Raw genomic sequence first — 144,179 nt, 5'->3', positions numbered from 1 at the left:
AAGGCTTTTTTTGTTTGTTTGTTTATTCAACAAATCCAGTAGTATTTAAACATGACAAGTTGTTTACAAGAAGGAGCACAAAAGATTTACATATCAAAAAGGCTTTTAAGGTTACAAAGAGTTCCAGATAAGGTTCTTAATTATTGACTACACTTAGGTGATAAATGCAGGTTTCAGGTGTGACTGATTATCTATATCATCTCTTGTGAAAGGTTTAGGTTCTTCCTGCCTCTTCCCAGAATCTCCCTAGCCTAATTGTCTGTGCCAGGAAGTCTCCATTCATATGTTTAAGTGTAAACAAAGGGAGTTTGTGGCTGCCCACACTGGGGGGCCAGATGGAGCCCTCCAGACCTGGATGGAGCCCCTGGGGGCCCTGTGCACCTGCTAGAGACCCGGATGGAGCCCTGGGGACCCAGATGGTGCCCTGTGCACTTGCTAGAGGCCTGGATGGATCTCTGGGGGAACCAGATGGAGCCCTCGAGACCCGGATGGAGGCGTGGGGGCCCCGTGCATCTGCTGGAGGCCTGGATGGAGCCCCTGGGGAACCTGTGCACCTTCTGGGGACCCGGATGGAGTCCCTGTGGGCCCCGTGCATCTGCTGGAGGCCCGGATGGAGCCCCTGGGGGCCCCGTGCCCCTTCTGGGGACCCGGATGCAGCCCCTGGGGACCCCGTGCATCTGCTGGGGACCTGGATGGAGCCCCTGGGGGCCCCGTGCACCTTCTGGGGACCCGGATGGAGCCCCTGGGGGCCCCGTGCACCTTCTGGGGACCCGGATGGAGCCCCTGGGGGCCCCGTGCCCCTTCTGGGGACCCGGATGGAGCCCCAGGGGGCCCCGTGCACCTTCTGGGGACCCGGATGGAGCCCCAGGGGGCCCCGTGCACCTTCTGGGGACCCGGATGGAGACCCTGGGGGCCCCGTGCACCTGCTGGAGGCCTGGATGGAGCCCCTGGGGGCCCCGTGCCCCTTCTGGGGACCCGGATGGAGCCCCTGGGGGCCCCGTGCACCTTCTAGGGACCCGGATGGAGCCCCTGGGGGCCCCGTGCACCTGCTGGAGGCCTGGATGGAGCCCCTGGGGGCCCCGTGCCCCTTCTGGGGACCCGGATGGAGCCCCTGGGGGCCCCGTGCCCCTTCTGGGGACCCGGATGGAGCCCCAGGGAGCCCCGTGCCCCTTCTGGGGACCCAGATGGAGCCCCTGGGGGCCCCGTGCACCTTCTGGGGACCCGGATGGAGCCCCTGGGGGCCCCGTGCACCTGCTGGAGGCCTGGATGGAGCCCCTGGGTCCCCGTGCCCCTTCTGGGGACCCGGATGGAGCCCCTGGGGGCCCCGTGCCCCTTCTGGGGACCCGGATGGAGCCCCTGGGGGCCCCGTGCCCCTTCTGGGGACCCGGATGGAGCCCCAGGGGGCCCCGTGCACCTTCTGGGGACCCGGATGGAGCCCCTGGGGGCCCCGTGCACCTGCTGGGGACGCGGATGGAGCCCCTGGGGGCCCCGTGCCCCTTCTGGGGACCCGGACGCAGCCCCTGGGGACCCCGTGCATCTGCTGGAGGCCTGGATGGAGCCCCTGGGGCCCCGTGCACCTTCTGGGGACCCGGATGGAGCCCCTGGGGGCCCCGTGCATCTGCTGGAGGCCGGGATAGAGCCCCTGGGGGCCCCGTGCATCTGCTGGGGACCTGGATGGAGCCCCAGGGGGCCCCATGCCCCTTCTGGGGACCCGGATGGAGCCCCAGGGGGCCCCGTGCACCTTCTGGGGACCCGGATGCAGCCCCTGGGGGCCCCGTGCACCTTCTGGGGACCCGGATGGAGCCCCTGGGGGCCCCGTGCATCTGCTGGAGGCCTGGATGTAGCCCCTGGGGGCCCTGTGCATCTGCTGGAGGCCTGGATGGAACCACTGAGGGCCCTGTGCACCTTCTAGGGACCCGGATGGAGCCCCTGGGGGCCCCGTGCACCTTCTAGGGACCCGGATGGAGCCCCTGGGGGCCCCGTGCACCTGCTGGAGGCCTGGATGGAGCCCCTGGGCGCCCTGTGCACCTGCTGGAGGCCTGGATGGAGTGCTCCAGGCTCCTGACTCCAGCCTGGCCCCACCCCCTGGTTGTTGCTGTGGGCGTTGCAGGCATGAACCCTGTGGATGGCAGAGGGCGGAGGATGCTGTACTAGGACAGGGACTGGGTAGACAAGAGCCGCGATGCCAAAAAATTCTTTTAAAAAAGGGGCGGGGAGAGCTCTCAACCCAGGGGCAGGGCTCTCAGCCCAGGTTGGGGGGGGGTGTTCTGAGCTCAGTGGGCTCCCTCCTTCCTTCCCTGCACTTCTGGGTTCCTAAGTCACTTCTGGTCCACTTCCGTCCCTTTTATACCCATTTTTGGTACTTCTGGTCCACTTCTGAGTTCTTACAGTCACTGCAGGGTGTCTCTGGGGGTTTCTGGGGGTCCCAGGTGTCTCTGGGGGTTTCTGGGGGGTCCCTCATGGTCTCAGCATCTCTGGGGATCACTCGGGGTCCCTTGCATCTTTTGGTGTCCCACGGGTCTCAGGGGGTCCCAGGGGTCTCTGGGGATCTCTGGGTCTCTCAGCATCTCTGGGGGCCACTTGGGGTCCCTGTGTGTCTCTCAGAGTATCAGGGGGTCTCTGGGAGCTCTGGGGGGGTCTGTGAGGGTCTCAGGGGTTCTCTGGGTGTCTCAGGTTCTCTGGGGTCTCTGGGTGTCACTCAGTGTCTCTGGGGGTCCCAGGGGTCTCAGTGGGGACACCTGTCAACACCGATCACCCCTGCCCATCACTCAGAAACCTGTCACTCAGGAAAAACATTTTAATTCTCATACAAGTTTCTGTCAGTAGATCGGTCCTGGGTCTGAAAGGCAACTTTCCTTGACAGGGACGCCCTCGAGTTTCTGTCAGAGAAGTTTTGCCAGAATCCAATATGGCTGCCACTGCTGTCCAAAATAATTAAAAATAAATTCATTAAAAATTAATTTTAAAAATTCAAAGATTAATTTAAAATAAATTCAATTAAAATTCATTTAAAATTTTATTTAAAAAATTAAAAATTCATTAAAGAATTAGTGCGCCTCCTAGCGTTGCCTAGAAACTGTGTTAAGCCCAGAGGTCCGGGTTGTCTGTGGCTGTTGCCTAGCAACAGAGAGCTGGCCAGAGGCCCTGAGGGCGCCTGCATGGGTTGCCTAGCCATGTTCCCACGGTCCTGGCCGGAGGCTTCGGGGGTCCCAGGTGGACCGGAAATGGAGCTCCTGGGGCCCCTGGGCACCTGCTGGGAACCCGGATGAAGCCCTGTGCACCTGCTAGATACCCAGATGGAGCCCTGGAGACCCAGATCCAGGGGTGGGGGAGGGGCGGGGGTCTCCGCCCTTAGGGACACTCACTGGGGCTGGGCGATCCCTCCCTTCCCCCGAATCTGGGCTCCACAGCCCAGAGGTGCCAGGGCACCATGTTTTCCCACGGTTCCCGGATTGTCCCATGGTCCTGGCCTGGTGGCCACTGGGTTGTCCCAGCTTTGTTGAGGTCCCAGCTGGACCAGAAATGGAGCTCCTGGGAGCCATGAGCACGTGCTGGGGACACGGATGGAGCCCCTGGTGACCCAGATGGAGCCCTGGAGACCTGGATAGATCCCTAGGGACCTCTGGAGCCCCAGATAGATCCCTGGGGACCCGGATAGAGCTCCTGGGAGCCCTGTGCACCTGTTGGGGACCCGGATGGAGCCCCTGGTGGAAGCTCAGGGCCTAGAGATGGGGCGGGGTTATCATGATTGGCAGCCAGAAAGAGGCGGGACTATGGTGATTGACAGTCCTGATCCCCAAACCTGTGTCCCCACAAGGCGCAGGTGGTGGGGAAGACGGTGCTGGAGTAGGAGTCCCAGGGGTTTCTGGGAGCCAGAAGTGGGGTCCTGGCTTCTCCCAGGGGATTCTGGGAGCCAGATGTGGGGATCCAGCCATGGAACATTCCAGAAAGACCACAGAACCCACAGTCGTGTGCAATGCAGTTTATGGCGTAAGTGAGAGAGAGGAGCAGAGAGAGGGTGAGCTGGGGACAGAGGCTTCCAGGACATTCTAGAACATTCCAGAACATTCTGGAAGCTTCCAGTGGCGATTGCGTCCGAGGGGCAGGGAGACGTCGGTGAGAGTATCTCGGCTGTTCTGTTGCGGGGAGGGGGGAAACGGAGAAAAAAGGGATGTTTTGGAATGTTAAATAATGTTCAAGAACATTCCAGAGAATTCTAGAACATTCTGGAACAGTCTGCAACATGGCCACACCCACTGGGGCGACCGTGGCCGTGTTGGGAGCATCTAGAATATTCCAGGGAATTCTAGAATAATCTGGACAATCTAGAACATGGCCCCGCCCACTGGGGGGCAATTGTGGCCTTGGTGGGAACATCTAGGGCATTCCAGAACATTCTGGGATATTCCGGAATGTCCAGAATGCTCTCCTGGGGAGGCGCGGGGACCAGCTGGCACCATGGCTCTGCTCACCGGGGCCTCGGCATTGGTGTCACTGGGGACAGGTATCTGTCAGGGAGAGAGAGACACAGCTGAGTCAGCACAGGGTGGCCCATGGGCTGCACAGAACGTTCCGGAATTTTCTGGGACTCCCTGGAACATTCTGGATTTTTCTGGAGCCCCTTGGAACGTGCCAGCCATGCCCCCTCCACCCAGCTCTCACATGCCGGCCCCGCCCCTGACTTATAGCCATGCCCACCATGGCCACGCCCCCACTCCCACCTGGCCATACCCCCTCCACCCCGGCCACACCCCAGGCTCACCCGTGCCGGCCACACGATCCACATTCTCCCTGGGGATCCCAGTCTTCTCCGTCAGCGCCGTGAACCGCGCCAGGTGCTCGTCACTCAGCTCCTGGTCCCAGGCTACAGGGAATGCTGACTGTATACACTCACCCTGTCTAGTTGGCGCCCACTGCATACCGCCAGGTTCAGTGTTGACTGTATACACTTACCCTGTCTAGTGGGTACCCACTGCTTAATGCCAGGGCAGCACAAGGTCAGCACCGACTGTATACATTCAGGGTGCCTCTGTCTAGTGTGCATCAGCTATATGCAGTCAGGGTGCCTCCATCTAGTTGGTGCCCTCAGTGTACCACTGGGGTTGGCGCCAACTGTATGCACCTAGGCTGCATACTGCTGGCCAGACCCACCTGGGGCAGCATGCGGTTGGTGCTGTCTACACTCAGGGTCAGGATGGCTCTGCTAGTGTGTGCTGACTGTATACAGTCAGGGTCATGATGGCTTTCTCTCTCCAGTATGCACCGGCTGTGAACAGTTGACCAAATGCACCCAGGATAGGATGGGGTCAGGATGGCTCTGCTTAGTAAGTGCTGACTGTATACATTCAGCAAAAACCATCTGGATATCTAGTAGGTGCTGACTGTATACACTCGCCCTGTCTGGGAGTGCCAATTGTATACGCTCACTTTATCTAGTGGGTGCCAAATGTATACAGTCGGGGGCAGGCTCTCTCTGTAGTGGGTACCGGCTGTATACACGCGTGTGTGTAGGGTGCTCACCGGCGGCAAGGGTGATGCGGCTGACGGTGCCATCAGCACCTACGTTCTGGCCGAGGAAGACAATGTGGCCGTTGTCCTGCTCCAGGAACTTGAAGTAGTTCTGGCCCTCAACTGTGGGGAAGAGGTGGGCATTTGGGGCATGCCAGGGCATGCTGGGACATTGTGGAACATTTCAGGGCATTATGGAGCATGCTGGGACATTCTGGGGCATGCTGGGACATCCCAGAAGCTTTATCTAGAACATTCCAGAACGTTGTGGTATTGTGTAGAACATTCTGGAACATCCTAGAATTATCTGGTGCAAAATTGGAAGATTCCGAAATGTTCTAGAACATTCCAGGAGATTCAGAAATGTTCTAGAACATTCCAGAAAAGCATCATGGACCATTTGTGGAAACATCTGGAAAATGCTAGAACACTCTGGGACATTTCTGGAAGACTGTGGAACATTCTAGAGCAAATCCGGGATATTCTGGGAATTTTCTGAAATATTCTGGGACATTCTGGAACATTGTAGAACATTCTAGAACATTCTGCAAAGCTCTCTTCCTGGAATATCACCTGAAGTCACCTGCGACCCCCCCAGGGCTGTGCACAGACAGTCCCACCCCCACCCCCTGCCCCTGCCCCATGGAATGTCCTGAAATTTTCTGGAACGTCCCAGAATCCCCCCCTGCACTCACAGTCAGTTGCGTAGACACCATCCGCGTTCCTCTGGGCCACAACTGTGTGCAGGGTGCAGACCCCGTTTTCCCTGGGTGGGGGGATGGGCCGGGAGGACAGTTCTGGGATCCATTACTCCTGCATGCCTGGTCTCTGGGCTCAACTGCTCCTGCCTGGCCTGCTCTCTGGGATAGATTGCTCCTGCCTGGCCCACCCACTCGATGGCTCTGGGATCAACTACTCATGAATGCCTGGTCTTTGGGATTGATTACTCCTGCCTGCCCTCTCTCTGGGCTCAGCTCATCTTCCTTGTGTCTCTGGGCTTGACTGCTCCCCCCTGGGCCATCTGCTCTCTGATTCTGGGCTCCACTGCTTTACCCGTCGCTCTCTCTGGGTTTGACTGCTCTCCCCTGACTCTCTGGGTTCGACTGCTCTTCCCTGGCTCTGTCTCTTGGCTTGACTGCTCCTGTCTGCTCTCTCTCTGGGCTTGGCTAGTCTTCCCTGTGTCTTTTGGATTGACTGTTCCCCCTGGGCCATATGCTCTGTGACTCTCGGCTCGACTGCTCTCCCCTGGCTCTCTCTGGATTCGATTGCTCCTATCTTCCCTGCTCTCTGACTCTGGACTCCACCGCTTCCCCATCTCTCCCTCTGCCTAGCCCGCCTGGCCCCACCCCTGCTCACTTGACATCTAAGCGGACTGTCAGCTCTCTGACTCTGGGCTCGACTGCTCTCCCGTCTCTGGGATCCACTGCTCCCCCCTTTGTCTCTGACTCTGGGCTCGGCTCGTCTCCCCTGGCCCCGCCCCCATGCTCACCTGACGAAGAAGGTGATCGTCAGTGCGTTGCAGCCCTCGTCACACTGAATGTTTCGAAGCAGCACCCGCAGGGGGCCGCCGTCCGCGGTCAGGGCGGGGTTGTCAGAGGCAATGGCGACGGTGCGCCAGGGCCCAGAGACCTGAAGAAATGATGCAAATTGATGATGCGAATTAATGATGCGAATTAGTGATGCAAACGAATGATGCAAAGAAATGATGCGAACTAATGACGTGAACTAATGTGAATTAATGATGCGATTTAATGACGCAAATTAATAATACCTGGGTGGGGTCAACGTCGGCACAGGCCACGCCCACCACGAGGGCGAGGAGGAGAGCCTTCATCATCGTCCTCATCCTCGTCTTCGTCCTCGTCTTCGTCGTCTTTGAAGCCGTCTGGAGCCGACTGGGACCCGGCGTCTATTTATAATTGGGGCTGGGGGGGGGCGGGAGTAGGCGGGGCCGAGGTCGTGCAAACATTTGGGTTGCCGCCAGGGAAGGGAGGAGGTACCTGAATGCTCCTGGAGATTTCGTCATGGATTTTGTGGGGCTTGGAATTTTCCAGAACACCTGGTGGGTGTTTCCGGGGTCTTAGAATGTTCTAGAATTCTATGGAATTTTCTAGAATGTTCTTAAAACTTTTTAGAATAGTCTGGAATGTTCTGCAATGTTCATAGAATGCTCCAGAATGCCTGGTGAGTGTCCTCAGGGTCTTGGAATGTTTCTAGAACATCTGGGGAATATACTTAGGATTTTCTAGAAATTTCTAGAATGCTTTTAGAACTCTCCAGAATGCCTGGTGAGTGCCTGGGGGGGTCTTGGAATTCTCTAGAATGTTCTAGAAGGTTTGTGGAGTTTTCTAGAAATTTGTAGAATGTTCTAGAACATCACAAAGCGCCCAGTGAGCATCCTGGGGGGTCGAGTACCTCCCCTGATGGGCTGGAAATTTCCACAGCCCCCAGAGATGGGCACGTGATGTCCTGGGTTGGCCTTAGCCTCAGGCCCCCCTCCCACACTGTATGTGTGCACGTGGGTTGTGTGGCCTGTGTAAATGTCAGCTGGGCTGGGTGCGGTGCCAGGAGGCCCATCACACCCAGCCGGGGAATTTCCACTCAGACCTGCATCCCAGCATCCCCCCAGACTCACTTGGTGGCATTTTGGAGCATTCTAGAACATCCTAGAAAATTCTAGAACATTCGGGGAAAAGTCTGGACCAGCCTAGAACATTCTGGGACATTGTGGAACATTCTGGAACATCCCGGGAAATTCTAGCACGTTCTGGAGAGGAATGTTCCAGAGTTGTCCAGAATCCAGATTTTTCTGGCATCTTCTGTGCCTGGGCGCCCAGGCATGACCTCAAGTTCCATGGGGAGGTCACTCCAGGTCTCTGTGTCTCAGTGAAAAAACTGGCTCAGACCAGTTCCACAGCGTGAAATCCTTTAATCCGATTTCTCGATCTACTTGCCCTGGGCTCAGGCTGGCTCCGGCCAGAACAAAGTGGCCAGGAGAAGCATGGGAGTGTGTGCCAGGACCTGCCTGAGACCACCTGGCACCAAATCTGGAAGATTGTATGGCATTTCTGGCTTCTGGAATTTTCTAGAATGTTCCAGGATGCTCTAGAACATAGCTTTTTTTTTGGGGGGGGGGGTCAGGAAATCAGGTTTTCTGACAGAAGTTGAAAAAAGGCCAAAGGTGAGTCTTTCATGAAAAAAATGCTTTAAAAAAATTTCTGGAATATTCCAGAATGTTGTAGAGTGTTCTTTCCGTCAAAAATCCATTTTTCTAACAAAAAAAGTCAATAAATGACAAGAAATGGCCTATGGAGAAACAACATGGAAGCAAATTTCTAGAACATCCTAGAATGTTCTAGAAAATTCTAGAATGATGTTTCTGTCAGGAAACCTGTTTTAGAACATTCTTTCAGTGAGAAGATCCATTTTTCTGACAGAAAAGTGTCAAAAACATGACCCAAAATGAGGTTTCCATGGAAAAAAAAATTTTAAAAATTCCAGAATATTCTGGAAGGTTCTTTATGTAAGAAAACCTCTTTTACTGACAGAAAAAATCTAAAAACATGAGAAAAATGGCCTAGGGATCTACAATCAACACACAAAAGCAATTTCTAGAACTTTCCAGAGCATTCTAGAAACATTCTTTCTTAAAACCTGTATTTCTGACCAAAAAAGGTAAAAAAATAATCGCCCAAAAATGATGTTTCCATGAAAGAAATCTTAAAAAAAAATCCAGAATGTTCCAGAATGTTCTTTTAGTTAGGGAACCCCTGTTTCTGACAGAAAAAGTTTAAAAAAAAAATGAGAAAAACTGGCCTAGGGAATATCAAAAAGAAATCAATTTCTAGAACATTCTTGAATATTCTTTCAGTCAGAAAGCCCATTTTTGTGACAGGAAAAGGTCAAAAAAAGATAAAAATCTGTTTCCCCAGAAAACAAATCCTCAAAAAATTTCCAGAATATTGTAGATTGTTTTAGAAGGTTCCAGAATGTTTCTTTCTGTTAAAAAACCTGTTTTTCTGACAGAAATTTTTTAAAAAGGTCAAAAAACAGCCTAGGGACAAACAACATGCAAGCGACTTCTAGAAACAATCCAGAACTTTCTAGAACATTTTTTCAGTCAGAAAACATGTTTTTCTTACAGAAAAAAAGGTGAAAAAATGAGCGAAAATAAGGTTTCCATTAAAAAAAAATCTTAAAAAAAACCAGAATGTTCCAGAATTTTCTAGAATTTTTTTTTCAGTCTGAAAACCTGTTTTCTGACAAAAAAGGTTTTAAAAAATGAGAAAAAATGGCCTAGGGGCCAATAATCAACATGGAAGCAATTGCTAGAACACTCCAGAACATTCTAGAATATTTTTTCAGTCAGAAAATCCGTTGCTTTGACAGAAAAAGGTCAAAAAGCAACAAAAAAAATGAGCTTTCCATGAAAAAAATATAAAAAAAAAATTCCAGAATGTTTTGTCACCCCCAGAATCTGCCCCAGGAGCTCCACCCGGGCCCGCCCCCGCGAGCTCCCAGCAGCTTCCCGGGTCCCAGGCCAACTCCGCGAGCTGCGTCTGGGTCCCACAGGGGCTCCATCCGGGTCCGCAACACCTTCCTGGGGACCCGTTCACCTGCCAGAGGAGACCCGGATGGAGCCGCTCTGCACCTGCTGGAGACCTGGATGCAGCCCCCAGAGCCCTGCTGGTGCTGTGGTGCACGCCGGGAGTTGGCTATGGGGCGGAGTCAGGACCCGTGTACACTGGGGCTGTTTTCGGGGGGTCGCTGTGCCCCCACCCGGCGCCCCCGGCGTCCCTGGCCACACCCCAGCTCACTCTGGGCGTGCAGCCCCGTGCTCAGCAGCAACAACAGCAGCCCCAGGTGCACGGCGCGTGGCCATGGCGGGGCGGTGCCTGGGGGACACTGCACATGCGCAAAATCCGTGAGTCATAATGGGCATGAGCTAAAATGGCCCAGGTTCACAATGTGCATGCGTCAAATTGCCCAGGGTCACAGTGTGCATGTGCGCTGGGTATGTTTCCTACTGCACATGCGCCTCATTCCTGGCCATGGCGGCCATTTTACATTGTGCATGCGTCGAAATGTCCGAGATCACGCTGCGCATGCACACTGGGCGGATTGCTTGCGCACAGTTCCTAAACATGGGCACAGGGTTCACAGTGCGCATGCTGTAGAATCATGGGAAAATATAAACTAGCCTGTGGGTAATGAACAACTGTAGTTAAAAATGTGAAAATGTTGTAAACTGCGAATTTTATGCACAATATGAGACAAAATGGTCACAGAGGTATTCAGTAGCTTACATATATAAGGATCCTTTGGAAAAACAACAGTGATAAAGTGGCACCATTGCTGAGAACTCATGGGCGGTTAGAATTGGCATGTGGATTTCTATTTTGGGGTCTGTTGATTTCAGTAGAAGGTAGTTGCTTCATTTTCAGGTCTTTCACTAGAATGTCTAACACCAAGTCTCTCTCTGAGTTAGTTACTGCTTTTTTCTTTAAAGATATTATTTACGTATCTGAAAGAGTTAGGCAGAATTAGAGAGAAAGGGGGAGAGAGAGAGAGCGAGAGCAAGCGAATGAGAATTTGTTTTTCATCCACTGGTTCACTCTCCAGATGGCTGCAACAGCTGGAGCTGGGCTGATCCAAACCCAGGAATTAGAAACAACTTCTAGATCTCCCACGTGAGTGCAGTGGCCCAAGGACTTGGGCCATCATCAGCTTTCCCAGGCCATAGCAGAGAGCTGCATTGGAAGTGGAGCATCCAGGACTCAACCCAGCACCCATATCAGATGCTGGCACTGTAGGCGGCAGCTTTATCTGCTACACCACAGGGCTTTTCCCTGAGTTACTACTTTTGAGGTCGGTAGGCTTGTGTGCATAACTTTTCTACTGGTCAGTAGGTAAAAGGACTCAGTGAAAATCCAAGTTAAATCAAAAAAGAACCCAATAAAGTCGTCAAGGGAATATGCATATGTTGATGTTGAATTTTCATAGGCCACTGAGAGATGGAGACTTGTCTCAAAAGCTACATTCATGTGACTTTGCACATGTGCAGGAAGAGTTGGGTTAGCTCACATGGACTTGTAGGAATCAGAATACACAGGTGAGTCAAAGTTCTTCAGAACCTGGGAGACCTGTTTGCCTCTTCAGAGTTGCAGTCCTGCACCCTGTGCATTTGACAGGGTGGCACAAGTGACACACCAACATTTCAAAGGCCCTGGGGGAGGGGGGAATCCCTTGATTCCAGTTGGAATCATCATGGAATATTGAATTGTAAAATTTTTTTGATTATAGATGTTTCTGATTTCTTCCAGACAAAACATCAGAAAAGCCCCTAAGAATGTTCCCAGACCAATCACTCTTCATTCCCCATGGAACAGGAAGAAGATGTACACAAGACTGATAGGCCCAAGGGCTGGGGCAGTCCTGGTTTTTCACTCCTCCTGCCTTCTCAGTTTTTACCTTGACCTTCTGCTCAAACTTAGGATCTTCTCCAGAGTGATCATAGTTTTGTTCATGTACTAGTAGAGCTGGGAATGTCTGTCACAAGAGAGGGAATGTGGTAGACTGGGGGTGTTGGGGGGAGCTCAGGCTACTGTGATCCAAAACTTTACTGTTGGCCCTTTCTGCAACAGGAGAGGTAGGAATGGAGTCTCTCCTTTCAACCATCTCCTCCACCATGCAGGCAGGGAAGGTCATGGGTACTTGCATGTTTCTCTGCCCTAAGGACTCACTGGAGTCTTTCAATTACCCCTTTTTTTTTTCTCTTTATTTTTCTTAAGATTTATTTATTTAAGCCAGTGCTGCGGCTCAATAGGCTAATCCTCTGCCTTGTGGCACTGGCACACCGGGTTCTAGTTCTGGTCAGGGCACCGGATTCTGTCCCGGTTGCCCCTCTTCCAGGCCAGCTCTCTGTTGTGGCCAGGGAGTGCAGTGGAGCATGGCCCAAGTGCTTGGGCCCTGCACCCCATGGGAGACCAGGAGAAGCACCTGGCTCCTGCCTTCGGATCAGCGTGGTGTGCCAGCTGCAGTGTGCCGGCCATGGCGGCCATTGGAGGGTGAACCAATGGCAAAAGGAAGACCTTTCTCTCTGTTGCTCTCTCACTGTCCACTTGCCTGTAAAAAAAAGTATTTATTTATTTATTTATTTGAGACAGTTAGAGAGAGGCAGAGGCTGAGAGAGAGAGAGAGAGGGAGAAAGTTCCTCCATCCACCAGTTCACTCCCCAATTGGCCACAATGGCTGGAGCCAGGCCAGAAGCCAAGAGTCAGGAGCTTCTTCCGGGTCTCCTGCATGGGTGCACATGCCCAAGGAATTGGGCTATTTTCTACTGCCTTCCCAGGACATAGCAGAGAGTTGGATCAAAAGTGGAGCAGCCAGGATCAGAAGTGGTGCCCATATCAGATGTCGGCACTGCAGGTGGCCGCTTTATCCACTATTGCACAGTGACATGCACCTTTTGAAGATTTTATTTATTTGAGTGGCAGAGTTAGAGTTAGAGATGGAGAGAAAGAGGATCCATCCACTGGTTCACTCCCTAAATGGCTGCAACAGCCAGTCACGCTCTGATATCTCTGTTCTTGCTAAACCATAAGCTCTACCAATAACATCCACTCCGTTAAAAAAAGATAATCACACCAGAGGCACAGGTGTCAGCATAGGGACAGGAGACTTGAAGAAGCAAGGTACATGTGGCCCTCCAAAAATCACAATGGTTCTCCAGAATTAGATCCTGAAGTAAGGGAAATCCATGGAATGTCAGAAATAGAATTCAAAAGAAAGATTGTCAGAAAACTCAATGCAATGCAAGAGCATACAGATAGGTTAAAGAAATGAAGAAATCAATAAATGGCATAATGAAAATATCACTAAGTAGATAGAAATCATTAAGGAGAACCAGGTAGAAATTTTAGAGATGAAATCTTCAATCAGTGAAATTAAAAATACAATTGAGACCTTTAACAGCAGAAGAGACCAAGTGGAGGAAAGAGTTTCAGACTTTGAGGACAAGACAACTCAATCAAACAAAAATAAACAGGAAAGAATTTTAAAAGTCTATACGAAATTTGGAATACCATTATATTCAAATTACAGGTATACATGAAGGAAAAGAGAAGAGGCATTGAGAACCTGCTAAAGAAAATAATAGTTGAGGGGGATTTCACTGTGGCATAGTGGGTTAAGCTGCCGCCTGCAGTGCCAGCATCCCATATGGGTGCTGGCTTGAGAGCTGGCTGCTCCATTTCCAATCCTGCTCCCTGCTAATGCACTTGGGAAAGCAGTGGAGGATGGCCCAAGTCCTTGGGCCCATACAGCCACATGGGAGACCAAGAGGAAGCTCCTGGCTGCTGGCTTCAGACTGGCGCAGCTGCAGATATTGTGGCCATTTGGGGGAGTGAACCAACAGGCAGAAGCTTCTCTATCTGTGCCTCTGCCTCTCCATCTCTGTAATTCTGCCTTTCATATAAATAAATCTGTAAAAAAGTAGTTGAGGATTTCCTAGGTCTTGAAAGAGACATGTACATCCAGATACAAGAAGATCAAAGGACCCCAAAAGCAGACTTAACCTTAACTATTGTTGAGGTTTTTAATCCCCAGAAGAGGAAAGTTTTTTTTTAAGATTTATTTATTGGCCAGCGCCGTGGCTCAATAGGCTAATCCTCCACCTAGCAGCGCCGGCACACCGGGTTCTAGTCCCGGTCGGGGCGCCAGATTCTGTCCTGGTTGCCCCTCTTCCAGGCCAGCTCTCTGCCGTGGCCCAGGAAGGCAGTGGAGGATGGCCCAAGTGCTTGGGCCCTCCACCCCATGGGAGACCAGGAGAAGCAACTGGCTCCTGCCTTTGGATCAGCGTGATGCGCCGGCTGCAGTGCACCAGCCGTGGCGGCCATTGGAGGGTGAACCAACGGCAAAAGGGAGACCTTTCTCTCTGTCTCTCTCTCACACTATCCACTCTGCCTGTCAAAAAATTTATTTATTTATTTGAAAGTATAATTACACCCTGAGAGAAGAGAGGCATGGGGGAGGGTGGACCAAGGACTTGGGCCATCCTCTACTGCTTTCCCAGGCCATAGCAGAGAGCTGGATCAGAATTAGAGCAGCTGGAATTTAAACCACCGCTCATATGGGATGCAGGCACTACAGGCTGGGGCTTTAAACCACTGAACCACAGTGCCAGTCCTTGAAGGAAAACTTTAAGTACAATCTCCCCTCCCAAAAAAATGTCAGTGATTCACTGAGAATCCATGGATTCATGTAGCCTTGGTAACCATATTCTCCTGATTCTCTCAGTTAGTTTAGCACCACCCATTTCCTTTTGCTTAGTGTCTCAATTTCTGATGTCATAATACAGAGGCGTCTTTTGCTGTTATTTTTACTTCTTTCCTACTCTTGATTTGAGATCCAGAGAGTAGCACATAGGAAACCAGAACCCATCCACTGGTTTACTTCTCAATTATTGCCAACAGTGTATTATTTTTTCTTACATATTTATTTGAGAATCAGCGACCGAGAGAGAGAGAGAGAAAAGAGAGAAACATGAGAGAGAGAGGGAGGGAGGGAGAGGGAGAGGGAGAAGGAGAGGGAGAGGGAGAGGGAGAGGGAGAAGGAATTAGTTCTCATTTACTGGTGCAGTCCTCAGATTTAGGCAACACAATGCCTTTGCCTGGCTGAAAGCACGAGTTAGGAGTTCAGTCTCTGTAACTAGTAAGAAACCAGTGCCTATGACTTTCCAGCTAATAAGCATTGAAAGAAGTAACGAATACATAAATGGATGTCTAAAAAGAAGCCAGGTGTGTAGTAGAACCCAGGATGCTGTGGAGGAAATGGGCTTTTTCCCTCTTACTATTTGCTGAACTCTTAGTGTAGGGTTAATCTTATGAGCATAAAGTAAACTGAAAATGGATCATTGTAAAAATTGTACAGAAATAAGAGAGGAAGGGAGGAGGAACAGGTGGGAGAGTGGACAGGAGGAAGGGCAGGAGATGAAGAATCACTATGTTCCTAAATCTGCATATATGAAATACATACACTCATGAAATACATGAAATTTGTTTACCTTAAAAAAGTAGAGACAAGGACAAGATAGAATGTAAGGGCTCTGTCTAATCTAGAAAACAGCCTTATTAGAGCCACAAATTGATTGAATTTTTGGTAAAAATCTAAGATAATATTCACTAAGAGCAGAAAAGCAAGTAGATGAACATACACATGGCAGCCTTCCTTGGAGACCGCAGAATCCCTGTGTCTGGTGCATGGTACCAGCTGTTCTCAGAGCAGGGATGGGGAAAAATTAGTGATAAGAGCTCTACACAGTCGTCATCTGCTGAGTTCTTTCTGCAGTTCTTTTAGTCCCAGCCTCCCTGCCCATTGTGTGTTGACTGACGTGAGAGGCTCTGATTGATGGATTTTGCCACCACACAGGGCTCTTCTCCTTGCTCCAGCTTGAAGACCTCCTGGCATTTGGTGCTGTAACACCCTGCTCCTAGAAAATGATGCTGGTTTTGTAAATCAGTAAGTTAGAGTGCTGAAGGACAATATTTGGTCCTAGAATTTATGCAGCAAAAGTGCCAATTTATTTTTTAAGGATTTATTTTATTTATTTGAAAGACAGAGTTACAGAGAGAGGTCAAGACAGAGAGAGAGGTCTTACATCCACTGGTTCACTTCCCAGGTGGCCACAATGGCCAGAGCTGTGCCAATCCGAAGGCAGGAGCTAGGAGCTTCTTTTGGGTCTCCCACAAGGGTCCAGGGGCCCAAGGACTTGGGCCTTCTTCTACTGCTACCGCAGGCCATAGCAGAGAGCTGGATTGGAAGAGGAGCTGCTGGACCAGTGCCCACATAGGATGCCAGCACTTCAAGCCAGGGCTTTAACCCACTGTGCCACAGTGCCAGCCCCAGCAAAAGTGCCCATTTAGATGCTCTGCTCACCCTTCATGGTCTCAATTCCTAAACCTACCCAGCCCAAAACCTTACAATGTGTCCAGTTATTTGTCAAATGGGAATAAAGTGGTCCATTTCAAGGGAGTTTCACTCACCCAAAGACTGTGGTGAGTTTTACTCACCCAAAGACTATAGTTCTCAGCATCACATCCCTCTACAGGGTCCTCCTAGCATTGTCCACATGCTGCCACTCTTACTAGCTGAATCCTACAGCCAGATCTTCAAAAGACACCAGCATCTGTACTCCTGATTATATCTGCTCTCATCAAAGATTGGGATTGCATTCTGTGTGCATATTATTTTCTTTTGATAAGGTGCAGCTTAGTTTGTAATCTGCCTAGCAACAGAAAGCATAATCATAGGGAAAAAATCTTGCTTCTATATTAATTTTCTAATTCCAATGTCGCTCCCCCTCTTCGTTGAGGAATGACACAGGACCCTGCGCTGTTCTTTCGTCTGCTCGGCCCTTCCCAGGTTTCCTGCTGGTTCTTCCTGGGTTGGCTGCTGATCCTTCCACCTCTGTGGAAGGGCGGTACCCCCTGCCACATTCCCCACTTCTGCGGGGGAGCGGCACACCACCCCCCGGCTCTCTCGGGGGCTGCTCAGATGTTATCCAGATGTTCCACTTAGATGTTCCTGGTGCATGTTGTCTCTCTCCTCCTTTATAGTCCTCTTCCACCAATCCCAACTCTGCTACCCACACGCCGAGCATGCTGCTCTTCTCCAATCAGAAGCAGCTCCTGCAGCTTGTCAAGTTGGTGAGAGGCAGATGTGTAGAAGCTGTTACTCCCTTCTCAGCGCCATATTGTGGGAGAGCAGATGCATAGAATAAGTCTTAATTCCAGTAACTTAGTCTAGTCCGAGTTGCTCCCCACAGTTCCCCCTTTCTTTTTATTTTTTGGTGTTGATATGCGCCTGTCTTCGGTGCCCCACGGCACACACTCTGCTCTGCTTGCTAGAGTTGCCCACAGGTGCTTACAAGCCCTACCAATCAGGCAAACCGAATCCGGGTCCTCTCTTCACCATGTTGTGAGGAGGTTTTTAGGTGCTGATGCATGCCTGTGTTTAGTGCCCTGCAGCGCATGCTCTGCTCTGCTAGAACTGCCTGCAGGTGCTTACAAGCCCTACCAATCAGGCAAACTGAATCCGAGCCTTCTCATTGCTGTATTGTGGGGAGACTTATTGATGTTGATTCGTGCCTGTCTTCGGTGTCCTGTGGTGCATAAGCTGCTAGCCGCCCGCAGGTGCTCACCGCCTTCCTAATCAGGCAGACCGAATCCAAGCTCTCTCATTGCCATGTTGTGGGGAGGCCTTATTTTTCTCTATTTCTCTATCTCCGGGCATTCCTATCTCTCCTATTTTACTTCTATCTGCCAGCATTCCTATTTCTCTCATTTTACTTCTATACTTCTGTTTCTCTTATCCCCACGGCTTTCTGGCGCCCGCCCCGAGGCGGCTTCTCGGCGCCTCACCCCGCGGTGGCTTCCTGGATCTGCGCGGCTTCAGCCCGTGCTTCTCTTATCTGCGGGGCTTCCCTGCTTCACGCGCACTCTGTGGTCTCCACGCCCCTTCGCACCTGCACCACGGCCTCCGCGCCAGCCCCGCACTTCCTATCTACTCGCGCCCCGTGCACTCTCTCCGCTTGTGCCCCGCGTGCTTTCTCTGCATGTGGCGGCTTCCGCGAATCAGGGCCTAGCTCACGTTTCTGCTTCTCGGTTTTCAGTATAAGTTCCCTGGGCTAACCTGACGAATTCCAACCTAGCTTACGTCTCTGCTCCCAGTTTGGCTTCCCGTCTTTTGCTCCCTGGGCTAATCTGACGGGTTCCAACCTAGCCTATGTCTCCGCCTCTGGTCCCAGTTTTTCACCTTTTGTTCCCTGGGCTGACTTGACGAATCCCAACCTAACTTACGTCTCCGCTTTGGCCTGCCCCCGCGGCTTCATCCTCCCTAACATATTTTCCTCTACCCGGTATTTTTCCTAACTTTTCTTCCAACAATATTCCCCTCTCATTTCTCCTGGCTTCTCCCCACAGTCCGTATCCGGTCTAAGTTTCTTCTAGCTTTCACTTTCGCTTTTAATCTCCTAACTTCCCCGCCATAGTCCGCATCCGAGTCTAGGTTTCCTCCAGCTTTCACTTTCGCTTTCAATCCTAACTTCTTCCGGCACTTTTTCCATCCGGCTTTTCCCTAGGCTCTTTGCTAGTCTCTCTCTCTGGTATTTTCCCACTTCTTCCCACTTAGGTTTCCTATCTGAGTCATGGCACCATTATGTCTCCTAGGCTTCCTATCCGAGTCACGGCACCATTATGTCACTCCCCCTCTTTGTGGAGGAACGACACAGGACCCTGAGCTGTTCTTTCGTCTGCTCGGCCCTTCCCGGGTTTGTTGCTGGTTCTTCCCGGGTTGGCTGCCGTCCCTCCATTCCAAAACCACTACAGTGGAGTTTCCCTTATTTTGGAGCTCATTTTTAGTGATTGTGAAAGGAGCTCAGACTATGGTCTGTAGACTCAAGTATAAACACAGGACTGAATTAACATTCTCGACAAACTACAGGAGAACATCTTCAATTAGGGTAGCAAATAATTTCTTTATTTTATGTTTTAAAGATTGATTCACTTGAAAGGTAGAGATAGAGAGAGACAGAATATCTTCCACCTGCTGCTTCACTCCCCAAAAGTCCAAAACAGCCAGAGCTATACCAGTCTGAAACCAAGAGCCAGGAGCTTCTTCTAGGTCTCTCATGTGGGTGCAGGGATCAGGGACTTGGGCCACCTTCCACTGCTTTCCCAGGCACATTAGCAGGGAGCTGGATTGGAAAAGGAGAGCTGGGACTCAAATCAGCACCCATATGGAATGTTGGTGCTACAGGCCATGGCTTAACCTGCTATGTCATGGTGCAGGATGCAAGAATGTTTTTAAAAATGGATTTTTCTTTATTATCAGGTTTCAGTTCACTCATGCAAGAATTGCTCATAAGAATATGATGCAGCCATTCAGTTGTTAAAAGCACAGAGAACCCAGACCAGGCCTAAAACCTGTAGCATTTTTAAGTGAGTGGCCTTGGGTTGTGAGGTGGTAAAAGTAGAAAGGTGTTTAAAGAGCTGATACTTAGGTGACACTTTATTTATGTGCTTGACCTAATTCCAATGAGTTTTATGCACTTGCTATTTCTTAAAAAAAGTTTATAAAGTATGTTAATATGTATCTTTCTATTTCCTCCAAATATTATCAAAATACTTGTTATTTTTTACATGAAAATAATTTGCTGTAAATAATGAGACCAATAAAATCTGGCAACTACTCGGACAGATTGGTATATTAAATGCCATCCCCAGTGAGGCAAATGGAGAAGAACTAAATGATAGAGGGAAGCAAAACAGACTGAGACATGACCGATTTCCATCAGGACACAGAGCAATAAGCACAGGAAAACTGAGTGTACATGAGAAAATGGAAAAAGGGCAAGAGGAGAATTCACTGCTGTTTGTTGTGAGGGGCCTGACATGTACAGTTTAATTCCACTCTGTATGACAAGTGGGATAGGCACTGGCACTGCAAACTGAACTTGGGGGAAAAAGGACAATGAATGTGATGGAAAGACGTGGAGTTGGGGCCAGTGCTGTGGCACAGTGGGTTAACACCTGGGCCTGAAGTGCGGGCATCCGGTATGGGTGTCAGTTCGAGACCTGGTTGCTCCACCTCTGATCCAGCCCTCTGCTATGGCCTGGGAAAGTAGTAGAAGTTGGCCCATGTTTTTGAGCCCCTGCACCTGCATGGGAGACCTGGAAGAAGCTCCTGACTCCTGGTTTCAGATCAACACAGCTCTGGTCTTTGAAGCCAACTGGGGAGTGAACCATTGGATGGAAGACCTCTCTCTCTCTCTCCCTCTCCCTCTCTGTGTAACTTCTCTCTGACTTTCAAATAAATAAATAAATAAAACTTAAAAAGAAAAAAAGATGTGAAGTTGATATTGAACACCTTATGTCCAAAGTTTCTGTGTCAAATATGTATGGACGTCCAAATGGGAACTGAAGAAATGAGCTGGAATTCAGGAGAGAGATCCAAGCTGCATACAAATAAGAAACTAGGGAAAGGCATATAGTTTACTCTCTGTTCTCAAGAAACAAACAAAAAACAATGAAAAAAGGACTATAAGTTTATGAAAAGATGGATAAAATATGGTAAAACTGAAGAATCACACAATAAAATTACACTCAATACACTGTTCACCTGTTATTTGACAAAACACATTGATCACTGAAGGATCACTTTATTATTTTTTAAGATTGTTTGAAAGAGTTACAGATAGGCAGAAGCAGAGGCAGAGTGACAGAGACAGAGAGATAGAGAGACAGAAAAAGAGACAGAGACAGAGAGTTGGAGAGAGAGAAGCTTGATTTTATCCAGCATTCAAGTGGAGGAACAGATGGAGGAAAACTAGCAGAGCAAAGTCATCTATCAGTTTCCCTCAGACCTGGAACCAGACAAAGATATCAACTCCCAACAACCTTATTTCATGCAGTATTGGAAGCATTACCAAGAGCAGGTAGAAAAAGAGAAAGCCAGCGGGAGTCATATATGGGGCTGTCACTCTCAGGGGGGCATGACCAAGAAGGGCTGTCACTCTCAATGAGCAGGACAACGCAGTGTGGTCACTACAAGATGGTCAAAGAAGGGCTGCCACACCCAGAGGGGCGGTACAAAGCAAGACTGCCACAGCCAGAGGGCTGGGACAATGCAGGGCTGTCACTCTGAAAGGGGCTGGATAAAGCAGTGCTGTCACTCCCAGGGGGATAGGACAAATCAGGGCTGTCACTCCCAAGGTCGGGACAAAGCAGGGCTGTCAGTACAAGAGGGCGGTACAAAGCAGGCTGTCACTCCCTCAGGGGTGGGATACAGCAGGGCTTTCACTCTCAGGGGGCAGGAGAAAGCAAGATGGTCACAACCTCAGGGGTGGTAAAAAGCAGGGCTGCCAGGCACAGAGGGGCGGGACAAAGCAAGACTGCCACAGCCAGAGTTCCCGGACAAACCAGGTCTGTCACTCTAAGAGGGCTGGACAAAGCAGGGCTCTCACTCACAGGATGTGGGATTAAAAAAAAAAAAAGAAAGAAACAGGCAAAAAAGGCATCAAATTTCACAAGAGGAAAACCAAAAGTCCACATCTGCAAATGACATGATTAGACCCTTGGAAACACCTGCACAGCCCATCAAAAAGCTGTGAAAATGGATGAACTATTCAAGGAGCAAGTAGGTCACGCAGTCCGTACCTAAGGTGGTATAGGGCCACTCCCCCCACGCTGACAGACCTCAGACTGGGATTTCATCCTACCCAACATTTTCACACCTAATTCCCCTTCCGAAAGGGGAAGGAGTAAGGCTTTTTCGGGGCCGAGACTGGCCCCGAGGACTGAGGAACCTGTGGCAGCTCTTTGCAGCAGCAAGCCAGGGGCTCAGACCGCTTCTGTGAGCGCCCAGTAACTGTTGCCAAGCAACGCCTGAACATGCAACTGTGCAGGCACTCCTGGCTCGCGAGCTCTGTGGGCTGCGCATGTGCACAGAAGCCTGGCGGCCAAGAATGCTTAGTGCGCATGGGCAGGGGGAATCGGAGCACTTGGGTTGCTTTCCAAGGTCAGTGGGACTTGACTAAGCGTTGGTGACATTTTGGGAAAGCGGTCCCTGCAGCCAGTATGACTAAACTGGTGCAGAGTGTCAGGATGCTGAAGGCCTCATGCAGAGTTAACTCCCTTGAAACCCCTCTCTCGGAATCAGCGGATCCCAAAGCAGATTCCCCCTCCACATCCCCTGGGGTCCTAGTCGGTTTCCATGGGAATTCTATAAAGGAAGCCATGATTTTAAACATACTCATAGTATAGACACCACAAAGGCAGTCACATATTTCATTTTCAGAAATGGTTTCTTCTGCTTATGCACTACTAATCCAAACTTTGGTTCCTGTCTACCTTTCATTTCACATCAGCAAAATGATTATTAAAACTCCAACCAGTGATTGTCAGTTCCTCAGAGTCACAGGTTGATGTCATTCTCCTCCTCTTCTCCTAATCCTCATCTGAATGTGATGTCTATAAAATGTTGTCACTGATGCATTCGTGAAAACATTGATTACTATGAATGTGAAATCGATGCACACACATATCCTCTATTCATGAATATTCCAATACAGAAAAGCAGTCCCAAGAAAGAATTCCAGAAGTTTGAAGCAGTTAAAGAAGCAGTAGTTGGAGCAGGCGTGAAGGTGCAGCAGGTGAAGCTGCCACGAGAGACAATGGCATCCATATGCAAGTGCCACTGGGAGTCCTGGACACTCTGCATCTAACCTAGCTTCTTGCTAATACACATGAGAATGAGCTGGTTCAGGATCCTAGTTCTTTAGTCCCTGCCACCACCACACCAGTCAGAGACCTGGATAGAGCTCCAGCTTCCTGGATCCCACCTGGCCCAGCCCAAGTTCTTGAAGAATCTGGGAGAGTAAACCAGCAGATGTGAGATCTCTCACTCTTTCACTTCTCACTCTTCCATTGAAGTAACAAAATGTCTGAGAAAATGAGAAAAATGTTACAAAGAATAAATTCTAAGAATAATATCAAAAAGAAATGAACATCCTATTGGGATCTGCCCACTCTAGCATTTTGATCCTTTAAGCATAGACAAAAAGATATAGAGATATAATGAATTGCACCCAGATTATTTTTTCAGGTTTAATCAACTAAAGGAAATTTGTCATTATTTCCTTTTCTCACAGAAAATTTTCATGAATGTCAACATTTTTCCAATGACTGGTTTGGTCACTGGATCCCATTACAGGGAAATAATATGACTTAAGGTAGCAGTGTGTTGATTCACTCGTTTACCCACTCACTCAGGAAAGCAACACTTCCCGGGACTATCAAGTCACAGTCACAATCCTAAGAGAAGCCAAAAGGACAAAAGGTTGATTTTACCCTATATTCAAGTGGAGGAACAGATCAGGAAAATTAGAAGAGCAAAGTCATCTGTCAGTTCCCCTCCGAGCTGGAACCAGACAAGGATATCAACTCCCACGGCTCTTATTTCATGAAGTATTGGAAGCTTCACCATAGCAGTTAGAAAAAGAGAAAGGCAGCGGGAGTCAGACATGGGGCTGTCACTCTCAGGGGGGCAAGACAAAGAAGGGCTGTACTCTCATGGAGCAGGACACAGCAGAGCTGTCACTCCCAGAGGGGTGGAACACAGCAGTACTGTCAATCCCAGGGGTCAGGAAAAAGCAAGACTGCCACCACCAGAGGGGCAGTACAAAGTAGGGCTCCAAGAGCCCAGAGTGGCAGGACAAAGCAAGGCTGCTAGAGCCATAGGACTGGGACAAAGCAGGGCTGTCACCGTCAGGGAGCAGGACAAAGCAGGGCTGTCACTCCCAGGTGACAGGAGAAAGCTGGACTGTCACTCCCAGATAGTCGGGACAAAGCAAGGCTGTTACAAGCCGAGGGGTGGGGCAAAGAAAGGTGGTCAGTCACAGGGGTATGACAAACAAGGCTGAGACACCCAGAGGGGCAGGACAAAGCAAGACTGCCACAGCCATAGGCCCTGGACAAAGCAGGGCTGTCACACTGAGAGGGGCTTGACAAACAGGGATGTCACTCCCAGAAGGCCGGGACAAAGCAAGGCTCTCATTCTCAAAGGGTGGGATAAAGCAGCACTGTCACTCCTGGGGGGGGCAGGATAAAGCAGGGCTGACACACCCAGAGGGGAGGGGCAAAGCAGGGCTGTCAGGCACAGGGGGCAGGACAAAGCAGGGCTATCACTCCCTGAGGGGTGGGACAAAGCAGGGATGCCATGCCCAGAGGGGCAGGACAAAGCAAGACTGCCACAGCCAGAGGGCCTGCACAAACCAAGTCTGTCACTCTGACAGAGGCTGGACAAAGCAGGGCTGTCACTCCTGGGGTTGGGAAAAAGCAGGGCTTTCACTCCTGGGGTCGGGAAAAAGCAGGGCTGTCACACCCAGAGAGCCAGGGCAAACCAGGGCTGTCAGTCCCAGGGGGATAGGACAAATCAGGGCTGTCACTCCCAAGGTCGGGACAAAGCAGGGCTGTCAGTACAAGAGGGCGGTACAAAGCAGGCTGTCACTCCCTCAGGGGTGGGATACAGCAGGGCTTTCACTCTCAGGGGGCAGGAGAAAGCAAGATGGTCACAACCTCAGGGGTGGTAAAAAGCAGGGCTGCCAGGCACAGAGGGGCGGGACAAAGCAAGACTGCCACAGCCAGAGTTCCCGGACAAACCAGGTCTGTCCCTCTGAGAGGGACTGGACAAAGCAGGGCTCTCACTCACAGGGTGTGGGATGAATAAAAAAGAAAAAGAGGAAAACAGGCATCAAATTTCACAAGAGGAAAACCAAAAGTCCATATCTGCAGATGACATGATTAGGCCCTTGGAAACACCTGCACAGCCCATCAAAAAGCTGTGACTACGGATGAACTATTCAAGAGGTAGGTAGGTCACGCAGTCCGTACCTAACGTGGTCTCGGGCCATTCCCCCCGCGCTGACAGACCCCGGACTGGGATTTCTTCCTACCCACAGTTTTCACACATGATTCCCCTTCCGAAAGGGGAAGGAGCTAGCCTTCTTCCGTGCTGAGACTGGCGGCCACCTCTCACAGACTCCGAGGCATGAGGCACCTGTGGCAGCTGTGTGCAGCCACAAGCCGGGGTCTCAGGATGCTTCTCTGAGCTCACAGTAACTGTTGCCAAGCAACACAACTGCACAGGCGTGCCTGGCTCAGGAGCTCTGTGGGCTGCGCAGGCACACAGAAGCCTGGTGGCTAGGAGTGCTCAGTGCGCATGTGCGGGGGAATCAGAGCACTTGGGTTGCTTTCCAAGGTCAGTGGGAATTGACAAAGCCTTGGTGATGTTTTGGGAAAGCGTTCCCTGCAGCCAGCATGACTAAACTGGTGCAGAGTGTCAGGACACTGAAGGCCTCATGCAGAGTTTACTCCCTTGAAACCCCTCTCTCGGAATCGCCTGATCCCAAAGTGGATTCCCCCTGCACATCCCCCGGGGTCCTAGTCAGTTTCCATGGGAATGCAAGAAAGGAAGCCATGATTTCACACACACACGTAGTATAGATACCACAAAGGCAGTCACACATTTCCTTTCTAGAAACGGTTTCGACTGCTGATACACCACTAAACCAAACTTTTGTTCCTGTCTACCTTTCATTTCACATCAGCATAATGATTGTTAATACTTTCACCAGTGATTGTCAGTCAGTTCCTCAGAGTCCTGTGTTGATAACATTCTCCTCCTCTTCTCCTAATCCTCATCTGGATGTCACGTCTATAAAATGTTGTTATTGATCCATTCATGAAAACATTGATTCCTGTGAATGTGAAATCGATGCACACACCTATCCTCTATTCATGAATATTCCAATACAGAAAAGCAGTCCCAAGAAAGACTTCCAGAAGTTTGAAGCATTTAAAGAAGCAGTAGTTGGAGCAGGCATGAAGGTGCAGCAGGTGAAGCTGCCACAAGAGACAATGGCATCCATATGCAAGTGCCACTGGGAGTCCTGGAGACTCGGCATCTAACCCAGATTCTTGCTAATGCACATGAGAATGAGGTGGTTCCTGATGTTAGTCTTCAGTCCCTGCCATGGCCACCCACGTCTGGGCCCTGAATTGAGCTCCAGGTTCCTGGATCCTGCCTGGCCCAGCCCAAGTTCTTGAAGGAATCTGGGAGAGTGAACCAGCAGATGTGAGATCTCTCAGTCTCTCCCTCTTCCATTCAAGTAAATACATGTCTGATATAATGGAAAAAAGTTTTTCTTCTCTCTCTGGATGGTGGAGGCAGACTGAGGATGGCCAGTGCTGGCTGGGACACAAGAGGCATTTGTTTTATCTTCTCCAGGAGGATAGATATTTGTGAATGAAAATTTCTGGGTCACTGAGTAGAGCACTCACTCACTGCACACAGATCAAGGGTTCCCTTGTCACCAGAATCCACTATGCCCCCCCCAGCCTCTGCCTACAGGTGACACTTGAAGAATTTGATCCCTGTGCACCTACAGTAGCATTAGACTGGGCACTGAGGAATGACAAGAACACCATTCCAGGCATAGGAGGGGATTGAGGCTGAGAGACTGGGTATAGGAGACAGACATCATTTTTAAAGATTTTTAATTGACACATAATAATTGTCCATATTTATCAGGTCCGGTGTGATGTTTCAATACATGAAGAGCGAATGTAATGCTCAGAACAGAGTACTAGGCATTATCTATCACCTCAGACCTTTATCAATTTGTTATTGTGATTAGAACATTCAGAATTCTCTCTTAATAGCTACTTAGGAATACACAATGAATTGTTATTGTTAACTGCCATTGCCCTGTTGTGCTATAAAATGCTAGAAACCAACTCTTCTATATAACTACTTTTGTACCCATCAACCAGGTCTACGTAGGTTTTTTCCTCCCCCTTCCCAGGCTCTGGTAACCATTCTTTCTTCTTCTGTGAAATCAACATTTTTAGCTTCTAGATATGAGACAGCACATGTGGTATTTGTCCTTCTATGGCTGGGTTATTTCACTTAGCATGCCCTGCAGTTCCATCCATGCTGCAAGTGACTGGATTTTTTTAAGATTTATTTTATTTATTTGAAAGGCAGAGTTACAGAAAGAGAGAGGAGGACAGTGTGTGCGAGAGAGAGCAAGAGAGAGACAGAGAGAGATCTTCCATCTGCTTGGTTCACTCCTCAAAGGGCCTGGGGAATGTACTTCAGTGGTGAGCCCTATGAGAAGAGGAAATGGATTCAATGAACATCTGTGCAGTCCCCAGACTATCAGCTCTGCTGATTTCTTGCTTGTGACCTTGGATGGGGTACTTAACCACTCTATGCCTTCACTTCTTCATCTATAGCATTAAGGTAATGAAATCATCTGTGTTATGTGACAAGATTAAGCAAGGATTAATACACGTGAAACATTTAACACAGAAGCTAGCACACAGTGGGCGCTTGATAAATGACATCAAGCTGTACTCGTGACATCTTTTAGAGAACATAATGCATGTTAGAGTAGAAGTCCTCAGAAGTTTAAAGGAGAGAGACTGTTTTTTTTTTTTAAAGTTGACTAACCCAGACTTTCCCAAACATGTTTGTCCTGCAAAACTGTCTTTTTTTTGTATGACCCCTTTCAGCATCCAGTGAAACTGGCATTTAATCTTTCTGACAAGTACATTTCTTTGGCTCCATTGGAAAGATAGGGGGTTCTGGGGGAAGTTTAGTAAACCAAGCTCTGAAAAGTATTGTTTCTAGAGAGCATTAAAATTCATCCTCTACTTGTTAAATGCTTATGAAGCATGTGCAGACATACTCTGTTAGCTCACTTGGTTATTTCTATTCTTATTATTGTGCCTTAGCATAGGCATTGTGTATATTAAATATATGTAATATATATATTCATAGGTATAAAAAAGGGAGGGTCAGCGAGGTAAAACCAGTGCCTTAATCCCAGAGCCGGTAATTGCTAGAGCTGATATCCAAGCCCAGATGTATCTGAACTTGAGAGTCTATGGATTTTTAAAGAACTGGTACTGCAGCCATGCTCTAAAAATATAGCTCTCCAGTGGCCTTTAAAGAAAGCTGGACCTCAGCACTAACAAAACACTACAATAGCCTGCTGCTTTTTGTCAGCCTTCTTGGGGAAGGATAATAGGTTTGTGGTTACTAATGAGTTCTTTGACATTGAGATGTAGGAGAATTTAGAGCACTGTTGTGGGGAGCAACTGAGACTAGACTAAGTTACTGGAATTAAGACTTATTCTATGCATCTGCTCTCCCACAATATGGCTCTGGGGAGGAGTAAACAACTTCTACGCAGCTCCCTCGCCAATTTGACTGATAAGCTGCAGGAGCGGATCCTGCTTCTGATTGGAGGAGGGCAGCATGCTCGGCATGTAGGTAGCAGAGTTGGGATTGGTGGAAGAGGACTATAAAGGATGAGAGAGACAACATGCACCAGGAACACCTGAGGAACATCTGAGCAGCTCCCGAGAAAGCCGGCCGGTGGTGTGCCACTCCTCCACGGAAGTGGGGAAAGTGGTGGGGGGTGCCGCCCCTCCACGGAGGTGGGGGGCCAGCAGCTAACCCGGGACAGCATCGTTCCTCTGTGAGTGAGGGAACGGCAGCTAACCTGGGAAGAGCCGGGCAGAAAGAACAGCACAGGGTCTTGAAAGTGAAAGTGAAAGCTAGAAGAAACATAGACTCAGATACGGACTGTGGGGAGAAGCTAGGAGAAATCTAAGGTTGAAAGCGAAAGTGTAAGCTGGGAAAAACTTAGACTCGGATATGGACTGTGGGGAGAAGCTAGGAGAAATGAGAGAGAAATATTACTGGAAGAAAGCTAGGAAAAGTACTGGGTAGAGAAAAATATAAGCTAGGGAAAGCGAAGCTGCGGGGGTAGGCCAAAGTGGAGACCTAAGCTAGGTTGGGATTTGTCAAGTTAGCCCGGGGAGCAAAAGGTGAAAAACTAAACCGGAAGCGGAGATGTAAGCTAGGTTGGCATTAGACTTAAAACTAAACCAGTAGTGGAAACGTGAGCTAGGCCGTGATTCGCGGAAGCCGCTGAGCGCAGAGAGAGCGCCCGGGGTACGAGCGGAGAGAGCGCACAGGGCGCAAGTAGATAAGAGTGTGGGGCTAGCACGGAGGCCGTGGGGGCAAGTGTGAAAGGCGCGGAGACCGCGGAGCGCATGCGAAGCCAGGAAGCCGCACAGATGAGAGAAGCATGGGCTGAACCCACACAGAGCCAGGAAGCCACTGCGGTGCAGGGTGCTGGGAAGCTGCTGGGCAGTGGGCGCCAGGAACCCATGGGGATAAGAGAAATAAGAATGCTGGGAGATAGAAGTAAAATGAGAGATATAAGAATGCCCAGAGATAGAAGTAAAATAAGAGAAATAGGAATGCCTGGAGATAGAGAGAAATAGAGAAAAATCAAAAAGGCCTCCCCACAACACGGCAATGAGAGGGCTTGGATTCGGTCTGCCTGATTAGTAAGGCGGTAAGCACCTGCGGGCAGCTAGCAGAGTATGCACCGTAGGTCACCGAAATAGGCACATATTAACACCAATAAGTCTCCCCACAACATGGCAATGAGAGGACCCGGATTCTGTTTGCCTGATTGGTAGGGCTGTAAGCACCTGTGGGCAACTCGAGCAGGGCAGAGCAGAGTGTGTGCCGTGGGGCACTGAGTACAGGTGCGTATCAACGCCAAAGAACACCTCTGAGGAGGGGGGGGCTGGCAGCCAACCTGGGATGGCGTCATTCCTCCATGAGTGAGGGAATGGCAGCTAACCCGGGAAGGGCCAGGCAAAGAGAACAGCGCAGGGTCTTGTGTCATTCCTCCATGAATGGGGGAGCAACAACTGTGATTTAGGAATTTTGAGGGGATGTCAGAGGGTTCAGGGTCTGAATTACAGATAAAAGAATATATAGCTTACCAACTTAAAGAAGGTTATCACAATGTCCCTGTTTGAAGTATATATGTTCCTCTTTCTTTTTTCAACTCTCCAATGTACTCAAGAAACTTTAGCAAATAGAAATGGATTAATTTAAAGTTTTATTTCTGAAAAAAATTTTGCTCTTTGTAATGTGCAGGACCCTTCTCCTTTGATGGGAGACACAGATACTTACCTGAATCTAGGTTGAAAATGTGATGTAAAAAGGAATTATGATAAATAGATACTTTGCAATTAAAAAAAATCTCGTGCTGGACAACTATTTTTGCTATATTCATCAGATCCAAATAGGATGTTCATTTCTTTCTCAGAAACAGGTGCCTACTCTCATACACAGTGCAAGGATCTGAAACAGCAACTTAACTCACTGAACCATAACACCTGTCCCTGTTTACCTCATATATTACATTACTTGCACTGTAGAGTCAGGAACGGTAGGATATTTTCCTTTAATAGAGTGAAGAATGTATTGCCATTGTTATCCTTTAAGCATGGAGAGAAAATGCATGGATATATAATGAATTACACCTAGATTATTTTTTCAGGTTTAATCAGCTAAAGAAAATTTGTCATTATTTCCTTTTCTCACAGAAAATTTTCATGAATGTCAACATTTTTCCAATGACTGGTTTTGCCACTCTTTCCCATTAAAGGGAAATAATTCAACTTCAGAAAGCAATGTTTTGATTCATTCATTTACCCACTCACTCAGGAAAACAACACTTACTGGGACTATCAAGTCACAGTTACAATCATAAGAGAAGCCAAAACAAAGTTCCACTATTTTTAATTCTCTGCTTCTCCAAAGTTGGCCTGGATCTTTCCACTCTTGTTTCCTTTCCCAGTATACCAGAGTTTTCAATGATTAGAATCTCAGTGATTCCCTGTACCTTGGGCTGCTAACCCTCCTGAGCCTCTTTGGCTGCATTGCTGGATGTTGGTGGGGAGGTTGCTCTTGCTGGAAGCGTGAAGGGCCTTTTCTTGGGTGCTGCCAACCTTGTCGAAACAGTGCAGCATCTGTGCCTTGGTTGCCTTTCCCACAAAACAGGGACATTTTACAGATTACATGCCTACTTATCTATGAGCTATACAGAGCAAAGTTTCCAAAAGTTGTAGGGGTGATGGTGTTCAGGAGCAATAAGACATTCACATCACTTTTGTAACAAATAAATTATTTATTTGAGAGGTAGAGTTATAGACAGTGAGAGGGAGAGACAGAGAGAAAGGTCTTCCACAGCACTCATTTGGCCCCATTTACTTTTCTCTTTGTTTTTAATATGAATTTGTTGAAAATTTCAGTGACCAAAAGCAAGTGCAGCAGCACATTGGTGTTTCTACAGGCCTGCAAGTGCCTAGAAAGCTGCAGGCTTGGGAATGCACGACCTCCCTGGGAGACCTCTCATGGCAAGGGCGAACTCCCTGGGGACACATATGCTGCAGTTCAATATGTTTTCTAAAAATTTATTTATTTATTTGACTGTCAGAGAGAGAGAGAGAGAGAGAGAGAGATTTTTCCATCCACTGGTTCACTGCCCGATGGTTGCAATGGCGAGGGCTGGGCTGTGCCAAAACCAGGAGCCAGGAGCTTCTTTCAGGTCTCCTATGTGTGTGGCAGGGACCCAAGCACTTGGAGCATCTTCCACTGCTTTTCTGAGACCATTAACAGGGAGCTGGATTGGAAGTGGAGCAGCCAGGACTTGAACAGATGTTCATTTGGGATGCTAGAGTCATAGGCAATGGTTTTACCTTCTATGCTACAAGGCAGTGCAATATATATATACATATACATATATATACATATACAATATATATGTACATATATTGCAATATATATATATAATTATTTCTTTGAAAATCAGGGTTACACAGAGAGAAGGAGACACACATACACACAGGCACACAGAGAGAGAGAGAGAGGGAGAGAGAGAGAGAGAGAGAGGTTGTTTCACTCCCCAATTGCCCACAATGCCAGAGCTGAACCAATCTGAAGCAAGGAGCCAGGAGCTTTTTTCAGGTCTCCCACACGGGTGCAGGGCCCCAAGCACTTAGGCTGTCTTTTGCTGCTTTCCAAGGCCATTAGCAGGGAGCTGTATTGGAAGTGGAGCAGCCAAGACTTCAACCAGTGTCCATATGGGGTGCCAGAGTCACAGGCAGTGGCTTTACCTGCTATACTACAATGACAGTGCCGAATATATTTTTTTAAATTAGCCTTTTTCTTGTTGGCTTTACAAATCTCCCATTGGATCAGAAATCAAAGGAAGCCACCTGCCAAGAGTGGAGCTCTTCCTCTAGCTGCTCCACACTCTACTTCCTGTGTCTCATCTAGTTCTCACCTCTTCTCCTCACCTCCTCTGTCATCATTCAGCCAACCTTGGTCCAGAGTGGTGCATGCACATGCCCCAGAGGAATGGGTCACAAACTCAATGAAGCCTACAGCCTGTCCCAATGTACAAGGCCTGCTTGAGCTATGCATCCACTAGCCACAGACTACGCATCTCTACAAATGTTGGAGCCCAGGGTCCCTGAACTATGGGGCTCACAGGGGAAGAAAGAAGCAAAGGTTTACTTTTTCCAAGGCAGCCAATCCTGTCAGAGTTTATTTTCTCCTCCTAACCCAAGAATTTGCATCCTTCCTTCTCAGATCAACAATGCTATTCCACTGTCAACCCTAGCTCAAGAGCCCTCTACTCCCTTGTCCTCAGGTTGTTTTGTTCATGAGCAACCTGGTTTCCTACCTCCAGTGGCTCCCAAAGCCAGAACCACTATCACCTCTAGACTCTGGAGTCAACCCTTCCCACGGGAAGGATCACTATGGCTTGTTCACTTTGGAGACATATATCACCATCTCTTCTGGGTCTGAATTGCTGCTGGATTACTTGTAGATGCTGCTTCCCAATTCCCAATGTCCTCTCTTTGCTCTCAACAACTCCCTGCCAGCAGCAAGGGCCACTGCCCCTCTGAAATGTACTGTGTGTTAGGATGCTAACTAAAAGCTGGCCCACTAAGGTGGTGAAGTTTGCACCCAGATAGTCCAGGATTTGAATGCTGCCTCTCACACGGACTGATCTTATGGCTTCATTGTACCTTGTCTAAACATCCTCATGTAATATGATGATTTGCCTCTATCTCCTATGATATTCAGAGCTTCTTGGGAAAATCTTACACATCTATAGGTTCCTTGTGCATATATTTGAATAAGTGAAATCATCTTCTCTTGGCCTGATTTCTCAGTTGTAAAATGGAGCTATTACTTACCTGCCTGATTGAGTTAAGAGGGCACCCATCACATGCCCACTGGCATACGTTGGGCTCTTAATGGGTGAAGTTTTCTTCAATTTCCTCTTCAGTTTGCTCAACAGTTTTCACCCATTTCTATCTCAACTCCAAGCTCAGCTTACTGGGGCTTTCCATTTTCTCCCACATGGATGCAGGGGCCCAAGCCCTTGGAACATCTTCCACCACTTTCCCACACTATAAGCAGAGAGCTGGATAGGAAATGGAGCAGCTGGGAGATGGACTGGCACCCATATGGGGGATGCAGGCCCTGCAGGTGGAGGCTTAGCCTAGTACGCCACAACACTGGACCCCCAAAATTCTTTTATTAATATAAAAATGTTATGCATTTCATGGGTATGACTCCAAGGATATAACCACACTTCCCTTAATTATATATATATATATATGTGTGTGTGTGTGTGTGTACATATGATTTATCTATCTATTTGACAAGTAGAGTAATAGAAGGAGAGACAGGGAAAGAGAGAGAAGGAGGGAGGGAGGGAGGGAGGGAGGGAGGGAGGGAGGTTGGGAGGGAGGGAGGGAAGGAGAGAGAGAGAGAGAGAGAGAAAGGTCTTCCATCCAACCTTTTCCACTTGAGTCTCCTCTTAGCAAACTAGTGATAATATGGTCCCTAGTATTAATCTATGGGCTAAAAGAAATGATGGAAGGCATTTAGTTTCTCAGGAATGTTAGTTCTCTATCCAGGTCTCCTGTTTATCTTTCTGTACTTGGTGAACTAAAGGATGACATAAAATGATTTGAAAATAACTACCAAACATCCATAAAACACCATACAAATTTTATTCTCAAACCTGGATGCTATGCTTTCCCCTCTGCAACACATCAAAAATTATTTTGCATTTATTCTCATTTACTATTTGACTGTTACAGGTAAAAACTCAGAGAAATCTTCCAGGTAAGCAGCAGGTAAGGTACTTTTTGGAAGAAGGCAGAGTTTATAAAGCATCCTGAAATTGGGGTCAGCTTCACTGGGTGTCACTCTGAAGGATGTTGGTTCAATTTCTCTGAAGGGAGGAGAGAACGTCCACTTTGCTTCTAGCCTTGTCTAAATAAGGTCGGAGTTTGTGAACTCAAAAGGCTTCCGTGGCCTTGGCAGCGCGTGACAAGAGACTCGGGTGATTACTGACGTCATAAATAAGAATGTTAATTGTTAAGTCAACAACAGGAGTCATTGTGCACTTTATCCCCACGTAGGATCTCTGTCCTTAATGTGTTGTACTATGTGAATTAATGGTAAAACTAGTCTTCAAACAGTACTTTACCCTTGTGCGTCTGTGTGGGTGCAAACTGTTGAAATCTTTACTTAGTATATACTAAGTTGATCTTCTGTATATAAAGATAATTAAAAATGAATCTTAATGAAGAATGGGATGGGAAAGGTGTAGGAGATGGGATGGTTTGCCGGTGTTAGGGTGGTTATGGGGGGAAAACCTGCTATAATCTGAAAGTTGTACTTTTGAAATTTATATTTATTCAATAAAAGTTTTATAAGAAAATTTTAAAAAGGATGTTGTTGAAAAAAGGAATAAGGGCAGCAACCCATCCTTGAGATTTTTGGAGGGGAAGAGTGGAGAGATGTAAACAAAAGCAAAGGTTCTTAGTTCCCATTCTGTCTCCACCTGCTGGAGACTGTCAAGCCCTTGAGGATGGCCAGCGAGTCTGGTCTGCAGGCAAGCCTTGGTCCTGGACTCCATTTTCCAGATTTCCTCCTGCCCTGACGTCATTCGCACTTGAGCGCCTGCGTGCGTGTGTGCATGTCGGATCACGCGTGCACACAGGTGGATCCAAAGCCCAGGACTGCGGAATTTCATTCACCGACAGGAGCCAGCGCTGGGAGGCAGAGCAGCGGGTTCGCTTGCACTCAGCGAATCCGTTACTCTGCACCTGAGGTCCCAGGCAGTTTGCGAGCGAAACACCCGGGCTGCGCCCGCTGCTTCTCCTCCCGCTGCTGTTGGGCTGTAGCCATCGCCACTACCTTTCCCGCGTGTCCCCTTGCTTCCCTGCGTGTCCTGAAGGGAGCCTCCGGGCTCCCCGGAATTCTCACAGCAGATACGGAGACCATGCAGAGGGGTTGGGTACCAGGGCTGCTGGCGGCTGGGGGTCCTGGCTCTCTGGGTGCCATCGGGCGGCGGCAAGGACTGAGAGGGACCCAGGCTGTCCCGCGTTTCCCCACGCTCTGGGGGTCCCGCGTCTCCCCTTTTCTCAAGTTTCCTAAATGCCTTTTATTTACGGGGTACAAGGGGTGTTCCCAGCCGCGAAGGGTGTGTGTGGGGTGTTCAGTTACTGGAATGGATCGGTGGGTTCATTTCTTCCGCTCAGTGTAGCAATAAACGGCCGGGAAAAGGTAGCAAAAAAGGCAGAAGCTTTATTGTGCCAAGTGAAGGTAGAGTCTTAAGTGAGCCGGATGCTGGTTTTCAGGAGGTGTACCACGTTTTTAAAAGTCTCGCTTTTTTTTTTTTTTAATTGGACCACAATCGGAGGTGTGGGGTGGGAGAGTTCATTTTTATATGGTTCTAAGTATGGCAGGGACCCCTCCTCTTGGGAAGAAAAAATGTGGCGAAAGGCAAAGAAAACAATACAAAAACAGAAATAATAACAACAACAACACATACAACCAGGTAGAGGTTTGGAGCTAGACTTTCTGAGAAATGCCCCAGTGCAGAGCTGGGTCAGTGGTCTGGGTGCACGCAGGCAGGTGACTGCCTGGAACTGGAGTTGTTAAGAGCTAGCTTCCTCTTTCTGTGCCCATGCGACCTCAGACTTACCAAGCCATTATGCAGCAGTTCCCGTGGAGCAGGGCTGGGTGGCCCCCAGCAGGGAGCCCAGGGCTGCAGTGGATGGATCAGCCCTGCTGCCCCCACTCCACATGCACACAGTCCCAAGGTGAGGTCCCCACGGCAACTGGGGCTGCTGGGGCTCTGTGGGCTCCGCTGACTTTACCCGCTGTTCTTCACTGTCCCGCAGTGCAGCTCCCTGCTGATTGTCCTACAGTCCCTGCAGCTGGAAGTAAGGGAGCCGCTCAGTTCTTATTTTCTGTTTGGTGCCAAAGCCCAAGACATTTTTAGCATTGGGAGCGCACTACTAATTTGCACAAGGTCTGGGCTGTGGAGGCCTCTGTACAAGTGTGAGGAGGGGTAACAGAAAGGGACCAGAAATAAACACCCACTTTCTCCCGCAGAGATGCCCACGCAGTGGGGAAAGAGTTGTGGCCCAGGAAAATACAGCACTTATCTTCCGCATAGTGGAATTGTCAGCAGAGTAACCAGTCTTGAGTGAGTCCCTGTTCTGTTAGATTAGTGCTGTCACCGGATTCCCAGTTGATGAACCTGATTGCCCATAATGAGGCCGCCTAGGAGGGAGGAGCAGAAGGGACTCTAGGCAGTGGGTGTGAAGGTTGCTGAGTGCCTCCTCTCAGCCCCAGTGTGGGGTTTGCTTGTCTCCAGGCTGCATCCTGGAGTGGTATAACCCTCTGTGCCATGGAGCCAGCTCCTCCATAGATATTTGGAAACGCTGTTGGTAGCATTGAAACTGTAAAGTCTTAATTTTACAAGGGAAAGGGAAAGAAGTCTGTTCTAACTCTGGTCAGTTCCAGGGGCTGTTGGCTCACATAGAAGCTGTTTCTGAAAAGAGACACAGGAAGATGTGTGTGTCTGTGCCACAGTATTGGAGGTATCCGTGTGTTTGCACACTGACTCACATGTACAGATGTTCCGTGTGCAGATGAGCATGATGCAGGGATTCCTCTGTGTCTGGGCCTTGTCTGGGGAGATGAAGAGAAGATATATTGATGGGGGAACCACACAGCTGGAAACTGGGCTCTGAATCAGGCCCACCATGCACGGTGCTTCTTCACCAGAGACCCTCACCTGTTCTGGGCGACTTGGCCTTGCAAAGTTCATCTTCCCAGGAAATATTGTAGCTGAAGGTTTTGCAGTTTTTTTTTTTTTGTTTTGTTTTTTTTTTTTTTTTTTTGCTTGGCTTGGCTCAACTGCATTTTACCCAGCATGTGTGCAGACCAAAGTCAGCTGTGTGCAGATCCCAGGATGCCATCTGTGGGTTTTCCTGAGTGACAGTGCTCTGCTGCTGCTGCCCACTGGGTCCTAAGGCCTGTGGTGGCTCTCGTCTGAGCATCTGGAAGCCAGAAAGATGGCAGCTCAGCCATTGGGGCTTCCCTGTTTTTCTGCCCCTGACTTTCTCCCCCTCTCTCTTTTTCTATTTGCTGTTACTGCTGGTCTGGAAAGAGGAGGATTTTCCAGGAATATTCACTCCTTGATCCAAATTGCCAGTCAGCCTCTGTCCCTCTGGGAAGACTGCTTCTTGTGGGACATTGGCCATTGGCAGAGATGCTCATGGACATGATGTGGGCACCTTTGAGGCAGCCAACTTGTGCTACCTTTGCAGTCCTTTGGCAGTGGAATGAATGCCCCTGCTTTAGCAAGTGTAAGTTCCTGTGGAATGTGGTGGAAGAGATGGCATCCAGAAATCCATCCATCCATCCCTCATTTCTTTGCCTTCCTCCTTATGCCTCTCTGACCTCGGAATTATTTTCCAGGATTTCTGTTGTTTCACACTTAACAGACTGCATGGGCTTCTGTTTTCACAACTCTCAGCCCTTGTGCACCTCAGGATATTTTTCAGTGAAGGACAGAGGTGTCATCTGTCTTCCATAAAGCATCCATCTTTCATTTCAAGCAGCTGTGTTTTCCTGGTGCTTATCTTGTAATAGACTGGAAAGCTGACTTCTCTTGGGATATAACAGGCTTACTGTCCTGGGTCTCACTTGAACACTGGACACAGTTGTCCTGTGTGACTGCCCCATATTTCATGTCTACAACTTATGAAACAGCTGTTCTCAAGATTTCCAAGTGCCTGGTTGGACTCTGGCTACATTCACCCAGAGTGACAACTAAATATTTACTTGGCACTTGGAGACTTGGAGTGCTAAGCCCTATAATCTTCTACTCAAAGTTGACCAGAAAATAATTGTGTTTTGAAACATCTGGGGGTCCGGCGCTGTGGCTTAGTAGGTAAGGCTGCTACCTGCAGTGCCGGAATCCCATATGGGTACTGGTTTGAGACCCAGCTGCTCCACTTCCATTCCAGCTCTGCTATGGCCTGGAAAAGCAGTGGGAGATGGCCATAGCTGTTGGACCACTGCACCCATGTGGAAGACCCAGAAAAAGCTCCCGGCTCCTGCCTTCAGATTGGTGTTGCTCCAGTCATTTTGGCCAATTGGGAAGTGAACCAGCGGATGGAAAACCTCTCTCTCAGTCACCCCTTCTCTCTGTGTTAACTCTTTCAAATAAATAAGGCCAGCGCTGGGGCTCACTAGGATAGTCCTCCTCCTTGCGGCACTGGCAAGCCAGGTTCTAGTCCCAGTCAGGGTGCCAGATTCTGTCCCGGTTGCCCCTCCTCCAGGCCAGCTCTCTGCTATGGCCAGGGAGTGCAGTGGAGGATGGCCCAAGTGCTTGGGCCCTGCACCTGCATGGGAGACCATGAGAAGCACCTGGTTCCTGGCTTTGGATCAGTGTGATGTGCAGGTCTCAGCACACTGACCGCAATGGCCATTGGAGGGTGAACCAAGGGCAAAAGGAAAACCTTTCTCTCTGTCTCTCTCTCTCTCACTATCCACTCTACCTGTCGAAAATAAAAAAAAAATCAAATAAATAAATAAGTCTTAAAAAAAGAAAAGAAACATTTGGGCTGTGGGTAGACAGGGCAGTTTGCTTCAAGCCTGGTGAGAATTTATGAGCTGATGTTGTTTTTACACCCCATATTAAAGATTTGCTTCATTTACTTTTCTTTCTTAAAAAAAAGTTTATGTATTTCAAAATCAGAGTGAAAGAGGAAGAGGGAGTGATAGAGAAAGAGAGAACTTCCATCTATTGGTTCACTTCCCAGATAGATGTAATGGCCGGGGCTTTGCCAGGCCAAATCCAGGAGCTTCTTCCAGGTCTCCTGCATTGGGGGCTGTGGCCTGACAACGTGGACCATCTTTCACTGCTTTTCCAGGGCCATTGCATGGAGTCGTATCAGAAGTGAAGCAGCCCTGTGGGATGCCAGCACTGCAGGTTGTGGCTTTTTCCACTATGCCACAATGCCAGCCCCATCTCTTTATTTTCTTAAGCAAACTTCCTAAAGTTTTCTTTCCTCTCTTTTGGAATTTCTGTGCTTCCATCCTCTCTATAACCACCCTTTTCTCTCTTCTTTTTATCGTGCTGAGAAGAGTAGTAGAGACACTGCAGCTCTCACCTTTGTTAGCATGGCTTCCTCAGGCTGTCTCCCTGAATTAGGAGTAGCTACTTCCTATGTTCAGGCAGGAAACTGGTGGATCACAGCACCCTCAGGATTTCTGCTTTGCTCTCCTCTGTGATGTATTTGAAAAGCCCTTCTCAGCTCTGAATAGGGGGTGGCATTTGGTACTCTGAGATGTGTCTTTATAAAGTCAGTTGTCATGGAGGACCCTGTGTCTTAAGAATCAATTGAGCCCATGCAGGCCATGGGCAGCCTGGATTGAGCAGGGCCTGTCTGACATCAGGCAGATGGTGTTGGGGGTTGGGGGTACTTTCCAAGGGATCTGGTCATGAAGCAGGTGTGGGGACACTAGTCTGAGCTTTTAGCAGATCTGTGGTTGCTGGGGAGATGGGGGCAGTGCCCAGGTCACCAGGCTCCACCTCTGGAGTGCAGCTGGAGCAGAAGCCCCCGGTTAAGGGTAAAGCAAATCCCCAGACGACATGGGCCATCCCTCTGGACTGCACAGACCTAGCCCTCTTCCTGCTCAGCCGCTCCTGGGTTCTCTGAGCCTCTTTCCTCCTCTGCCTCTCCAAGGGGGCCCAGGTTCCTATGAAGAGGATGGTGCTTTCTGGTTGCTCACTCTCAACACAATCATGGGGACTCCTTTTCCTGCTGCTGGGTCTGTCCTGTCAGAATGAAGCGATGTTTGCACGGCTGATGTGGGGCCTGGCTGGCAGGAGCAGTCCCTGATGGCTACAGAGCTGTCTGGCCTAGTGTGCCTGGCTCTGCTTGCTGCTGGCAGACAGCTGGCTGCTCTGCCTGGGGAAGCTACTGGGTCACCTGGCTCTGCTCCTGCCCCTTTCAGCCACTGCCATGCAGAAGTGATCCCTGCTGCTGCCCGCTCAAAGCTGCCTGCTGACTTAACTGAGCTGTGAAGCTGGACATGGATCATCTGTGGGAAGAAGCCTCAGGGATAGCAGGACCAGCCCGGCAGAGGCAAGGCCACAGAGGGGGTTATCTGTTCTCAGTGGAGGTGGAGTATGTGCCTTGCAGGGGCCTTCTAGTTCAGGTGAGAAATAAACAGCAGACCTGAGTTGGGGGAGTTCTGGACAGGGATTGACAGGGGAGGCAGAAGAAGCATAGCTGGGGTGAGGCCTTTGCATGTAGTCTGTGTGTATCCTGCTAGGGCTGAAGGAGGACTGTCCAATACCCTGAGTGCATAAATAAGCTCAATGTTTTCCTTGTCATAGGAAGGGAACCCCTGGGGCTTGGGAATGCCAGAGAAGAGTTCTGATTGCCAGGGAGTGTGGAGTAGGAGTGTGGGAGTGGGAAACGCTGATTGTCTGCCTGCTGACCTTGGACTGGAGTCTGTTACCTAAGTCCACTTGTTTAAGTAGGGGTTGTGTTCGTAGTCTCATGTTCATATGTGTGTAGCAGATGCAAGCAGATGCTAGCTCAAATCCTGTCAGCTCTTTCATGGCTGCCTTTTGATTTAAGGGAAGGAGTTCAGCTCACTGCTGGGCAGGACCTCGCTGTCAGTCATGGAGCACCCAGTTTTTCCTCTCCCTGTCCCCAGGCCTTCCCATACAGGCTCACAAAGCTGTTTGGGAGGCAGAAGAGCAACACTGAACATGGGATTCAGGACTTGGCACTTGTGTGGTTCTAAGGCCTGACATCACAGACGATCTTGCATTTCAAGTTACTTTGCAAAGAGAAATCACTATCAAATACTTTCTGGTGATGTGTGATCGCTTCACCACCAGAAGACCCCAAGGGTATTCAGAAACATGCCCAGTGCAGAGGAGACACTCAGGAAATATTTGGTGAGCAAAGGAGGACATTGCCTTACTGCTGTTTATTGGGAGGTAGATTAGGAGTCCTGATTAAACTGGAGTTAATGCTCAGCTCTATATTTTGCCCTCTGCATGGTTGGTCACTTGGCCATTAGCTGAAGCCCCATTGTCCTTTGGATTCTTGGCAGAGTTCTTTGGTTTCCCATTAGAGGTGCATTGCTTGGCCTTGGCTTTCCTGAGGGAGGCTAGGTCAAAATAGGGGGTCCTACTTCTTCTTCCTGGGAGCCTGGTGGTCATGGTGGGTAGCTAAGATGATTATATGAAGCAGAAATGGTCATGAAAAACCACAGACAGGAAGGGCTTGAACATGTCCTGGGCAGGCATCACGCTGTGATGTCAGGACAGCCAGCTTCAGGTCATGTGTGGTGGAGGTGGTGGTGGAGGAGGGGTGGGGAGTGTGGGGATCATCCTGTGTAATGCAGATTCCCAGGGCCTGCACTCCTCCTGCTGAGCAGAGCCACAGGGAATGCTGCCCAGAGTTCTTTGTCTTTAGCAGGCAGCCTCCTGAGGTGATGCTTTTGTCCCTTGTGGATTCTGGGTCCCTCTTCTAGGGGGACAGCATCAGAGGGAATGAAGGTTTTACAGAGGAGTTTGACCCTGAGGGACTGAGAGTTAGGGTTAGGAGGGAGGAGAGACAGAGGATGCCATTCTGCAGAGCAGCAGGTGAGAGTGGAGACACAGGTCTGCTCCCAGCAGTGCCTTTCTCACCCAGTCCTGCGGAGGATCTGCCCAGCTGCCTTGTGTCCCCCTGGTGCCCTTGGCTCCTTCATGGGGAGTTCCCTTTCCTTCCCACATTGCTGACCAGCTGATGGTGCATGCTCCAGCTGCCCCTTCTCTGCAATTTTGTAATTAGGGGAGGGAATTGGGGTGCTTAGTCTGATGTGGGGGAGGCTGGGCATGCTTTGGTATGGCTTGGGCTTCCACCAGCTGATCTTACTGCTATATACTGCCAGGAGGGGCTGGAGGGTTGTTTTGTTTGTTTGTATTTAAATCAGCACTCCCTTTCTCTTTGCCAGCTCTCAAGTTTTGAAATCCTAATTTGTAAATAAATAAGTGCTGTAGGGTGGGAAGTGGCCCATTAGTCAGGGGCACATGCAGATTGGCATTCTGCTTCAAGTTCTGCCCCTTCCTGGGGGCAGTGCTGGTGGCTGTGAGGTTAAATGACCTACAGAAAGGGCTCAGGGTGAGGTCTGGTGGCTTTAGATACCTGACCACTAGCAGCTGCCTTCCTCAAACTTGTTTCTAGACTTCTGTGTGGGATTTACTCCTAATGTAATTTCCTACCTCCCTTTAAAAGGCTCATCTCATTTCATTGTAATTATTTGCTTCATTGTTTCTCTCCTGTAAGTGTATGTCTGTCTCCTTGTGACACAGTATCCAGTGTATCACTTCATGTTGTGCTTGGCTCAAGAGATAGTGGTTGTGAGAGTAAATGAACCTCTTTGCTGAGAGGCACTGTCTGGCTTCAGCCCAATTGATAGAGTGTGAAGGACCTCTCAGTGTTGAGCACAGGACTGGGCAGCTCCTGGCACACTGACAAGTGGGAAGTGGTGCCTAGAAAGTGAAGAACACCTTAAGGACAGGGTCACAATGCAGGATCAGAAATGCTGGGCTTGTCAGGGATGAGCTGTGTGACTCCAAGTAAATCACTTTGTTCTTCTGAGCCCCAGCTACTCCTACTTAAATGAGAGCTAGCGGCCAGTGCCAAGGCTCACTAGGCAAATCCTCCCCCTGTGGTGCCGGCACCCTGGGCTCTATTCACGGTTGGGGTGCCAGATTCTGTCCTGGTTGCTCCTCTTCCAGTCCAGCTCTCTGCTATATGGCCCAGGAAGGCAGTGGAGGATGGCCCAAGTGCTTGGGCCCTGTACCCGCATGGGAGACCAGGAGGAAGCACCTGGCTCCTGGCTTCAGATAGGCACAGTGCGCCAGCTGTAGCAGCCACTTGGGGAGTGAACCAATGGAAAAAGGAAGACCTTTCTCTCTGTCTCTCTCACTGTCTAACTCTGTGGCAATAAATAAATAATAAAAAATTTAAAAAAATGAGAGTAAGCGGATAATCCTTGCCCTGCCTTGTAGGGTGGCTGAGATGGAGAAGGTCACACAGGTGTGTTTTGTAGTCTAAAAGTAACTAAATAAATATGGCACATATGCACTGTATGCAGGGATATGGATACACACAGAAATGCTTGTTTAAAGAACAGCACAATATTAGGGGACTGAATTGGCTTATAAAATACCCACGTGTACAACTTGGAGGTAGAACTCTTAGATGCAGTTCTTGTTTTTCTTATTTTTCAGTTAATTATTCAGAGAGGCAGAGTTATAGACAGAGAGATGGGGAGACAGAGAGGTCTTCCATCTGCTCATTCACGTCCCAAATGGCTGCAACGGCCAAAGTTTGGCTGATCTGAAGCCAGGAGCCAGGAGCTTCTTCTGTGCCTCCCATGTGGGTGCAGGGGCCCAAGCCTTTGGACCATCTTCCACTGCTTTCCCAGGGTGGTAGCAGTCTTTGTGATAGAGGAATTGCAAACAGGCTGTGTGATAACATAACACTTGTTGATGAAGGTAGGCGGAAGTGAGGGCCTCGCACTCACACTTGGGAGGCATATAATATGGTAGAGTCTCTTTGGAGGATAACCTGGCAGATGTCTCCACAAATTTGAAATGAAAATTTCCTTTGGTGGGGTTCAGCTGCAGAAACCTTTACAAACTGAATCAGAGGGGCTAGTGCTGTGGCATAGCAGGTCAAGCCACAGCCTGCAGTGCAGGCATCCCATGTGGGCACTGGTTCAAGTCCTGGCTGCTCCATTTCTGTTCCAGCTCTCTGTTCTGGCCTGGGAAAGCAATGGAGAATGGCCCAGGTCCTTGGGCCCCTGCACCCACATGGGAGACCTGGAGGGAGCTCCTGGCTCCAAATTGGCTTAGCTCTGGCCGTTGTGGCCAATTGGGGAGTGAACCAGTGGATGGAGGACCTCTCTCTCTTTGCCTCTCCTTCTCTCTCTGTAACTCTGACTTTACTGTAAATAAATAAATCTTTAAAAAAAACTGAATCAAATCAATTTTGTAAGCAAAATCAGATACTTTCCCAGCAATTGTGACTATACTCCCCAAAAGTGTGAAGCAAGATTTTTAATTAGGGTTTCTTCTTTTCTCAGCATTATCTACTAAATTAACCACACAGTAAATCATTGTGGGTTTTTCTGATCTTTGACCACCACTTGTAATAACTAAGAGTTTAAATTTATCATCGAGCATGTCTTTTTCAACACATGCACTGATATTACCAGTTCAGGGAACATGGGGGCCACCTTTAGAGGGGTTAAATAAAGTTTAATATTATAATTATATAGATCTCCTTAATATCTTCACAACTTCCAAGGCACATAAGTAATATTGTGGGTCATTTATAGGAGGTGTTTGATTGAGTTTATTTTTCTTTGTGTAATAACATGTAATTACTGTGTGGACATTAGAAACACAATTCTCAGAGCATGCAGCTTTAAAGTTTTTGGCATGACAGGGTGAATAACTGTGGACCAGGGTGCTGGTTCTGTCCTGGTGGCTCCTCTTCCAGTCCAGCTCTCTGCTGTGGCCCAGGAAGGCAGCAGAGGATGGCCTAAGTGCTTGGGCCCTGTACTGGCATGGGAGACCAGGAGGAAGAACCTGGCTCCTGGCTTTGGATCAGCACAGTGCTCTGGCTGTAGTGGCCATTTGGTGAATTAACCAAAGGTAGGAAACCTTTCTCTCTCTCTCTCTCTCTCTCTCACTGTCTAACTCTGCCTGTCAAAAAAAACTATGTGGACCTTCATTCTAGAAATGATAGAAATTATTTTAAAAAGACTTATTCATTTATGTATTTGAAAGGCAAAGTGACAACGAGAGAAGGAAATATAGAAAGATCCTCCATCCTGCACTTCACTTGCCCAATGTCCTTGGCTTGGGTGGGTCAAAGCCAGAAGCCCAGAATTCCATTTGGGTCTCCCATGCAGGTGGCAAGGGCCATGCACTTGGGGACATCCTTTGCTGCCATCCCAAGTGTATTATCAGGAAACTGCATCAGAAGCATAATGACTGGGCCTGGAACCAGCACTGTGAAACAGGATGCAAGCCTTGGAAATGGTGGTTCAACCTACTGTGTCACAGTGCTAACCCTGGTCAAAATTATGGTAAAAAAAAAGTAAAGTCTCTAGACATGGTCCTAAAGTTGCAGCAAATTAAGAAATATTTACTGAAGAAAATTTAGTGTTTGTTGAAAGCAGGGAGATTCAGTGCCATTTGAATGCAGAGCTGTTTCCTCTCTCCCCTCTCAGAAAACTCCACTCCATACCTGTGGAATGAGAACACTGGGCTCCCTCTCCTGCTAGCTGACAGCTGGGTTCTGTTTCCAGAACTGTGCTCTGAGTGGGGACAGCTGAAAGGCTGGAAGCTCAAAACCGAGCTTCCTGCATTTACAGTATTGTCATTCAAGGGCAATGGCAGGATTAGAGAAGAATCAGGATTTTAAGCAGGGTAAATCATGTGTTGGGCACAGAGAAGGAAGCCCACATCAATCCTGATCTTCCCCATTTGGAGAGGAGCAGCAGTAGCAGTGGGAACCCCATGCAACCCTGTGCTGACCTTGTTTTGTCTATAGCAGCATGCAGATCCAGCTCTCAGATTTGTGAAGATGTGTCAGATGGAGAGATGGATAAAGGAACAGATGGATTTTCAGGAGTTCCTAGCTGAGTAATTATCAGAGTTGGAATTTTGTATTTCCACACTGAGTTTGAAATGCACCTGACTTGAGACCCGCTATTTTATTCCAATATGTGCACTAGTAGAGTTTTCCCAAGTGTGTAATATGATCCATTGATGCATCGCTGATGATTTCACTACATGAGAGCAAGCATCTTTATAAAGCGTTAGACATGAGTAGCACTAAGAACCTTATTTATTTGTTTCAGTGTCTTAAAGTAGAATAGAGTCATTGTTCCTATCCTCGTGCTTTAAGCAAGCATCCATATGAAGTAACAGGGGTTCTATAACTACAATATAACTACCAGAACTTAAAATAAAAGTAGTGACAATTATCATCAAGTCTTGTGCTCACATTTGATTTTCTCCATTCCTCATACGTTTCTTTGAAACATGAGTTTGCTAAGCTAAGATTCATCAGAATTTGACTTGGATAGCACAGGGTTGCAGGTGAATTCTGATACATCATGTATGCTGTCCAGACAGCAGGACTGAGTACCTAGGAAATAGATGAATCATTCTTATTTCCTGATAGGAGGAGTGCTGAGGCTGTGGGAAATGTGTTTTCCCATGCCATGGCGTCACTGGCACAAAACCATGTGAGAAGATTTTTCAGGGTCATTCAGAGCATTGGCCATTCTGCTCTCTCTTTTCCAAGAAATTTCAGGCTTTGTGGCCCCCAATGCTGCTTGATGGATTAAATGGATTCTGTATCCCTGAAGGTTGATCCCAGGAGAAAAGGTGATTGTAGAGGCCACAGGGATGCCCTGGGAAGTGGGACATACATTCTCCACTTGTGTGGAGCAGAAACATCCATGATACCCAGGCGGCTGAGCCCTGATATTGAGGTGTTAGCCATAAGCCTCAGTCTGTGTGGGAGACACAGTGGCACTGGATCCTCTGAATGGGAATCAGGAAAGGGGTTCTGTGGGCTGTGCTTCAAGAGATTCCCATGTCAGTAGCTGAGATTGTGGTATAGCAGTTAAGCTAAATGACTCTGTGTGCTTACAGATGTTCAGAAGCTGATTACAGAAGCTCCATGAATGTGGTCAATGCAAGATTGCAGTGGGGCACGGGGACTGTGCAGACCACATGAGCAGGAAAGTGTGCAGTATGAGTGGTTCAAGCTCAGCCACTGAAGGATCCTGTTACTGACCTGTATAACATTGGTTTATCCATCTGAAGCATGAGGGCATTCCACATACCAGAAAAATATCTCCCAAATCCTGATCTAAATCACTGTGAAGTGTGTGCAAGATCTATTACTATGGGGCAGTTTGGTTTGTGGAGTCTTTGTGGTGTCTCACCAACAAGTAAAAGGTCTGTTCCATTTCTGTGATGTGTGGCCTGCCCAGTACCTTCCTTGAGTTCATAGAAGTCTATACACAGTGTGGTTTTCATGAGCAGTGGGTTTATGGTGGAAATCAGGGTTCTGGATGAAGACCCCATTTCCTCTCTAACAAAGTGGTTCATGCTGAATGAAGGAGTGGACTCCATCAGTTGGAATCCACATGAAAGGACACCCCTCTGGTGCACACCCTCTCCCTAGAGCTTCATGGACTAGGCAAGGGAATCCTAGAATGGCTAAGGCCCAAGCAGTTGTTGATCCTTCTGCCCAGAGTGAGCAAGATTTTAGCGATGCTCTCTTATGTTAACTGTAAGCAAAAACTGGGTGATGTTTCAAATTTCACATGAACTTTGAGAAGGATGACATAGGTGACTTGAGAAACATACTCCCGAAATGTCCATAACTACCAGACTGAAATAAAGAGGCATATACTACATCTGGGTTTTCCCTTTGGGATGGCAAGAACCCAAGTTCTTATCCTCCCAGGCACATTAGCAGGAAGTTGTATTGCAGGTATAGAATAGCCAGGACACAAACCAAGATCTTTGATCTGGGATGCGATTCGTCCCAAGAAGCAGCTTAATCTGCTGCACCACAATACCCATCCCTCCTTTGGTTATTTTCTGTAGTTCTTGCTTGCACCCACATCTCCCATCAAGCACGTCCCAGGTTTCATCACAAGTTGACTATCTGATAAGGCAAATTCCAGCAGGTACCTACTTTTCAAAGTATGTTAGTATTGTAGTCACTGATGTCCCATGGAATAAAGGAAGTGAAATGGCAAAGGCAAGGATTATTGTGTTGAAGGAGTCTGTGAAGGCTTGGGTCCTGGAAGGTGTGTCATTTGGACCAAGTACCAGAAAAATGCACTGCAATGATGTACTACAGTGTGTCCATTTTTTCTATATAGTTGTGGGGAGAAAAATCTAAATGACAAGGTGCATAAATTCTATGGATTTGGCTTTGTAGGGATACAACCACAAGAGGTGTTCTATAAACAGTAACATGGAGCCCTGCATTGTGCATCTGTATCAATTAGAAATGCTTAACACCTACCAAGCATTTTTTAATGTAGGTTTTAGTGACAGCATTATATTTCTTTCCATGGTGTACTGAAAATGATTTGAACAATAATCTTTAAAAATACAAATTAGTTCTCTTCAACTCATTGCTTTTATTTCTCAGCTCATTCTGTATTCCTTGTTCAACACAGTATGATCTTTCTTAGTGCAGTAGAATGTAAGAGCAAGCCAGATCAGCTCGCTCACAACTCCCTCCATTCACCTTCCTTTACAGATGCGGTTCTAGAGACCTCTACATGTCTCTGAGATAATGAAGACATCGCCAGTAAGTTCTTTATTAACTTATTCCTCCATTGTTTTATGTTGTATTTTAGGAGCTTTAAGAGGTTGTGATGATTAAAATGGAAATGTAAAAGTAATTAAAACTCACTGTTACAGAATATACATAAACAAGATAAAGTTATGTTTACAACACACTAGAACCATGTATTCTAATTGCAAATTGCCCTCTGGTTTTTCTGATTACATAACAAAAAGACTATTCATTACATAATTCAAGCTGAAACTTAGAGCACTCTTGTGGGATGGAAAACCTGATATAGTCTTTTTTGGTCCTGTAGGTGATATAGTGGACAGTGGTTTTCTTAAAGAACTCTCTTATACATTTCTTTCAGCCATGTTGGAGCTAGTGTAAATTTATATATTCGGGCCAATCAGTCTATTCTTCATTTGGAGTTTAACCTACTCAAAATTGTCAAAATTCATTTCTTCAAGTACTTACCAAGAATATACGGTCAAAGCCTATATATATATTTGAGAGGTTGACAGAGAGAGGGGGAGATTAAGACAGAAAAAGAGAGACAGAACTCAATTGACTCAGTTCTGAAATACCCAGTGCAGCCAGGACTGGCCTAAGGCTACAGCTGAGAGGCAGGAATGTAGTCCTTACCCACATTGTCCAGTTACTTGAGTTATCACTACTGCCTCACAGCATCTGCATTAGCAGGCTGCTGGAATCAGGAATCAGGGTTGGGAATCAAACCACGGCACTCTGAATTTGGATTAGGGTTTCTCAGCTGACATCCTAGACACTAGTCTAAATGCCTACCCTCTTCTTTAATTTTTTCTCTGCAATATTTGAAACCAATGTAAGTGATCTGCTCCTGAAATTTTTGTTTCATTTTTCTTTCTAACATGACCTCACTGGTGATTTCTCATCTTTCTCTTTGAACTCTTCTATTTTCTTCTCCTTAACAACACTCATCCAGGAATCCATGTGGTCTCCCAGTCAACGCTCACTGCATGTCCCATCACTAATATGCCCCAGATGTCACTGTTATGGGATCATTTGTTCAACATACTTTCAAATTTACCTTGTGAGTTCTTCTCTCACTCATAGATTATTTGGAATTACATTTCTTCATGTTTAAATATTGGAGATTCTTCTGGTTTTCATTTTTCTTATTGACTTCTACCTTGAAAGTATGATCAGACAGAATGTTTTATTATTTTAGTCATTAATTATGACTCATCATATGTTTTGTTTGGTGGTTATTTTTCACAGAGTGGCCTATGGATATTAATTAGGTCAATATGCTGTCATTCACATGTATAGTTGACTGGTTTTATGTTTTACTTCTAGAAGAGATATATTAATTGTCTAATATTACTTGTGTTTTTTTTAATTTCTTGTTAAAATGTGTGAATTTTGTTTTCTGCCTTTTGAGGCTTTGTTTATTGTACATTAACATTTATAATTGTTATATCATCCTAATATATAATCCATTTATTATGAGGTAAAGCCTTTCTATATCTGTGGTAATATATTTTTTGTTGAAGATATTTTGTTTGCTGCTAACTAAGTTGTCAACTTGAGCTTTTTCTTTTTAGAGACATTTTATTTATGTGAAAGCAGAATTGCAGAGAGATGTAGAGCAAGACAGAGGTCATCTATCTGCTGGTTCACTTCTCAAATGACCACAATGTTCAGAGCTGAGCTAATCTGAAGCCGGGAGCCAGGAGCTTCTTCTGGTCTCCCATGTGGGTGTGTGGGCCCAAGGACTTGGGCCATCTTCTGCTTTCTCAGGCCATAGTAGAGAGCTGGAATGGAAGTCAAACAACAGGACTCTAATGGTGCCCATATGGTATGCCAGCACTGCAGGCTAGGGCTTTAACCCACTGTGCCACAGTGCTGGCTCGAGCTTTATTTTATTTTATTTATTTATTTGAAAGGCAGAGTTACAGGTAGGTAGAAAGAGAGTGAAAGAGGTCTTCCATTTGTTAGTTCACACCCCAGATGGCCACAATGTCGAGCTGCTCTGATCTGGAGCTAGGAGACATAAACTCCTTCTAGGTCTCCCACATGGGTACAGGGGCCCAAGGGCTAGGGCCAGCTTGTACTAATTTCCCAGGCCATAGCAGGGAGCCGGATCAGAAGTGGAGCAGCTGAGACTTGAACCAACGCCTACATGGAATGCTGGCACTGCAGCTTCTACCTGCTGCACCACAGCGCTGGCCCCAAGAGCATTTGATAATTAGTTCTTAAGTCAACAACAGGAGTCACTGTGTACTTACTCCTCATGTAAGATCTCTGTACTTAATGTGTTGTTCAATGTGAATTCATGCTATAACTAGTACTGAAACAGTATTTTACACTTTATGTTCTGTGTGGGTGCAAACTGATGAAATCTTGACTTAATATATACTAAATTGATCTTCTCTATATAAAGATAATTGAAAATGAATCTTGATGTGCATGGAATGGGAGAGGGGGCAGAGATGGGGGGTTGTGGGTGGGAGGAAAGTTGGGGGTGGGGAAGCCATTGTAATCCATAAACTGTACTTTGGAAATGTATATTAATTAAATAAAAGTTTAAAAAAAAAGACCTCTGTCTCTGTCTCTTCCTCTCTCTGTAACTCTTTCAATAAAATAAATCTTTGACAAAAAAAAATAAACCTTATTTTATAGTAACAAAAGATTATGAGTTATAGAAACATTTCATCACTATTCCAAGGATGTATCATCCACTATATAATAAATTTCTCTTGCCCGCCTGTGCCAGAAAATTTTATAAGGATGTTAGGATGCTTGGAGAAAGATCAATTTCCTTGCTGTTAGGACCTACTAGACCCATTTTAAGAAGAGAGTGAAGAGCTAGCACTGTGGCATAGTGGGTAAATCACCAAATGCAGTGCTGGCATCCCATATGAGTGCTGGTTCGAGTCTCAGATGCTTCACTTCTGATCCAGGTCTCTGCTATAGCCTGGGAAAGCAGTGGAAGATGCCCCAAGTCCTTGGGCCCCTGCACCTGCAGAGGAGACCTGGAAGAACTCTGGGCTCCTGGCTTTGGACCAGCCCAGTTCCTGCCAATGTGGCCATTTGGAGAGTGAACCAGTGGATGGAAGACATCTCTCTCTCTCTCTGCGTCTGCCTCTCTGTCACTCTGCCTTTCAAATAAATCAATACAACTTCAAAAAGAATAGAAGAGAGTGAATGAACCATTAAATGGAGAGACCTTGGAGTCTTTCCACTGCAAGATTAGCTCTTCCAGGTTGTGTCATCTTGTGATTCAGTTTTCCCTCCATCAAATGGAGGAAGTGTGATTCTACCTGTCCTTATGTCACCTTGTGAAAGTGGTAATAGGGAACATTGGTGTACCAGATATTCTCAATAAGGGACTTCTCTAGTCCTCCAGTCCAGACTAAATTTATTTCTCCCATACTCCCATTGTATATTGACACAGAATGTTTTTACTATTCAAGTTATAGAGAAGGACTGAATTCACACTTCATGACAAATATTCTACACATGCTTTTTACTCAACTTAAACAGGAAGATATCTACTTTCAACACATAAAATATGCCATGCAGTAGGGTTGACATTAAATTCTTCACAGTGAGAAGAAGGGTAAGCATTAAGCTTGTGTGACTCTGGATCAACTTTCATTCTGGGCTTTGAATTCATTGTCTTTTCCAACAGAGTTCGGTTCCTTCATGACCTGTGTGCTCTCACATTTTCAGACATAGCAGTTGATCCTTCACAGTGGAATTTTTTCCATTAACCAACTGTGAAGATATCTTTCATTTGAAATGCCAAGGTTCTCTTGAATTCTTTGGAGTTGAGTCTATTGTCTGTATCTTCTATCATATGCATCTGTGCAATGCTGAAATTAAGGGTGCTTTGCTCCTCTCTGCTGTAATCTGGAGTATTCTTTTGCACTCTCACACAATATGAGTTGTGGCTACTTGGTGTTGTCAGGTAGAAAGTGGGGCATGAAGTCTTTTATCTTTTTCCTTGTGGGTATGTATTGTTGGCAGTACTAGATGGCCTTGAATTTCAGGAGGAGGAAAACAGATTCCAGGTTTGTAACTAATTGAGAATGTGTCCTGCTGCAGGTAGAAATAATAAAGTATTATTTTCTGGGTTATTATTTAATATATTCCTATTTTCCAAATAAATCTCTCATATTGAAAATTCATATGAAACATTAGGTGGGTAATCAACAGAAGGAGGAAAACCAAAAGTCCATATCTGCAGATGACATGATTAGACCCTCAGAAACAGCTCCACAGCCCATCAAAAACCTGTGACAATGGATGAACTATTGCAGGAGGAGGTAGGTCAGGTAGTCCATACCTAAGGTGGACTCGGGCCGCTCCACCCACGCTGACAGACCCCGGACTGGGATTTCATCCTACCCACCATTTTCACACCTGATCCTGCTTCCCAAACGAGAAGGAGTAGGCCTTCTTCCTGGCCGAGGCTGGCGGCCACCTCTCACAGATTCCGAGGCCTGAGGAACCCGTTGCAACTGTGTGCAGCCACAAGCCAGGGGCTCAGGGCTCTTCTCTGAGCTCACAGTAACTGTTGCCAAGCAACACCTAATACACAAGTGTGCAGGCTTGCCTTGTTCGTGAGCTCTGTGGGCTGCATATGCGCACGGAAGCCTGGTGGCCAGAAGTGCTCAGTGTGCATGTGCAGGGGGAATCGGAGCATTTGGGTTGCTTTCCAAGATCAGTGGGACTTGACAAAACATCGCCTTGGCGATGTTTTGGAAAAGCAGTCCCTGCAATCCGGCATGACTAAGCTAGCGCAGGGTGTCAGGCACTGAAGGCCTCATGCAGAGTCAACTCCCTGGAAACCCCTCTCCCAGAATCAACTGATCCCAAAGTGGATTCCCCCTCCAGATCCCCCGGGGTCCTAGTCGGTTTCCATGGGAATGCAAGAAAGGAAGCCATGATTTCACACACACACATAGTACACATACCACAGAGGGAGTCACACATTTCATTTCTAGAAACAGTTTCTACTGCTGATACACTACTAAACCAAACTTTTGTTCCTGTCTACCTTTCATTTCACATTGGGAGAATGATTGTTCAAACTCTAACCAGTGATAGTCAGTTCCTCAGAGTCCTGGGTTGATAACATTCTCCTCCTCTTCTCCTAACCCTCATCTGGATGTCATGTCTATAAAATGTTGCTACTGATCCATTCGTGATAACATTGATTCCTGTGAATGTGAAATCAATGCACACACCTATCCTCTATTCATGAATATTCCAATACAGAAAAGCAGTCCCAAGAAAGACTTCCAGAAGTATAAAGCAGTTAAAGAAGCAGAAGTTGCAGCAGGCGTGAAGGTGCAGCAGGTGAAGCTGCCAAGAGAGACAATGGCATCCATATGCAAGTTCCATTGGGAGTCCTGGAGACTCTGTGTCTAATCCAACTTCTTGATAATGCACATGAGAATGAGGTGGATCCTTATCCTAGTCCATGAGTCCCTGCCACTGCCACCCTAGTCAGAGACCTGGATAGAGCTCCAGGATCCTGGATCCTGCCTGGCCCAGCCCAAGTTCTTGAAGGAATCTGAGAGAGGGAACCTCAGATGTGAGATCTCTCATTCACTCCTCCATTGAAGCAAATACATGTCTGAGAAAATGAGAAAAATGTTACAAAGAATAATTTCTAAGAATAATATCAAAAAGCAATGAACATCCTATTGGGATCTGCCCACTCTAGTTTTTTGATCCTTTAAGCATAGAGAAAAAATGTATAGATATCTAATGAATTGCACCCAGATTATCTTTGCAGGTTTAATCAACTGAAGTCAATTTATCATTCTTTCCTTTTCTCACAGACAATTTTCATGAACGTCCACATTTTCCCAATGACTGCTTTGGCCACTCGTTCCCATAATAGGGCAATAATATGACTTCAGGAAGCATTGTTTTGATTCACTCGTTTACCCACTCACTCAGGAAAGCAACACTTCCCGGGACTATCAAGTCACAGTCACAATCCTGAGAGAAGCCAAAAGGATGAAAGCTTGATTTTACCCTATATTCATGTAGAGGAACAGATGGAGGAAAAGTAGAAGAGCAAAGTCATCTGTCAGTACCCCTCAGACCTGGAACCAGACAAAGATATCAACTCCCACCACTCTTATTTCATGAAGTATTGGAAGCCTCATCAAGAGCAGTCAGAAAAAGAGAAAGCCAGCAGGAGTCAGACATAGGGCTGTCACTCAGAGGGGAGCAGGACAAAGAAGGGCTGTCACTCTCCAGGATCAGGAAAAAGTAGGGTGGTCACTCCCAGAGGGGTGGAACAAAGCAGTACTGTCAATCCCAGGTGTTGGGAAAAAGCAGGGCTGCCAAGCCCAGAGGGGTGGGACAAAGCAAGACTGCCACAGCCATAGGGCCAGGACAAAGCAGGGCTGTCACTCTGAGAGGGGCTGGACAAAGCAGGGCTGTCACTACCGGGGGTGGGACAAAGCAGTGCTGACACTTCCAGAGGGGTGGAATGAAGCAGTCCTGTAAATGCCAGGCATGGGGAAAAGCGGGGCTGCCAAGCCCAGGGGGTGGTACAAAGTAGGGCTGCAAGAGTCCAGAGGGGCAGGACAAAGCAAGACTGCCACAGCCATAGGGCCCAGACAAAGCAGGGCTGTCACTCCCAGGTGGCAGGACAAAGCAGGGTTGTAACTCCCAGTGGGCGGTACAAAGCTGGGCTGTCACTCCTAGAGGGCCGGGACAAAGTAGGGCTCTCACTCCCAAAGGGGCGGGAAAAAGCAGCAATGTCATTCCCAGGGGTCAGGACAAAGCAGGGCTGTCACACCAAGAGGGGCATAACAAAGTATTACTGTCAATCCCAGGGGGTGGTACAAAGCAGGGCTGTCACTCTCAGGGAGCAGGACAAGGCAGGGCTGTCAGTCCCAGGGGGCAGGGCAAAGCAGGGTTGTCACACCAAGAGGGGCGGGACAAAGCAGGGCTATCACACCAAGAGGGGCAGGACAAAGCAAGGCTGTCACTCCCTGAGGGGTTGGACAAAGCAGGGCTGCCAATATCAGGAAGCAGGACAAAGCAGGGCTGTCATTCCCAGGGGTCAGTACAAAGCAGGGATGTCACTCCCACAGGGGTGGGATAAAGCAAGGCTGTCACTTCCAGGGGGCGGGGAAAAGCAAGCCTGTTACTTCTGGAGGGCAGGACAAAGCAGGCTGCCACGCCCAGAGGGGCAGGACAAAGCAAGTCTGCCACAGCCATAGGACCAGGACAAAGCAGGGCTGTCAGTCCCAGGGGGTGGTACAAAGCAGGGATGCCACACCCAGAGGGGTTGGACAAAGCAAGACTGCCACAGCCAGAGGGCCTGGACAAACCAGGTCTGTCACTCTGACAGGGGCTGGACAAAGCAAGGCTGTCAGTCCCTGGTATGTGTAACTGCTCCAGTCTGTAAAGATGGAAGAATTTAACAGCCAGATTTATCTAAATCTTAGGGGAGTATAGTTAACGTTAAAAAAGGAAGAAGAAGAAAAAGCAGAGCCAGGGCCATGGCATAGTAAGCTAATCTTCTACCTGCAGCACCAGCATCCGCATCCCAATATGTGTGCAGTTCATATCCCAGCTGCTGCACTTCTAATCCAGTCTCTGTTATGGCATGTGTAAGCAGTGGAAGATGGTCCAAGTGCTTGGACCTCTGCACCCATATGAAGACCAAGAAGAAGCTCCTGGATCCTGCCTTTGGATCAGCTATGCTCCAGACATTGTGGCCACTGGGCAATGAACAAGGAGACAGAAGACATTTCTCTCTGTCTCTCCCTCTGTCTGTAAGTCTGCCTCTCAAGTAAATAAATAAAATCTTAAGTAAGATTTGTTACTCTCCTCCTATTGAATCCACTCTCACCTGTTCTAACACTGGATAGCAATCTTTAGTAATATTCATGAAGCACCTGACTCTCCCGTGTCTTTGGTCCCCTCTTCTTAACCATAGTACTCATTACTGAAGCTCAGGGCCCTAATATCAGTACCTGATATATTATTACAGCTCTGAGTCACCCAAATCATTCAAAACAACATGCAACACTGACCTTCATCTGTAGATGGAGCTCTGAAGGTCAAAAGAGAGAAGGGAGAAAAACCTGTGGACACATTTTGGGTGGCAATGGTTCACATTAAAGCTCAGGGGAAATGTCTAAGACTCTCCTCAGCCTATTACCAATCACTCACCACTGGCTTTCCTATCTTGATCTGATAACCTCTTCACAGCTGTGGGCAGCCACAGGCAGTCACTCCCTTTGTTTACACTTAAACATATGGATGGAGACTTCCTGGCACAGACAATTAGACTAAGGAGATTCTGGGAAGAGGCAGGAAGAACCTTATCTCATTGCTAAGCCTCTTACAAGTGATGATATAGATAATCAGTCACACCTGAAACCTGCATTTATCACCTAAGTGTAATCAATAATTAAGAACCTTATCTGGAACTCTTTGTAACCTTAAAAGCCTTTTTGATATGTAAATCTTTTGTGCTCCTTCTTGTAAACAACTGGTCATGTTTAAATACTACTGGATTTGTTGAATAAACAAACAAACAAAAAAAGCCTTGTTCAGGACTTGTCTTGGCTCCATTCTTTGTGTCCTTGTCCTTGCATTCCCACTCTCTGTTTCAGGAAACCCGGTTCTTTGTGCTGCAGGCCTGCACGCACAGCGTCTTCCCTTCTCCAAATGTGAAAGCAATGTCCACCAGAGCAGAGTTTGCTCAGGACATTCTGGCAATTTCTCAACCCCCTATACTATAAGATAGCACTTTGGGAGACCGAACAAGGCCTAAAGATGTCAAGTAAACACAGTCTTAGGACTTTGCTTTTGCCAGCTCCAGACACACACTCCCATAGAGGCCCTGAATGACTGTAGGACTTTTTAAATGCAGCAAGAAAAAGAAAACACAAATGCGGTAGTAATAGGAACATTGATAAAAGTCTAGAAAAGTTTTCTGAACGTGTGAAAAAAGTTATTTTCTCTTTACATTTTTGTTTGAAATTTGCATGATGTCTAATCCTCAGAGGCCTAACCAAAGTTTTAGTTATAAATAATGCAAGTTTCCTAAAATAGAAACAAATAAAGGTAAGGCAGAAAGTTTGCCTTTCCTCCTTTTAAATCCAGCTCCTAAATTTCTCACTACTTTAGTCTTTAAATAAAAACCTCACTGCTCGGAACAGAAGTGGCCTCATTCCAACAAACACAAAGGCTTGTCTCTGAATGGCTGCCAGCTGGCACCTGGCTACTCCCATCCAAGGTAGAAGAGATAACACCCAGTGAAGTCCACAGAATGTTTCAAAGGCAAACAGCCCACTACCACATGCATGGAATGGACAATGCCAAGTGTCACTTTTTTTTTCCAGCTTTCTTCTTTCTCATTGAATTAGCCACACTCACCTACATCTTGATAAAGCTATGTGCTAATGTAGGTCTTCAAAGTACCTGAATTTCTAGTGAGAGCTCATGGTGATTCAGTAGTGGTAAGGCTGAAAGCTATGTTAAATTGTTTCTGGGTCCTACAGAAGCACAGCACTTGTTTATCCCACTGTGTTATAGCTCTCTAAAAATACAGCCAAAATCCCTTTGCCTGAGTAGGCAAAGGTTGCCTTGTGTTTCACTCTTGAATCCCTAGGAGAGACAAAAGGGCCACATCCCTTTGGAAAACAGAAAGCGAATTAACTCTCAACATCACCCTCTTTTGAAGGTTAGCTGAGATGGGAGACACTAATATTCTCAGATTTCTCATTCAAGGTGTGATGCAAAGTCCCTTAGTGCCTCAAACTCTTCCCTACTCTCATCAGCTTAGGTCATATATAAGGCCTTTTGAAAGACTTAACCTTAGGCTAGTGCTATGGCATAGCAAGTAAAGCTATTGCCAGCAGCTCTGGCAACCCTATGGGCTCTGGTGGGAGTCCCAGATGCTCAATTTATGATCCAGTCCCTGCTGATATGCCTGGGAAAACAGTGGAGGGTGATCCAAGTTCTTGAATCTCTGAATCCAAGTGGGAGATCCAGAAGAAACCCCTGGCTTTGGATGAGCCCACCTCTGGCCATTGCAGCCATTTGGGGAGTAAACCCGTGGATGGAAGTGGATGGAAGTTCTCTCTCTCTCTCTCTCTCTCTCTCTCTGCCTTTCAAATAAAATAAATAAATCTTTTAATTTTTGACAGGCTGAGTGGACAGTGAGAGGGAGAGACCGAGTAAAAGGTCTTTCTTTTGCCGTTGGTTCACGCTCCAATGGCCGCCACGGCCGGCGCGCTGTGGCCAGTGCACCACACTGATCCGATGGTAGGAGCAAGGTACTTATCCTGGTCTCCCATGGGGTGCAGGGCCCAAGTACTTGGGCCATCCACCACTACACTCCCTGGACACAGCAGAGAGCAGACCTGGAAGAGGGGCAACCGGGACAGAATCCGGCGCCCCGACCAGGACTAGAACCCGGTGTGCTGTCACCCCAAGGCGGAGGATTATCCTAGTGAGCCACAGTGCCAGCCAAATAAATAAATCTTTTTAAAGGAAAACCTTTTGGAATCTGTAGACAGTATATATATAGTATATACAATCAACTAGACTGACAAATCCAAACAAAAATTAACCATCGTCATTAAGAAATGCTTCCAGGTTTGAATGCTGACTTTGTCATGCTTAGCAATAGCATCTTGGGTAATCTCTGTTCCTCTTCATCTGGAAAATGATAACAATAGTTATATCTAGTGCTTAAGCAAAAATGAAATGGGACAACACATTTAGAATGCTAATAGTCATGTCTGGCATATAATGACTCATTAAATACTGGTTAACCACTATTACTATTATGTCCTAACAGACTATTTCCAATGGGCTACCCTTGAGTTCCCATACTCTGAATTTATAAGCTCAATCAACACATCATGTAGCTGCAGAGGGATCAATGTCTCCCATATTCCTCCCTAGAGTGCTCTAGACTACATATAGGGCAAACTATATCCAAGGAGACTCTTAAGAATACACAAGATGAATGGAATTAAAGGGCCAGTGCAGTGGTGCAGTGGGTTAATCCTCCACTTGCAGTGCCCGCATCCCATATGGGTGCCAGTTTTAGTCCTGGCTGCTCCTCTTTGAATCTAGTTCTCTGCTGTGGCCTGGGAAAGCAATAGAAGATGGCCCAAGTGCTTGGGTCCCTGCACCCATATGGGAGACCAGGAAGAAACACCTGGTTCCTGGCTTCAGATTGGTGCAGCTCTGGCTGTTCTAGCCATTTGGGGAGTGAACCAATGGAGGGAAGGACTTTCTCTTGGTCTCTACCTCTCAATGTCTGTAAATAAATAAAATCTTTTTTAAAAAAAGAAAATGGAATTAAAAGGTAAGTTAATTTTATTACAATTAAAAATTGATACCTAGTTTTTCTCTGACACACATTTTTAATGAAATTTTTGAAGACTCCTCATGTACCCTCGTCTCTATTATGGGCAACATATTAATTTTCAGAGTCCTTTTGCTTGCACATTATATTTTCTCACTTGATTTAACTCACATATAAAAGCTTTAGGAAATCATGGGAGTAGTCATTAATAGGTCAGGCCTCCCAATATCAGTAGTCACTGGGTTCCACACTCCCCTTCCTTCTCACAGCTAAGTTCAGCTAAGTCAAAGAAAAAAGGGTAGTTCTTTGTATTTTATTCCTGAAAACATCAATCTTAAGACATTTTAAGTCCTCTTTTAAAGCTTCAAGTTGGAGAGAGAACATTTATCCAAGGTCCATGATCTAGGTAGCTGATTACTTTTAGCATCTTTGAGCAAGAATTGTTAATGAGCTTTTAATCTGAAGGGCTTAAATCACCAAAGTGTTCCAAGTTTCAGGGAAGCACCACAGAATTCAAAGGAAATCTCATCAATCGCTTTCTATCAGTTCACTTCCTGACACTCACCTTCCAATAAAAGCAGCCAAAAGACTTTCTAAGATCACAGGTACACTTTAGTGGAGCCACATTCCAAGTCCTTGTTTATAAATTGGTTTTTAAATGGTCAGGGATTGAGGTAATATACTTCATCTCCATTACACAGGTCCACAAAATAATATAAACTTTGTGCCAAGAAAGAGGAGACAGAGCATGAAGCCACAGGCAGTCCAGGTTTTATTCAGAAGGTTTATTCACTCCAAGGTGAATGCATGGCAGAGAGTTCCCAGCAAACACACAGCAAAGAGAGAACCCCCTGTCTTACAGACTAGTGCTTTATATAGTACAAAGTAGTGCGAAGGAGCTTGGAGGTCTGAGCTAAAGCAGAGCTGCTGAGATAGAGAAGTGCTTGGGCTAGATTTAAAGGTCCTTTGAGGTCACAGTGTGAGCTGGGAGGGGTTTGGAATGAGGCTGGATTCTGAGGCTGAGCTGCTGAGATAGAGGGAGACAGCTTGGGAAGAGTGAAGGAGATCTCAGGCTGATAGCAGGAGCATTCATATATTGTTGTGTCCAAAAGTTGAGGCAGGGCAAGGATGGTCAAGGCGGGGGTGGGGGGAAGAGGCTGTATTAGCAAGACAGAGAAACAGGAGTCTGCTTGTTGTGTAGGTGAGAGGTCAACATGGATGTAAGATTTTTTCTTCCTCCATCACTGTGTATGATAAATCCAGAATAAAGGATACTTTGATGGAAAATTTCTGATATAAATTCTATCATAAAAATGTAGCCAATCACAATCTTTTGCAGTTAAGATAGATTTCTGTGGGTGATCCCATGGGACTGCCTGCCCTGCCCCATGCAGAAAGTTGAGAGGGCATGGTGCACCATGCTTGCTGGGAGGGACCCCACAGCCTGGCTGCTGGCAAGTTGTGGGAGTTCCAGGCCCATTTCCTCTATTCCCCACTTCCTGTTGGAAGCCTTGTGGCTGTGCTTTTGTGGTTCATAAACAGAGAGCTGATAAGCAACAGCCAGATGTGGGCTGGTTGCACAAAGGAGCCCAGGAGCCTATGTGTCCTATGTGACCTATAAGTCGATTAGTTAGAAGCCTTTTGGCATGCTGCCCCTTCTGCCCTATAGAATTACTGTTACCACCCCAGGCTTTTTTCTTCCCCTCTTACCCTATACAAATCTGTGCCTGATTGCTAATAAACAGACATGCTCATCAGGTCTGTCTCCGGTGCTTCTTGTTGAGTGATGCTTTCACTCTTCCAGCCTAACAAATGAGAGTCTCACACAAAGAGACCACAGATGTCAGCCTTTCGATAATGGGATTCACGTTTGGCTGCCTTTCAGCTGGGAATCTGAGGAAATGTCTAGCAAGGGTAAATGCCATAGGAGTTGTCAGAGACCTAGTAGAGAAAATGATGTGCACCACCAATGGCAAAATCCAGCTCTAATGACAGAACTCCAAACCCCCAATATGGAGCCACACATTTAGCATCTTTCAAGTCAGCAAAGAGTACTTATATTTTGCAAGAACTCTCAGTCAAGTCTCAAGCTATATGCATGTCTATATTTGTTTTAAGAAAATATTATTTGTTGGGTCATTTTAGGAAAGACCAGCAGAATATTAGCCACATTGGGCCCTTTATTCACAAGTTCCTACACCATTACAAGCACCAATTCAGATTTAAGAGGAGGGCAATTGCTAACCTTGAATGTGCATCTTGGGGAAGGGGCTAAGGGGATGTAGTATTTCCTATCTCTTTGCTTATTTTCTAGCTTGCAAACCTCCCTTGCACTTCTCTAGTAGCCACAGGTAAGAAATCAGCCTGCTTCACTTGCTCACAGTCCTTCTTGCAAATCCCATGGCCCACTCTCCCTCTGTCAGACCCTCATTCATATCAGGCATGTAGGTGAACGCAGGGGAGAGCACCCAATGTTGCATATATGGTTGTCATTATGACCCACAACCTGCATACATTAACCAGAATTTCATCTGGTGGTCTCTCAGCATCACCCACCCAGGTTGTTGCACTCGACTCAGGCTCATGTAAGTTCAGAGGAACATTAGGGGAAGGACATGTAGTTAGGAGACCACCCTGCCTTGCAGGGCTAACCCTGCCACATCATCCCCTGAAAATATTGTTGCTATGGCAACTTTCCAACCTTGAGGCCAGTGCTGCATACTTCCTCTGACTGTAGGTCTACACACATCCCTTGGCCTCATCAGGCACTCCAGGAGCAGACTCGCTCCATGCATACTGCAGTGCTGGTTAGGCCGAGACAGGATTAGTTCAAACCACTGCCACCAGTCATCCCTGATGTGTCAACAGCTGCAGGCAGTACCACAAAGCCACAACTCACAAAACGTCTTCAGGACTTCTGTGATCATCCTACTCTGTGGGCAGATTGTGATGCAGCAAGCCTCTGAGTCTTTTGCTGTATCCTTTGACCAATGGGCTCTAGTGGGGCAGGGCTTTTCCTCCCCAAATGCTTTCTACACTGTCAAGATAGTGCCTGTCCAATTCTGGTCTTCAGGGATTTGTCATTGTTCCAGGAGCATGTACTCAGGAGGTGGGTGGCTGGGCACTTCTGAAGTGTGCATAGGATTTTCTTTGTTTTCTTTTTCCCTCCCTCCCTTCCCGCCTCCCTCCCTTCCTTCCTTCCTTCCTTCCTTCCTTCCTTCCTTCCTTCCTTCCTTCCTTCCTTCCTTTCTTCTTTCTCCTCTTTCTTTCTTTCTTTCTTCCTTTCTTCTTTCTTTCTTTCTTTCTTTCTTTCTTTCTTTCTTTCCTTCCTTCCTTCCTTCCTTCCTTCCTTCCTTCTTTTTCTTTCTTTTTTGCTTTGTAAGGGAGGACTCTGTGGTTGAGCCTGACCAACGTCCCCTGCCTCAGTTTTCTCACCTTCAAGTATACCTATAAGCTGAGAATAGATGCATGAGTCTTCCATTTACATGATACCTCAAGATTTTGTTCATTCAGCCATTCATTATAATGTGCCCTGTGATGTGGGTCTTTGGGAGGACTGGTGGCATGAGAGGTTTATGCTAAGAAGACAAGGCCAGAAAAGCCTTCCTATGAAAGAGGGAATCTCAGGGTTAAAAAGATTCTGGCTTCAAATGTGGGGAGCTCCCATAGTCCTCTCAGCCAAAGCCAGAGGTGATTTTCTCTTTCTTGGTTATGCCTCTCTGCCAAGGCATGGGCACTAGGATAGATGTTGGGAGATCCCAGCCTTGTCCAGGTTGATGAGTGGTTTGACAGCCTCCCAGTCAAGATCCATGTTCTGATCCCAGCTTCAGTTACCAAGCTTCTACCTACCATCTGTCTATTTTCATTTCATACAATGCTGTCATTTCTAGGCTCTGCTACCTCTGAGATCTGACTCTTTTTTAAAAAAAGATTGATTTATTTATTTGAAATTCAGAATTACACAGAGATAGAAGGAGGGGCAGAGAGAGAAAGAGGTCTTCCATACCCTGTTTCACTCCCCCGTTGGCCACAAAGGCAGGAGCTGCCCTGCTCAGAAGCCAGGAGCCAGGAGATTCCTCCAGGTCTTCCCATGAGAGTGCAGGGGCCCAAGGACTTGTGCCATCTGCTTTCCCAGACCAAAGCAGAGAGCTGGACCAGGAGTGGAGCAGCTGGGAATTGAACTGGTGCCCATATGGGATGCTCACACTGCTGGGGGTGGCTTTGCCCTCCACACCACAATGCCAGCCCTGAAATCTGACCTTAACCTGATGGTTCCTGCCTGATAGGCATGGCATCCAAAAATGATGTAGGAGATTGTATTGTGCACCTACAACTTTTGTCACACTGTTTTTAATTATCTATGTCCTTGTCATCTGTCCACCAGGACTCAAATTGCCTTGAGAGTAATCATGATACTCACATTATTCATGTTGCATCAATTATACCCAGGAGAGTACCAGGCATAATACATACAAGTCATCCTGTCTCCATTCACCCTCTGCTCCTCATTCCCACAGTGCTAGGGGCTCTTGCTCTTCTCCTCCTCCTCCACCCCTCCCTCTGCACAGCTACCACCACCATGAGACCCACACACCATGCTCCTCTACTCCCTCTGACCCCATACTCTCTCCAGTTCCAGTGGATCCTAACAGAATGGCATATCAAGTGTGTGAGGTTTAGTTGTACTCATGAAACAAAGCTACAGTACTCCACTATCACTAAGTGAATTGTGGATGTTGGACTTGAAAGCTCTGATTTTTGTGCTCAGTTCTATGGTCCTAGAACAACTCAGAGCATGGCAGAAATTAAGGAGATGCCTGCCTGCATATTACATTCATTTAGGAGCCACAGAGCTCTACAGCATTGTTGTTGGAGCCCTTTCATCCTGGCCAGGGCACCGGATTCTGTCCCAGTTGCCCCTCTTCCAGGCCAGCTCTCAGTTGTGGCCCAGGAGTGCAGTGGAGGATGGCCCAAGTCCTTGGGCCCTGCAGCCACATGGGAGACCAGGAGAAGCACCTGGCTCCTGGCTTCGGATCAGTGCGATGCGCTGGCCACAGTGCACCAGCTGCAGTGGCCATTAGAGGGTGAACCAATGGTAAAGGAAGACCTTTCTCTCTGTCTCTCTCTATCTCACTGTCCACTGTGTCTGTTAAAAAAAAAAGTGGAGCATCCAGGTCTCAAACAGGTGCCTGTATGGGATGCCAGCACTTTAGGCCAGGGTGTTAACTTGCTGTGCCACAGTGCCAGCCCCTGAATTTAACTTTTTTATTTAGATTGTTCTTATAGACCCTGGTTATGTCTTCTAGTTTCTAAGTTACTGCATCACAAGAAGGACCATTGTATATTGTAGCAGTTAAAAATATTTGGCATGATGATCAACATAAGGCTTATAGATTGTAGCTACCCATGAGACTGTGTCATGGATTTAGGGGCAGTTTATAAGTCGGTTGGAGGTAGCCTTTTATTACTGATGAACATTAATGTACTGAGAACTCCTTGCCTATTAAATAATAAAATCTAAATGAAGACTTACACATGAGTTCCCTCTTGCCTTCATCTACCATTGAAATCCTGTTGTTTCTGCATTTTAGATCTCCCTGTAATCTGTTGCTTCTTCTTCATTCCCACTACCACCATACCTTGGTTTAGATCCTACTAAATTACCTTTGATATACTTTTTAATTGACCTCTCTGCTTTTTGTTTTTCTTACCTTTGTGTAAATCCTCTTAGTTCATCCAAACCTTTTTCTGATTGCTCAGGTTCTCTTACTCCAATAACTAGGGAAATCATGTGGCTGGTAGTTCTTTCAACACACCACACAAAAGAATGCTCAGTAAATGCTTACTAAATAATGAATGGAATGCCTTACAAAGCTAGGGTGAACATTTAACCTGCTTGGCCATGGATGGTTTCTGTTTATACATTTCAACCCTGTGTCATTATTAATATGTCTCTTTTATGATCAAATTTATCTCTGAGCAACAAATTATACAGTCATCTAATTGTGGCAGTTATCAAATAGATATCTATTTCATTGTCTCTTCAACTAGGTAGTTCTTGGGATCAGAAATTGTATTTGTTTAATTTTTATAGCCTCATTTATTCATTCAACTAAAAGAATGACTCTATCAAGATGCTGAGTTTTAATGTCAAAGCAAACATGTTTCTTGCCCTCCTGAATTTTCAATCTGGCAAGAAAAAGCAGTCTACACAAATAATATTGCCTGACATGATAAACATTAGTGTGAAATGAATGGATACATTTAAGCATTCCTAATCGAGCAATTCTAATCCCATGAATTATAATTGCCAGAAGTAATCACAAACAGCACTCCATGTCATCCTGCTTCCATTTACATTCCTACTTAAATCTTAAAAATCAGACACCACAGATATACCTAAGAATGCATAATATTTATATGCTATCTTGATGTAAAACATGAGAAAATTAACCATACAGCAATAGCAACTTGAATCTCCTTTCCTTTTTAGATAAGCTATAATCCTATGTGTTTCTCTACAGTGAAGATTAGCATTGTAGATACTCTTCCTCTCCTTCACTTTTTATTTTAGAGATGAGAAATCTGGGGTTTAGAAACTGAGCCCCAAATTAAAAGAAATATTTCCTTTTAAAGATTTATTTTTTTATTTGAAAGGCAGAGTTACAGAGAGGCAGAGGTAGAGAGAGAGAGAGAAGTCTTCCATCCACTGGTTCACTCCCCCAAATGGCTGCAATGGCCATAGTTAAGCTGATTCAAAGTCAGGAGCCAGGAAGCTCTGGGTCTCCAGTGTGGATGCAGAGTCCCAAGCATTTGGGCCATCTTCTACTGCTTTCCCAGGCTAGACCAGAAAGCTGGATTGGAAGTGGAGCAGCAGGGACTTGAACCTGCACCCATGTAGAATGTCAGTGTTGAAGGCAGAGGCTTAGCCCACTATGCCACAGTGCTGGTCCCAAAATATTTCTTTTTTTAAATTTTATTTAATAAATATAATTTTCCAAAGTACACTTTTTGGGTGTTAATAGTCCCCCCCAATAACTTTCCTCTCACCCGCAACCCTCCCATCTCCCACTCCCTCTCCCATTCCATTCGCATCAAAATTCATTTTCAATTATCTTTATATACAGAAGATTAACTTAGTATATATTAAGTAAAGATTTCAACAGTTTGCACCCACACCGAAACACAAAGTGAAAAATACTGTTTGAGTACTAGTTATAGCATTAATTCACCTTGTACAACACATTAAGGATAGAGATCCTACATGAGGAGTAAGTGCACAGCGACTCCTGTTGTTGACTTAACAAATTGACACTCTTGTTTATGGCATCAGTAATCACCCTAGGCGCTAGTCATGAGTTGCCAAGGCTATGGAAGCCTTTTGAGTTTGTTGACTTCAATCTTATTTAGACAAGGTCATAGTCAAAGTGGAAGTTCTCTCCTCCCTTCAGAGAAAAGTACCCTTCTTTGATGGCCCATTCTTTCCACTGGGATCTCACTCACAGAGATCTTTCATTTAGTTTTTTTTTTTTTTTTTTTTTTTGAGAGTGTCTTGACTTTCCATGCCTAAAATAATTTCATGGGCTCTTCAGCCAGATCCGAATGCCTATATTTAACTTTGGTTGGCCTTTAACCTAGACTTTTTAACCATATTTCCGTGGGCAAATTCAATTCTGAACTCTTTCCACCTCGGCTTTCTCTTTGTAAATTGATAATACTGTCTCCAGAATTGACGTAAGGTATAAATGATACAAAGTAAGGCATTTACTCTGTTAATCTGGCCCCTAGAAGATACTTGGCAATGTTAGTCCTGTATCCAGCTCTCCTGTTTTTTTTTTTTTTTTTTTTTTTTTGTACTTGGTGAATTAGAGGGTGGTGTGAAATGCTTTGAAAAGAACAACAAACATCAACAAGACACAAATAAAAATTGTATTCTGAAATCTATATGTTAAACTATGCTGTCTACACCTGTGCTAAGAGTTACATTGAAATCATTGTCATTTATTACTTGAGAGAAGCTGCCCAGGAATAAAGCAGCAGGGGGATTTTTCTGAGGGAAACAGCATGTGTGAGGGAACTGGCATTTGGGACTCAGCAGCAGTGGCTGTGAGTTCTTAAGATTTTGTTCAAGAAAGGAAGAACAGCACCTGACCCTTGAGATTTGGGGTGGGAAGGAAGGGAAGGAGGGATGTAAACAAAAGCAAACGCCCTCTGGTTCCCAGCCTGTCTCCACCCACCCCACACTGAAGCCCTAGGAGAGGGCCAGTAAGTCTATCTAGGAATGCCCTGGCCTGGACTCCATTTCCCAGAGTCACCCGGTGCTCTAACGTTTTCCTCTCTGAATGCCTGTGCGCGTGAATGTGGGAGAACGTGCGCATGCGCGTGCCTTTCCCTGTGGCTCAGGGTTGGGAACAGATGAAGTTCATTTACTGGTCAGAGTGTTCCCTGAGAGGCTGCTTTGCTCTTTCTCCCACATTCACTGGGGCGTCTTGCTCTGCAAGTGCAATTGCAGGCATTTGGGGAGCACACACCCCAGACCTACCACCCGCTGCTTCTGTGCTTCTGCATCTGCCACCCGTGGGTCCCAAATTCCAGTGACTTCTCCTGTCCCACACTCTCCACTTTGCTCTCCAGGTGTCCTGAAGAAAGGGGACGTGCTCCTAAGATTTTCCACGGCAAGTATGGAGAATAGGAAGGGGCATCTATGCATGTGTGGGAGAGGGGTGGGTGTGATGGTGGATGTCGGCTCCCAGACATTGATCACTAGCTTCTCAGTGATTCTGGGAGCTTCTCCATCAGAGTCAAGGCTGGGGCCCAGGTGTTGTGTCTCCCACCACCGCTTCCCAGTCTCCCAATGCTCGGCCAGTTCCATGGGCTGCCTCACTCAAATTCTTAAAGTACACAGGACGAGTAACGGCACAAGCAGGGCAGTTGAGAGCAAGGCGAAGGAAGGAGTCCCATTCTCTATATTTAAATAAGCCCAGTTCTCACTTTGGGTGGGTCAAAGAATGTTTTCTGGCTGGGCCTCCTGTTATATCCCATGGTAGTTCCAGCTGGGTGGGCTCGGTGGCCTTCAGCTGGGAGCCTGAGGCAGCAGAGAAGTGGAGATAGAAGATCAGAGTAGGATCTGGCTCATGGCCCCCATGCTGGACCCCGTGGACACATCTGACAGCTGGGGCACCTTGTGTTTGGATGTATATCCCAGCAGCAACATGAAGCTTGTGCAGTAGCTTTGTGCATTGATCTCTCCTCTGTGTTTAATTAACAGACCCTTTTTCAATCTGGAGCTTGAGGCCATGGAAACACAGCTGATTTATTTTCCTGCTATTCAATTTCTGTCTTCACCCCTTCTTTCTTATGTTATTAGGGATGTCAACTGTTATTACCTGCTGCTAATCTCTTTGCAAAGTGAGAAGTGAACTGATTTTTTTTTTTCAGGCAGAATGGACAGTGAGAGAGAGAGAGAGATAGAGAGACAGAGAGAAAGTTCTTCCTTTGCCATTGGTTCACCCTCCAATGGCCGCCGCGGTGGGCATGCTGAGGCCAGTGCACCCCGACTGGGACTAGAACCCGGTGTGCTGGTGCCGCTAGGTGGAGGATTAGCCTATTGAGCCGCGGCACTGGCGTGAACTGAAATTAATGCAAGTCTACCGTGTGTGTTAATAATGAGCTACTTTAATATGGATATTCATAAAGTGGAGAGCTATGAAAACATAAATACAGAAAAGTGCAATTTTTCTCTTCTGGTTCTTTACAGTCACTCAATGCTCCACCAAGCTGGTTATCTTACAGTCCATACAGTTTTAATTAAGAGGGCCAATTACTTTTTAAAAGGAAAATATTTATTTATTTGAAAGGCAGAGTTACAGAGAGGCAAAGGCACAGAGAGAGAGAGAGAGAGGTCTCCCATCTGCTGGTTCACTCCCCAGATGTTCACAATGGCCATACCTGCATGGATCTGAAGTCAGGAGCCAGGAACTTCTTCCAGGTCTCCTACACAGATGCAGGGGACCAAGCACTTGGGTCATCTTCCACTGTTTTCCCAGGCCATAGCAGAGAGCTGGATCAGAAGTGGAGCAGCCAGGTCTCGAACCAGCACCCTTATGGTTTTACCCGCTCAGCCAGAACCCCAGCTTCCAATTACTTTTCTTATTCTGGGTTCTGTGTTTAACCCCATGACATTTTCAACATGGGAGGATATTAGTGATAGATTTTCATAATGACTGTGGTCTGTGTTAGCCTTTGTACAAGGTGTTAACATGAGGAAGAGTAAGGAAGAAAAGAGAAAATATGCCCCTTCCCCCCACAGAGATGCACACACAGTACAGTAAAAGATGTGGCTTTGGGCTGGCACTGTGATTCAGCAGGTTAATCCTCTGCCTGTGGTACCAGCATCTTATATGGGCACTGGTCAAGTACCAGCTGCTCCTCCTCTGATCCAGCTCTCTGCTGTGGCCTGGGAAGGCAGTATAAGAAGGCCCAAGGGCTTTGGCCTCTGCACCCATGCGGGAGACCCAGAAGAAGCTCCTGGCTCCTGGCTTTAGATCAGTGCAGTTCTTCTGGCCATTTTAGCCAACTGGGGAGTGAACTAGCAGAAGGAAGACCTTTCTCTCTGTCTATCTGTCTCACTATCTGTAATTCTACCTCTCAAATAAATAAATCATCTTTACAAAAACAGAGATGTGGCCCTAAAAACTATTGCTATAGACTTTCAGTATAATGAAGTTTTCACTTGATTAACTGAGTGATTCATAGATTCTGTTAGGGTCCTGTTGTCACAAGATTAATAACCTGTGCAACTCATTTACCATAGTAAAAACAGGAAGTAAAAATAGAAAGGGAATCCTGGATAGAGGTTGTTAGGGTAACAGCATTCTTCCTGTCAAACCCAGTGTGTTTTGACCTTTTCCCCCATGTACTCCCTATCACAGTGCTTGTGAGTGGACAAGCAGTTGTGTGTTTCTGCTGAAAAGAGTTGCTTCACACCCAGGAAACAACTGTAAGACACTTTCTCAGCAACTATGTTGTGTGTACATTAATACAAACTTAAAAAAAAGCCAAGAACAGGACTCCTGGAGTACTCAGGCTAACTGACTGTTCTTAGCACATCATTCCCTGCTCTGCTCTAAGTTTCTGGCAAGTTCTTTCAAATTTTTAGGAGAGATATGTTTCACATGAGAGACATAATCTGTTAATGTAGCAGTGATGTCTTTAAGAAAATGTGCCATGTGAGGAAGCAGTCTGATGGTATCCATTCATCTTCCCATTTTTTTTCTGACAGGCAGAGCTAGACAGAGAGAGACAGAAAGGTCTTCCTTCCATTGGTTCACCCCTCAAATGGTCACCACAGCCGGAGTGCTGCACTGATCTGAAGCCAGGAGCCAGGTGCTTCCTCCTGGTCTCCCATGTGGGGGCAGGGCCCAAGCACTTGTGCCATCCTCCATTGCCTTCCTGGGCCACAGCAGAGAGCTGGACTGGAAGAGGAGCAACTAGGACAGGACTGGTGCCCCAACTGGGATTAGAACCCAGAGTACCAGTGCTGCAGGTGGAGGATTAGCCTAGGGAGCTATGGCACTGGCCCATTCATCTTCCCATTAATAACTTTCATTGATGTCTACCACAGGGTGGCAGAAGGCAATCATCCTCTGAATTGCATCAAGCCAGGAGAATTCATCTACAGTTTATCTGAGCTTTCTTTGTATGAGGGAATAACCAAAATATACATTGTATACAGTGTATTTTTTAGATTCATTTTATTTACTTGAAAGGCAAATTTACAGAGAGATTGAAAGAGAGGTCTTCCATCTGTTGGTTCACTCCTCAGATGGCCACAATGACTTGGGCTGGGCCAGGTGAACCCAGGAGCTAGGAGCTTCTTCTGGTTCTCACACTTGATTTCAGGGGCCCAAACACTTGGGCCATCACCCTCTGCTTTCCTAGGTCAATTAGTAGGGAGCTATATTGGAAATGGAGCAGCCAGGTCTTGAACCAGTGCTCATGTGTGGTGCTGGCACTGCCAGGGTCTGCTTAACCTACAACACCAGCCCCATGTGCATTTTTTCAAAGTGTGGGAGGGGTTAATTTTTTTCTAACATGACTCAAAGATTATAATTCGTAGTAGATTATTTTGGTTATATTTTGAGTTTCATTAAATTTCTATATTTTTGAAATTAATGAGTACTAGTAGTTATTTTTTAAAGATTTATTTATTTTACTTGAAAGTCAGAGTTACACACAGAGAGAAGGAGAGGTAGAGAGAGAGAAGATTTCCATCTGCTGGTTCACTCCCCAATTGGCTTCAGTGGTCGGAGCTGTTCCGATCCAAAGCCAGGAGCCAGGAGCTTCTTCTGTGTGGTATTATCTTGTTATCCTTGCTTTGGAGAAACAAACTCTCTCCCATCCCTCATTTAAAATGCTTTTTAAAATAGGTTTATTTTGAGGACTGGCACTGTGGCATGGCAGGTGAGGCTGCCACCTATAGTGCTGGCATCCCATATGGGTGCTTTTTTGAGATCCAGCTTTCTGCTGTGGCCTGGGAAAGCGGTGGAAGATGGCTCAAGTTCTTGGGTTCTGCACCTGCATGGGATATCTGACAGAAGATTCTGGCTCCTGGCTTCAGATAGATCCAGCTCTGGCTATTACAGCCATTTTCAGAATGAATCAGTGCATGGAAGATCACTCTCTGTGCCTCTGCCTCTCTGTAATTCTGCCTTTTAAATAAACAAATAAAATTTTACATGCTACACCACTGCACTGGACCCAAGACCTAACAGGTTTTCTGGGTGCTTATCCTGGGGTTCCCTTGGAGCACTAAGCACAGTTATTCTGTGTGCCTGAATATTTCATGTTCCTTCATATGGAAAAGTTTTTCTCATGTTCTGAGTGATTGGGCTACATGTGCCCATAGTGGAAACTAAAACTTAATTTGGCATTTGAACACCCAGAGTGCTGATTCCTGTAATCTTCTGAATTTAATCAGAAAATGGGTTTTGAAACATTTGGTCTATGGATAGGCAGGGCAGTTTTCCTGGATCCCTGTTAGAATTGATGAACTGATGGTGTTTTTCTACTCCACATTATATTTTGAAATTGACTTCATTTCATTTTCTTAAAATAACTATATTTGAAATTTGCTCCCCCCTTCTGAAATGCTTGTGCTTCTGTCCTCCTTATAACCATGCACATGAGTAGCTCTTTTCATTCTCTTTATGATGCTACAAGAGCAATGAGACAATGCAGCTCTCTCCCCTGGCAGCACATCTTCCTCAGTATGTCTCTTTGATTTAGACCCTTGGTTAACTTGGCTGCACAAAAGGCATATATCTAAACCCAGTGTACCTATTGAATGAAAGTTATCATAAAACAAATATGCTTTGTGGGAGCACATAAACAAGTCTAGCACCTGCTAACACTAACCGATGGAATAAATAAAGGGGAGAGTGATCCAACATGGGAAGTGAGATACTCAGCAGACTCATAGAATGGCAGATGTCCTAAATAGCACTCTGGCCTCAGAATCAGCCCTAAAGGCATTCGGATCTGGCTGAAAAGCCCATGAGAGTATTTCAGGCATGGAAAGCCAAGACACTCTGCAAAAGATCTCTGTGAGTGAGATCCCAGTGGAAAGAACAGGTCTTCAAAGAAGGAGGTACCTTTTTCTGAAGGGAGGAGAGAACCTCCACTTTGACTATGACCTTGTCTAAACAAGATAAGAATCGGAGAACTCAGAGGGCTTCCATAGCCTTGGAAACTCATGACTGGTGCATAGGGAGATTACTGATGCCATAGACAGGAGTGTCAATTGGTAAAGTCAACAACAGGAGTCACTGTGCACTTACTCCTCATGTAGGATCTCTGTCCTTAATGTACTGTGCATTGAGATTTAATGCTATAACGTGTACTCAAACAATATATTTCACTTTGTGTTTCTATGGGGGTGCAAACTGTTGAAATCTTTACTTAATGTATACTAAACTGATCCTCTGTAAAAAAAAAAAAAAAGAAATTATCAACTCCCAACTTGACTCTCACTGGGATTAAACATGACAGTAGGTCTGAAAACAAAAACAAATATGCTTTGTAAACCTCTCATCTGTTGTTTTGAAATGTCTTGTGAATGTGTCTTTTATGTCAGTGTCTGTAAGCTGGAGACTTCCCACTTAAGGCAGAAGGCTGCTGAGGGACAGCACAACTGTAGCTTTGCTCTATTACTTTACTATGGCTACTCTTTCACCCTTTCCCTTTATTTTATTAAGATTTAAAAATTTTAGTTTAAAGGCAGAGTTACAGAGAAAGAGGCAGAGACAGAAGGATGGGGATCTTGCATCTGCTGGTTCATTCAAGAGACTGAAATGAATAATGCTGGCCCAGCCTGGAAGTCCAACCAAGTGTTGCACGTTGGTGCAAGGACCCAAGTACTTGTGCCATCTGTTTCTGCTTCGCCAGTTGCATTAGCAGGGAGCTGGACCAGAAGTGGAACAGCTGTGACTCAAACTGGCACTCGTGAGGCTGACATTATGGCACAATGGGGAAAGCCACCATCTGCAATGCCAGCTTCCCAGATGAGCAGCAGTTCATGTCCCAGTTGCTCCACTTCTAACCTAGCTCCCTTCTGATGGCCTGAGAAAAGCAGCAAAGGATGACTTAAGTGTTTGGGCCATTGTAACCCATGTGAGAGACCCAGATGAAGTGCCTGGCTCCTGGTTTCTGTGTGGTTCAGCCCTGGCCATGGCAGCCATCTAAGATGGAAGATCTCTCTCTCTTTTAGCATTTATTTGCAAGGCAAAGATAGAGAAAGGGAGAGAATGAGAAAGAGATTTTCCATCTGCTGGTCTACTAACTAGATGGCTGCAATGGCCAGAACTGGGCCAGGCCCAAGCCAGGTGCCAAGAGCTTCATTCAGGTCTCCCACTTGGCTGTCAAGAACCCAGGTATTGGACCATCTTCTACTTTTCCAGGGCCACTAGCAGAGAAGTGGAGCAGCCAGGACATGAACTGTTGCCTATATGGGATGCCAGCATTGCAGGCAGCAGCTTTACCTGCTAATCCACAATGCCATCCCATCTGACTCTCCCTCCTCTCCATAACTCTGACATCTTTAAGACTGATTTTATTTATTTGACAGAGTTACCGATAGAGATAGAGACAGATAGAGAGGTCTTCAGTCTGCTGGTTCACTCCCCAAATGGCCGCAGTGGCCAGATCTGAGCTAATCTGAAGCCAGGAGCCAGTAGCTTCTTCTGGATCTCCCATGTGGATATAGGGGGCCAAGGACTTGGGCCATGCTGTGCCACTTTCCCAAGCACATTAGCAGGCAGCTGGATTGGAAGTGGAGCAGCCAAGACCCAACCGGTGACCATATGGGATGCCGGCCAGGGCCTCAACCAGCTGTGCCACAGCACCAGCCCCCAAAACTTTGACATTCAAATAAATGAATCTTTTTTAAAGGGTGGACACACATATTGGATCCCAGCATTTGATTTGGTGGTGGCTTAATCCACTGTGCCACAAAGCCAGCCCCACCCTTTATCCTTCCGATGACTTGTGTGTCAAGATCTTGGTAATACCTGCTGAACAAATGTTGGTATTATGTTAGACTGTTCTGTTTTATTTTGGTTCTCATTTGTTGAGTTTATTTTGGCTGTCCCTTTTGGGTAGCAATCTGTGATGTCATCAGTGGCTAAAGCTGCCATGTGTTAGGCTGGCACTGATTCTACCTTTCCATCTCTTCAAATAGAAGTGGAATATGAAATCCTCTCAAAACTAACATGCTACAAAGTAACAACTGGAAATCAAGCTTCCTTCCTTCTCACCTAACAGACTCAACTGGTCTCTGTGTTTCTCATTTTAGCCCAAATCTGTATCAGATTTCTAGAGCAGAAGGAAGCTTATTTTTTAAGGCAGAATTCATAGATGTGGTTGTCCATTCACCTCTGAGAATTAAAGCCATAACTCTGCTTTTTGACTTGTTTTCAGTTTGTGGTGGTGCCATCTCTCACAGGAAGACAGATTCCTCACAGAAGAATACACCTAGGTGGAGAAAAATTTATGGAGTGGGTTTTCCAAAGTGAAATGGAATTCTGGCCTGGACATCTTTGAGATCGTGATTAGCAGAGTGGGGAAATTCTTAGCTATGTCCATTCACACCTTTTCCTTTTGTGTTCAATGTATTCCTCCCTTACATAGTGCTCTGTGCTCTCCTTCTGTTGCACACACACAAGGCGTGTCTGTGATTGAGGCTGTTTGTGTACCACTGCAGTATCTGGAGTTGCCTTTGTCTCCCTCTCTAATCAGAAACTCAGATGCAAAGTGGGGAGGGGACTGTCACCCTGCCACACAGGGTTTGGGCCCCTTGCTCCTTTACTTTTCCTCAGTGCAGGAGCAGCCTTAAACAGAGCTGTACTGGGTAGTATTATTTCTTTTGGATTTGAATGTTTGGATAGCTAAAGAAATAAATATTTTTTTCTTATAGAATGGATTGAGGAGACACTATATAAAGTCAGCAGCAACTTTCTTGGCTCCTGTTACATGTCAAGATGAGTCAGAATATTTAGGGCCATTTGTTAATTTTTTTAAAAAATTAAAAATATTTATTTATTTGAAAGGCAGAGTTAGAGAGAGAGAGAGAGCTAGAGAGAGAGAGAGATGTAAATCATTTATCCACTATTTCACACCCCTAATGGCCACAACAGCTGGGGTTGGAGCTGGATTAAAGTCAGGAGCCAGTATCTTCTTCCACATTTCCCATGTGGGAGTAGGAGCACAAGCACCATCCTTTGCGGTTTTCCTAGGCACATGAAGGAGCTGGATCAGAAATAGAGCAACTGGGACAAGAACTCATGCACAATATGGAACAGCAGCATCACAGGCAATGGCTTTCCCACTATGCTCTACTGTCTGCTTTTAAAATTATTTTTATTTATTATTATTATTATTATTTATTTCATTTTGTTTTCTTTGAGTTAGAGAGATGCAGAGGCAGAGAGAGAGGGAGAAACGTCTTCCATCTTCTGGTTTACTCCCCAGATGGCTGCAATGCTGGAGCTACCCCAAACTGAAGCCAAGAGCTGGGAGCCTCTTCCAGTTATCCCACATGGGTTCAGGGGCCCACGGACTTGGGTCATCTTCTACTGCTTCCCCAGACCTTAGAAGAGAGCTGGATTAGAAATGGAGCAGCCGAGACTCAAAGCAGCACCCATAAGGGATGCCAGCAATGCAGGCAGCAGCTTTTCCTGCTAGGACACAGTACCAGCCCCTCTATTGCCTGTTTTATGGAAATATATGTTTAAGGGATATTAGAAGGCCATTCAGGCCCTTCCTACAAAACATTTTGCAATAATGATTGACGGTCTACAAGACTGGTTTGAAAGGGAGAGAACTGCAGGGACAGAGAGGCAGTGATATTGAAAGGGTATGAGGAACAAGGGAAGGCAGGAAGGCCAGAACAAATCTGGAAAAGTACTCCAAAGAATAAAGTAATAGGACACAGGTTATTTGTGCAGATTGCCAAAATGAACCATTTCTATTTTAGGGTTTTCCTTTTTTTAAATTAGAGATAATTTCTAACATAATTTGTGATATACTTGACTCACTTTTCAGTTTTCTTCTTACAGATACAATGTGTTTATAAGATGTAGAGGGGATGGTACTGTGGCACTGGCACCCCATATGGGCACCAGTTCTAGCCCCAGCTGCTCCTCTTCTGATCAAGCTCTCAGCTATGGACTGGGAAAATAGTAGAAGATGGCTCAAGTACTTAGGCCCCTTTACCCAAGGGGGGACAGAGAAGAAGCTCCTGGCTCCTGGTTTCAGACCAGTGCAGCTCCATCTGTGAGAGCCATTTGGGGAGTGAACCAGCAGATGGAAGACTTTTATCTCTGTCTCTTCCTCTCACTGTCTATAATTTGATCTCTCAAATAAATAAAATGTGAAAAAATAAGATATAGAAAAGTACTGTAATTAAATGCAATAGTACACTCCTAAATATGCAGTTACCATTAAATTTTTGTTGAGAAAGGGATGAGCTTGGCTTTATGTGTGTCTTGCTTAGAGCAGAATTTTTATGACTAATGATAGGATTAAGAGTCAAAGGTCTGTACTAGTTGATAGAATTAAAAAGGTGAGAATATCCCAACATGGGAAGTGGGATACACAGCAGACTCATAGAATGGCGGATGCCCTAAACAGCACTCTGGCCTCAGAATCAGCCCTTAAGGCATTCAGATATGGCTGAAAAGCCTGTGAGAGTATTTCAGGCATGGAAAGCCAAGACACTCTGTAAAAAAAAAAAAATGAAAGATCTCCACGAGTGAGATCCCATTTGAAAGAACAAGTCATCAAAGAAGGAGGTGCTTTTCTCTGAAGGGAGGAGAGAACTTCCACTTTGACTATGATCTTGTCTAAATATGATCAGAGTCAGTGAACTCAAAAGGCTTCCATAGCCTTGGCAACTCATGACTAGAGCCTAGGGTGATTACTGATGCCATAAACAAGAGTGTCAAATTGTTAAGTCAACAACAGGAGTCACTGTGCACTTACTCCTCATGTAGGATCTCTGTCCTTAGTGTGCTGTACATTGAGATTTAATGCTATAACTAGTACTCAAACAGTATTTTTCACTTTGTGTTTCTATGTGGGTGCAAACGGTTGAAATGTTTACTTAATATATGCTAAACTGATCTGTATATAAAGAGAATCAAAAAAGAATCTTGATGTGAATGGAAGGGGAGACAGAGTGGGGGATGGGAGGGTTGTGGGTGGGAGGGAAGATATGGGGGGAAGCCATTGTAATCCTTTGGAAATTTATATTCATTATATAAAAGTTAAAAAATAAAATAAATAAAAAAAGAAATGAAAATGTCCTGAAGACAGTAAAAGTCATCATGACTGAGCACTGAGGAATCTATTGAAATGATTACATTTTAAAAGATTTATTTATATATTTGAAAGGTAGTGTTAGAGTGAGAAAGGGAGACACTGATCTCTCTGCTTTGTTCTCCTCCAGAATGGCTACAATGACTGGGGCTAGACCAGGCTGATCTCGTAAGATAGGAGCTTCTTCCAGATATCACATGGGTTCAGGGGCCCAAGCATCTGGGCAAGCCTTTGCTGCTTTCCCAGACACATTAGCAGGGAGCTGGATAAGTTTGGATCATCAATATCTATGACATCTTCCTTGCAGTACAAGGATATAGAACCCATCTGGCACAATTAACATCCTATTTATGGATGGGCCAACTATAACAGCTTCCAACTCTCAACACATGGACTAGATGGGTTCTGAGAAATTGTGTTATAATAGATATTAATCCATAACTCTTGGTTTAAGCTTTTGTTAGCAGATAATGGCTGTGACTACTTTGGGTCTCTGGATTGTCACCAGTGAAGGCATTCCGATTAACAGTAATGAGATCAACAGTCAGCAGAATGGTGTCCAGCTGAACTTAAATGGTTTTTCTATTTTATTGTTAGAATAGTGACCTCCTGCAGTACCCTGGCATCTGGATGTAGACAGTAGACATTGGAAGCCATCCCCTTTGCCAAATGGAGTATGTCAAGTTTGGGTCCATCACATATTAAGGAGGCCATAGTAGCCATTCTCATGTTTTACTGTTCTATATCCATGGCCAAAGTCCTACTAGACAACAAGGTTTGGAGAATCACAGGCTCAAGGTGTGTAGGTGACTGTTTTTCCAGTATAGCACTGTTAATAGCCAAAATTTAATTTAACTGGCACATAGCAAGGTTCCAAGAGAGGCTATTCCTTGCATCACAGCCCTTGAGAAGTAATGGATATCATAACTGATCCAAAGAATTTAGAAGGCATATGAGCTCCACAAGTGAAGAAGTCACTGAGAGCACTAATGAGAGTGCCTACAGAATTCAATTTGACTAATTTTAGGACTTTTCATTGGAAGGGGGGCCATATAAGCTGGGCTGATTTGTAGCATCCATGACAAATAATTTTTTAAAGGAGGCATGCATTGCACCAAAACCCAGGAAGGACTAAAAGGCATTAGCATTGTATGTTCTTCAAAGGCATGTCAAATAGTCTCATTCAGGGAGGAAGTCATCAATGTGATGACTTCTTGCTCTCCTGATAAAAGCTGGGTACAGTTAAATTCTTTGCAAAAATTATGTTTGATGGCAAAGTCAATGAAATGCTCATGTATACCCTAGAAAAAGTATCTTTTCAAAGTGAAGGCAAACTAGACTGAGGAACTGTTGGAAAAGCTTTGAGCAAAACACATTTTCCACTTTTGTAATAATTAAGACAGGTCCTGAAATCTGGTATTGTAATGCCTCCGGCTTTGTTTTTGTTGTACAAGATTGCTTTAGCTATTCGAGGTCTCCTGTGTCTCCATTTGAATTTCAGCATATTTTTTTCCAAATCTGAGAAGAATGTCTTCAGTATTTTGATTGGTATTGCATTGAATCTATAAATTGCTTTTGGAAGTATGGACATTTTGATGATATTGATTCTTCCAATCCATGAGCATGGAAGATTTTTCCATTTTTTGGTATCCTCTTCTATTCCTTTCTTTAAGGTTTTGTAATTCTCATCGTAGAGATCTTTAATGTCCTTGGTTAAGTTTATTCCAAGGTATTTGATTGTTTTTGTGGCTATTTTGAATGGGATTGATCTTAGAAGTTCTTACTCAGGCGTGACATTGCCTGTGTATACAAAGGCTGTTGATTTTTGTGCATTGATTTTATACCCTGCTACTTTGCCAAACTCTTCTATGAGTTCCAATAGTCTCTCAGTAGAGTTCTTTGGATGCCCTTAATAAAGAACCATATCATCTGCAAAGAGGGATAGTTTGACTTCTTCCTTCCCAATTTGTATCCATTTAATTACTTTTTCTTGCCTAATGTCTCTGGCTAAAACTTTCAAACTATATTGAATAGCAGTGGTGAGAGTGGGCATCCCTGTCTGGTGCCAGATCTCAGTGGAAATGCTTTCAACTTTTCCCCATTCAATAGGATGCTGGCCATGGGTTTTTCATAAATTGCTTTGATTGTATTGAGGAATTTTCCTCATATAACCAGTTTGCTTAGAGTTTTCATCATGAAAGGGTATTGTTTTTATCGAATGCTTACTCTGCATCTTTTGAGATAATCGTATGGTTTTTCTTCGGCAATCTGTTAATGTGGTGTCTCACACTGATTGATTTGTGAACACTGAATCATCCCTGCATACCAGGGTTGAATCCCACCTGGTGTGGGTGGATGATCTTTCTGATGTGTTGTTGCATTCTATTGGCCAGAATTTTATTGAGGATTTTTGTGTATGTTGATCAGGGATATTGGTCTGTAATTCTCTTTCAGTGCTGCATCTTTTTCCGGCTTAGGAATTAAGGTGATGCTGGCTTCATAGAAAGAATTTGGGAGGATTCCCTCTTTTTCTATTGTTCTGAATAGTTTGAGAAGAATTGCAGTCAGTTCTTCTTTAAATGTCTGGTAGAATTCAGCAGTGAATCCATCTGGTCCTGGGCTTTTCTTTGTTGGGAGGGCCTTTATTTCAATTTCTGTCTCAGTTATGGGTCTGTTTAGGTTTTCTACGTCTTTCTGGTTCAATTTAGGTAGGGTGCATGTGTCCAGGAATCTATCCATTTCTGATAGGTTTCCCTGTTTGCTGGCATACAAGTCCTTGTAGTAATTTCTGATGATTCTTTTTATTTCTGTGGTATCTGTTGTTACGTTTCCCTTTTCATTTCTGATTTTATTGATTTGGGTCTTTTCCCTTCATTTTTAGTTAGTTGGGTCAACGAGGTGTCAATTTTGTTTATTTTTTCAAAAACCAGCTCTTCATCATTTGGCTGATTTTTTTGTAATTTTTGTTTTTTAGATTCAATGCTATTCATTTCTTCTCTGATTTTAATAATTTCTCTTCTCGTACTAGTTTTGGGTCTGGTTTGCTTCAGTTTTTCTAGATCCTGGAGATGCATTGAAAGCTCATTTATTTGGTGCCTTTCAAATTTCCTGATGTAGGCACCTATTGCTATAAACTTTCCTCTTAACACTGCTTTTGCTGTATCCCATAAGTTTTGGTATGTTGTGTTGTTATCCTCATTTACTTCCAGAAAGTTTTTGATTTCTCTTTTGATTTCTTCTATGACCCATTGTTCATTCAGCAGCATGTTGTTCAGTCTCCATGTGTTTGCATATGCTCTAGGGATTCCTGAGTTGCTAATTTCCAACTTCATTCCTCTATGGTCTGAGAAGCTGCATGGTATGATTCTAATTCTTTTGAATTTGCTGAGACTTGCTTTATGGCCTAGGATGTGGTCAGTCCTAGAGTACGTTCCATGCACTGCTGAGAAAAATGTATATTCTGGAACTGTAGGATGGAAAGTTCTGTAGATATCTGTTAGATCCATTTGGGCTATAGTGCCAATTAAATATGCTGTTTCCTTTTTGATCTTCTGTACAGTTTATCTGTCTATTTCTGAGAGTGGAGTATTTTTTTTAATTTTATTTAATGAATATAAATTTCCAAAGTACGATTTATGGATTACAATGGCTTCCCCCCCATACTGTCCCTCCCACCCACAACCCTCCCCTTTCCCACTCCCTCTCCCCTTCCATTCACATCAAGATTCATTTTCAATTTTCTTAATATACAGAAGATTAGCTTAGTATACATTAAGTAAGGATTTCAACAGATTGCTCCCACACAGAAACATAAAGTGAAAAATCATAGATGAGTTTTTTTTTAAATGATGATGAAATCAGATCAGACCTATTGTCATGTTTAATCCCAGTGAGAGTCAAGTTGGGAATTGATAATTTCTTTTTTTTTTTTTTTACAGAAGATCAGTTTAGTATACATTAAGTAAAGATTTCAACAGTTTGCACCCACATAGAAACACAAAGTGAAATATACTGTTTGAGTACTCATTGTAGCATTAAGCTTCAATGTACAGCACATTAAGGACAGAGATCCTACATGAGGAGTAAGTGCACAGTGACTCCTGTTGTTCACTTTACCAATTGACACTCCTGTCTATGGCATCAGTAATCTCCCTATGCACCAGTCATGAGTTTCCAAGGCTATGGAAGCCCTCTGAGTTCTGCGACTCTTATCTTGTTTAGACAAGGTCATAGTCAAAGTGGAGGTTCTCTCCTCCCTTCAGAGAAAGGTACCTCCTTCTTTGAAGACCTGTTCTTTCCACTGGGATCTCACTCGCAGAGATCTTTTTGCCAGAGTGTCTTGGCTTTCCATGCCTGAAATACTCTCATGGGCTTTTCAGCCAGATCCGAATGCCTTTAGGGCTGATTCTGAGGCCAGAGTGCTATTTAGGACATGCGCCATTCTATGAGTCTGCTGAGTATCTCACTTCCCATGTTGGATCACTCTCCCCTTTATTTATTCTATCGGTTAGTGTTAGCAGGTACTAGACTTGTTTATGTGGTCCCTTTGACTCTTAGTCCTTTCATTATGATCAATTGTGAACTGAAATTGATCACTTGGAATAGTGAGATGGCATTGCTACATGCCACCTTGATGGGATTGAATTGGAATCCCCTGGTATGTTTCTAACTCTACCATTTGGGGCAAGTCAGCTTGAGCATGTCCCAAATTATACATCTCTTCCCTCTCCTATTCCCACTCTTATGTTTAACAGGGATCACATTTCAGTTAATTTTCAACACTTAAGAATAACTGTGTGATCATTACAGAATTAAACCAGTCATATTAAGTAGAACAGACAAAAAAAATACTAAGAGGGATAATGTATTAAGTTGTTCATTAACAGTCAGGGCTATGCTGATCAATTAAGTCTGCTGTTTCCTTTTTGATCTTCTGTACAGTTTATCTGTCTATTTCTGAGAGTGGAGTATTGAAGTCCCCCATACTATTGTATTGGGGTCTAAGTCTCCCTTTAAGTCCCATAACAAATTTTTAAATAAACCAGTACCCTGTAATAAGGTGCATACACATGTACAATAGTTATATCTTCCTGTTGAATTGATTTGTTATCATTTTATAAAGCCCCTCTTTGTCTCTCTTAACAGTTTTTTGTTAAAGTTTATTTTATCTGATATTACAATGGCTACACCAGCTCTTTTTTCATTTCTGTTAGCATGGAATATCTTTTTCAAACCTTCCACTTTCAGTCTGCATGCATCTTTGTTGGAAAGATGTGTTTCTTTTAAGCAGTAAATAGATGGGTTTTATTCCTTAATCCACTCAGCCAGTCTGTCTTTTAACTGGACAGTAGAGGCCATTAACATTCAATGTGACTACTGATAAGTAGTAACTTTGCCCTGCCATTTGCCAAAGATATTTTCTAATATGTGCTTTGAACTTCCTACGATCTTTTACCGTGAGGTTTTCTTCCTTTACCTTCTTTCATATTGATGGCTGTTTTTCTGTGTTTCTGTGTGTAACACATCTTAAACATCTTTTGCAGGGCTGGACGAGTGATGACAATTTCTTTCAATTTCTGTTTGCTATGAAAGGTCTTTATTTCACCTTCATTCACAAATGATAGCTTTGCAGGATGTAATATTCTGGGGTGGCAGTTTTTCTCTCTTAGTACTTGGGCTATATCTTGCCATTCCCTGCTATCCTGTAGGGTTTCTGATGAGAAGTCTGCTGTGAGTCTAATTGGAGATCTTCTGAGAGTAACCTGATGTTTCTCTCTTGCACATTTTAGGATCTTTTCTTTGTATTTCACTGTGGTGAGTTTGATTACAACATGTTGTGATGAGATCTCTTCTGGTCATATATACTAGGAATTCTATGAGCTTCCTGTGCTAGGATGTCTCTGTTCTCCAAACCCTGGAAGTTTTCTGCTTGTATCTCACTGAAAAGGCCTTCTAATCCTTTCTCTCTCTCCATGCCTTCAGGAACTCCTAGAACGTGAATGTTTTTTTTTTTAATAGTATCCTGTAGATTCCCAACAATATATTTTAGATTTCTAATTTCCTCATCTTTTCTTTGGTTTGACTGTATACTTTCTTGTGCTCTGTCTTTGAAGTCTGAAATTTTCTCTTCTGCTTCACTCATTCTGCTTTTAAGGCTCTCTAATGTGTTTGTCATTTGATCTATTGAATTGTTCATTTCATTATGATTCATCATCACTATCACAGTTTCATGTTCTACTAGTTTTTCATTTCATTTTGATTCCTCCTTAAGATTTCATTTTCATGAGAGAGAAAATGTCCATTAAGGATTTCTGTAGTTCAAGAATTTGTTTTTGAGAACTTCTAAATGTTGTTTTCATAAATTTTTTGAATCTGTATCTTGCATTTCTTCTATCTCATCATGTTCATCATCTTGAATTGGGGTGTCTTGTTCAAATGCGGGTGTTATGATGTCTTCATTTTTCTTGTTTCCTCAGTTTCTTCATTCATTGCTTGGCATTGTGAAGATATTCTTTGGTTTCTAGCTCTATTTTTTTTTTGCTTTGGTGGTTTTTCTCTTATACATTGACTCTAGATTAAGTGGACTGTCTGCTTTTGATGGATCCTTAGAGGCTTGTGATGGGTGTGTCCACAGAGCTCTGTTTGGTTCTTCAGGGTTAATGGTGACACACCCAGGTTAGGCATGCTAGATATTCTCTTTCTCTCCTTTTTTTTTAATTCAGAAGGGAAGTAATTCCACACAGCTGAGTGTAATTGAAGGCAGTCATTGTCTGAGCTCTGGCCCCTGTGGGTATAATATTCGTCTGCTCTGTCACAAGGACCACCCAAAGGATCTCTGCAGTCCTCAGTGTAAGCTCACATTTCCCTGCAATCTCTCATAAGGTTGCCAAGTTTACCAAGTTTGTGGCATCTCCCGAGAGTACTCACGTCTCAGGCACTCCATGAGTTCTCTCACACACCCTCAGCTTTGTTTTTTTTTTTTTTTCACAGTCTCAGTTCATAAGCTCCACACATTCACTAGGTCCTAACCTCCTGTTATTTCTCCCCACCAGAGTCAGGTTTTTCTGTTTGGCTTAGGGCAGGCACAGCCCTGAGGTGGCATAGCTTTTATGTATATCCAGAATGGTGCCTGCTCTTTGTCTTGCTCACCTTTGTAAGGTGAGTGAGAAAAAGAATCGTGTCCATACTCGTCCCTTTTATTTTATTTTATTTTATTTATTTTTTTCTCTCCTCTAGTTAGACTGGTGGACTTTCCCCCACGGGGCTTCAAGCCTCATTCCCTCTAGGCTCTTCCTGCTGCTTCCCCACCAGTGTCTCAGGCTACTGAGGTTTCACCTCACCTCCCTTTCCAGAGCTGGTGTGTAGACTTGGCAGCTGGGGTCCTGAGCCGTGGGCACCTGTGTCCTCCACATAGGTTCACCGTGTCCCACTACTTCTGGAAGAGTTTCCTCTGAAGTTTTTTCCATAACTCTTCCCTGAAACTACAGTATCTCCACTTTTATTAAACTATCTTTTCCTGGATTATCAGTGTGCTCCGTCCCTATTCCACCATCTTGGAGGACTCCTTCCCCCTGTATTCTAATAGTCCTCCCTGGTAGCTCAAGGAAGTTTTGCCAGGATCTTTGTAAAAAAGATGAAACATATTGTATTTCAGGAGAAAAGTGCTTTGTGTAGTGTCACATGATTTGTAAATACCTGGCACCCTAACTTCTGTCTAATGTTCTCCACTTTGCCACACTTAATTAAAAAACATTTATTTTTCAGATCCATTTCAGAAATTGTCACCAGTTCAGATAGTATTGCTTTAGAAAATTTTCCTGAGCATGTTTTCCCTTTTGCTACTAATGCTATGTTTGGAGTGTGTGACTTCAAAAAGCATATCATGAGGCCGGTGCTGTGGCACAGTGGGATAATGCCCTGTCCTGAAGCACCCACGTCCCATATGGGCATGGGCTCAAGACTTGGCTGTTCCACTTCTGCTATGGCCTGGGAAAGCAGTAGAAGATGGCTGAAGTATTTGGGTCCTTGCACTCATGTGGGAGACCTGGAAGAAGCTCCTGGCTTTGGATTGGTGCAGCTCCGACCACTGCAGCCATTTGCGGAGTGAGCCTTTGGATGGGAGACCTCTCTCTCTCTCTCTCTCTCTGTGCCTCTCCTCTCTCTGTGTAACGTTGACTTTCAAATAAATAAATAAATCTTTAAAAAAAAACAAAAAGCATATCATAAAAATTTTCCCCCTTTCAGTAATTTCTTCTTGAACAATATGCAGTATACATGCAGCTACAGAAAACTACTCTGAACCTTTATCCTGCTTTCTGAAATAGTAAAATTATATTAAACTAGATTTCATGCAATAATAAGCTTATTAAAATATAAACCAAAAGAACACAATGACCATATATAAGCCGAAATGTGAAGCACAACCATATGATCTCCAGATAATTTATTTGTATGAATCCCAGGAATTTTTTTTTTTTAGTGTCAGCAGCTTTCCTAAGTTCTAACTGATAGGCAAAGATTGTGTTTATAGGAGCTTTTTTCTAAGCTTTTAAAAAATTTATTTGAAAATATTGTATATAGAGGAGAGACCCAGAGAGATCTTCCTTCTGCTTTTTCACGTCACAGATGGCCTCATTGAGCAGGGCTGGGACAGAATGAGGCCAGGAACCAAGATCTTCATCTGGATTTCCCACATTGGTAGCATTTGCCCAAGTATTTGGATCATCTTTCATTGCTTTGCTCAGGCCATCAGCAGGAAGCTAGATCAAAAGCAGAACAGTCAGAACATGAACCTGTGCTCATATGAGGGGCTTGCATTGCAGACAGCAGGTTTACTTGCTATGCGACAATGCTGGCCTTGTTTTAATGCAACTTCTAAATGAAATTTTGAAGTTGTATGCATTGTAGTTTGCATGTAATTCAACTTTCTGCCATACTTACTGATATGTATCAGCATTTGAAGTAAGACAAATCAGAAAACACAATGGCTTAACAAATAGCCATTTGATTTGCAGTTCTTTTATTTATTTATTTTTTGACAGGCAGAGTGGACAGTGAGAGAGAGAGAGAGAGAAATTCTGTTGGTTCACTCCCCAGTGGCTGCTGCGGCAGGTGTGCTGTGGCCCTCTTAGTATTGTTTTTGTTTGTTCTACTTAATACTTTTGGTTGAATACTGTAATCAATACACAATTCTTCTTAAGTGCTGAAACTTAACTGAAAAGTGATCGCTGTTAAATATAAGAGTGGATATAAGAGAGGGAAGAGATGTGCAATTTGGGACATGCTCAAGCTGACTTACCTCAAACAGTAGAGTTAGAAACAAACCAGGGGATTCGAATTCAATCCCATCGAAGTGGCATGTACCAATGCCATCTCACTAGTCCCAGTGATCAATTTCTGTTCACAATTGATCGTAATGATAGGACTAAGAACCAAAGGGATCACATAAACAAGAATAGTGTCTGCAAATACTAGCTGACACTGCAAATACTAGCTGATAGAATCAAAAAGGGAGAGAATGATCCAACATGGGAAGTGAGATACACAGCAGACCCATAGAATGGCAAATGTCCTAACAGCACTCTGGCTTCATAATCAGCCCTTAAGGCATGCAGATCTGGCTGAAATGCCCATGAGAGTATTTCAGGCATGGAAAGTCAAGACACTCTGGGGGGGGGAACCTAAATGAAAGATCTCCACGAGTGAGATCCCAGTGGAAAGAATGGGTCACCATCTTCTACTGTTTTCCCAGGCCATAGCAAAGAGCTGGATCGGAAGTGGAGCAGCCAAATCTTGAACTGACACCCATATGGGATGCTGGCACTGCAGGTGGTGGCCTTACCTGGTATGCCACAGAACCAGCACCAGAAATAGACAATTTCTAAAGTATTTGCCTTTTCAGATTTTCTTTTTCTGACAGTTGTTATCTTCTGAAAAACCCTGGGGCCTGCCTGTTGAAGAGATAGTATGTAGGCTGGCGTTGCAGCTCACTAGGCTAATCTTCTGCTTGTGGCACCAGTACTCCAGGTTCTAGTCCCAGTTGGGGTGCTGGTTCTGTTCTGGTTGCTCCTCTTCCAGTCCAGCTCTCTGCTGTGGCCTGGGAAGGCAGTGGAGGATGACCCAAGTGCTTGGGCCCCTGCACACACATGGGAGATCAGGAGGAAGCATGTGGCCCTGGCTTTGGATTGCCACAGCATGCTAGCCATAGTGGCCATTTAGGGATGAACCAACAGAAGGAAGACCTTTCTCTCTCACTAACTCTGCCTGTCAAAAAAAATGATAATATGTAGCCAAGATTCACCACAAACCCAAGACACTTAAGTGAAGCCTCAATAAATTCTCCAAGTGACTAAACTCTCATTTATGCTCCTGGAGTGATCACAGGAACTGCCCAGCTGAGTGCAGCCCATAACATGGGGTCAGAACTGCAAATCAGGGCCGGCACCATGGCTCAATAGGCTAATCCTCTGCCTGAGGTGCTGGCACCCCAGGTTCTAGTCCAGGTTGGGGTGCCAGATTCTGTCCCAGTTGCTCCTCTTCCAGTCCAGCTCTCTGCTGTGGCCCAGGAGTGCAGTGGAGAATGGCCCAAGACCTTGAGCCCTGCACCCGCATGGGAGACCAGGAGAAGCACTTGGTTCCTGGCTTCAGATCAGCACGGTGCGCCAGCCCATCCCTCATCCTGACTGTTGATGAGCAGCTTAATATGTTATCCCTCTTATTCTTTATTCATTCTATCATATTCTTTTTTCCCACTGTTCAGTGCAGAAGGAAACCAGAGGGTTTTTTTAAAGTTTCATTTATTTATTGAAAGAGTTGCAGTGAGAGAGAGAGAAAGAAAGCCTTCTATCTGCTGTCTCACCCTCCAAATTACTGCAAAGGCCAAAAGCTGAGCTGATCCAAAGCCAAGACCCAAGAGCTTCTGGGTCTCCCATGCAGGTGTAGTGGCCCAAGGTCTTGGACCATGTTCCACTGCTTTCTCAGGACGTAGCAGGGAGCTAGATTGTACATTCAGCAGGAAGGATTTGAACCAGCCCCCATATGGAATGCTGGCACTGCAGGCAGCAACTTTACCCGTTATGCCACAGCGTTGGCCTCCCGAGTTTTCATTGAACTCCTGCCATTCACCTTCTCTCCCAGGTATGATTCTAGGCCCTCCACATGATTCTAGGAGGAAGGAAAATTAATATATCACTTGTAAGTGTTTTTTCTTCTCAAATTATTCCCCAGCTTGGCAGTACTCATTTTAGGTGTTTAATGCTAGTTTTCTTTTTAGATTTTTTTATTTGTTTGAAAGTCAGAGTTACAGAGAAGCAGAGGGAGAGAGAGAGTCTTCCATCCACTGGTTCACCCCCCAGTTTGCCACAATGGCCGAAGTTGCACTGATCCAAAGCTAGAAGTGAAGAGCTTCTTCTGGGTGTCCCACATGGGTACAGGGACCCAAGGATTTAGGTCATCTTCTACTGATTTTCCAGGCCGTAGCAGAGAGCTGGATTGGAAGCAAAGCCACTGGGACTTGAACAGGCACCAATATGGGATGCCAGCACTGCAGATAGTGGCTTTACCTGCTATGCCACAGTGCTGGTCCCAGTATACTAGTTAATTAAAATGGAAAAATACAGGGCTGGCTCTGTGGCTCAGTGGGTTAATGCCCTGGTCTGAAGTATCGGCATCCCATATGGGCAACAGTTTGCAATCGGCTGCCCCACTTCTGCTCCAGCTCTCTACTATGGCCTGGGAAAGCAGTGGAAGATGGCCCAGGTCCTTGTGCCCCTTCACCCATGTGGGAGACCCAGAGGAAGCTCCTGGTTCCTGGCTTCAGATTGGTGCAGCTCCAGCCACTGCAGCCAATTGGGGACTGAACCAGCAGATGGAAGACCCACCCCTCTCTCTCTAACTCTTCCTTTCAAATAAATAAATAAATCTTTAAAAATTTTTAAAATAGAAAAATAGAAAAATAGACATAAAATTTGTTCTCATGAAATATGCAGAAATGAATGATGAATTTGGCATGATTGTGAAACATTACCGTCATCTTTAATAATGCAGTTTGGTCTCTTGTTTTTCTGTTGCTATAGCAAAATATATATTTGTTACACGAATTGAGTTGAAACTAAGCACAATATGCTACATTTTGGGGGTCATGTGGTCTGAATCAGTCTTTATTGTCACATAGATGATGTACTGAGCAGTGTTTTAGTGCTATCTATGAAGTTAACACTTAGCATTCTGCAAGAGGAAGAGTTACCGAGTGCTAAAGCACAAATCAGTTAAGTTTGTTTTTGAATTTTTAGAGTAATAGAGTCCTTAATACCTTTGAGAAGCTTAATTGGATTTGGGAATAGGATAAGGAATGTGTGGAGAAGAGAATCTACTAGAGGCTCATTTATTTTTTAAGATTATTTCATTGAAAGGCAGACTTACAGAGATTGGGAGAGACAGGGAGACAAAAGGAGATATCTTCTATCTACTGTTTCCTTCCCCAAATGCCTGCAATGGCTGGGACTGGACCAGGCCACAGCCAGCAGCCTGGAACTCCATCTAGGTCTCCCATATTGGTGGAAGGGTCCAAATACTCAGGCCATTTTCACTTCTCTTTCAGTCAGATTAGCAGGGAACTGGATTGGAAGTGGAGCAGCCAGGACTCAAATCCTCTGTTTACATGGGATGCCAGCAATGATGGTGGAGGCTTAGGCTGCTGCATCACAATTCTGGTGACTATTGCAGGTTCTTAAACAAATCTCTAAGCATTTTTCTCAGTGAGTCACAAGTGCAGATTGTACTGCAGACATTCCCAGGTTCTCTTTTTGGGAAAATAATTCCATTGCTTTCACCTTAATTATGTATAATGTTATTTCAAATGTTTATCATTTGAATGTTTTGGGCAAGTAATTCCATTGCTTTCTTTTTTTTTTTTGACAGGCAGAGTGGACAGTGAGAGAGAGAGACAGAAAGGTCTTCCTTTTTTCCATTGGTTCACCCTCCAATGGCCGCCATGGCTGGCACGCTGTGGCAGGCGCACTACGCTGATCTGAAGGCAGGAGCCAGGTGCTTCTCCTGGTCTCCCATGGGGTGCAGGGCCCAAGTACTTGGGCCATCCTCCACTGCACTCCCAGGCCACAGCAGAGAGCTGGCCTGGAAGAGGGGTAACCGGGAAAGAATCCGGCACCTCGACCGGGACTAGAACCCGGTGTGCCAGCGCCGCAAGGCAGAGGATTAAGCTAGTGAGCCATGGAGCTGGCCACCATTGCTTTCACTTTAATTAGGTATAATGTTATTTCAATTGTTTATCAGTAGAATAATCATAGACTAGGGCAAAAGCTAATTTGTATTCTTTGTCTTACCTGTATTTTCTCTCTTACTTAAAAATATTTATTAGCTTGATAGAGAAAGAAGTTGATGGACTGAGAGATAGAGAGCTTTGACACGTTAATTCACTCCCTAGATAACCATACCAAACATAGTTGGGGCAGGACTGAAGCCAGAATTAAGAAATGGAATCTAGGCCTCCTTCATTGGTGACATCACAACTGCTTCCCCAGGTCTGCATTATCTGTGAGCTAAAAACTGCAGCTGGCATTGGAAATCAAACATAGACACTCTGAGGTGGCACCAGAAACACTAAGCTTAATGCCTGCCCTGTCTTTTAATGTATTTTTTCTCTGACATATTGGAAATGATAGGCATGATGTTTTCCTGGAAATTATCTTCTGTTCATTCCCATCATAGTTTCACTGATATTTTCTTGCCTTTTTTCCTCAATGTTTCTACATACTTCTCCTTAACCCTGCCCATTCAAGAGTCAATATTGCCCCTCTGTTAGCCTGCTGTGCAATTCCCCTTGACAGATGTGGCCTTTGTGATTTGAACCTCCTGTTTCCCTCCAGCTTAGGCATTTCTCACAGCCTGTAGATCATGGGTTTGACTCTGTTGAATGCTTCTGAGTGGATTTCTAAACACTCAACAAGTTTAATGAGAAACCATATCCTTTCTTTTTTCCTTTGTATCCACACACAACTGTCGGTGTTTATTTTGTGACAGAATTAATATGTTGACTGGAAATGTAATATTACAGGTGATGATAGCATTTGAAGACCTGGCTGTGTACTTTACTTGGGAGGAATGGCAGAAAATGAACAATGCTCAGAAAATCCTGTACAGAGATGTGATGCTGGAGACCTACAGCAGCCTGTTCTCCTTGGGTGAGTAACACCCATCACATACCCAGTGATAACATTTTCTTGCTATTTGACAAATAAGGGAACACTTTATAATGTTTAATATTGGGCTGGTGTAGAATTGGAGTCCAGGAATGATCTGAATATCTACCCTCTAATAAAAGATTCAAATTGGAACATTTGTTGCATAGCTCCTGGACCAAGCTGTAGTCCTTTAAATAACCCAAGATAGTGATTTCACAAAGTCTTACATGTTTCCATTAATAGGGCACTGCATTACCAAACCTGACTTGATCTTCAAGTTGGAGCAAGGAGCAGAGCCATGGATAGTGGAAGAATGCCTGAATCAGAGCCTTCCAGGTCAGTCTGCACATAAGAGAGAGGGAGACCAAGGCAGAAATTGTGCAGATGGTGACTGGTGCTGTTTCCATGAATTTTTCTCAAGCCTTACTCCTGATGACAGCTGGTTTTGTGCATCAGACACAGGCATTCTAGAGTATTTAGTGATACCAGTGTCTTTCTAACTTTTGTTCTTAGTGAAGATGTTCTTTGAATAAAAAAAATCCAATCATTTTCTGATGTTACTAAGGCTTTTATCTAGGTGTGATAATTCCCCAAATTCTAACTTGTCCTTCTCTAAACTTTCATACCTTTTCCTTCATGCACTTATTAGTTCCTTTAGTGCTTGTTAATTAGGCAATGTTCAGAAACTTTTTTTTTAAAGATTAATGTTTCTGGTTTTTTTCAAAGATTTATTTATTTATTTGAAAGTCAGAGAGAGAACAAGGAGAGGGAGAGAGAGAGGTTTTCCATCCACTGGTTCACTTCCCAATTGGCTGTCATGCCTGGAGCTGCACTGATCCAAAGCCAGGAGCCAGGAGCTTCTTCCAGGTCTCCCACATGGGTACAGGGGTCCAAGGATGTGGGCCATTTTCTACTGCTTTCCCAGGCCATAGCAGAGTGCTGGATCAGAAGTGGATCAGCTAGGACTTGAACTGGTGCCCATAAGTGATGTTGGCACTGCAGGTGGTGGCTTTACCTGCTATGCTACAACGCTGGCCCTCAGAAACTTATTTCTAACTCATTGCTCAAATTGAGTACCCACTCATGATTTTGCCCAGGAATAGAACTTTCTCAGGACAGAATCAATAAATGTGAACTCTCTCTCTCTTAGTCTCTTTCCTTTTTTTTCCTCTTTGCCTCTCAAATAAATAAGAAAATTATAGTTTGTTGGAAACATTTGAGGAGTGAGCCTATAGCTGGCAAACCTCTGTTCAGTCTTTATCTTTCATTCTGTGTCTCTGACTCTCAAGTAAGTAAATAAGTAAATGCTAAAATATGGTCACGGGGCCAGTGCTGTGGTGCAACGAGTTAACACCCTGGCCTGAAGTGCCAGCATCCCATATGGGCACCAGTTCAAGACCCAGTTGCTCCACTTCCAATCCAGCTCTCTGCTATAACCTGGGAAAGCAGTAGAAGATGGTCCAAGTCCTTGGGCCCCTGCACCCAAGGGAGACCCAGAAGAAGCTACTGGCTCCTGGCTTCAGATCAGCACAATTCTGGCCATTGAGGCCAATTGGGGAGTGAACCATTGGATGGAAGACCGTACTCTCTCTTTGCCTCTCCTCTCTCTGTGTAACTCTGACTTTCAAATAAATAAATAAATCTTTCAAAAAAGATGGTCAGGAATAAGCCTCTGTGCTGTGACATCAGAAATTAGGAAGCTAGGAATGACACTTTGGTGCAGTGTGTTAAAGCTCCAGCCTGCAGCACTAGCATTGCATATGGGTGCCAGTTCAAGTCCCAGCTGGTCCTCTTCTAATCCAGCTCTCTGCTAATGCACATGAGAAAGGAGTAGAGGTTGGCCCAAGTCCTTGGCTCCCTGTACCCATGTGGGAGACAAGAAAGACACTCCTGGCTCCTAACTTCATCTTGGCCCAGTATTGGTTGTTGTGTCCATATAGGGAGTGAACCACTTCTCTCTGTCTCTACCTCTCTCTCTAATTCTAGCTTTCAAATAAATAAAGTAAATCTTTGAAAAAAGAAATCATAAACTAAGCATGAATTTATATAAAACATAAAAATAAGTGATCCTAGACTAACCAAAAAAGTAATGAGATGCTGAGACCAAGGTCAAGTAGCCTCGTGGGTTTATGTTGAGTGGTTCAGATTTCTTTAAGGTTGGAGTTTGAAGTATGATTTCTCTCCTATTTTTCAGTATCATTGAAAAATATGCAAACAAAAAGATGAGAAATGCATACGAAATGAATCTTTCTGTGCAAATAGGAGGCAATTGATCAAAAGCCTCCAGAAATTCAAATTATCACACGGGAATGTTTATAGAAAGAATTTAGAGGAGGTAACCAGCACTGATGATTTCAGAATGAGCTAGAAAACGCTTTTAAAGAAGATGAGCACATCCCAGTTTTCAGAAACACATTCTTCAAACTGATTGGAAGTGCTTAACCACAGTGGTATATTGTGACTTTTCTCTACCTGTTGTACTTCTGAGAAGCTGAAGGTGTTGGGTGTCCTTAGGAATTTGGGGAAGCTGTCCTAGAGTAGAGACAAAGTATTTTTTCATTTGAAAAATCCCACAAATGATGTTTACCTAGGAAGACTGAATGTAAGACAATCATAGATTCCAATCATACTCCTTAAATGTTGTCTTGCTTAAAGTACAGGAACATTTCACTCTTCTCCACCTACAAGTAAGTGATCAGTAAAACTTTTTCATGTTTATATTTGAAATATCAGAGAAGCACAAAACACACAGTTTTTATAAAAATAAACTGGAGAAAAAGGACAGGGAAAATGGTTGCTAGGTAGTGGGTGAATATTTTTATTAAACATTTGTCCATTCTTTAGAATACTTTATAGTTATTTCATCTTTGTGAAAGGCAGTGTGATAGTGAGAGGAGAAAGAGAGAGAAAGAGGTCCTCTCTTAGCTCACTTCCCAGATGCCTGCAACACTTAGGTCTAACTAGTCTGAAGCCAAAACTCTAGAATTCATCTAGTCTTCCCTGGTGTCTCACAGGTTCCCAGACACATGACCCATTTTCTACTTCCTCCCTGTTTACATGGGTAGAGAGCTGTACTGAAAGCAGAGTAGCCGGGGCTGAAACTGACACTGTTTTGAGATGCAGGGATCACACACATCATAGCACAAATGAAATTCTACCATCCTTGAAAAATTCTCATAGTAAAAAGAATCATATTTCAACATTGGGAAACCTCATGGTACAATTTAATATATGAATGTATTAAGGAGAAAAGCCATATAATGGTCATAAATAAGTACCTCATACTGATTTTGTGAAAATATTATGCCACTTGGATAACAAGTGACTTCATTCCCTTTACATGAGTATGCCAGGAGAAATAGTTACATGTGATTCAGTAACATGATTGCTTTTTTCTCATTTCAGTGGTCATGAAAAGGGATGACCTGATTAGGATCAACCAGGAAAGTCATGACAAAAATCTGAATCAGGATTTTATGAAAAATAATAAGACATCAGCTCTCAAGAGAGTTGAATTAAGAAAAACACTTAGTTTAAATTCAAGCCATATTCCAATACTCATTATTAAAAAGGGAACCTATACAGGATTGAAGCCTGAGGAATGCATTAAATGTCACACTGTGTATCCCCCCAGTGGGCCTGATCAACTACAGGCTGGAGAGAAATTTGATAACACTAAGATACCTGGAAATTTTCTCCAGTTCTGTGAGCCTCTTGGTCAGCATGACAATATTCACATCATGAAGCAGCCATTTGGACTCACTGGACAAGCAAATGTCTGCACAAGAAAGATGTTTTATAAATCTGAGAGGATTCATATGGCAGAAAACTATAATAAATCAACTGTCACTTTTGGAAAAGCAACTCAAATAGAAAAAGCTAAACATGAAAATTTTAGCCTCAATATGTACCAACAAACCTACACAAGAGAGAAACTTTATAAGTACCTTAGGTATGTTGAACCTGTCATTCACCAGTCACATCCTGCAATAAATCAGAGATTAAATACAAGGGAAAAACTCTACACATGTAAACCTTGTGGAAAATCAATCAGTTTTAATTCACCTTATGAATGTAATGACTGCGGAAAAGCTTTTGGACAAAAGTCAGTCCTCAGGAAACATCAGCAGATTCACACAGGGGAGAAACCTCATAAATGTAATGACTGTGGAAAAGCCTTTGGACGAAAGTCAAACCTCATAATGCACCAGAGAATTCACACAGGGGAGAAACCTCATAAATGTAATGACTGTGGAAAAGCCTTTGGGCAAAAGTCAAACCTCATAATGCACCAGCGAATTCACACAGGGGAGAAACCTCATAAATGTAATGACTGTGGAAAAGCCTTTGGACGAAAGTCAGCCCTCCTTGTACACCAGCAAATTCACACAGGGGAGAAACCTCATAAATGTAATGACTGTGGAAAAGCCTTTGGGCAAAAGTCAGACCTCATCATACACCAGCGAATTCACACAGGGGAGAAACCTCATAAATGTAATGACTGTGGAAAAGCCTTTGGGCAAAAGTCAGCCCTCATCATACACCAGCGAATTCACACAGGGGAGAAACCTCATAAATGTAATGACTGTGGAAAAGCCTTTGGGCACAAGTCAGCCCTCATCATACACCAGCGAATTCACACAGGGGAGAAACCTCATAAATGTAATGACTGTGGAAAAGCCTTTGGACGAAAGTCAGCCCTCCTTGTACACCAGCAAATTCACACAGGGGAGAAACCTCATAAATGTAATTATTGTGGAAAAGCCTTTGGCCAAAAGTCAGCCCTCATCATACACCAGCGAATTCACACAGGGGAGAAACCTCATAAATGTAATGACTGTGGAAAAGCCTTTGGGCAAAAGTCAGCCCTCATCATACACCAGCGAATTCACACAGGGGAGAAACCTCATAAATGTAATGACTGTGGAAAAGCCTTTGGGCAAAAGTCAAACCTCATGATACACCAGCGAATTCACACAGGGGAGAAACCTCATAAATGTAATGACTGTGGAAAAGCCTTTGGGCGAATGTCAGACCTCATCATACACCAGCAAATTCACACAGGGGAGAAACCTCATAAATGTAATGACTGTGGAAAAGCCTTTGGGCGAAAGTCAGACCTCATCATACACCAGCGAATTCACACAGGGGAGAAACCTCATACCTGTAATGACTGTGGAAAAGCCTTTGGACGAAAATCAAACCTCATCATACACCAGCGAATTCACACAGGGAAGAAACCTCATGAATGTAATGACTGTGGAAAAGCCTTTGGACAAAAATCAGCCCTCATCAAACACCAGCAAATTCACATGGGACAGAAACCTCATGAATGTAATGACTGTGGAAAAGCCTTCAGACCTCATCATACACCAGACAATTCACACAGGGCAGAAACCTCATGAATGTAATGATTGTGGAAAAGCCTTTATACAAAAGTCACACCTCATAAAGCACCAGAAAATTCACACAGATGAGAAGTCCTATCAATATAATGACTATGGGAAAGCCGTTGGATGAAAGCCAGACCTCCTCATACATCAGTGAATTCACACAGGGCAGAAACCTCATAAGTGTAATGACTGTGGCAAAACCTTTTTATGACATATCACACTAAAGAATTCACACAGGGGAGACCCATGAATGTAATGACCAGGGGAAAGCCTCTTAATAAAAGTCAGTCCTTTGGAAACATCAGAGAATTCACACAGGGAAGAAACCTCATGAGTGTAATTACTGTGGAAAAGCCTTTGGACAAAAGACAAACCTCATATCATAGCAGAGAATTAACACAGGGTAGAAAACTCATGAATGGAATAACTGTGGAAAAGCATTTAGCCATAAGTCAACCCTCATCGTGCATCAGAGAATTCACACAGGGCAGAAACCTTATGAATTTAATGACTGGAAAACCCTTTGGACAAATGTCAAACCTCATAATGCACCAGAGAGTGCACACAGTGTTGAAACTTCATGAGTATAATGACTGTGGAAAAACTTTTAGTTCCAACTCCAAATGCATCACAGGATTCACCCAGGGAAATAATCTTATAAATGTAATGACTGCAGAAAAGCATTTTTCTATAAATTATACCTCATATCAAACAGAATTCACACAGGGCAGAAACCTTATGAATCTAATGAGTGTGGAAAAGCCTTTAGAAATCATATGTTATAAATCATAGCTCATATCACACCAGAGACTTCACACCAGGGAGAAACTTCATGAATGCAATGACTGTAGAAAATTTCTTGGGAATAAGTCACATCTCAGAATGCATCAGAAAATCCACATGTAGAGAAACCTTTTGAACATAATGACTTGGAAAGCTTTTTCCCATAATTCAGCCCTCATTGCACATCATCTAATTCATATGGGGGAAAACCCTTTGGATATAATGCATATGGAAAAGCTTTTATCCTCAGGTAACACCTCATAAAACATCAGAATTCACATCAGGGAGAAACCTTATGAATGGAATGAGTGTTGAAAACTGCCAAAATCACACAATATAACAGCAGAGAATTTAGTACATGGTGGAAATCTTGTAATAAATGCGAGAAAGACTTTTTTCAGAAGGAACACCTCATAACACATGCAGTTCAAACGAGGGAGAGAACTTGAATATAATGAATGTGAAGGACTTTTTCCAAAATCAACATAACCATGTGACAGAGCCTTTTAATGGAAATCCCATAAGGAAGAAAGTTGGGGACCAGCGCTGTGGCACAGTAGGTTAAAGCCCTGGCCTGAAGTGCCAGCATGCCATGTGGGCACTGGTTCTAGTCCCAACTGCACCTCTTCTGATCCCGCTCTCTGCTATGGCCTGGGAAAGTGGTAGAAGATGGCCCTGCACCCAGGTGGGAAACCCAGAAGAAGCTCCTGACTCCTGGATTTCGATCTCTGTAGCTCCAGCCATTGCATCCATCTGGGGAGTGAACCAGTGGATGGAAGACCTCTTTATGCTTCCCTGTCTCTCTGTAACTATCTTTCAAATAAATAAAGTAAACCATTAAAAAATGAAGAAGTTCAGAAATATTATTAGTGTGACAAAAAGCCATTTGTCAGAAATCGATCATTATACATCAGAGAATTCACATAAGGGGTTTCTTAGGAGTGTAATGAATGTGGAAGTATATTTTCATGGAATTCAGGCTTGAATAAATATGCAACTCAAAAAAGGTGATATCCTTCAAGTGCAGTAGATTTGAACAAACCATAGCCAGAAATTAGACATCAGGCTGGCACCGTAGAGCAGTAGGTTAATCCTCCCCCCGCAATGCTGACATCCCATATGGGTGCCAGTTCTTATCCCAGCTGCCCCTCTTCCAGTCCAGCTGTATGCTGTGGCCTGAGAAAGCAGTAGAAGATGGCCCAAGTGCTTGGGCCTCTGCACCCACATGGGAGACCAGGAAGAAGCCCCTGGCTCCTGGCTTTGGATTAGTGCAGCTCTGGCCATTGCAGCCATTTGAGGAGTGAACCAACAGAAGGAAGACCTTTCTCTCTGTCTCTCTCACTGTCTGTAACTCTACCTGTCAAATAAATAAATAAAAATCTTAAAAAACAAGAAATTAAACATCAACAAACAAGAGAATTCAAATAGTAAAATGTCAATTTAATGAATGTGAAAAATTCTTCTGCCATTAATCAATTCACATGAAGAGACTCAGAAGTGAGAAAACATACATGCATAGGAAAGTCAGGTACCATACGTCATCTCTCAATGGTTACCTGACAACTCACAGAAAGAAAAAAGCCTATGACTGTATTGTAATGGGAAATACCTTTATTATTAGGTGAACTTCCACAAAACATAGCAAGATTACAGAGAGAAGTCCCTGAAATATAATTTGTCTGGAAGAATTCTTTGGTGGAATCACACCTTAGTAGGTATTGGGCAGTTTTCATGATGAATTGTGACAGAGAGTGGTTAACCGTTCTTCAGACATTTTTCTCTTATACAACCTGCAGTTTTGGTTTCTCATTGAGAGTGGGATCAAGTATATGAATTGAACTGTGCTCTCTGATGTAAATTTTGTTAATAAATATTTCAAAGTTGAGTAACAGTTATTGCAACAGTTATCTGGAATACCAGGTGCTTGGGCCCTGCACCCCATGGGAGACCAGGAAAAGCACCTGGCTCCTGGCTCCTGCCAGGATCAGCGCGGTGCGCCGGCTGCAGCGGCGGCCATTGGAGGGTGGAATACCATCTTCATCAATTACAAAGTTATTTGTTTATAGCTGCTTTGTTGGCCACCCAGGATTCTTTCCCCACATTATTGTAGTGCAAATCATGGGCATATGAAGTGACACATGTTCCAGCCATAATAGTGTACTCTGACCCTGGATAATAAGTGTTGTGTGCAGCACAAGGGAATGTGTTTGTGGTGACCTATATACCCATGAGAAATTTGAACTTATCTGTGTGCACATCTGGATTAGACTCCAATATCCAAGGTCTATTTGAATATGCAAGTAGATGTTGTCCCATACATCACCCTCATTCTTTAAAGGGACAACCTCAAACACTATAAGTTGCAACACTCATCTGAATTTTCCTGTATTACTGAGTGCATAATACCTTTTTCATTCATGATCCCCCTATTCTACATGTCTTCATTCTATTCCTAATTGCCTTGAGACAAGAACATGCAATGAAGTCTGTCCAGGTGGTACCCATTGCAACAGAAAAGCGGGAGCATAAATGTAGTACACTTTAAAAAAAAGATTTATTTATTTATTTGAAAGAGTTACACAGAGAGAGCAGAGGAAGTGAGAGAGGGAGAACTTCCATCCAATGGTTCACTCTCCAGTTGGCCACAACGGGCAGAACTGTGCTGATACAAAGCCAGGAGCTTCCTCCGGATCTCCCATGTAGGTGCAGGGGCCCAAGGACTTGGGCCTTCTACTATTTCCCAGGCCATAGCAGAGAGCTTGATTGGAAGTGGAGCAGCCGGGTCTCGAGCCAGCACCCATATGGGATAGCGGTACTTCAGGTCAGGGCGATAACCTGCTGTGACACAGCACTGGCCCCTGTAGTGCACTTTTGTATTAATTTAACTTTACTATAATTTTTATAAACTTTTATTGTATTATTCCCTGCTCCTACAGGTGGCTCTCATTTTTACTGAAAATGTGTGTTTTTATCCCTTCCAATTGACAATGTCATTTCTTGATTTATATAAACCTGATGTACATTCAGTTAATTCCTCAGGATACCCTCAGGAGGAACAATTTTCCTAGGTTGCATGGCTATCCCATGATAACAGGGCTACAAATGCTATGATGCATCTAGTTGCAGTAGCTCTTTTATTTCCTATCTAGATAATAGCTGTGCAAGTAATCCATTCCACCTCCATTACTACCCATTAGAAATAGCTTTTCATCCCTGTCTAAGTCCCCATGACTTCTTACAAGTGTTCATCAAATTAAGTCTTATATAAACAGATTTAATAGAAAATGAATGGTGTGTCTGATGGTAGTTTCAGTGAGGTTGAATGATTTGCTGGACTGCTATTTTGTCTCGGTTATCTTTCATATTACTTAGAACTAATTTTTCACAATATTGCTTGCATGAGCACTTTTTTCTAGGCTCCCAGATAAACAGGTGTTTGAAGACTAGATTTACTATTAATTCTCATAGTACAACTCATTAAGGACAGAGGTCCCAATGGGGAGCACAGATCCTTATGTGGTCCTTGGCACAGAGTAAATATTATACACACTTTATTTAGTACTCAGGCACTGGGCTCCAGCAAGGAGAAGAGCTCAGCTGAACAGAATATAACTCCCTTCTGATTAAAAAAGAGAGATTTACCATGCCAAACCTGGATGTGTCACCTTAGGCATACCCTTTACCCTTGAGAACTGAACAGAGCTCTCTGGCCATACCCAGTATAAGCCTCTAGAGATTCACTGAAAGCAGAAAGTCCATTTATCTACAGTGATAATACAATGATAAAAACCGTCACAGCAGAAAAAAAGATGAGTATCTCAAAAATGCTAAACAATAAATGCAACAATATGAGAAACAAAAATAAGGAAGACATCATGACACTCCCAAAAGAACATGACACTTCCATACTAGATCATGAAGGTGATGAGATAGAAGAAATGCAAGAAATAGAACTCAAAAATTTGATCATATGATTACATAGAAGTAATCAAAAGCAAATGCACAAACTACTGAAATCCATGAAGGTCATGAAAGAAAATCTCTCCCATGAAATCAAGATGAAAGGAAGAATTCAACAGAACATGAAACTGAGATATTCAGGAGAAATCAAATTGAAATGAAGAATTCAATAGAACAAATAAAAAATGCAGTGGAGAGCCTTAAAAATAGAATCAGTGAGGCAGAAGAGAGAATATCAGACTTAGTAGACAAAGCACAGGAAAGTATACAGTCAAACCAAACACAATTAGAGGAGATTAGAAAAAAGATTATTGGGAATCTACAGGATACTATAAAAAAGGCAACATTCTGATTCTAGGAGTTCCTGCAGGCATGAGGAGAGAGAAAGGATTAGAAGGCATTTTTAGTGAAATGCTAGCAGAAAACTTTCCAAGTTTGGAAAAAGAGATACATCCAAGTACAGGAAGCACACAGAACTTTCAATAGACATGTCCAGAAAACATCCTTGCCATGACACATTGTAATCAAACTGCCACAGTGAAACATTGAGAGTGCTCAAAGTCCCAGCCACACCATGAGTCTTCCCACACATCCTCAGTTTTTTTTCATTTTTTTTCTCATTCCTGCTTCAGAAGCTTCACACAGTCACAAGTTCCTAATTCCATGTTATTTCTCCCCACCAGAGACAGGAGTCTCTTCTCAGCTACTTGCCAGGTGCAGACACAAGCTGGCATAGTTGTTATGCATGTCCATAATGGCTCTTGCTCTATCAGCTTGCACACCTTTCTGAGGTGATTGGAGAGAGAGAAACATGTCTGTACTGTCCCTTTTTTTTCTCTCCTCTAGTTTGGCTGGCACACTTTCTCCCATGGAAATTTAAGCCTCATTCCCTCTAGGTTCCTGCCACTTCTTGCTGGTGGCTCAGGCTACTGCAGTCTTGTCTCACCTCACTTTCCAGTGTTGGTGCATAGGCTCTAGCTGTTGGAGTCGTGAGCTGTGAACACCATGCCCTCCATGTGGGTCCACCATGTCCCTCTAATGTCTGAGAATTTCCTCTGTCATTTTTTTCCCTAACTCTTCCCTGAGACTACTCTCTTTCCACTTTTTTAAAACTATCCTTTCCTTGTTTAGAGCAGTAAGCTCCCTGCCTACTCCACCATCCAATTATTGGCTCATCTCTATATGATTATGACTCTGTTTCTGCCAAATTACTAATTTATACACCATATAATCAAAATTAAATGCCTTCCATGGAATGCATATTTATTTTGTCATTTACTACTCTCACCTGCATGTGTAATGAGTAACATGATTTGTGACAGTCCTAACACAGGGACATGATGGGTACCATGGTTTGGTTTATAATTGTGTGGTCATCAACTCACTCTAAATGCTGGGAGTTGTCCCAGCAACTGTCATGTGTATAGGATTTGAGTATATTGCAGTGCCAGCATCATCATGGTCATCAGCATGGGGTATATTCTTAATGTTTCTAGATGCTCCTGGAGTTTTAAATTATTTTCTGATTGTGGAAATTTCCTAAACTATAAGTCTGTATCATACTTTAACTTTTCCAGTTTATTCTGGACTGTTTTTCACCAAATATTCATCCACATATTTGTTTTTTAATTATGGCTCACATTAAAATACACATTGTTACCAAGAGCAAAGCAAAGTTTTAGCTGCCATGTGCATCAGGTTTCTATTTTTTATTTTGCCTTTCATTTTATTAATTTCAACTGAGTATGTCAATATCCACATGGAAACCAATCTTAGCACTGCCAAGGTATGATGATTCTTTTGGGCACTTGCATTTTCATGTCATAAATGCACTAAATAATGTTCAAGTTGTCTTAGCAACCTCCATTTTTATGGCCTATCAAATAATTTTAGAACGTTAGCATTCTTTTACACTTTCAAGGACACTTTTATATAGCTTCTTTATATTTAGAGAATCAAAATTGTCATTCTCTTTAAAATTTCCATGCATTAGATTGAGACAATTTTGTCTTGGTTTTAAAATTACTGAATTCAATGGCATAAGCTTTCTTTGATTTAAGAGAGCACAAATTTTCTGTATTTAAATGTGTACTTAGGGCTATTTTTATTAATATCTGTTACATCTCCTTGTAATCTTATTCCTGCTTCTACTAAATTTACCATTTGTACACACAACTGTCAATATACAACATATATTGAACTGAATACATTTCTTTTTCATGTTGATTCAAATTTATTATTACCACCTCAATAAATAGTCAATCACCTAATTTGTGCCAATTCTAGTGCAGGGAACTTCAGGCTACCATGATTTACTTTATCATTGTAAGGCCATCAACTATCTAAATTCTGGAAGATGTCCAAATTTTATTTTCACAGTATATGAGAACAATTTAGGGCCAGTTCCATCACCCATTAGCAGATTTCATTCTTAGCCTTAGAGACATTCATGGAACTTGAAATTAACCTTTAATTATGAAAATTTAAGTTAATTTTTAAATTCACTGGAGTCACTCTTTTGCACAAATATTTTAGGCTAGGCCAATCCCAGCACTGTGAATCTGTAGCCAGGGTGATTTAACATTTATTGTAAGATCATCACCCCCAACATTCTGTAAGTTGCCCTGGAAACTGTCAGGTACACAGTGTCTCAGGGCCATTTTAGCCAAGGGTAATATTTTTTTCTCCTCAGTGTAAAATATATATGAATATATGTAACATATATAACATACATATATTATATATATACATACATATATATATAAATTTACCTCTGTGTCTAGATACTAGTATATTTCCTGAAAATTATGCGGGAAAATAGTGAGATATTGTTATTTTTATCCTAAAATTATGTATGTTTATTTAATTTTAGAGGTTGGTAGACTTGGAGACACAGAGAAACAGATTATGAGCTACAACTTGGTAGCTTACTCTTCATTCCTGTAATGATCAGAAACTGCTCTATTACAGAAATCTGAGCTATTCTTTGCTGATGATAAATACATTATAAAAATTTCAAAGTGTTGCTCTATATACATTTATATTACAAATTATATATACGTACACTTACATTATAATGTCATAAATCACACACACACATATGATTATATATAAACACCTTTAAAATTCTCCTGGTTATTGGTATAATTTTTTTGAATTTTAAATGTTTACTTCTTTTTAAAAATAATATAAATTTGATATATTTCATATATACAGATTAATGAATGTGACACTTCCCCCAATACCCTCCCTCCCACACACACTCCAACCCTTTCTCCTCTTCCCTCTCACATTCCCACTTAACTTTTACAAAATATGTTTTCAGTTTATTTAATGATTGTATAGTTAACCTTACACTAAGTAAGAGTTCAGCAAGTCAGCAAATAGTATGAAGAAAAAAATAAATTAAAAAAATCACTGTTCCTCAATGGAAGAGACAAGGGCTGTAAACAATCATCAAATCTCAAAATGTGTATCTAACTCCAATACATTACATTTGAGGTACTCTATTAGGTACCTCAGATCAGGGAAAACATTGATATCTGTCTTTTGGGGTCTGGCTTATTTCACTAAGTATAATGGTTTCCAGTTGCATGTATCTTGTTTCAAAAGACAGGGTTTCCTTTTCTTTCTTTCTTTTTTATAACTGAGTAGTATGCCATAGTGTGCATATCCCATAATTTTCTTATCAAGTCAACAATTGATTGATATCTGGATTGTTCCCAGATGTCAGCTATTGTGAATTGTGCTGCAATGAACATGGGGTTATAGATAACTCTTTCATATGCTAATTTATTTTGGTTTGGGTAAATTCCAAGGAGTGGGATGGCTGGATCATATGATAGGTCTATAATCAGATTTGTAAGATATCTCCATACAGTCTTTCACAGTGGCTTGCACCAGTTTACATTCCCACCAATAGTGGACCAGGGTAACTTTTTCCCCACATCCTCATCAGTTTTGTCACTGTTGATTTCTTTTTTTTTTTGGACAGGGAGAGTTAGTGAGAGAGAGAGAGAGAGAGAGGGAAAGGTCTTCCTTACATTGGTTCACCCCCAAATGGCCACTATGGCTGCTGCGCTGCAGCTGGCACACTGCAGCCAGCACACTGCACTGATGCAAAGCCAGGAGCCAGGTGCTTCCTCCTGGTCTCCCATGTGGGTGCTATTCTTTCTTCCCTAGTTCTGACTCTGTTAAAGCTGTTCCAAATTATGGGATTTTGATTCAATGCACCAGGTCTTAAATTTAAGGTTTTATTTCTGACTTTTTAACAACCAAAGAGACAGATTCTGTGTTATTTTAAAGTAATATATTATGTTCTCGTAATGCCTCTTAAGTTCTAATTGTTTAAAAAACTGAATTTTAAAGGAGTTATGATTTGATCAAATAAGTTCTATACTTTGTCATGATGTTAAGGGATCTTATTTCAACCAGATATTTTAAGCCTTCTTGTCATCTTTGACAGGCATTCAAAAAATCAAAGTTCCAAAGAATTTGGACTTTGATATTTCCAGTTGGGTCCCTGGAAATGTCAAAGGATATATGTTTCTCATCTTGGAGAAACACCAGCTAATCAATCAGGCCACTTGGGTTATATTACAGGTACTGTCAAAATGTGAAGTGCTAAACTTTAAGTTTCAATAATATAAAATGCCATTGATACAAATGTCTGAAAGTGAAAAAGTCTAATGATCTTGTGTTACTAGACATGATGGTTATCTTATTGAGAAAGGCCCAGGGGCCTAAAAGAGTTAAATGTTTTATAAAATCCTACAGGTGCTTTTGAAAATACTGTGTGAAGTAAGCAAATGCCTCTTATTGGTTAATGAGTTTATCATTTTAAACATGGCTATAAGTCTTTTCTCATCCACAGTTTTGTATATCAAATTTGCTGCTCGTTAAACTAAAACATTGTTGCTTCTGTGTTTAGCTGCTCTCCTAGGTTCTGAAGGACTTTTTCCAGCCACTTCTATTGTATTCACTAGTTTTGAATGGCTCTGTAAACAGATGAAGTCAATAATGCACTACAGGTTTCAACTGTGTGGCTATCAGCCTGAAATGCCAAACCCTGGACACAGTCTCTGAAAGCTGACCCTCTGACAAACCAACTTCAGTGCCTTTCCTTGAAAAAGCCATTCCTAGAAAGATCCTCTTCAGATCAGCTATACCCAGGTGCTATTGAACATGGCTACATCAGTAAAATTAGGATTAAATGTCTACCTCTCAAGTCCTCACAGGTGTGCTCAAAAACATGCCTGATTATTCCTATAAGCCAATCAGAGATCTTAAGCAAAAAGAAAAGTAAAGCCTTTGCTTTCCTCACATCAAGAGTGCTGCACATGAAGGCAGGCATGGCGTACCTGCTGCTTTTGATTCTCTCTGTTATTAATAATAAAACTCCTAATGTGTTCTTCTATTATAATTCTCTATACTGAAGCTAAATGGTTTTATAATGCATCACCACCCACTATCTGGGAGTCTGTAGGATGTGGTCTTTTCATCTAAAAAGGACACTCCACTTACAAGTGGTTATGTTCCAGTTTTGTTCACACTGATTAACAAATTTATATGTTCCAGAACTCAACAACTTCTGGGAGTAACTGACCAGGCAGGGGACATAGACATTGGTGGTGACCAAGATTGCTCCAGCTCACAAAGAGAATTTGTTAGATGAGATAGGCAGAGACTTCCAGACCCAGGACCAGCAGGGCCTGCACTACATCCCTCATAAACAGGAAGCAGCTATAGAAGATGTGATGATTCTACACCCTTCAATATCCCTTGGATTAAGGGAATGGAGTCTCTGAAGGGGGAATGATGTAGGCAGTCATATATCATTAGCCTTGAGAGCTGGAAGGCTCTGCCTTCATCACACTTCCCCCATGCCCCCTGTGTGATCTCATGCCCCTGCTTTCCCATACCTGTGCACCCGCCTGCCTATTACAAAGGCCTGAAACATGGTGGGCCTGGCCTTTTTGCCTTTGCCCTTCTTTTCCTCCCTGCCCTTAATCCCTGTGCTAGGCATTCTTCAATTTCATTTAAAGCTTATTGTGGGTTGTGGCTTGTTGCCATGTCATGCTAAGCACAGTCGTACTTGCCCTAAAACAAAGCGGGGAGATATGGGTGATCCTGTGAGACTTTCTGCCTAGCCCATGTGGCTAGCCTGACTGATGGTGGGAGGTGGGAGCCTCAGGCACATTCCTCCCACCCCCACCTTCTGCCAATCAGGTAAACTACTGCTGGGGGTGGTCCAGGCCAACCTGGAAAGCTACCATAGCTATGAGACCTTCAAGCTAATTGGAGATGCATATTGGTGCCAGTGTCGGTTCTGTCCAATAGAGTTAGTGTTGCCCTGAATTAGTTACACCCCTTCTGCCTGCCCTTTAAAAATGTATGTAGTCATTAATAAAGGTGGACATGTCCACTGAAGCCTGTCTCCAGCACTTCCTATGGAAGAACACCATTGCCCCACTCTCCCTGATGGTTTGTGGGCCTCACAGGACAAGTCCACAACTCTTGGCCTGCTCCCTGCTTGATATGGCCCCTACGTAATTTCCAGACTTTCCTTTCTCCTTTAGATAGAGCTCTCACTCTCCTATGCATTTCTCTCACTGAATAAAAGCTTAAAGACTTAGCTTATCATCTGGTCTATTTGAGCCAGTATTCAGAATTTGTCTCTGAATTCATGGCGAGAACCTATACAGTTTATTAATTTCAGAAATATTAATAAGTGCTGAAGTCTCAGGGCCAACTTACGGAGTCTTTTATTTCTGAAAGCCGGCAGCTGCACAGGGGCATGTGCTCTCCAAATCAAACAGCCCTGATAGAGCTCTAGGGTGAGCTTATAAAGGCCCAAACCATATCTTGTTGAAGTTAATTACAAAGCCAAGCCTTTGTTACAGAAGCTAGAGCAAGCAACATTATGCTTATCTTGTGGGCATCAACAAGTTTCCCAGCAGTTAATGTAAATAAACTTACAGATCTCGTCTCACAAGATTAGTTTTTGAGAAGCTAGCAGTTGTGGGACTGCTTAGAAAAAAATAGAGGACAATCAGGGGACAAAAAGGAGTGACTCTAGTCAGGGCATAGCTCATTTGCACTTGAAAATCAGTAAAATGTAGCCTGAGGATCTGCAGCACCTCCTGCATGGACCCAGAGGCCCCTCTGACTTTGACCACCTTGACCTCAGCATGACACTGGCACAGCTCCCCATACTCTGTTACAGGAAACTGGATTGCCAGCATCACTGAAGAGAACAAGGAGAGTCCCACAGTGACAGAGGTGGAGCCTGAGTCTCAATGAGGGGCAAGGACCCATGGCAATGTGGCCAGGTGTTCCCCATGTCTCACAGAAGACAGTGAGTGTGCCTCTGGTGGACTTCTTGTTGCAGGCAGAGGATTGCTCATCTGCAATCCCCACTTGAGGACTGGTTACTATGTGAATCATGCTGGCTGTGAGGCCTTAGCTCCAGGCAAAACTTTGCTTCTCCATTGGCTGCCCAGAATTAATCCAGACATGGCCAAGCAGGCCCTACAGCACTGCTCAGTGCATGGCATGGACTTTGTCAGTGAGAATATTGTCAACAAAAAGAAGCTGCACCACTGCCCCTGAGCCAACCACCCAAAAGCAGTTGTCTGTCCCAGCATCTGAACACCAGTCTGTTTTCATAATCAATTTCATTGTGACAGTCAATAAAACTGGAAAAAAAAGTGGGAAAAACTAATGTAATTCTATATACTTTTCAAAAGATGAAGAGGAGGAATACATCTGGACTAATTTATAATGCAAACATTATCCAACTTCAATGATTGAAGAAATCAAATTTCCACATGAGCAATAATAAAAAATCAAACTAAATTTTGAAACAGGATATTCTTCAATAGGTGAATGTATGAGTAAACTGTGTTGTATCTGAGAGACCTGAGCCAGGATCAAGGCACAGCTCTTTTAGAATAGGCCTCCATCTTTTAACTCAGGCCTGACAGGGCCCTGAACCCTACAGCTCATGAAAGAAAAAAGAAATAAATGAACTCCCCTTGCAATAAACCCACCTAGCAACAGCCAATCGGCAGATAGCAGGGAAATACCTGAAGTTTCAGGTGTCTTTTCAGGCTGTTAAGGTGATTGATAACATCCTGAGACACTGCAGTTTGGCACGTGCACCCTAGCGGTTTGGACCCTATACTTTAGCCAATAATGTTAAAAGGCATCGACCTCAAAAGCCATCCCACCACCTTTACTAGGTCCATTCCTGCCCCTGGATGCACTAACCAATTTTAAGAGATGTTCTTTGAATTTCCCGTGGAATGAGATGATTTGCTGAATGGTGCTATAATGTATAGATTGTCTCTGAAAACCCTATAAAAACCCTGTTAACTGAAGAGTTGGGGCTTTCAACCAGACCCGTGGCATCAATGATATTTGAGAGCCCAGGCCCAGACCTGCAATAAAATTCTTGTGTGTTTTACAGCGGTATAGGCTCCTTGGTGGTCTTTGTGGACAATTGAACTGGGCATAATATCTCATACAAAAAAATTTAATTTCTAAAAGGAAATGAGCTCACAAATCATTTGGGCCATTAGCATTGAATACCACATCCTGTTTCAACAGCCTGAACATGCAGATGAACATCTGTGAGATGGGATAACTTCAAAGTAAAGTTAAGTTTCAAGATAAAGTCTGGGAGTCGGCACTGTGCTGTAGTGGCCTAAGCCTCTGCCTGCAGTGCCATCATCCCATATGGGCTCCAGTTGAAGTCCCAGCTGCTACACTTCTGATCCAGCTCTCTGCTTTGGCCTGGGAAAGCAGTGGAAGATGCCCCAAGGTGTTAGGCCCTTGCAGCCATGTGAGAGACTTGGAATGAAGCTCATGGCTTTGGATTGGTCCAGCTCCAGCCATTTGGGGAATGACCAGCAGATGGAAGATCTTCTTGTCTGTCTCTCTCTTTGTCTATAAATCTGTCCAATAAATAAATAAAATCTTTGAAAAGAAAAGATAAAGTCGGCCTGATTTTGTATCACTGTTTTCTGTTGTTGCTGAGGCCTGAGGTAGCTTTCCTAGTTTATTTCTGCCTGCACAGGGGGGTTCATTCCCTATACTTTTTCAGTGGATAGGGGTGTTTGACAAATTTAACATGGTCTCCTGACTTAAAAAATCTCAGGAAATTGAAAATACAATAATACTCCATCAATATGAAAAAGAGTATATACAATAAAACTCCAAAACATATTTAATGACAAAAAATAAAATACTTTACTGTTAATACCAGGAACAAGATAGTAATTTGTTTTCACTACTTTTATTCAACTTTGCAGTGAAGATTCTAGCAATAAAAATAAATAAAAGTAGTGAAATTGAAAGGAAGAAGGAAAGATGTCTATTCACAAATATGATCACAACATAGGGGTGAGAATTCTCCACCCTCAAACTCTCACTTGTAGGCAGCTTCAGGTTTTAGTGATAAAGTTTTATTGGAACAGAGCTATGCTCATGGATTTATTTATCTATGACTACTGTCACACTAAAATGACAAAAAGTTGTCACAGAAAATGTATTGGTACAAATAAAAAATATTTACTCTCATTAGTAAGAGAGTAGTTTGAGAAAGAAAACAACTGACAAGAATTGGTCTAGACAAAAATTCTGATGGCATAAACCAAAAACATAATGCAGCAATAAGTGAGTTTAGTAAAATGAGAAGAAACAAAATCAATACAGAAGAATAAAATGCATTTAATATAACACCAATGAAAATCAAAATTTTAGAATCACCACTAGTTCACTTAAAATATGAAATGCACATCTGATGAAATACTGACAGACCTACAAAAACAACTTAATATTAAATGAAATTAAATATTCCTAAGTGGAAACATTTTATTCAAGAATCTCAGGATTCATCAATGTTAAAACATTAATTATCCTAACATTATTTTACAGACTCAACACAGTTTCAATCTCTTTTCCAGCAAGCTACCTGGTTATTTTTAAAGTAACAAGCTGATATAAGCTCATATGAAAATGCAAAGAATCTATGACAGCCAAAATAACTCTGTAAAAATTATAAAATCAAAGGGATGATTTTAAGAGTTATAAATGTATACTAACTAAAGTGTGCTGTTGACATACAGAAAGCCAAACAGATTAATGGAACACAAGAGGTTGCATAGAAGATCTGAACACAAACAGTGAACAGGTTTTCTACAGAGTCTCAATTGCAATGCAGTGGAGAAAGTATAGCCTTTTCAACACATAGTGTTAGCACAATAAGATATTTCCAATAAAATAGCTTCTACTTACAAAATTGAAAAAAAAATGTGCCACAGATATAACTATAGTACTGAAAACTGCAATACTTCCAGAAAAAAAATCATAGAAGAAAATTTTTTTTACTTTAAGTTAGGGAAAGATTTCCTAGATATGAGAAAAAATTAAGAGGACATTCATTCACTGGTTCACTCCTCAGATGGCCACAATGGCCAGAGCTGGGGTGATCTGAAGTCAGAAGCCAATAGCTTCTTCTGGATTTCCCAAGCAGTTGGGCCATCTTCTACTGCTTTCCCAGGCCATAACAGTGAGCTGGATCAGATGTGGAGCAGCCAGGACTCAAATTGGTACCCAGATGTGATGCCGGCACTGCAGGCAACAGTTTTATGCACTATGCCACAGCACTGGCCCCAAAAACTTCTTTTCAAAACACTGTTTAAAGAATGAAAGTCAAAGCAAAAAAAAAAAAATCCTTGAAAAATATACCATGGGACCGGCTCTGTGGCATAGTGGGTAAAGCTTCTGCCTCAAGCGCCAGTATCTCATATGTGCTCCAGTTTGAGTCCCAGCTGCTCCACTTCTGATCCAGCTCTCTGCTATGGCCTGGGAAAACAGTAGTAGATGGCCTGAGTCCTTGGGCCCCTAAGTCCTCATGGGAGACTTGGAGGAAGTGCCTGCCTCCTGGCTTTGAATTGGCACAGTTCCGGGCATTATGGCCAACTGGGAATGAACCAACAGATGGATAACCTATCTCTCCCTGCCTCTCCTTCTCGCTCTGTGTAACTCTGACTTTCAAGTAAATAAATAAATCTTTAAAAAAAAAGGAAAAGGAAAAATATACCTGATAAATTAATGGTATCCATAATATATGAAGAAATTTTATAACGCAACACATAAGATGCCAACAAAACAACCCTTAATTCTAAAATAGTAAGCATGTTAGATATAGTTCACCACAAAAGATGTGAGAGGGTGCTGTTGTTTAATAATGGGTTGAACCACCCCCTACAATACTAGCATTCTATAAGAGTGCTGATTTGAATTCTGTCTGCTATACTTCCAAACCAGTCATGCTGTTAATGCTCCTGGGAAAGCAGCAGTAGATTCTATATATATTCTGACCCCTGGCACATATGTGGGAGACCTATATTCAGTGATCCTCACCAGGTAATCAGTGAGCCCTGAGTATGTATAACTTCCCACAGTGACCGCCCAAAGTACCAGCCATACCCTGAGCCCTCCCATGCAGCCTCAGTGTTTTCACAGTCCCAGCACACAAGCTTCCCACAGTCATGAGCACCAAGTCCCCTATTAGTCCTCCCCACCAAATTCAGGTTTCTCTGCTCTGCTGGTTGCTGGGTGTGCAGATACGAACTGGTGCATCTGTTACATATGTCCAAAATGGTGCCTGCCCTCCATCAGCTTGTTACAGGATGCCAGTATCAGGGTGGTCATGGAGAGAGAAACAAGCCTAGTTTGGCATGTACACTGTCCCACCTAGGGCTCCTAGCTGGATTCCCACCAGGATCTTTCTGCAACTTTATTACCAGTGGCTTGGGCTGCTCCAGTCTGGTCTCACCTCCTGAGCTACTGTTGAGGTTCTTGGCTGCTGGGTTTCTGAGTTGTACATGTCCACACCCTGCATATGGTCCACAGTGTCCCTCTAATTTGTGTGGAGTTTCCTCTGCCATTTTTCCCCAACTCTTCCTTGAGACTGTACTCTCCATTTTTTCATACTATCTTCTCCTAGATTACAACAGAAAGCTCCTTCTCTACTCCTCTATTTTAATCCAATCCCTGATTTATTTTTCTCAAGAAATTTATCAATAGGCTTTTTTATACTCATCTGTTCAATTGTTTATTATTGTGTTCAACAAATACTTATTGAACAACCAAGGCATGTCCGTGATAGCCGCAGTGGAAAGAAGCATGGCTTTAAAATTTTATAATAAAAATAATACTCTGTGATAGATTACCAATATTTTATTTTCTAGAGTATGTATACCAAGTCCTCTTATTTTCCCTAGAGTTTAAACCACTATTATATAGCATGTTGAAAAATCATAGCCATTTGGTCAGCGCCACGGCTCACTAGGCTAATCCTCCACCTTGTGGCGCCACCACACCAGGTTCTAGTCCCCATCAGGGCACCGGATTCTGTCCCGGTTGCCCCTCTTCCAGGCCAGCTCTCTGCTGTAGAAAGGGAGTACAGTGGAGGATGGCCCGAGTGCTTGGGCCCTGCACCCCATGGGAGACCAGGATAAGTACCTGGCTCCTGCCATTGGATCAGCGTGGTGTGCCGGCTGCAGCGCGCTGGCCGCAGTGGCCACTGGAGGGTGAACCAACAGCAAAAGGAAGATCTTTCTCTCTCTGTCTCTCTCTCTCACTGTCCACCTGCCTGTCAAAAAAAAAAAAAAAAGAAAAATCATAGCCATTTATGATGATAGTGTCAATGACACTGTCATATATATAATGCTAAGGAATGGCTAAATTTCATCTTTCAAATTGCTTTTATTGGATGCATGATTGTGAGAACATTATTAGAAAGGCTTCACCCTAAGCTCATTTTCCCAACACCACCTCCCTCCCTACAAACTACCCTCTCTAACTTGGATTCTGTATCATCTTCACTCTCTCTCTTTTTTTTTTTTGACAGTCAGAGTGGACAGTGAGAGAGAGAGAGACAGAGAGAAAGGTCTTCCTTTGCCGTTGGTTCACCCTCCAATGGCCGCTGTGGCTGGAGTGCAGTGTCCGGCGCACCGCACTGATCTGATGGCAGGAGCCAGGTACTTATCCTGGTCTACCATGGGGTGCAGGGCCCAAGGACTTGGGCCATTCTCCACTGCACTCCCGGGCCACAGCAGAGAGCTGGCCTGGAAGAGGGGCAACCAGGACAGAATCTGGCACCCCAACCTGGACTAGAACCTGCTGTGGTGGCGCCACAAGATGGAGGATTTGCCTAGTGAGCCGCAGCACCAGCCCATCTTCACTCTCTAAAAGAGAATGCACCTGCCAACTAATGTGAAGAGCAAATCACTTCATCTCCTGTTTAGATGTTGCTTTGTGGATACTTGTGTGCTTCTACCTCCAAAAGCAGCCACTCTGTCATTCAACGGTCACTGTTACCTCCTTCAACAAACAGACACTAAAAAAAGACAAGAGAAATCTCATACTTCGTGGAGTTTGTGTCTTCACAAAGCGTGTAGATTCCAATTCTCATTGCTAAGGTCACCAAGGAGTTAGATCAAGACAGAATGGAGTTCCCTGTTAAAAAAAATCCTCCTCTAACATATTTGTGTTAGCCCATTAATATTTATTAGATTATTATATAAGGTAGTTACTATGTTAGGACAAAGAGATAACAGCATCATGGAATGCACAAGAAAATAAACCTAGGGTGCAGCTATTTTTTCCTTTTTGCGTGGAGGTAGCTGACAGTTTGAGAAAGGAAAGAGATTGGGCAAGAGTGCAGGCTCTGGAGCAGCAAAAGCCAATTTTAGCTGAAGGAGTGATGATCCACACTAAAAAGTTCTTGCTTTCCAAAATTCAGAAACAAGCTTCCCAAGTAACTAACAAGTAACTGAGATGCCCCAGGAAGAAAAGGCAGCTAAAGGATTCAGCTAGGTTGACTCCAATGAGACAAGAAGAGAAATCCATTTTTCAACATGATTCTTGAAGGATACTCTGTACCTCATGAAGCATCTGTCCAGGGTCTGGTGTCCTCTTGGTAATGTCAGCCATCAAACAGACATCATAATTCCCAGCTAGCTGCACTGTACCCATCATCATTCATTGGCTGGCCCCTACCCTGGTCAGCAGCACTGAAGCTTATACCCCATCCCAAGCCCTACTTCAACATCCCCAGCTTCTGCAGGACCAGAGACTGGTAAACCAAACTCAAGTGAAGACAAGGCACAATAAAAAGAAATATGGGGAAATGTGTGATTCAGGTTTGAGTAGTAGAGGCAACATGTGCTTAACTAACCAGTCTTGGTTCCAACCCAGGTCCTGCAACATGTTAGTCTGTCACAAGACTGAGCCAATTATCTTGCTCCTCAGCATCTGTCTCCTCATCTGCAAAGATAAAATGCCTACTTTGCAGAGCTGATATGAAACTTAAATATATATGAAGTGGCCTTCAAAAAACAGTAATTAAAATTCTTATTTCTTTATTAAAGGACAATCCCAAATGGAAGTGAGGCAAGAATCAGATTTTACTAGACATAAATCCTACAGTATAACTCTAAGAATATAAAAAATCAAACCTGAATAACATACAGCAGCTACTTTGATGCAGCAAAATATACATGCACATGCAACAGGTCTACAAATTCCCAGCTTGTGAAATCAGAATTATCTAAACAAAACAGATGTTAATAACCAAAGTGTCTGTGGACTTCTGCTCATTTCTTCACCACAAATAAAAACCTTCCAGGATGAAGTCAATGTCCTAATTTGCTTTCTCTAAGTTTGGGGATGGTTAGGATCACTTCATTGACCTTCTGGGGTTTCCAAGGCAACTGTTAGGGTAATTCTCAAAAGGAAAAGAACACCAATTCTGTGGCAACTGTTCTAGAGACACTCATACAGTAATAGACATTATTACTAGAAATGCAGTGCTCTCAACAGCAGCTATCTCCTTTGGATAATTTACTACATTCAATGCTCTAAGTAGGTAAACTTACACTTCTGCATGAAGAGTAATAATTATTACTACAAGAAACAATCAGAACTCTAAATGGAAAATAAAATTAATTTCATGAAAATAAATTATGAAACCTAAAGCCCAAATTTGCAGCATAACCCAGTATTGTCTTTCCAATAAAAATGGTAATTCTCAAGTGTCTACACCTAAGAGATTCCCACAGCTGCCTCATGTCATCCATTTCTAGGAGTCCTAGGGAGGGAAAGAAATGGATAAATTATATTCAGCATCCTGAGTGTTTCTGTTTATTATCACATAAATTTATGAGAGGTCAACTTTCAGTTCAGCATTTCAATGTTCAGTTATGCTAGAATATTTTATTTGTGGAGCAGATATGTAACCTAGCAGTTAAAATGCTTGCATACCATGTAGGAGTCCCTGGGTTTCATTTCTGGCTCTAGAGCCTGACTCAAGCTTCCTGATAATCCAGATCCTGGGAGACAGATAACTGCTCTTGCTACCGACCTAGGAGACCTTGACTGAGTGCCATTTCTGCTGACTCAACCCCAAGTGGACATGAAGAATTTAGCTCTTTCATTACATCCCTATATCTTTGTCTCTATGCCTTCCAAATTTAAAAAATGAAACTAATTTTATTTCTGAGCCATTTAATAATGAACCACATCTAACCATGAACTATGAAGCAACTGAAGTTCTAAACAGAATTATTTTTTTAATTTTTTATTTACATAAGGTGAACAAATTCCATGCATTTCATATGTACTGATTTAGGAGCATAGTAATACTTCCCACCAACCCTCTCTCTCGCCCTTGCTCCCATCTTCCCTCTTCCTTCTTTTCTTGATTTTTCTTTTAATTTTTACAATGACATACTTTTAAAACACCACCAAGTAAAGAATTCAATAGATATCAAGTAAGAAAACCACTGTTCTTCAAGAGTATAGACGAGGGCAGTAAACAATATTGACATTTTAAAGTCTCAATTTTGCTAACATACATTATATTTTGTCACAGTAAATTTATAAAATATGTTTCAAGATTTGTACTACCTACACATACAAACAAAAGTATATAGAATAAACACAGCCTTCTCTACCAGATCACTTAAAGCACTGTAAAAACATATTGTAGTTGATTTATTTGTAAAAGAAAACTTCTTAGAATTCCACATTCCTCAATTATCACCAGTTTTTCTATTGCCTTTCTTAGTAAAAATTCTTTAAATTCTCTGAACTTATCCATTCCAGTCAAAATTCCATAGCAACCATGTATTGAAATGGTTCCTTAACAAACTTAATTATTATCTACTTGTAAACCATTCAAGGTCATTGATATAATGAAATATTTTCTTGCTATGCCCCAGGGAAGATACAATCCTGTTTTATTTCCAGCAAATGTTATCACTGCTAACATTTTTGCAAAAGAAAATGAAGAATTCATAGTTTATCTTTTTTATCCTGATCACATAAACAGTTTTCATCATTCACTTGTAGCAGACTCCTGCATTAAAATCAATTAACTGAGTATTTTATTAAAAATGAAGAAAAACAATTAGCCTACTAATATAGACTGCAGCTGTTGGTGAATTAAAGGTAGATATTTCTAGCCTCTGGACCCATTTTTGAAGTAAAGTTGATAGGATTTCTTTACAGACAAGAGAGGAGTTGTGAAAGAGAGATTAATCAAGAATTGCACTGTGGATCTCAGCAGAGCAACTGCAGAAGCTGCCATTAACTCAAGTAGAGAAGACTACCTAAGGGACAGGTATGAGAAAGAAATTGGCAAGAAAAAGAAATTAAAGGGATACAAAATGGGAAGGAAGAAGTCAAACGATCCCTCTTTGCAGATGATATGGTTCTTTATTAAGGGGATCCAAAGAACTCTACTAAGAGACTATTGGAACTCATAGAAGATTTTGGCAAAGTAGCATGATATAAAATCAGTTTACAAAAATCAATAGCCTTTGTATACACAGGCAATGCCACGGCTGAGAAAGAACTTCTAAGATCAATCCCATTCAAAATAGCCACAAAATCAATCAAATACCTTGGAATAAACTTAACCAAGGTCGTTAAAGATCTCTACAATGAGAATTAGAAAACATTAAAGAAAGGAATAGAAGAGGATACCAAAAAAATGGAAAAAATCTTCCATGCTCATGGATTGGAAGAATCAATATCATCAAAATGACCATTCTTCCAAAAGCAATTTATAGATTCAAGGCAATACCAATCAATATACCAAAGATATTCTTCCCAGATCTGGAAATTGATGCTGAAATGCATATGGAGACACAGGAGACCTCAGATAGCTAAAGCAATCTTGTACAACAAAAACAAAGCTGGAGGTATCACAATACCAGATTTCAGGACATACTACAGGGCAGTTGTCATCAAAACAGCATGGGACTGGTACAGAAACAGATTAATAGACCAATATAACAGAATAGAAACACCAGAAATCAATCCAAACATCTACAACCAACTTATATTTGATCAAGGATCTAAAACCAATTCCTGGAGCAAAGACAGTCTATTCAATAAATGGTGCTGGGAAAACTGGATTTCCACGTGCAGAAGCATGAAGCAAAACCCCTACCTTTCACCTTACAAAAAAATCCACTCAACATGGATTAAAGACTTAAATCTACACCCGACACCATCAAATTATTAGAGAGCATTGGAGAAACCCTTCAAGATATTGGCACCGGCAAAAACTTCTTGGAAAAGACCCGGGAGGCACAGGCAGTCAAAGCCAAAATTAATATTTGGGATTGCATCAAATTGAGAAGTTTCTGTACTTCAAAAGAAATAGGCAGGAAAATGAAGACACAACCTACAGAATGGTAAAAAATATTTGCAAACTGTGCAACAGGTAAATGGTTAATAAACAGAATCTACAAAGAGATCAAGGAACTCCACAACAAGAAAACAAATAACCAACTCAGGAGATGGGCCAAGAATCTCAACAGACATTTTTCAAAAGAGGAAATTCAAAGGGCCAACAGACACATGAAAAAATGTACAAGATCACTAGCAATCAGGGAAATGCAAATCAAAACCAAAATGAGGTTTCACTGCACCCTGGTGAATGGCTCACATTCAGAAAACTACCAACAATAGATGCTGCAGAGGATGTGGGGAAAAGGGACACTAACCCACTGTTGGTGGGAATGCAAACTGGTGAAGCCACTATGGAAGTCAGTCTGGAGATTCCTCAGAAACCTGAATATAACCCTACCATACAACCCAGACATCCCAGTCCTTGGAATTTACCAAAGGAAATTAAATTGGCAAAGAAAAAAGCAGCCTGAACCTTAATGTTTATTGCAACTCAATTCACAACAGCTAAGTCCTGAAACCAACCGAAATGCCCATAAACTGTAGACTGGATAAAGAAATTATGGGACATGTACTCTATAGAATACTCTACAGCAGTCAAAAACAATGAAACCTGGTCATTTGCAACAAGATGGAGGAATCTGGAAAACATTATGCTGAGTGAAGTAAGCCAGTCCCAAAGAGGGAAATATCATATGTTCTCCCGGATCAGTGACAACTAACCGAGCACCAAAAAGGAAACCTGTTGAAGTGAAATGGACACTTTGAGAAACAGTGACTTGATCAGTCCTTTTCGTGACTGTTGATGTACAATTTAATATGTTATCCCTTTTAGTATTTTTTTGTTCTAGTTAATACTATTGGTTGAACTCTGTAATCAACACACATTTATTCTGTCCATCTTTTTTCTAAAGATTGGTTTACTTATTTAATTGAAAGGCAGAGTTACAAAGAGGGAGGGGGAAGAAGACAGATCTTAAATTAAAAAAAAAACATAGAGCCACAATGAAATAGATCCACTATAGCCTTTTTTATGAAATGCATTTTTCATTCTCATAAACTCCATAGTTTTCAAGATTTTTGCAACTGTTAACCTCTTTATATTTTCATAGTATTAAAATCATTGGTGTACAATTATTTTCTTTGCTTGAGTTCAGATCCAAATATTTGAAGAAAGAAACTATTATGGCAAATTAGGTACAGTTTTTATGGTTGAGAGATTTCAGTATGTTGTGCATATTCAAACTTCTACAGCGTCATGCCTCCTGCTTTTGAAGCAGTGTATGCTGAGCACTTGAGAGACTGTTATGCATTTGCATGTATATTTTTAATATAAATATGTAATTTCCTTTTCGCTCTATATTGCTAAGTCATAATTCACATATGTGGTTATCCTATTAATAATGGGCTTTGTAAGCTTTGAACCATTTGAAAATAATAAATATGTACTGCTGCATATTAGTAATGCTTACTTTTCTTGTATTTACTTCTCTTTTGTAAAGATCATTTTACATTCTTATGTAATATTTGATGCATACAAAATAATATAATTGTTATGCTGAGATAAAAAACACAACAAACTAGCACTCCAAACCACTTAAGATTAGCACTGTATTTGTTTTTGGCAAGTGCTTGTTCTTTTATTATATATATATAATAAAAAAACATAAATATTATATAATGCATTAATATAATAATATAATGAATATTATATAATATGTAATATATAAATATAAAATATTATATATATATATATAAAACCTTGTACATTTGGGAAAAAATTCCTTAAATGACATCTGATTTCCTGTTTATTCTACTTTACTGAGCTGGCATGGAAAGGGATCTCAGCATTTCTTCAATCTTTCCATTACAGGCCCTTGCCAAGAGCATTGTGGTGGTAAAATGAAAGCAGCATTCCCACCTAAAAACATAAAACATAGCAAAAAAGGAATCTTATCTGTAATGGAAGCAAGTCTGGGAGACATCTGCTGGAAAGGAATGAAAAGTAAAGTGAGCTCCATCTCTTACTGAATTGGCAGATTTTGCTATTGAGTTCCTCAGGTTTCATGAACTTACAGTGTCAGCAGCAAATGAAAACATCAGTCACAACACCCATTTTATATTATATGAATTTATGGTTGAAAGAAATTTCTACAAATATTTTTGTCAAAATGTTGTGGTTGCTACCAAAAGTAAGCATTTAAAAATGAAACCATCTAAACCTTGAATTATGTATTTAAAATAAATACTCAGGTGAATTTTTACAAACAGCTCTTCAGTTATTCTGGGTAAATATAATAAATCTCTGTAATTCCATAGCATCTGGTTTCAGAGTCAACACAAAGTCAGAAAATTAAACTGCCATGTACACAATAGTGAATCCATTAAAGAAACCAGCACTGCTTGCTATGAGGCAAGTGGTGGGAATAGGCCAGGAGTGGGGGGCAGGGAGGCATCAGCATCCTGTCCTGTAGCACAGACTTTGGCACCTGGGGAAATCTGGCAGAGCCTGGCAAGATGAGACACCCCAGCCTCCAGGACCTGCTAGGAAGCTGAGATACCTCAGCCAGCCCCCAGAGTCCTCAGGTCTAACTTCAGAACTGGACCCCATTGCTGATCTTGGTGCCTTCAGTTCCTGCATCTAAGGCAGACCACAAGGTGGCCGATGACCCAGGTGACTTCCTGTGTACCCAAGCCAACCTACTTCCCAAAGCCAATGCACCACAAGAAGATAAAAAGACAAAGTTATTTTAAAATGGACAGTTTTTTTTTTAATTTTTATTTTTGACAGGCAGAGTTAGTGAGAGAGACAGAGAAAGGTCTTCCTTCCATTGGTTCACCCCCAAAAGGCCAATCCGAAGCCAGGAGCCAGGTGCTTCCTTCTGGTCTCCCATGTGGATGCAGGTCCCAAGCACTTGAGCCATCCTGCACTGCCTTTCCGGGCCACAGCAGAAAGCTGGACTGGAAGAGGAGCAACCAGCACAGAACTGGCACCCCAACCAGGACTAGAACCCGCAGTACCAGCGCCGCAGGCAGAGGATTAGCCTAGTGAGCCATGGTACCTGCAAAATGAACAGTTTTGAGGTCAGGTGCAAAGCCACAGCACCATTAAATCACAAACAGATTTAGGTTCGCTCACTGTTTCTCAGTCCTCCACTTCCTCTCTGCTCCGATGATTGCATATGTTGCTGCTATTCTGATGGGGGAAAATGTAGAATGCAATTTTCTCTTTTTTGTTTTGAAGAGTTATCTAGAGCTGGACTTGCGATCAAATCCAAGGTTTTCTTTTTCTGTGGAGTGTTTTAGCCATTACATCTACATGCTTGACTGTGAGCATCACTTTTCCAGGCCTTCCTGAGAGGGTGCAGTTTATTTTCACAAGTACTACTCAGATATTATCTTTCATCATAAAACACAGCCACTGCTGGCATTCAGCTCATTTCTTCATTTGTAGACAATACAATTCATTTGATCTGCCTTCTATATTTGATTTTCCACTTAATATGTTTCAAATGATACATTTTCGGTATTTTGTCTGTTTTCCTCCTGTTACAAACTTTACACTAGGACTGGAGGGCCAATCTGTGGCAGTTACTCACAAAGCCTCTATTAGACTTCAATAACTGACTGATGTTTTCTGAAATTTTTTTGCCAAGTTGCAGTTTTTTTCATCCTAACCCACAAGTTTTCCTATATGTATCACCACAGTGACACCTAGAAGTTTAACAACAATTTGCTTGAAAATGGGGCGTTTTCAGAATTGATGACTAATGATGGCGCCATTCGAACACAAATGGGCTTGGGCTCTCTTTCTGTTTCTCTAACCACTTCAGTTACTCAAGTGTACATAAACCCTGACAGCTCATGTGAATGCAAATTCTGTCATTTAGGGTTAGAAGTAAGTTTAGGGCTAGGTATAGGATGAGTGTTAGGGTTAGTATTAGGACTAGGATGAGAGCTAGTATTGGTGTTAAGGTTTAGAATGAGCGTTATTATTAAGGCTATTATTAGGATTGGGGTTAGGGTAAGATTTAGAGCTAGGTTTATGTTTAGTGTCGGTGTTAGTATTAGGCTTATGGCAAGAGTTGGGGCTAGTTTTAGGATTAGGGTTCTGTGAAGTTTGGCTTAGGTCTAGGGTTAGATTAAAAGCCATGGTTAGGGTTATGGTTAGGGCTAGGCTTAAGGTTAGGGCTACACATAGAGTTATGTTTAGCTTTAGGGTTAGAATAAGGACTAGGTCTAGGACTAGGGTTATATTTAGGATTAGCTTTGTGATTAGAGTTATAGATAGGGTTAAGGCTATTGTGAGGCCTAGGGATAGAGCTAGGGTTATGGATAAGTTTAGGTGTAGGGCTAGGGATAGAGTTAGAGCTGTGGTCTTATATATATATATATATATATATATATATATATATACACACACACACATACATATATAATATGGTTACATATATATAATATATAGAGAGAGCTGTGATTATATATTATATATATAATATACAGCTATATTTGAAGTTATGGTCATCATCACCAGGATGAGGCTTAGTCTTTGGGTTAGCATGATGGTTAGTTTAAGCCTAGTGTTAGATACAGCATTAAAGTTAGCATCAGGAGTATGGTCAAATTAATGCTGAAGTCTGGTTTGTTTTAGGGTTAGGCCTAAGCAGAAAGATAAGATTAGTGTTGGGGTGAGATTTAAAATTAGTTTAAGATTAATATTAAGATTAAGGTTAGATTTAGTTCTGTAGTAAATTTTAGAGTTAGAACCAGAGTTAGGACTATGGTTAGAGCTAGTTAACATTAAAAAAAGTTAACTAATTATTTTCAAGATTTATGTATTTATTTACTTGAAGGCAATGTGATGGAGAGGCAGAGAGAGAGAAAGGGGTGGAGAGAGAGGAGTGAGAAAAGAGAACTTCCATACCTTGTTTGACTCACCAAATTGCTGCAACAGCCAGGCCAGGGCTGGGCAAGACCAATGCCAGGAGCCAGGAACCACATCTGGGTCCCCCACATGTGTTAGGAACCCAGAAAACCAGATCTTGGGCCATCTTTCACTACCTTCCCAGGTGCATTAGCAAGAGAGTTGGACTGGAACCGGAGCATAAAGGACTTAGATCTACTCTGATAAATGGAATTTGGGCATAAGTGCAGTGGCATAGCCTGATGTGGCATACAACAGTTCCAAGGGGAAATTATTTTTTACAGTCTGGAGGCTGGATAGTCTAAGGGGCTGTATCTTTCAGGGGTGATGTTTTTGCTTCATAACATGGCATATGGCATTTCATAGTGAGAGAAAGCAACAGGTGGCACCCACAAACTCAGGCCCTTTTTATTTATTGCTTAAAAAGGTTTATTTTATGTGTAAGGCTTAGTTACAGAGAATGAGGGTGAGACAGAAATCTCCCATCCATAGGTTCATTCCCCAACTGCCCACAACAGCCTAGGCTGCACCAGTCTGAAGCCCAGAGCCAGTAGCGTCACCTAGGTGTTCCATGTAGGTGGCCACAGCCCAAGTACTTGGCCCATCCTGTGCTGCCTTCTCAGTCTCATCACCAGAGAGCTGGATCAGAAGTGAATTATCTGGAACTCAAACTTGTGCTCTTATGAGATGCTGGCATCATAGGTAGAGGCATAACAATGTTTCCCCCAGTACTGGCCGCTCAGGCACTTAAAAAGTTGTGTTAATCTATTCCTAAGCACAGAAAATATCACCCTGGAAAATTTGTTTCCAACATATCATTTTTGGGTGTTGTGAAAATTCTGTAATATTTCAAGTTTGATAGTGTGATTCTTTTCTTTTTCTAGTGTTTGTTTAACACCCTATTCTGTTCATTGGTTTATGTGTCTAATTTTTTTTTGCCAGTACCAGGCTGTTTGTAACTGCCCTGTATTATGTCTTGAAATCTGGTGTTGTGATGCCTCCAGCTTTGTTTTTGATGCATAAGATTGCTTTAGGTATTTGAAGTCTCTTGTTTCCATATGCATTTCAGCCTTCTTTTTTCTTGATCTGAGAGGAATGTCATTGGTATTTTGCTTAGGATTGCATTGAATCTGTAAGTTACTTTCAGTAGTATGAACATTTTGATTATATTCATTCTTCAAGTCCATGAACTTGGGGGATTTTTCCATTTTTTGGTGTTTTCTTCTATTTATTTCTTTAATGTGTTGTAATTTTTATTGTGGAGATCTAAGACATCCATGGTTAAATTTATTCCATGGTATCTAATTACTGTCTTTAGCTAACATGAATGGGATTGATCTTCTAAGTTTTTTCTTAGACATGGCATTGTCTGTATACAAAGGCTGTTGATTTTTGTGTTAATTTTATATACTGCCACTTTACCAAACTCTTGCATGAGTTCCAGTAGTCTATCAGTGGAATCTTTTGGTTCCTATATGTATAGAAGCATGGCATTTGCAATTAGGGATAAGTTTGATTTTCTTCTTGATTTCTCTTTCTTGCCTGATGGCCCTAGATAAAACTTCCAGGACTATATTGAGTAGTAATGGTGAGAAAAAATTAGTAATGGGGAGAGTGGGCATCTTTGGTTCCAAATCTTAGGGGGAAGGCTTCCAACTTTTCTCCATTCAATAACATACTCGCTGTGGGTTTGTCATAAATTGCCTTGATTATGTTGAGGCATGTTCCTTCTATACCCAATTTGCTTAAGGTTTTTGTCATGATAGGATGTTGTATTTCATCAAATGCTTTTTCTTCATCTACTGAAATAATCAAGTGGCTTTTGTTCAGTTTGTTAATGTCTTAACACTGCTTTTGCTGCATCCCATAAGTTTGGATAATGTTGTATTGTCACCTTCATTCATTTCTAGAAATTGGTTTGCTTTCTCTTTCAGTTTCTTCTTTGTTCATTCAGCAGCAGGTTGTTCAGTCTCCATGTGTTTGTATAGGTTCTTGAGACTATTGAGTTGTTCATTCCAGCTTCATTTCACTGTGGTCAGAAAAGAGGCATAGTGTGATTTTGATTGTCTTGAATTTGCTGAGACTTGCTTTATGACCTAGCATGTGGTCTGTCCTAGAGAAACTTCCATGCACTGATGAAAAGAATGTGTATTCTGCTTCTGTGAGATGAAAGGTTCTGTACATATCAGTTAGATCTATTGGGTCCATAGTTTAGATTAGCTCAATTGCTTCTTTGTTGAATTTCTATCTGGTTGATCTGTCCATTGATGAAACTAGGCTGTTGAAATCTCCCATTAATATTGTTTTGGAATCTGTCCCCCTTGAGTTTTTTTTTTAAAGATTTATTAATTTATTTGTAAGGCAGAGTTACAGAGACAGAGGCATATACACACAGAGGTCTTCCATCTGCTAATCTACTCCCTAAATGGCCACAACAGCCAAAGCTGCCCTGACCAGAAGCCAGGAGCCAAGATTTGGACCATCTTCTACTGCTTTCCCATGTCATAGCAAAGACCTGAATTGGAAGTGGAGCAGCTAGGACTTGAACTGGTGCCCATATGGGATGCCAGCACTGCAGGCAGTGGGCATACCTGCTATATCACAGCACCCACCCTTCCGTCTCCCTTTAGAGACATAAACAATTTTTTAAATAGCCAGGCACCCTGTAATCGGATTCATATGCATTTATTTTTTTTAACTTTTAATTAATGAATATAAATTTCCAAAGTACGATTTATGGATTACAATGGCTTCCCCACCATACCGTCCCTCCCACCCGCAACCCTCCCCTTTCCCAATCCCTCTCCCCTTCCATTCACATCGAGATTCATTTTCTTTTTTTTTCTTTTTTTTCTATTTAATGAATATAAATTTCCAAAGTACGATTTATGGATTACAATGGCTTCCCCCCCATACCGTCCCTCCCACCCACAACCCTCCCCTTTCCCACTCCCTCTCCCCTTCCATTCACATCAAGATTCATTTTCGATTATCTTAATATACAGAAGATCAGCTTAGTATACATTAAGTAAGGATTTCAACAGTTTGCTCCCACACCGAAACATAAAGTGAAAAATAATAGACGATTTTTTTAAATGATGATGAAATCAGATCAGACCTATTGTCATGTTCAATCCCAGTGAGAGTCAAGTTGGGAGTTGATAATTTCTTTTTTTTTTTTTTTTACAGAGGATCAGTTTAGTATACATTAAGTAAAGATTTCAACAGTTTGCACCCCCATAGAAACACAAAGTGAAATATATTGTTTGAGTACTCGTTGTAGCATTAAATCTCAATGCACAGCACATTAAGGACAGAGATCCTATATGAGGAGTAAGTGCACAGTGACTCCTGTTGTTGACTTTACCAATTGACACTCCTGTCTATGGCATCAGTAATGTCCCTATGCTCCAGTCATGAGTTTCCAAGGCTATGGAAGCCCTCTGAGTGCTCCAACTCTTATCTTGTTTAGACAAGGTCATAGTCAAAGTGGAGGTTCTCTCCTCCCTTCAGAGAAAGGTACCTCCTTCTTTGAAGACCTGTTCTTTCCACTGGGATCTCACTCACAGAGATCTTTTGCCAGAGTGTCTTGGCTTTCCATGCCTGAAATACTCTCATGGGCTTTTCAGCCAGATCCGAATGCCTTTAGGGCTGATTCTGAGGCCAGAGTGCTATTTAGGACATCTGCCATTCTATGAGTCTGCTGAGTATCTCACTTCCCATGTTGGATCACTCTCCCCTTTATTTATTCTATCGGTTAGTGTTAGCAGGTACTAGACTGGTTTATGTGCTCCCTTTGACTCTTAGTCCTTTCATTATGATCAATTGTGAACTGAAATTGATCACTTGGAATAGTGAGATGACATTGGTACATGCCACCTTGATGGGATTGAATTGGAATCCCCTGGTATGTTTCTAACTCTACCATTTGGGGCAAGTCAGCTTGAGCAAGTCCCAAATTATACATCTCTTCCCTCTCTTATTCCCACTCTTATGTTTAACAGGGATCACATTTCAGTTAATTTTCAACACTTAAGAATAACTGTGTATTAATTACAGAATTAAACCAGTCATATTAAGTAGAACAGACAAAAAAAACTACTAAGAGGGATAATGTATTAAGTTGTTCATTAACAGTCAGGGCTATGCTGATCAAGTCACCGTTTCCATAGTGTCCATTTCACTTCAACATGTTTCCTTTTTGGTGTTCAGTCAGTTGTCACCGATCAGGGAGAACATATGGTATTTGTCCCTTTGTGACTGGCTTATTTCACTCAGCATGATGTGTTCCAGATTCCTCCATTTTGTTTCAAATGACTGGATTTCATTGTTTCTTACTGTGGTATAGTATTCTAAAGAGTACATATCCCATAATTTCTTTATCCAGTCTACCGTTGATGGGCATTTAGGTTGGTTCCAGGCCTTGGCTATTGTGAATTGAGCTGCAATAAACATTAGGGTGCAGACCGCTTTTTCTTTGCCAATTTAAATTCCTTTGGGTAAATTCCAAGGAGTGGGATGGCTGGGTCTAACGGTAGGGTTATCTTCAGGTTTCTGAGGAATCTCCAGACTGACTTCCATAGTGGCTTCACCAGTTTGCATTCCCACCAACAGTGGGTTAGTGTCCCCTTTTCCCCACATCCTCGCCAGCATCTGTTGTTGGTAGATTTCTGTATGTGAGCCATTCTAACCGGGGTGAGGTGAAACCTCATTGTGGTTTTGATTTGCATTTCCCTGATTACTAGTGATCATGAACATTTTTTCATGTGCCTGTTGGCCATTTGGATTTCCTCTTTTGAAAAATGTCTATTGAAGTCCTTGGCCCATCTCTTAAGTGGGTTGTTGGTTTTGTTTTTGTGGAGTTTCTTGATCTCTTTGTAGATTCTGGTTATTAACCCTTTATCTGTTGCATAGTTTGCAAATATTTTTTCCCATTCTGTCGGTTGTCTCTTCACTCTCCTGACTGTTTCTTTTGCAGTACAGAAACTTCTCAATTTGATGCAATCCCAATAGTTGGTTTTGGCTTTGACTGCCTGTGCCTCCCGGGTCTTTTCCAGAAATTCTTTGCCTGTGCCAATATCTTGAAGTGATTCTCCAATGTTCTCTAGTAACTTGATGGTGTCCGGTTGTAGATTTAGCTCTTTTTTTTTTTTTATCACTTTTCAAATTTTATTGTTAATTCATGCTCATTTTTAGAAGCTTCTATACAGCTGGTAAAATAAATAGGAAATCTAGAGTTCAGAAATAGAGAAATAAGCAAATTAAAAGTTGATAATTAAATATCTATAATTAAACCGTGTAAAACAGAAGTAGCATGAATGAACTAAGTGTGTCATAGTAAAAATGGAGTCAGGAAAAAACAGTTACCTGGCCAAGCAGAGAAGACTGCTCAAATTTAGCATCTTTTTTTAGCATCTTTTTTTTTTTTTTTTTTTTTTTTTTTTTTTTTTTTTAGTCCAAGTGATCAATTTCAGTTCGCAATTGATCATAATGAAAGGACTAAGAGTCAAAGGGAGCACATAAGCAAGTCTAGTACCTGCTAACACTAACCGATAGAATAAATAAAGGGGAGAGTGATCCAACATGGGAAGTGAGATACTCAGCAGACTCATAGAATGGCAGATGCCCTAAATAGCACTCTGGCCTCAGAATCAGCCCTAAAGGCACTCGGATCAGATTTAGCTCTTTAATCCATGTTGAGTGGATTTTTGTGTAAGGTGTAAGGTAGGGGTCTTGCTTCATGCTTCTGCACATGGAAATCCAATTTTCCCAGCACCATTTATTGAATAGACTGTCCTTGCTCCAGGAATTGGTTTTAGATCCTTGATCAAAATAAGTTGGCTGTAGATGTTTGGGTTGATTTCTGGTGTTTCAATGCTGTTCCATTGGTCTATCCATCTGTTTCTGTACCAGTACCATGCTGTTTTGATTACAACTGCCCTGTAGTATGTCCTGAAATCTGGTATTGTGATGCCTCCGGCTTTGTTTTTGTTGTACAAGATTGCTTTAGCTATTCGAGGTCTCTTGTGCCTCCATATAAATTTCAGCACCATTTTTTCCAGATCTGAGAAGAAGGTCTTTGGTATCTTGATTGGTATTGCATTGAATTTATAAATTGCTTTTGGGAGAATGGACATTTTGATGATATTGATTCTTCCAATCCATAAGCATGGAAAATTTTTCCATTTTTTGGTATCCTCTTCTATTTCTTTCTTTAAGGTTTTGTAATTTTCATCGTAGAGATCTTTTACGTCCTTGGTTAAGTTTATTCCAAGGTATTTGATTGTTTTTGTAGCTATTGTGAATGGGATTGATCTTAGAAGTTCTTCCACAGCGATAGCATTGTCTGTGTATACAAAGGCTGTTGATTTTTGTGCATTGATTTTATACCCTGCCACTTTGCCAAACTCTTCTATGAGTTCCAATACTCTCTTAGTAGAGTTCTTTGGGTCCCCTAAAAAAAGAATCATGTCATCTGCAAAGAGGGATAGTTTGAGTTCTTTCTTCCCAATTCATATTTCTTTAATTTCTTTTTCTTTCCTAATAGCTCTGGCTAGAACCTCCAGAACTATATTGAATAGCAGTGGTGAGAGTGGGCATCCCTGTCTGCTACCAGATCTCAGTGGAAATTCTTCCAACTTTTCCCCATTCAATAGGATGTTGGCTATGGGTTTTTCATAGATTGCTTTGATTGTATGGAGGAATGTTCCTTCCAAACCCAGTTTGCTTAGAGTTTTCATCATGAACGGGTGTTGTATTTTATCAAGTGCTTTCTCGGCATCTATTGAGATAATCATATGGTTTTTCTTCTGCAGTCTGTTAATGTGGTGTATCCCATTGATTGTCTTGTGCATATTAAACCATCCCTGCATACCAGGGATAAATCCCACTTGGTCTGGGTGGATGATCTTTCTGATGTGTTGTTGCATTCTATTGGTGAGAATTTTATTGAGGATTTTTGTATCTATGTTCATCAGGGATATTGGTCTGTAATTCTCTTTCAATGTTGCATCTTTGTCCGGCTTAGGAATTAAGGTGATGCTGGCTTCATAGAAAGAATTTGGAAGGATTCCCTCTTCTTCAATTATTCTGAGTAGTTTGAGAAGAATTGGAGTTAGTTCTTCTTTAAATGTCTGGTAGAATTCAGCCATGAATCCATCTGGTCCTGGGCTTTTCTTTGTTGGGAGGGCCTTTATTACCATTTCAATTTCTGTCTCAGTTATGGGTCTGTTTATGTTTTCTATGTCTTCCTGGTTCAATTTATGTACGTTGCATGTGTCCAGGAATCTATCCATTTCTGATAGGTTTCCCTGTTTGCTGGTATACAAGTCCTTGTAGTAATTTCTGATGATTCTTTTTATTTCTGTGGTGTCTGTTGTTACATTTCCTTTTTCATCTCTGATTTTATTGATTTGGGTCTTTTCTCTTCCTTTTTTAGTTAGTTGGGCCAATGGGGTGTCAATTTGGTTTATTTTTTCAAAAAACCAGCTGTTCGCTTCGCTGATTTTTTGTAATGTTTTTTTTTGATTCAATCCTGTTGATTTCTTCTCTGATTTTAATTATTTCTCTTCTCCTACTAGATTTGGGTCTGGTTTGCGGTAGGTTTTCTAGATCCTTGAGATGAATTGAAAGCTCATCTATTTGGTGCCTTTCCAATTTCTTGATGTAGGCACCTATTGATATAAACTTTCCTCTTAACACTGCTTTCGCTGCATCCCATAAGTTTTGGTATGTTGTGCTGTTATCCTCATTTACTTCCAGAAAGTTTTTGATTTCTCATTTAATTTCTTCTATGACCCATTGTTCATTCAGGAGCATGTTGTTCAATCTCCATGTGTTTGTGTATGCTCTAGGGATTCCTGAGTTGCTAATTTCCAACCTCATTCCTTTATGGTCTGAGAAGCTGCATGGTATGATTCTAATTCTTTTGAATTTGCTGAGACTTGCTTTATGGCCTAGTATGTGGTGAATCCTAGAGAAGGTTCCATGTACTGCTGAGAAGAATGTAAAATCTTTAGCTGTAGGATTGAAAGTTCTGTAGATATCTGTTAGATCCATTTGGGCTATAGTGTCATTTAAATCTACTGTATCCTTGTTGATCTTCTGTCCTATTGATCTGTCTATTTCTTAGAGTGGAGTATTGAAGTCCCCCAGTACTATTGTATTGGGGTCTAAGTCTCCCTTTAAGTCCGTTAACAAATCTTTTAGATAAACCGGTGCCCTGTAGTTAGGTGCATATACATTGATAATTGTTATATCTTCCTGTTAAATTGATCCCTTAATCATTATGTAGTGTCCCTCTTTGTCTCTCTTAACGGTTTTTGTGGTAAAGTTTATGTTGTCTTTTATTAAGATGGCCACGCCCACTCTTTTTTCATTTCTGTTGGCATGGTATATCTTTTTCCAGCTTTTCACTTTCAGTCTGTATGGATCCTTGTTGGAAAGATGTGTTTCTTGTAAGCAGCAAATAGATGGGTTTTGTTCCTTAACCCAATCAGCCAATCGGTGTCTTTTAACTGGACAGTTCAGGACATTCATGTTCAATGTGACTAATGATAAGTGGTAACTTTGCCCTGCCATTTGCCAAAGATAAGTTCTAATATATGCTTTGAATTCCCTGTGATCTTTTGCTGTGAGGTTTCCTTCCTTGGTTTCCTTCCTTTACCTTCTTTCATATTGATGACCGTGTTTCTGTGTTTCTGTGTGTAACACATCTTTAAGCATCTTTTGCAGGGCCGGACGAGTGGCAACAAATTCTTTCAATTTCTGTTTGCTATGAAAAGTCTTTATTTCACCTTCATTCACAAGTGAGAGCTTAGCAGGATATAATATTCTGGGCTGGCAGTTATTCTCTCTTAGTACCTGGGCTATATTTCGCCATTCCCTCCTAGCTTGTAGAGTTTCTGATGAGAAGTCAGCTGTGAGTCTAATTGGAGATCCTCTGAGAGTAATCTGACGTTTCTCTCTTGCACATTTTAGGATCTTTTCTTTATGTTTCACTGTGGAGAGTTTAATTACAATGTGTCGTGGTGAGGATCTCTTTTGGTTGTGTTTATTAGGGGTTCTGTGAGCTTCCTGTACTAGGATTTCTCTGTCCTTCTCCAAACCTGGGAACTTTTCTGCTAATATCTCACTAAAAAGGCCTTCTAATCCTTTCTCCCTCTCCATGCCTTCAGGAACTCCTAGAACCCAAATATTGGTTTTTTTAATAGTATCCTGAAGATTCCCGACAATATGTTTTAGATTTCTAATTTCCTGTTCTTTTCTTTGGTCTGACTGTATCCTTTCCTGTTCTCTGTCTTCTAAGTCCGATATTCTCTCTTCTGGTTCACCCATTCTGTTTGTAAGGCTCTCTATTGTGTTTTCCATTTGATCTATTGAATTCTTCACTTCAGTCACTATCACAGTTTCCTGTTGTACTAATTGTTTCGTTTCATTTTGATTCCTCCTTAATATTTCATTTTCACGAGAGAGATTTTCTATCTTGTCCATTAAGGATTTCTGTAGTTCAAGAATTTGTTTTTGAGAACTTCTTAATGTTCTTATCAATTTTTTGAGATCTGCTTCTTGCATTTCTTCTATCTCATCATCTTCATAATCTTGAATTGGGGTGTCTTTTTCATTTGAGGGCATCATGGTGACTTCCTTGTTTTTATTACCTCGGTTTTTGCGTTTGTTATTTGGCATATTGGAGATATTTGGTTTCTTCACTGTGGTGCTTTTTCTTGTTATACTATGACTCTACATTAAGTGGACTATCTGTTTTTGATGGAGCCTTAGGGCTTGAGATGGGTGTGGCCTGAGAGCTCTGTTTGGTGTGCCAAAGGTGACACTCCCAGGTTAGGTGTGGTAAACCTCTCTCTCTCTTTCTTTTTTTTTGATTCAAAAGGGAAGTAATTCGGCACAGCTGAACGAAGTTGGAGGTAGTTAGCAGGCAAATTATATACCCACAGGAGCCAGAGATTGGAAGCTCTTTCCCAAGGACCACACAGGGAATCTGTTCGGTCCTCAGAGTGGGCTCAAATTCTCCTGCAGTCTCCCACTGGGTTGCCAAAGTTATGGAATTGTAGCGTCTCTGGAGAGTGCTCATGTGAATTCCGTGAGTTCTCTCCCCCACCATCTCTTTTTTCACAGCCTCAGTTCAGTAGCACCACAAATTTACTAGGTCCTAATCTCCTGTTAATTCACCCTGCCCAGAGTCAGGTTTTACTGCTAGGCTCAGGGCCGGTGCAGACCTGAGGTTGCTCTGCTTATGACGCATGTCCAAGATGGCACCTGCTCTTTGTCTTGCTCGCCCTTGAGAGGTGAGCAGAGAGAGAGAAACCCGTGTCCGTACCAGTCACCTTTTTTTTTTTCTCTCTCTCTCTCTTCCAGTTAGCCTGGTGAACTTCCCCCACCCCGGGGGTCGTTCCCTCTAGTCTCCTCTCTCTGCTTGCCTGCCGGTGTCTCGGGCTATTGAGGTTCGGCTCACCTCGCGTTCCAGCACTGGTGTGTTGAGTCTGCCGCTGGTGTCCAGAACTGTGGGCTCCCATGCTCTCCACGCAGGTCCGCTGTGAATCACGCATTCTGGAAGAGTTTCTTCTGCTGTTTCCTCCCTTACTCTTCCTTGAACCTGCAGTATCTCCACTTTTATTAAACTATCTCTCCCCGGACTATCAGTGTGCTCCCTTCCTATTCCGCCATCTTGCCTTCTCCCATATGCATTTATTATAGTCACTTCTTCCTGTTGAATTGAACCCTTCTTCATTACATAGTGTCTTTCTCTTTCTCTTTTTAACAATTTTTGTCTTAAAGTCTATTCTGTCTGATATCAGGATGGCTACAGAAGCTAATTTCTGCTTTCTGTTAGCATAGAATATCTCTTTTTCCATCATTTCACTTTTAGTTTGCATATATCTTTGTTGGTGAGATGTTTGTTACAGGCAGCAAATAGATGGGTCTTGTTTTTCAGTCCATTCAGCTACCCCGTACCTTGTTATTAAGATTAGTTTATTTGAGAGGCAGAGCTATAGACAGAGAGAAGGAGAGACAGAGTGAAAGATCTTCCATCTGTTGTTTCACTCCACAAATGTTTGCAATGGCCAGTAGACATTCTGAAGCCAGGAGCCAGGAGCTTCCTCCAGGTCTCCAATGCAGGTTCGGGGGCGCAAGCACTTGGGCCTTCTTTCATTTTCTAGGCCATAGCAGAGAGCTGGATCAGAAGTGAAGCAACTGGGCCTTGAACTGGTGCCCATATAGGATGCCAGTATGGCAGGTGGCAGCTTTACCCGATGCACCACAGTTCCAGCCAACATTTTTTTTACCAATTAAAGAGTTAGACCATTTGCATTCAAGGTAACAAATTGTCCCTCCAATTTTAATGTAAATATTTCTATTTTTTGCTTCATATTTCCTTTGTAATTTTCTGAAAGATTTTCTGCCTTCACATTTCTTTCATAATAATGATTGTCTTCTCTGTCAAAAAAAAAAAAAAAAACCTGACCTAAATGAAAGAACTCTGCGAGTGAGATCACAGTGCAAAGAACAGGTCATCAAAGAAGGAGGTGCCTTTCTCTGATGGGAGGAGAGAACTTCCACTTTGACTATGACCTTGTCTAAATATAAGAGTCAAGACTTGCTTTATGGCCTAGTATGTGGTGAATCCTAGAGAAGGTTCCATGTACTGCTGAAAAGAATGTAAATGCTTTATATGTAGGATGAAAAGTTCTGTAGATATATGTTAGATCCATTTGGGCTATAGTGTCATTTAAATCTACTGTATCCTTGTTGATCTTCTGTCCTGTTGATCTTTCTATTTCTGAGAGTGGAGTATTGAAGTCCCCCAGTACTATTGTATTGGGGTCTAAGTCTCCCTTTAAGTGCCTTAACAAATCTTTTAAATAAACCGGTGCTCTGTAATTAGGTGCACATACATTGATAATTGTTATATCTTCCCATTGAATTGATCCCTTAATCGTTATATAGTCCCCCTCTTTGTCTCTCTTAACAATTTTTGTGTTAAAGTTTATGTTGTCTGATATTAAGATGGCTACACCTGCTCTTTTTTCATTTCTGTTGGCATGGTATATCTTTCCCACCCCTTTCACTTTCAGTCTGTATGCATCTTTGTTGGAAAGATGTGTTTCTTGTAAGCAACAAATAGATGGGTTTTGTTCCTTAAGCCAATCATCCAATCAGTGTCTTTTAACTGGACAGTTGAGGCCATTAATGTTCAATGTGACTATTGGTAAGTGGTAACTTTGTCCTACCATTTTCCAAAGATATTTTCTAATAGATGCTTTGAATTCCCTGTGATCTTTTGCTGTGAGGTTTCCTTCGTTTAACTTCTTTCATATTGATGACTGTTTCTGTGTTTCTGTGTGCAACACATCTTTAAGCATCTTTTATAGGGCTGGAGAAGTGGCAACAAATTCTTTGAATTTCTGTTTGATATGGGACAGGTCTTTATTTCACCTTCATTCACAAGTGAGAGCTTAGCAGGATATAATATTCTGGGCTGGCAGATTTCTCTCTTAGTACCTGGGCTATGTCTCACCATTCCCTTCTAGCTTGTAGAGTTTCTGATGAGAAGTCAGCTGTGAGTCTAATTGGAGATCATCTGAGAGTAATCTGACGTTTCTCTCTTGCACATTTTAGGATCTTTTCTTTATGTTTCACTGTGGTGAGTTTAATTACCACGAGTCGTGGTGAGGATCTCTTTTGGTCATGTTTATTGGGGGTTCTATGAGCTTCCTGTACTAGGATGTCTCTGTCCTTCTCCAAACCTGGAAAGTTCTCTGCTAGTATCTCACTCAAAAGGCCTTCTAATCCTTTCTCCCTCTCCATGTGAGCAGGAACTCCTACAACCCAAATGTTGGGTTTTTTAATAGTATCCTGTAGATTCCCCACAATATTTTTTAGATTTCTAATTTCCTCTTTTTTCTTTGGTTTGACTGTATCCGTTCCTGTTCTCTGTCTTCTAAGTCCGATATTCTCTCTTCTGCTTCACCCATTTTGTTTTTAAGGCTCTCTAATGTGTTTGTCATTTGATCTATTGAATTCTTCATTTCATTATGATTTCTCATCACTATCACAGTTTCCTGTTGTACTAGTTGTTTCGTTTCATTTTGATTCCTCCTTAATATTTCATTTTCACGAGAGAGATTTTCTATCTTGTCCATTAAGGATTTCTGTAGTTCAAGAATTTGTTTTTCAGAACTTCTTAATGTTCTTATCAATTTTTTGAGATCCACTTCTTGCATTTCTTCTATCTCATCATCTTCATAATCTTGAATTGGGGTGTCTTTTTCACCTGGGGACATCATAGTGTCATCCTTGTTCTTGATACCTTCTGACTTTAACTACAGGTACTCATTGAGAGAAGCTCTTCGCAATAACCAGTGCTTTCATTTTTATGGTATCTAAATATCCTACTGTTTAATATAAGCAGAAGATTGAGGAATGCATTCCTTTCCTAATGGGTAACCCCATGCCATTCAGTATATTCCCTTATGTTGGAAATTTTGTGCATTTTTTCCGTTCATTTCATTTCATTTTCACTCATTGTAACCCAAATGTTTGCTTACTATCATAGACTTCTGTAACAGTTTTCAAAAGCTTACTGTGAATTTTATTTTGAAAACTGGGCTTTGATTAAGAGGACATGGTAAAAATCTAATACAATTGTACTGGGGGACATAAATGCTCTTCTCTCAGAAATGGACAGATCAACCAGACAGAAGATCAACAAGGAAACAGCAGGTTTAATCAACACTATAGCCCAAATGTATCTAATACATATCTACAGAACTTTCAATCCTACATTTAAAGATTTTACATTCTTCTCAGCAGTGCATGGAACCTACTCTAGCATTAACCAGATACTAGGCCATAAAGCAAGTCTCAGCAAATTCAAAAGAATTAGAATCATACCATGAAGCTTCTCAGACCATAGAGGAATGAAGTTGGAAATTAGCAACTCAGGAATCACTAGAGCATACACAAACACATGGAGATTGAACAACATGCTCCTGAATGAACAATGGGTCATAGAAGAAATTAAACGAGAAATCAAAAATTTTCTGGAAGTAAATGAGGATAACAGCACAACATATCAAAACTTATGGGATGCAGCAAAATCAGTGTTAAGAGGAAAGTTTATATCAACAGGTGCCTACAACAAGAAATTGGAAAGGCACCAAATAGATGAGCTTTCAATTCATCTCAAGGATCTAGAAAATCTGCAGCAAACCAGACCCAAATCCAGTAGAAGAAAAATAATTAAAATCAGAGAAGAAATCAACAGGATTGAATCCAAAAAAAATCACAAAAAATCCGCCAAACGAGGAGCTGGTTTTTTGAAAAAATAAACCAAATTGACACCCCATTGGCCCAACTAACTAAAAAAAGAATTGAAAAGACCCAGATCGATAAAAATCAGAGATGAAAAAGGAAATGTAACAACAGACACCACGGAAATAAAAAGAATCACTAGAAATTACTACAAGGACTGGTATGCCAGCAAACAGGGAAACCTATCAGAAATGGATAGATTCCTGGACACATGCAACCTACCTAAATTGAACCAGGAAGACATAGAAAACCTAAACAGACCCATAACTGAGACAGAAATTGAAACAGTAATAAAGGCCCTCCCAACAAAGAAAAGCCCAGGACCAGATGGATTCACTGCTGAATTCTACCAGACATTTAAAGAAGAACTAATCCCATTTCTTCTCAAACAATTCAGAACAATTGAAAAGGAGAGAATCCTCCCAAATTCTTTCTATGAAGCCAGCATCACCTTAATTCCTACGCCAGAAAAAGATGCAACATTGAAAGAGAATTAAAGACCAATATCCCTGATGCACATAGATGCAAAAATCCTCAATAAAATTCTGCCCAATAGAACACAACAACACATCAGAAAGATCATCCACTCAGACCAAGTGGGATTTATCCCTGGCATGCAGGGATGGTTTAATGTGCACAAAACAATCAATGTGATACACCATATTAACAGACTGCAGAAGAAAAACCATATGATTATCTCAATAGATGCTGAGATAGCATTCGATAAAATACAACAACCTTTCATGATGAAAACTCTGAGCATAATGGGTATGTAAGGAACATTCCTCAATTCAATGAAAGCAGTCTATGAAAAACACATGGCCAACATCCTATTGAATGGGGAAAAGTTGGAAGCATTTCCACTGAGATCTGGTAGCAGACAGGGATGCCCACTCTCACCACTGCTATTCAATATACTTCTGGAAGTTCTAGCCAGAGCTATTAGGGAAGAAAAAGAAATTAAAGGGATATGAATTGGGAAGGAAGAACTCAAACTATCCTTCTTTGCAGATGATATGGTTCTTTATTTAGGGGACGCAAATAATTCTACTAAGAGACTATTGGAATTCATAGAAGAGTTCGGCAAAGTAGCAGGATATAAAATCAATGCACAGAAATCAACAGCCTTTGTATACACAGGCAATGCCATGGCTCAGAAAGAACTGCTAAGATCAATCCCATTCACAATAGCTACAAAATCAATCAAATACCTTGGAATAAACTTAACCAAGGGTGTTAAAGATCTCTACGATGAAAATTACAAAACCTCACAGGAGCAAATAGAAGAGGATACCAAAAAATGGAAAAATCTTCCATGCTTATGGATTGGAAGAATCAATATCATCAAAATGTCCATTCTCTCAAAAGCAATTTATACATTCAATGCAATACCAATCAAGGTACCAATGAAAATATGTTCAAGATCACTAGCAATCAGGGAAATGCAAATCAAAACCACAATGAGGTTTCACACACCCCAGTGAATGGCTCACATTCAGAAATCTACCAACAATAGATGCTGGCCAGGATGTGGGTAAAAAGGGACACTAACCCACTGTTGGTGGGAATGCAAACTGGTTAAGCCACTATGGAAGTCAGTCTGGAGATTCCTCAGAAACCTGAAGAATACCCTACCATTCAACCCAGCCATCCCACTCCTTGGAATTTACCCAAAGGAAATGAAATTGGCAAAGAAAATAGCAGTCTGAACTTTAATGTTTATTGCAGCACAATTCACAATAGCTAATACCTGGAACCAACCCAAATGCCCATCAACAGTAGACTGGATAAAGAAATTATGGGACATGTACTCTATAGAATACTATACAGCAGTCAAAAACAATGAATCCTGGTCATTTGCAACAAGATGGAGGAATCTGCAAAACATCATGCTGAGTGAATTAAGCCAGTCTCAAAGGGGGAAATTTCATATGTTCTCCCTGATCGGCGACAACTAACTGAGCACCAAAGGGGAAACTTTTTGAAGTGAAATGGACACTATGAGAAACAGTGATTTGATCAGCTCTTGTCCTGACAGTTGATGTAGAATGTAATACTTTATCCATTTTAGTATTTTTTTGTTCTAGTACTATTGGTTGAACTCTGTAATTAACACACAATTATGCTTAGGTGTTTAAATTTTAACTGAAAAATGATCCCTGTTAGGAATTTTAAAACATTATGCTGAGTGAAATAATCCAGTCCCAAAGGGACAAATATCATATGTTCTCCCTGATCAGTGACAACTGACTGAACACCAAAAAGGAAACATATTGAAGTGAAATGAATACTATGAGAAACGGTGACTTGATCAGCCCTTGCCCTGACTGTTGATGAACAACTTAATACGTTATCCCTCTTAGTAGTTTTTTGTTTGTTCTACTTAATATTTTTGGTCGAATACTGTAATCAATACACAGTTATTCTTAAGTGTTGAAATTTAACTGATAAGTGATCACTGTTAAATATAGGAGTGGGAATAAGAGAGGGAAGAGATGTGAAATTTGGGACATGCTCAAGCTGACTTACCCCAAACGGGAGAGTTGGAAACATACCAGGGGATTCCAATTCAATCCCATCAAGGTGGCATATACCAATGCCATCTCACTAGTCCCAGTGATCAATTTCTATTCACAATTGATAATAATGATAGGACTAAGAGCCAAATGGAGCACATAAACAAGACTAGTGTCTGCAAATACTAGCTGGTAGAATAAAAAACGGAGAGAACGATCCATCATGGGAAGCGAGATACACAGCAGACTCATAGATTGGCAGATGTCCTAAACAGCACTCTGGCCTCAGAATCAGCCGTTAAGGCACGCGTATCTGGCTGAAAAGCCCATGAGAGTATTTTAGGCATGGAAAGCCAAGACACCGAACAAGAGAGGCAGAGTCAAGTTGGCGGAATAGTGAGGGCGCACACCAATAGTGCGGGTAAATTTAGTTTAATAAAAGGGGAGGCTGGCGCTATAGCTCACTAGGCTAATCCTCTGCCTAGCGGCACCGGCACACCAGGTTCTAGTCCCGGTTGGGGCGCCGGATTCTGTCCCGGTTGCCCCTCTTCCAGGCCAGCTCTCTGCTGTGGCCAGGGAGTGCAGTGGAGGATGGCTCAGGTGCTTGGGCCCTGCACCCCATGGGAGACCAGGAAAAGCACCTGGCTCCTGGCTCCTGCCATTGGATCAGTGCGGTGTGCCGGCCGCAGCATGCAGGCCGCGTCGGCCATTGGAGGGTGAACCAACAGCAAAGGAAGACCTTTCTCTCTGTCTCTCTCTCTCACTGTCCACTCTGCCTGTCAAAAAAAAAGGGGGGGGAGTTATGGTAGCCTCAGTAAAAGGACCAGGAAAATATTGCAGAGGAAACTCTTCTGGATCTAGTGGCTGTGACTCGGAGGACCTACTGGGAGAACAAAGTCGCCCACCGCGCGCAGCCGCAGGGTCTGCGCGCCAGTGCAGGAAGGGGAGTGCATGTCACACAGACACCAGTGGGGAGAGTTGGGACGCCCAGTGCTCCAAGTCCACACATCGGCGCTGGAAGGGGAGATGAGCTCAATAACCTGAGACATTGGCAGGGAAACAGGGGTCAGAATCTAGAGGGGAGCCGGAAGGTGCACCAGACTCACTACGAGAGAGAAGGAAAAAAAGGCTGGGGGTTTCTCTCTCCGCCAACCTTACAAAGCTTGCAAAGCTGCAAGGCTTGAAGAGTTTTCAAGAGACAAAGAGCAGGCCCCATCTCTGGATTTACATAACAGGGGAGAGCTAAGGAACTGAGTCACTACAATTCAGTAGCCTAGGCAACCCAGTGGGAGTCCAGGGGAGAAACAGAGCACAGACAGAAATC

General features: G+C 43.4%; 2 protein-coding genes across 3 annotated transcripts; one reads left to right on the top strand and one right to left on the bottom strand.

The window, feature by feature from the left end:
• Positions 1 to 3,973: 3,973 nt before the first annotated feature.
• LOC103347214 (female-specific lacrimal gland protein-like) lies at positions 3,974 to 7,406 on the bottom strand. The gene is made up of 7 exons (XM_008253694.5): positions 7,280 to 7,406; positions 6,998 to 7,137; positions 6,204 to 6,274; positions 5,521 to 5,631; positions 4,763 to 4,864; positions 4,473 to 4,508; positions 3,974 to 4,136 (listed from the first exon to the last, which is right to left on the bottom strand). Exons 1-6 carry the CDS (start codon positions 7,352 to 7,354, stop codon positions 4,492 to 4,494), a joined length of 516 nt encoding a protein of 171 aa, XP_008251916.2. The 5' UTR covers positions 7,355 to 7,406; the 3' UTR covers positions 3,974 to 4,136; positions 4,473 to 4,491.
• Positions 7,407 to 68,352: 60,946 nt separating this feature from the next.
• On the top strand, positions 68,353 to 99,159 carry LOC149121619 (uncharacterized). 2 transcript variants are annotated; one of them, XM_089316570.1, is made up of 4 exons: positions 68,353 to 68,780; positions 93,050 to 93,176; positions 93,420 to 93,512; positions 96,582 to 99,159. In XM_089316570.1, exons 1-4 carry the CDS (start codon positions 68,448 to 68,450, stop codon positions 98,579 to 98,581), a joined length of 2,553 nt encoding a protein of 850 aa, XP_089172696.1. In that variant the 5' UTR covers positions 68,353 to 68,447; the 3' UTR covers positions 98,582 to 99,159. The 2 variants fall into 2 exon arrangements, with proteins under 2 accessions (XP_089172696.1, XP_089172697.1); XM_089316571.1 differs by having other exon boundaries at positions 68,647 to 68,784.
• Positions 99,160 to 144,179: the final 45,020 nt, after the last annotated feature.

This window comes from Oryctolagus cuniculus, chromosome 16 (assembly GCF_051225735.1).
Source record: "Oryctolagus cuniculus isolate XC-2025 breed Fujian yellow rabbit chromosome 16, ASM5122573v1, whole genome shotgun sequence".
NCBI classification, from domain to species: domain Eukaryota; kingdom Metazoa; phylum Chordata; class Mammalia; order Lagomorpha; family Leporidae; genus Oryctolagus; species Oryctolagus cuniculus.
This window is presented reverse-complemented; position numbering and strand designations above follow the sequence as displayed.

What these genes read in the sequence shown, in the direction of transcription:
- LOC103347214 (XM_008253694.5), bottom strand. Translation starts at nt 7,354, where the DNA reads ATGAGGACGATGATGAAGGCTCTCCTCCTCGCCCTCGTGGTGGGCGTG. An exon ending in CCGACGTTGACCCCACCCAG is followed by an intron (nt 7,138 to 7,279) that starts GTATTATTAATT and finishes TCATTTCTTCAG; the next exon opens with GTCTCTGGGCCCTGGCGCAC. An exon ending in ACGATCACCTTCTTCGTCAG is followed by an intron (nt 6,275 to 6,997) that starts GTGAGCATGGGG and finishes CCCCCCACCCAG; the next exon opens with GGAAAACGGGGTCTGCACCC.
- LOC149121619 (XM_089316570.1), top strand. Translation starts at nt 68,448, where the DNA reads ATGCCTGTGCGCGTGAATGTGGGAGAACGTGCGCATGCGCGTGCCTTT. An exon ending in CAGCAGCCTGTTCTCCTTGG is followed by an intron (nt 93,177 to 93,419) that starts GTGAGTAACACC and finishes TTCCATTAATAG; the next exon opens with GGCACTGCATTACCAAACCT. An exon ending in CCTGAATCAGAGCCTTCCAG is followed by an intron (nt 93,513 to 96,581) that starts GTCAGTCTGCAC and finishes TTCTCATTTCAG; the next exon opens with TGGTCATGAAAAGGGATGAC.